This window comes from Cryptomeria japonica, chromosome 11, assembly GCF_030272615.1.
Source record: "Cryptomeria japonica chromosome 11, Sugi_1.0, whole genome shotgun sequence".
Lineage (NCBI taxonomy): Eukaryota > Viridiplantae > Streptophyta > Pinopsida > Cupressales > Cupressaceae > Cryptomeria > Cryptomeria japonica.
In genome coordinates, this window is record NC_081415.1 from 501,230,465 (window position 1) to 501,374,643 (window position 144,179).

Consider the following 144,179-nt stretch of genomic DNA (forward strand, 5'->3'; position numbering starts at 1 on the left):
GCATACCAATGTACATACAACAGTTGTTGATAACTCCGATGAAGCTGTACAGGATCCTCCAGTGATAGAAATTATTTTAGAGAAGACAGTTAAGGAGACATATGATGTAGAGAAGGGTGAAAAGGATGTGAGTGCAGAGGTAGTAGGAAAGGAGAAAGGAGAGGACAAGGATTATCAGGCTCTAGTGATAGTGGCAAGAGACACTGTTGTTGACAAAAGAAAACAAGTTGTTACCGATTCAAATGATTTTGCTCAAGGGCCTATTGATCTGATTTCTTTATCTCTGATTCAAGCATTGAAGTTAGCAACACTGCACAAGCTAAATCCAGTGAAGACTTACTCAAGTCCCATACCACAAATAAAGAGTTAATAACATTGTCAGAAGTATTTGATAAAATTTTGTCATCATTTAAATTGGACACAGTTGATAACCCCTCTGGTAATCTTAGAAGTATGTTGAATGTTGTAGAATCTCATTTTGAGTCTTTATAGAAGGCAACATATACTAGAGTTTTGAATCAGTTTAATGCCATGAGACTAAAAATATTTTTGAAGATGATTGAGGATGATAGGGTAAGCTTAGTAACTGCTATGAAGAGTATACAAGATGCATTAGATGAAGGCGGCCAAATATACAAGTCATGTCTAATTTTACATAGGTTTACTATGGGCATTGACAAGAAAATAAGAGAATGTGAAGGCCAACTAGCTAGCATATCTTAGTCATATGCACCTCAGTCAGTCTCGACTGGAAATTTTGAACCATATGTTTCGAGTATATTGGATAAGATTAACATTTTAAATTAGGAGAAGGACAAAATTTTGGGTAGAGTAGGAGAAGTGAGGAGTCTTATCACTCCCCGAATAGATTCTCTAATGAGTAGTATGCAAGATGCAAAGGATGCTTTGAATAAGAGTGTTCCGACAAACAAACAGGGAGTGGAGATGCACACATATCTTTTCAGCGAGATGATCAGTATTTTAGAGAGTCTGAAGAAGGCATGGGATAACCACTTGTTGTCCCTAAGGATAATTTTTGCAGATATTTTCAAGTTTTTGTAAGCAATTGAACATATACATGTATATAAGTTTTAGTAGATTCCTATCTGTTGCATTGTTGTCAAAGGGGGAAAGAGCGGAGTGAAAAATGGTGAAAATCCTCAGGGGGAGATTTTAGAGTCTTGGAGAATTTTGGGAGAGTTTGAAATTTTGAAGTTTTGCAGCTTTGAGTGTACAGTTCATTTTTCACAATGTTGCCATCAATGCCAAAGGGGGAGATTGTTGGCAAGAGACACTGTTCTGGTGAAGATTGATGCATAATTGATGCTTAGTAGTTGTCATTGATGGAAAACCAATTAAGAAATCATTTCCGGTGTACATAGATTTAATTTACCGAAAGTCATATTGTTCATAAGGCATAAGTCTGGAAGGTGGAACAATGTAAGCGGTAGAGTATGAGTATAGTTTGCATATCTTGATTTTGGTCGTGTATACTTTGGTTGTGGTGATAAAGGAAGATGATTCGAGGTTCGAGGTAGGATATTTTGTAATCCTAAAATCCGGTGTTGATTCATGAGATTGAAGGTTCGGTATCTGGTAATTCAGTTAGAACAAAGCTATTTTGGTGTAATGTGTGTTGCAGAATCTTTGGGTTGATTTCGTTGATTGGGTCGACGTGTGAAATTTTTTATTATTTTTTTTAGGTCCGCATATGGATTTGTGGAAGGATTGAGCCGACTTAAGGCTACACGTTTCATGTTGCGTGTTATGCAGTTTTTGGAAGCCAACATGAGAAATGATTCATTTTGTTGATGCAAATATATAAGACCGATTCATTTGAGCATTTTGATGTATGAGAAGAGTGTGAGAAGTCTGTAAGAGCGAATGTGCAAAGTCTGGTGATTGTTATTGAATATTTTAGTGTTTCGGTGTATGACAGAGCATGAAAACAAAGCAAATAAGTAGAACAGTTGCATAAGTCAATTTGAGCCTAACCGAAACTACTTTTTGGCATATGTAGATGCTATAATTCAGTTAATTCTTTATTATAATCAATTGTAATTGCCTGTAAGGCAATGAGCCTTCCTCTGGGTTGTAGCCCTATTTTGTATTTGAGTAGTGAGCTCTAGGCAGTGTACCTGAATGCAAGTGCATTCCCTTCATGTAATATTATCATACTCCTGGCCGTAGTATAATAATATTGTGGGTTCAAATCCCATCGTGGTTTTACCTTTCCAGGTTTCCACGTAAAAATATTGGTGTTATGGTTGATTTCTTTATGTTTTTGCACTTTACTTTCATTCTTATGCATCTAGTGGTTTAAGAATCAACTTAATAAGTTTGTAAATTGCAAAACATTGATTCATCCCTCCCTCTGGGTGTTGATTGATTCCAGTAGTTTATGTATATGTATATGTATATGTATATGTATATGTATATGTATATGTATATGTATATGTATATGTGTGTGTATGTGTATGTGTATATATATGTGTGTATATATATATGTATACATGTGTCTATATATATATATATATATATATATATATATATATATATATATATATATATATATATATATATATATATATATATATATATATATATATATATATATATATATATATATATATACATGTATATGTATATACATGTATGTATGTATGTATGCATGCATGCATGTATGTATGTATTGATTCTATTAAATATATTGTTTGAGTTTAATTATTGCATGATATGATTATAGTTTTATTTTTCTTCTTATTAAATCATTAAGATGATTATAGGAAAATTACCAAAACCTGACCAACTAATTGACATGGTCACGACTTGACTACTCGGACATACAAAACAACAAACTCTAACCCAAGGACAACTTATCTCTAGGTTAAAGGCTCGATGACAATTTCATCCTCTTCCAAGGTCCAGATTCCTCTCCTTGATGGTACTCTCCCTTCCTTCTAAAGGTGTTAGCTATCTTGCATCCACTTAGACACAAAAAAGGTAGTTAGGTCGAATCTTAGTGTTCCATGATTCCACAAATTAAATAAAACTTATTAGCCAAAATTAATATAAATATTTATGCCAATTTTTTTTTCTCTTTGGTGTTCATTTAAAATGCAATGTTAACAATATAAATCTCTAAAACAAAGTAAATTCATTTATGTAAAGAGGGATGTAACAAGAAGCTACCTTGATGCAAATATTAAATGCCTAGGTAGCTAAACGTAAATGAGATGAACATTACCATAGATTATAACTAACTTCTTGAAATGACACCTAAGACCTAAGTTAATTTAACATGTGAATATTTCCTCTTAATAAGAAATTACAAGGTATAAGACCTTTACTAGGTGAAATATTGTAAGGTAGGAAAATTTAGGGTTTCACAAGTTAAACTTTGTAAACTATGAAATGACCTAACTTTGACACACATCACATGAAAAGGAAATTGAATAAATAGATCCAACCTCAATTTTATTAGTAAAAAGGATTGAGTTCTAATTGAATTCTATTCCTTTTGTTTGAGTTGAAAATGCGATTGAAAGGATGTAAATTGAATGCCAAATCTAGGGTAAAAAGGTACGTACATGAACAAGCAACTTGGTCTGATTATTCTACCTGATACTAAAACATAAACTTGAAAGCATGTATGGGGATGAAAAGGAAATCTAAAAGTACACCTTTTCCTAATAATTGTGCTAAAATTGATGTAATGATGATGTTTGGGGCATATCCCTATCCAAGTAGTTGAATTTTTGAACACAGGTTTGAAATTGGGTCTCTAAGACACTATAAATGCTCCTATTCAAATCTAGACCTATTCTAGAAGGACCTCGGTGTCAAGAACTTCCTGGTTTAGGACCAAGGCACCCAAAACGTCATAGTCCAAGACCAAGGCACCCCAAGCACCCTGGTCCAGGCACTTTCTAATGAAATTTGGTCCAGTGTTTCATTTTTGGGTCTTGGTCGCTTTCTAAGCTCCGTTGAGTATCTATGGCTACACACAAGAGGAGAGAAAAGGTGTTGTGGATAGGGGTTTTCCTAGGTCATACCCCGAGTTTGGAATTATCCCCAATTGAAATAGAAACAGAATTGGAAGGCTAGATCTAAAATTGAAATGCTTGAATGTAGATAATTATACCTTCACTAGGTGAAGCAATGCTCTTAGGATAAGTCCTCCATGTGTTGATGTAATGACATGATAAATCACATAAAATCCATCATGAAATCATAATTTAAACATAATATGAAGATGCCTTGATGTATATTTCTACTCCTTGAATCAGAATTTCTCTTGAGGAAGAAGAGTTGCTCTTGAATTGGATGATAATGCTAGCATGAAATGAGATGACGAAAATAAATTGAGGATGCATTATATAGGGATTTCAAAATAAAAATCACCTTTAGACCGACTTAGATTTGGTATATTTTCGGATGGAGCTAGATTTTGATAGAGTAGCACCGCCTTATTATCCTCCCGAAATTTGGGGCAAAAAATGCAGGACCAAGAGGTGTGGGCCGACCTAGTCCCGACAAATTTATCTCAATTTTTTAGAGATGCAAACTAATGGGGTTTTAATGCTAATTCCAACTTGGTGGCTCAAAACATGATGTATAGATATACAAAATATGTTTTGGAAGTTGAAATTAGGGTAGGATTAAGGATAATTCAGGATAATAAAAGATAAAGGGCACACCTAGATTTAAGGGTCCAAATAAGAGTATGATGATGTAATAAAATGGAACAATACTCATAATATTGAATTAAATATTAATTAATTACAATAAAGGTCCCATAATGCATAGAGGAATGAAAAATACTAAAATGAGTGCCAAAAGAGTGTGAAATTGGACACACTAATAAAGGTGAATAATTATGACGCTACAAAGACATTATCCACTCTAACATATCTAATGCACATAATTAAATTGAGCCATGCAAAATTGATCTAATAAAAAGTGTAATACAAGATCTTCTCATCTTCAGCTCTTAGATATGTCAATTTGTAACTTGTCATCTAGAGACATCATTGAGGATCTTGTTAATTCAATAGGTGAACAAGTTCTCCTAGGTCAAATCCCTTGGTGAATTGAATGAACAATGTTGAGAAACACCAAAGAGAACATTTATAAACATGTAGATGGTCTATATGATGATGCAAATTTAATTCCTTCATTTCCCTTGAGAATTGAAGCATGCTCTCTTTAGTCTCCTCCATGATCCTCCAAGTTTTCAAGTTCATAATGGATGTCTTCAATTACGATGACATAGCAATTGTTGGCATTGAAGTTGTCCTTGATGTCAACATGTGTTTGTGTAGAGCTGATGAAGTTGCAACTCCTATTGCTGTGACCAGGTTGATGACAATGATCAAGTTGATTGATGTCATATGTTGGAGTGACTTGAAGAGGTCACACAAATCAAGTTGATGTTGCAGATTCCCACAATGCCATATGATGTGTTTATGATGTTCATGTTGGATGTCCTGGTGCTAGGGTTGTAAAAAAGAAGAAGTCATGTATATAGACAATACCTCTTTATGTTATACCAATTTCAGTATGGTTTGATAAATATGTATCACAAGCAATATCGGGATAACTCTATCGATCAAATGTTGTGCAGGTGAAATAGTTATATTGGGATAACTTTGCCGATTAAGTGGTGTACAGGTGAAGTGATCTTATTGGGATAACTATACCGATACCAAATCGCATGGAGGAAATTGCTATCGACACAAGTCATGTCGATGTCAAGTCATGTTGTGTTCCTTTGTGTTTGGTCATATCGGAATAGCAATACTGATCTCCATGTAAGAGCCACTTATCGGGTTAGCTGACAAGGGCGACATACTGATGTTGTGTTATACCGATAGAACAAACTATTATGATATCACTATATCGGTATAGCTCGACCGAAACAATAACTTGGAGTACCTATCAAAATAATCGATAAAGGTAGTATAGCAATTTTGTGTAACACCGATAGAGTAAACTAATTCGATATCATTGTATCAAAATAGTTATGCCGACAAGAATATGAAGGGTGCCTATCAGATTAACTATTCAAGACGGAATGGCTAATCAACACTATGCCGATAGACCAAACTATTTTGACTTTTTGCTTGTTAGAATACCCTATGCCGATGCAGACACCATCGGATCACATACGGGATCGAGACAGCTATTCCGACAGAGGAGAACGAAGAGAAGACTTCCTAGTAGGTCATCAGTATAACATATGTCGATATGTGGAAGGACTGTGGATATGCGACTTCAGAATAACTATGTCGATGAAGTTAGTCACCGTGGAGTTTGCTTATTGGAATACTTATGACGATGGAGAGTGTTGATATGGAGTTTGTGATTTTGGAACAGTGATGCCGATGAAGGTTGTCATTGCGGAGCTATGAGTTTAGAATAGTCATGCCGATAAAGGGAAGCTGATTGTGTCATTGATATAACTTGTTATGTCGATTTAGCATGTTTTGTCTATGTCGATAGTTATGACCACTCCGATGAATGGTTGTTTGGATTGAAGTCTTCAGTTCGGGATACTTTATGTTGGTAAGGTGTGTCAACATTGAAAATGTGCTTTAGTATAGCTTATGGTGATAAAGGAAGTGAAAGGGGAGGTTCTCATTGGAGTTACCTATACCGACAAAGAAAGGTTGACAATATGTTTCAGAATAGCTTGTACTGTCAATTCAACATGATTTTTCTATGCTGATAGTTAAGGTTAACCCGATGAGTGGTCATTTGGCCTAAAGTCTTTCAACTCGGGATAACCTATGCTGATATGGTCAAACAACATGGAGAATATGGCTCGATATAACCTATGGTGATAGTAGAAATCAAAGGTGAGTTTTCCATTGGTTTAACTCATGCCGATAGAATAAACGAAAGACATCACAAGGTGATCGAGATAGGTTGTGAAGGCGGAATAGAGACAAAGTGTTAACCCGATAGTTAAAACTATATCGATGGAGCCTTGAGAAATCGACATCGGGATTGCTAAGGCGATGAACATGAGGAAAGAGGATTTCAAATGACAAAGTATATCAACATAGGTGTTTATAGTCAACTCGATGGGCTTGCAAAGCATGCCTCCTGGTAACCCGATAGTCCACATCAGCCTTGACCAAATCTGACTAGACGACATGGCCTGTACGAAGTGAATCAGAGGACGCCTGTCTAAAAGATGAAAGGATATTTTTGCCGACAGGTTTGAAGCTTATAATTGACTTTGCGGCCATGATTGCAAGCCGATTGACTAAGAGGTCCACATGGATGCTGATTAGGACTGATATAGTGACTTAGACGATGTTAATGAGGACATGTGGCTTCCAGAGGATGAAGGACAAATCAAATATGCTGAGGTGGATGAAAATGGATATTGCTATCAATTTCTTCAGGGTAGGTCAACATAGGATTGAGGTGCATTAATGGCAGACCTATTACAAGAGATTTTTGAGGTAGATTTAGATTGCAAAAATCAGCAACCCAATACAGAGGCAAAAAGAAAAATTAGAGCATGAATATTTATTGCAAATGGTCAATTCAGGAGAAAAAATCCAATTTGCTATTGACCAGATCTCAAAGGGACAGAATGAATCAATTTTTGAATTGCATATTTGGAGAGAAATCTTGCAGATACAGGCTGACCGAATGGAGAGGCATTTGATGAGATTTGACAATGGTAGTTGAGGCAGTCGAGCTTGTAGAGTCACGAGGACAAGTTGGCAGGGCAATATGAACATGGGGTAGAGGTGTATGATGATGTGGCGAGTGGAACCGCCACAATGATGGTCGAGATCAATGGCACTCAAGAAAAAGTTAGTGAAGTATACAGACTGAGTGAGCGTGCAGGTGTGAATGAAGAATGCAACTATGAAGAGTAGACCAGTGCAGCGAATGTGGTTGATAGGGAGTAGTTGACTCACTAAAAGGAGTTGCTATGAAGTAAGAGAAGAGTGTACTGCGAGTTGTGGCTGAATGAAAGACTTAAAGTGTAGTAGAAGGCAAGAACAGAGTGTGAGGCTGGTGTGGTTGCAGGGTGACAACATAGAGAGGTAGGGTAGAGAAGACAAAGAACAGAAACAAAGCAGCATAGATTAGAGATAAAGAGCAACAATCAGAGTGTAGAGAGCCAAGACAACTAGAAGCAACAAGAGATTTAGCAAAGGTAGAAAGAGCAGTAGGAGAGCAGAGCAGACAAAGAGTAGAGAGCAGAGAACAAGGGCTGAGATGGATAGAAGGCAGAGAGCTGAGATTGAAGCATAAAGACTCGAGGGCATAAGAGAGTCAATCAATCTCAAAGGCAGATTAGCTAGGTGTTGCAAAACTTCATTTGCAACAAGGCATCTAACTTGTATTTGCTATCTGTACTCATTGTGATCTTTGAGTGGGTGCTCAAAGTTAGGGGTTTGTGCTCTTTTGGGTTGTAGCCCATAAAAATGTAGGGGTTGGTGCTCCTTGGGTTGGTGCCCTAAATGTTGTAATCAATTTTACTTGTGAGGCTAGATTGGAGCAGTTGACTCCAACAACATTTCTCACCCAGGTTTTTCCCCGTCGTGGGTTTTCCTTGTACATTCTGGAGTTATGCACATGTCTCTCTTATGTGTGTGTGTGCTCATGTATTTGATACCTCTGCTGATTGCTTTGTGATTAAAGTTATTAATACTTAGATCTTTTAGAAGCTTAAAGTTTTGATTGATTACCATTGATTCACCCCCCCTCTTAGTGGTACATTGTGTTCCAACAACAACATCTTGTATGAAACATGTATTAGACTAGCTAAAAACAATCAGAAAGGGGCATGGAGGTTTAAATTTGACTTTTAAATCTTAGTTATCAAGGATTATTCTTGCACTCCTTGGAAGCATCCTAGATCAATTATGGATCACACATAAATGATTTGTAAGGATAAGGTGGTGGCAAAGTTAGGAATGAATATATGAACATGAATGCTAATAGATATGAAACACGAATTGATAGACAACAAGTATACATGAATTAGTATGAATGAAAATAAAATAAAAATGAATATAGATCAAATCATTAACTAAACCTCACACAAAAATATGTCAATAATTGATATTGTAGACACCTAAAATTGTCCAGTCTAATTAAATAAATATTTTATTTATTTAATTATCTAAGCCTAATTCTTCTATTAATTAAATAAATCTTTATTTATTTAATTAATTCATTTATCCTCTTCTAGCCTTATTTTTCATTTAAATAAATACATTTATTTATTTAAATTATCCTTTTCCTAAATTAAATAAATATTTTATTTATTTAATTGATCCCACTTCTTCTATTAATTAAATAAATCTTTATTTATTTAATTAATTCATTAGCTTTTTCTACACATGACACATGTCATTCATCTCTTAATTCTTACACTACCTACCTCTTTCACTATTTTACTATTTCTTATACCTACCCTCTAATCCTAGCCGACCTCTCTTTTTACACCTCTCAATCTTAACCCTCCATTTCATATTGTGTCTTCTATTTAAGGAGATACTTTCTTCATTATCAAACCCTAATCACTCATGCTAATGATCACTTGGCTACACTACGATCCTACTTGCAACCACATTCCGTTCTTTGTTGAGCTCTTGTGCATATAAAATCTGAGAGCAAATATATCAAGCAAGATCAATGGAGATAGGAAGAATGGAGATCAAAACCCTATTGGACATGTGATGGTATAATCTTTGTGATTTTGAATTATTTGCATTGTCTTAGGTAATCTTCATATGTTATGGTGGATCTTTGTTGATTGTTAGGCTAGGGTTTAGTGGTTGGATTCATTTAGCCTTGTCAATATTGTTATTACTGTATCCATTTTCACCATACACATTTTGGCACGCCCGGTGGGACTCTTGTCCCTTTGCATTTAACATTTTTGTTGCAGATTTTGCATTTTGAAGTCGCAGATCGGACATTTTCCGACGACATTTTAGGTATTTCCGCGTCTGCGAGCATTCGGATCGCGTCTTTGAGTTTCAGAAGCGTCTGCGAGATCAGGAATCGCGTCTGTGTTTTTGTCAAAATTTATTTTGCAGGTTTCCGGAAGCTGCGTCTATGTTTTATAACCGCGTCTAAGAAGTCTCTACCTGCGTCTATGTTTGGAAAAAGCGTTTGTGTTCTCTGAGCGCATTTGTGCATCACAGAACCGCGTCTGTGTCTGGTATAGCAGCGTCTGTGTTTACTGTTTTGAAAATTTTTAATTTTTCTTTGATCCGGGTTTTCGGATTTCGCGTTTAGGGTTTCAAATCTGGTTTATTTTTGCACTAATCCTTGCAGATCTAGCTAATCAAATTGGTGCAGCTTGCTTTGGGGAGCAAAAACATTTTTGTTGAAGGCCCCTTTTCACAAAGTCTTTTGGGTTTTAAAATTTACCTAACTTGTGTGCTTGCAGGAAGGAGTGATCATTTGAAACAACCCAAACTACTAACAAATTTTGTTGCAGGTCCTTGACTAGGGTTTTCTGTAATTTTGTTGTGTGCCTTGTTTTCATAGACTAGCAAACACTTCAATTGGTGCACTAAAATTGAATCATTGTCTTTTGTGTCTTGAGCAATAGGCTCTTTTTGTTTAATCTTTAGAGGGCCTGTCTTCCCGTGTGGTCATTAGGACTACTAGTGAGAAGAGAACGACCCAAGTGGTAGCAAAAGAAAAGCCATCTTCTTCCAAGCCACTATAATCAAATGTATTCATGGTGAAAACTATGAATAACGTGTGCTGATTAGTTCATACCGACACTATGTCTCCCCATAAACCCGTTTGATCAAATTTATTTGATCATTTGTAGGGCGTAACCCCTACCGGCTGGGAGCCTTCTATATTTACAGAGCTGAAAGTGCCGCATGTATGGCCACACGAGCGGATGCCCTTACTAGCACCATTTTGTTTTAGAGGCCCAAATCCTTCTAGTTGTTGGGGCAGGAGGTCGGACCTCTGGTAGCGGCCCACACACATACGGTTCTTAGTAGATATACAAAGTTCGCCATGGGGAGTTTTCATGGGGACTGATGCTTGGCTGACCCGAGAAGTGAGTGCCGAGGGTGGAGCCAGTGAGGTCAAGCATCTAGGTATCCGCTCTGAATAGCGTAGCCTCGGGGGTAAAACCCTATGTGGGATCAACAACTATTGTCTTGGCCAACCTTAAGATTTGTGCTTGTCTTATGCTAAACACTCAAACATTCAAGACCAAACAACAAAACATTGTGTCTTTTGTGTCTTCAAGTGTATGCAAAACATTTTACATCACACAACACACTTTTTGGGGTCTAAACAGTTTGCAAACATTGAGTCATCAACATTGTGTCCTCTTGTCACGAAAAACAATTAAACAGTCGGATTTGGTCACAACAAAAACAACTTCACAGATTGGAAAAATTGCACGAAGTTTACAGAAACGCGTCTGTGTCTGTTTTAACCATGTCTGGGTAATCTAAGCGCATCTGTGAAGGGCAGAATAGCGTCTGTGTTTTTAGAAGCGTCTGTGTCGAACAGAGACACATCTGTGTCTGGAAATCGCGTCTGTGAAGTATACAGTCGCGTCTGTGTCCAAAATTGCAAAAAACTTGACAGTCCAGCAAACATAAACAAGAAAATCTCAGAATCGCGTTTGTGTTTAACAGAGTAGCGTCTGTGTCAGGAAACCGCGTCTGTGAAGGATACAGTCGCGTCTGTGTTCAAAATTGCAAGAAAAAAAAAAATTCAAAGTCCCACAAACAAAAGAAATTAGTTTCGGAATACTTGAGCTTCCTAGGTTGTTTCTTCAGGTTTCATCTAGCATTCAACCTGTCTCTGGGTCTCATACAGTCCATCATTGCTTTACATCTCATTTTACATTCATACTTGTCTAAACTTGGGTCAAAAAGGTCACTTGCTTGTCCTCACTATACTTTTTTCAACACACTACATACAACTACACTTTGCTAAGTGGTCCCTCATCAAGGTTTCTTACCTTTGGGTCTCATTTGGTCTTACTTAGAGTCAAGGTCAGCTTACCTCATCAAGAGAAACAATCATCTCTTTGGAAGTCACACCTACTCTACTACATACATACTTGGTCTTACACTTTGGACATTGCAAGTACACCTCAAGATTCATTTACACTCCATACAACTCTTGGTCTTCCATACTCTTTTCATTTTCCATCTAGTCTCTCACATCTTGGTCAAACACCTAGTTCATGGTTGAAACCCATCTTCAAAAATCTAGGAGAATAGCTAAAGAAGCTCAAGAATCCGCAAACATGAGTTCTTATGAGTATGACAATGATTTATTTTTCAATCCTGAGCACACTACATTACCTGACATGGAGGTTTATAGAAACAATCCAAATGTTGAGAACACAGACACTACAAATAACAATGCTACACACAATGACAATGTGGACAACTTTTCAATACAATCAGCAGATATAGAAGAATCCATAATGAATCCTCATTTCAATAGATTGGTTGAAGAGATAATGAAGAGGGATAGACAATACTACTTACACATGATGGCACAAAGTGGAGCTAAAATACCTCATGACTTTGACATGTCTCAACTTATGGAAAGTCAACCCTCACAACAAACTCAATCCAACATGGATCAAAGGAGACCAAATAGTGGAGGAAATAGAGCACCGAATATGATGCCAGAGTCACCATCAGTTTTACTTCAAAAACCAGAAATCCCACATACACAAGCTCAAACATATGATACTTACCTTCGAAGACCATCATGGAAGCCTTATGTGGATAGATATGCTCAATCACATGCTCAAGGTATGGATCAATCAAAACACATAGATACTCAAAGACATCCTCAAAATTTTGACACAAGGAGACCTCATGTCAAAATTGGGGGCAACACAATGGAAAATGAAATGCCTATTGAATATGGTATATATGCACAAAATAGATATGGGGTTCCTCAACATGAAGCTATACCAAGTGCTCCATATATGCCGCAGCAATATAGACCTCCATATGGACATGTCTACGATCAGTATCATCCATACATGCAACAAGCTCCTCCTCAAATGGGTGTTTTAAATACAGGGTATGCTACAAGAAATCAATATCCTCCCAAAAATAATTTGGAACAACAAATAAGAGATCTACAAAATAAAATGGAGGACATGAGCACATCAAAACCAACATACACTATGAGAGATATATGTCCTTATCCCTTTGATAAGAGCATTCCAATGCCTCCGTTTCCTACACATTTTGTGACGCCAAAATTTGACAAGTATAGAGGGAAAGGAGACCCCAAGGCACACATAAGACAATTTTTCACAGCCTGCATAGAGGTAGCAGCAGAAGAAACATACTTGATGAGGTTGTTCCTGCAGAGCTTAGGCGATCAAGCTATGGAATGGTTTTCTCAATTACCTCCTGGTATTAAGTCATGGGGCGACTTAGCAGAGGCATTCATTCAGCATTTCTCCTACAATATAGAAACAAATATCTCAGTCACTACTTTGTGCAACACCAAGCAAAAAGAGGGAGAATCTTTTGCGTCATTTTTACAAAGATGGAGAAATCTAGCCAGCAGATGCTCTTGTGAAATTCCCCAAAAACAAATGGTAGAAATGTTCACTCAAAACGTTAACAAGGATATTGGCTATGATCTAAGGAAAGCTTGTTTGTCCACATTCAAGGATGTTATTGAAAAGGGCCTAGCAACAGAAAAGGTCTTAATTGAACAAGGAGTCATTAAGATATTCAAGGAAAACAAAGATGACTTTAAAGGAAAAGACAAGCCAAGATTTTGGAATAAAAACAAGAACACAGTCAACGATGGCGTTGTTGATGCAAATACAGTGAGACCCAAGTTCATCTTTTTAGGATCAAGTTCTACAAACAATCAAGTGAATACTCAAACAACTTCTAGACCACGAAGGAAGTACACTTCATTGGGAGAACCACTTGAGTCAGTTTTCAAAAAGCTGGTGGCAAACAAAGTGATCACCATTCCAGATTTTCCTCCATATGAACCAAAGGTCAAACCAAATTGGTGGAATGATGATGAGTATTGTGAGTTTCATAAGAGCAAGGGTCATAAGACAGGTAATTGCCATCGACTGAAGAACATTGTGCAAGATCTCATTGATAGAGGTGATATTGAGATTGAGGGACATTCGTCTAATCAAGAACATGAGATGTTTAAGGAACCATTCCCAAAGCATGACAAAGGAAAAACCCAAGTCACAGATGATCAGGCCAACTATACTAGAGAACCTTACAACTATGACTCAACTATCAATCACATCTCAATGGACAATCATATCTCTACTATTACCATCAAGAACAAAAATCCGGAGAATCCTCCTCAGAGACCCAAGATTGTTCTAAGAGGTGTGGGATCTTCGTCCGAGTCTACCTTTGAATGTCATGTAACAACTCGTCGAGGTAAAATTACTTTGCCAGGTGCCTCTACTAAAAACACCTCTTCTTCATCTACTAAGCCTGAGTATGACCTTGTAGAATAGTTAGGGAAGACACCCGCGCTCATTTCAATCCTTGAGCTCTTACGCATATCCCCTGCTCATAAGGCTATTCTTGACAAAATCATAAGAGACACCGCCGTTCCTACTGATCTGAACGTGGACCAGTTTCAAGCCATGGTGGGATACCTTTCCATTCCACATTCCCTTACATTCACAGAAGCTGATGATGCCTCCGTAAGTCAGCCACATAATGCACCTTTACATGTTGAAGCCTTCATACACAAACATCGAATAAAGCGAGTCCTGATAGATGGAGGAGCTGGTCTAAACATTTGTACATTGAGCACCATTAAACAATTGGGATATTCTGATAAAGCTGTGAATTCAAAGAACCAAATTACCATCAAGGCATATGATGATGAAGAACGCTCATCCAAGGGCACAATCACCTTACCTCTAAGAATTGGGCCAGTTACAAAGGATGTGGTTTGTCAAGTCCTGGATTTAGATCTCACTTATAATATATTGCTAGGACGTCCTTGGATTCATGAAATGAGGGCAGTCCCATCGACATATCACCAATGCATTAAGTTTCCTCATAATGGAGTCGAGGTAACAGTCAACGGTGATCCAAATCTGTTCATATATTGCAATAACTTGAGATCACATACTGAGACTATTATTCCCAGTAATCGTGAAGTTGTTCCTTCTTCGGCATACATTGACCCTGAGTCATTAAAACCTTCAACATCAAAACAAGGTGAACTAAAAGGCAAATTTCAAGACAAAGGCATGGGAGAATACACTCTAAATCAGACAATGTATTTACGACAAGTCGTGAGCTCTCCAAAAGAATATGGAAGGCCACATCCTAACAAACAAATCTCCATCATGGCATTCAAATGGGATCCTACTACCTTTCAAAGATGGGGCGAACTGGAAGAGGAAAATTTATACAAAATGCTCTACAAAGACATTGAAGATGACACACATGATCAGATCAATATACCTTGTGAGAACTATGGCAAAGGCTTCAAGATTCTACAAAGATTCGGGTATGATGGAAAAAGCACTCTTGGGTTACGCAAAGAAGGTGTCATGGAACCCTTACAACCTAAATTGACTGTAAGAAGGGAATGCTCAAAGGGACTTGGTTTTCTGACTTCCAAGATCCACACTAAAAGGACAGAAGAGGCATCACGAATCAAAATTGCCAAAATTCAACAAGAAGATTGCTATTCCACAGATTCCAACGAATGGGAATGGGGTTCAGACAAATCCTCCAGTGACTACGAACTCACCGAGACATTCAGAGAGCCAGATGAACCCACAGAAGAAGAGGAATTTTACAAAAAATTCAGAGTTGGTCAAGAAACAACCCATAAAGATTTCCCATAGTCTTCGTCTCAAGGTTCTAGGTCGAAATCACATAGGATGAGGACACCTGTCTCGGAAGGCGCTACTAGTAACGACAATTTGGATTCGCTCACGATCGAAACTGATGAGGAGAGTGCCATCGATGACCTTGACGATTGCCTCGATATACCCGAATATAACCACATCTTCACTCTACGCCCTGCAAATTCCGAAAACATTAAAGACCTTCCCCTTGTTCATCCCCAACTCATTGACTGGGATCATGAAGGACCAGCACAATTTGATACATTTCAAAATGACGAAGCTATTATCGACTACCTTGGCATACGAAACGATCTTCCCCCTGGGGACCACAAAGTAGGATACACCATAGAACTCAACAACATGGCATATTTTGGTGAGGGTGTCGGACCTTCCAATCGCAAAAAAGTGAAAATAAGAACAAAACAAGGATCTTATGGCGAAAACCACACTGTGGCGCTATCTGATCCCAAAAAAGTAAAAAGAAAGGACGTATCTGAGGGCGAAAACCTCTCTGAGGCACCCGAAGATGGAAGGCTCGACATTCTCCCAGCATCGTATGAGGAAAAATCATCCATGTTGGTAGAGGAGACTATAAAGACAAACATTGGTACAGAAGATGTTCCACACAACATATTCCTGGCTCAATCATTGACAGAGTCCGAAAGATCAAAATTCATAAGCTTCTTCAAAGAACGACAAGTCAACTTCGCATGGTCATACGCTGATATGCCTGGATTAGATCCGGATTTGGTAATGCATCATTTGACAGTCAAACCGGGGGCAAAACCAGTGAAACAGAAATTAAGGAAAATGCATCCACAAGTGGCATTACTAGTCAAAGCAGAGCTGGAGAAATTATTGGATGTTGGATTTATACGCCCAATTGATTATCCCGAATGGATCTCCAATTTAGTACCTGTCAGTAAACCAGATCGCAGCATCCGAATATGTACAGATTTCAGAGACATCAACAAAGCTTGTCCAAAAGATGACTTCCCATTACCAAACATTGACTTGATTGTTGATCTCACAGCAGGTCATGAAATGCTATCATTAATGGATGGATTCTCTGGCTATAATCAGATAAGAATTGCACCTGAGGATCAACATAAAACATCATTCACTTGTCCGTGGGGAACTTTCTGTTGGAATGTCATGCCCTTTGGGCTGAAAAATGCAGGTGCTACATATCAAAGAGCAATGACCACTATCTTTCATGATCTCATGCACATAACCGTGGAAGATTATGTTGACGATCTCTTGGTCAAATCAATAGACAGAAATACACATTTGGACATACTTTCAGTTGCCTTTGATCGGTTGGAAAAGTACAAAGTAAGATTAAACTCTAAGAAATGTGTCTTTGGAGTAACCTCCGGGAAGCTCCTAGGATTCATTGTGTCCAAAAGAGGAATCGAAGCCGATCCAGCAAAAGTCAAGGCTATCTTGGACATGCCACCACCAAGAAATATCAGTCAATTTCGATCCTTACAAGGGAGACTCCAGTCTATACGAAGATTCATAGCACAACTTGCGGATAAGTGTAATCCTTTCCAGCACCTGCTACATAAAAACATCAAATTCAAATGGGATGACAACTGTCAACAGGCTTTCCAGACGCTCAAAGATTATCTTCTAAATCCGCCAGTTCTAATGCCACCAGTTCCAGATCAACCACTGTTATTATACATTTCAGCTACTCCAACAGCACTGGGGGCACTCCTAGCACAACAAATAGCTGACGGCAAGGAAAAAGCAGTATACTATATCAGTCGCACATTGGTGGGATACGAGCTAAACTACACACCAATCGAGCGTGCATGTCTCGCTGTGGTCTTTGCTTCACAAAAATTATGACATTATATGCTCACTCACAAAACTAAGTTGATTGCAAGAATTGATCCATTAAAATACCTTCTCAACAAAGCTACACTTACTGGGCGGCTGGCCAAGTGGGTAATGATCCTGAGTGAATTTGACATCGAGTATGTGGACAGAAAAGCAATAAAAGGACAAGCAATTGCAGATCAATTAGCAGATGCTCCCATAATAGATGATGTTCCTCTACAGTCAGAATTTCCAGATGAGTCCATTCTAACGATATCACATGCAAAGCCATGGCAATTATACTTTGATGGCTCGTACACACAGCATGGGGCAGGAGCAGGTATTCTCTTTATAACTCCCCAAGGCAATTCTATACCAAAGTCATACCGCTTATCATTTCCTTGCACTAACAATATAGCGGAATATGAGGCATTAACAACAGGATTATGAATTGCAGTTCAATGGAAGATCCAGGAACTTCGTGTTTTTGGAGACTCCCAACTTGTTATCCGTCAAGCAACTGATGATTACCAAACAAAAGATGAAAAATTATTGCCTTATAAACAAATGGTGGATGATCTGAAACAACACTTTACAAAGATAGATTTTGAGCAGATACCAAGAGAGCAGAATCGTGCTGCAGATGCCATGGCTACAATTGCTTCACTAATTGACCTGCCTCAAAATGAAACCTGCTATGAGTTCCTGGTAGACAACCTATTGGTTCCGTCATATGAGATCACTCCTACTGAAATGATATGTGTTGTTGGTCCCGAATCCCAGTTATATGGTTCCATATTCACATATCTTCGCGACAATACCTTACCTCCTGATCTATCAAACAACCAACGCCGCACTTTCATTCGCCAATCCTCTCGATATGTCATTTTAGCTGATATCCTATATCGGCGAGGTCTAGATGACACTCTTCTTAGATGTTTAGAAAGCGACGAAGCTCAGATTGCGTTACGTGAAGTGCATGAAGGGATATGTGGTCCACATGCTAGTGGTCCTACCTTGGCCAAGAAACTCATCAGGACTGGATATTACTGGCCCAATATGGAAAAAGACTCATATCAGTTTGTCAAGAAATGTAAGCAATGTCAAATTCATGGAGACCTCATACATGCGCCAGCACAAGAACTACAACCACTTGCGTCTCCTTGGCCCTTTTGTCAGTGGGGACTCGATCTCATAGGCAAGATTCACCCTCCTTCTTCCAATGGTCATAAATTCATTATCACAGCCATAGAGTATTTCACAAAATAGATTGAAGCCGTGCCTCTCACACAAGTCACTGGAAAACAAATTGCTACTTTCATCCTTAACTATATCATTTGCCGATATGGTATTCCTAAGTCCATTATTACTGATAACGGGCGTCCCTTCAAAAATCAGGATGTTCGTGAACTCTGTGAGCGCTTCCATATCTCCCATCGTTTCTCCACACCATATTACCCCCAAGGTAATGGCCAAGTTGAGGCGTCTAATAAAACAATTCTTAAAATCCTCAAAAAGACAGTCGATGACGCTGGCCGTAACTGGCATATCCAACTCAATCCTGCACTTTGGGCCTATCGTACAAGTGTCCATACACCTACAGGAGCTACACCCTACTCACTTGTCTACGGCACTGAAGCCATCTTGCCTATTGAGGTCGAGTTACCTTCTTTACGGGTCTCTTTGCGAAACATCATCACTGATGAAGACTACAGGGTCTCTTGCTTACAAGAACTAGAACTGTTGGATGAACGGAGACAAACTGCTTTTAATCATCGTAAGGCTTACCAACAACGAATGAGTCGCAGCTACAATCACAAGGTCAAGCCTCGCACATTTGAGGTAGGTGACTTAGTCCTTAGAGAGAACTCCAAGAATCAGCAAGATAGAGATAAGAAGGGCAAGTTTGAACCAAACTGGCTTGGTCCTTACATCATCACAGCGGTCTATGGATCTGGGGCATATCAGCTCTCAACTACAGAAGGTGAACCTTTGGAGGATCCTATTAACAGCATGCACCTTCGCAGGTTCTACACATAGCTCGTCGGAATATCCTAATTCAAAAATACAAAAAAATTATAAAACATAAAAAATCGTTACTTGGTGAAAACCTGACAAACAGGCGCCTTGTGACACAAAAAAATAAAAAAGATTTGAAAAATAAAAAAAAGTAAAGAGAAATAATTTCGTCCAACGGTGAAAACCACTTCGGTGGCGCCCTGGGCAAGTACCATGGTGAAAACTGGGTCACCAGCGCCATGCGTAGAGACTTTGCTCCTCTCTCCTTCAGGATTCTCTTTCATCATTTCACTTTGCACACACTCACAACCTATTCATCCATAATAAAATTACCCAGTCCCATCATGACTTGTTATTGATCTACCCAAGATTGGTTAGCCATTCATAATAAACATTCCTTTTCATCCCTTTCCATCCATAATAAATCAGATCCTATCTGTGGCTAAGGCAAATCCTACGTCTAGTGATGGGTGTGGAACTAAGAACATCACATGTTTTGAGGAGTGCAGTTTCTTCCAGCTTTCTTCAGTCTATTCGCGCACAATCCGCAATAAAGCAACATTTGCATCGAAGATCCGCAATAAAATTTCATCTTCTCCGCAATAAAGTATTAGTTTCATGGATTCAGTCAGTTTCAGATGAGACACGGTGGCAACAATGGGCCTCAACAAAATCAAATCTTTCAACAGACTCAGACAACATATGGTTCAGTGTTAATCTATCCTTTTTGTGAAAGTGAACATTGTGACCACAATCAAACATGACTTATACAAGTGACAAGAGACACTAAACTTGAGGACAACAGTGGATGTTGGTGTCGAGTCTTGGTTTTCTTTTGATTTTATCTTTTTGGTGACATGTCTTTTAGCTTTTCTAGGATGTCTCTGACTAGAGATTCTATCTCCAGGATGTCTTTGACTAGAAAGGCGATGATGGGGTATCATCACCTATTTTGTTTGCTGTCTGTGGATTGTCTTTTAGTAATGCTATGACTTGTCCAAGGATATGAGGACACTGTGAGTCTAGTATGAACTGGGGCATTCCTTGTTTGTGACTGTCTTATCTCCATGCAAACAGGTACAATGACTTTCTGGGTCGAATATATGCCTCGATTGTCATAACCTTTTTTGCCATAATAAAGCTCAATGATGATAACGCACAAGAAGCTCTTTCACGTTCATATCTTCTGTCTTCCATCCCCCTTTCTTGATTGACTTCCATTGTCCTTCTCAAGTCCGCGTAGCCCGCTATCACATGACTGAGTATAATGACACACCAAAAACACTTGCATTTCATATAGTTACACCTGCATCACCACATATAAGCATTTCATACATACATATACATATCACAACTGCATCACATCCTGCATACAACACATGTTAGCACATCTTACATTTCCATCATGTAAATAATCATTTGCATTATCATATTCAGTTGCATTATATATATTCACATTTGCATCATGCATCACATATAAAAACATAAAAGAACAAAAATATTGCATTGCATCATATAAGCATCCATATCATAAAACAAACATCACATAAGAACATACATCACATAAGGTACACATGCATATAGCTGCCGCAAAAATGGTGAATCATCTCTCATATATAATCAAATGTGTCATGATACAATGATGTCATAAGAATCATATGGCTACAAAATCACCCACAGGTGTCTACAATACAAAAAATGGTACATATACTGATACAAAGGGGAGCCCTCTATGGCTATGATGAACTCCCTCCCTCGGAGCCGCCTGGCCTCGACGGACGCTGAGCTGTAGAAAGACCCGCTCCAGGATCACCCTGCCTGTCTGGTGGTGGTGGAGGACCCATGACCCCACCACTAGATGCCTGCCTCCTCCGACTCCCTCCCGTAGCCGTTGCTGTCCGCGATGGTCTATGGAAGCTCCTCGCCCGCTGATCTGCTGGCACTGCACCGTAGTACAGGTCCCTCCAGTAGCCTATCTCCTCTCCGGCTCGCAAGACATATGCGTAGCCTGCCCCTGCGTCCTCTGCCGCCTGTCTCCCCGCCCTCAGAGCTGTCTCAACCTCAGTATATCGCTGGATAGCCTGGTTCCTCTCCCGCTCAGTGTCCCTGAGCCTAATCTTGAGGCGATCCCTCTCCCTCTCCAACTCCTAGATCTTGTCTGCCTAGCCCTGACAGATCTCCCTTAGCTCTAGCAGCTCATCCTCCTCGGGATCCCCACCCTCAGCCTCTGCCTGTGGCTCTCCCTCTGCGGGTGCCTGTACCTGTGCCTCCCCCTGTACCTGTCTCGGTGCTTGAATCGGTACCTGTCTCTGTACATGCCTGGGAACCTGCACTTGTCTCTGTCCCTGTGCCTGTACTGGCACCTGTCCCTGTCTCGGTCCCTGTGCTCTAGGACCCTGTGCTGCTGGTACCTGCAGGGGCACTCCACCGCGACCCCTCACCACCACCTGGGCTGGTCCCTCCTGTCCTCCCTCCCTCCGAGGTGCTACCCTCCTCTCCCCCACTACTCCTCTCCGCCTCCGTTGGCCCCTACCTCCATCACCTCCACCATCATCATCATCATCCCCTCCAACCTCTCCCTCCAGCAGCTCTCCCGGATCTGTCAACCGTAGAAACGGATGCTCTGCCCAATACGCGGAGTACTCTGCATCCATGCCTGCATCCTCAACCTCCGGCCACATATCCCAGGGTAGGGGTATCATCTCTGTCAGCTGTGTGACGACCTGATCATACGATAACAATGGCCCGAACTGTGCCTGATCCCTGACCGTACGGGCATACATACCCGAGCCTCGTGGCATCCTCTGGATCCTGCCAAACTGCCTGCCAACCCTATCCACAAGCTGTCTCTCCAGTATGTAAGGCGTCCGCCCAATCAGATATCTGCTCCTGAATGTATACGACAGCTCCACTGCGTCATCCTCCCACTCCTCACACCCCAGGTACGGCCTCCAGATGACCATATCAATGTCATCTATCACACGCCTCTAGTGCTCTAACCTGCCAATCCGAGGCTGTGAGGTGATCATATCATATAGGTGTACAAAGCTCCGTCCATGCCCTCTGCCCCTGAAGTGTATAGGTCGTGTGATCGGCAGATGCTCATATGCCCACACCTGTAGCAGTGTCACTCCGCAACCCAAGCCAACTGATCCATGATAAACGAACTGGTGCAGCTCATAATACAGATGTGCCAGGACGCATGGACCCCATGCATATCTGGTGTGCTCAGTCACCAATATCTCCAGTGTTCCTCCCCAGCCCACTGCCAACCCCCGTGTAGCCCTGTCTGGACACAAGAACCCACTGATGGCTCCTCCGATCATAGCTGGCAAAGCTAGTCCTGTCGCGGTCATGGTATCCCATGCCACGTGCCCTGCTCTCATCTCTAGCCCGGGATCCTAGAATACCCGTCTCAGCGCCTCTCTGTCTCCATCTCGATCGTATGGGATCAACTCTCCATCGATCGGTATGTGCAAAATCCTGTATACATCCTCGAGGGTCACTGTCATCTCCCCCATCGACAAGTGAAAAGTGCAAGTCTCGGAGTGCCATCTCTCCGCTAGTGCAGTCAGCAAACCCATGTTTGCCCGAAACTCAGGCACATACAGTACATGTCTGAGGCCCATCTCCTCAATCGCAGCTCTATCCTGAAACGACAACTCTGGTCGCAACCTCTGTGTGGACGGGAATCTCTCCCATGACTCTAGCATAGGCAGATACTCTTGCAGTCAAACAATCAATCATGTCAGTCATCGTGGCATTCACTGTTCATCACAAAATGCTACTCGCTATCTAAATGCATATGGTTATCTATCCTAGTGACACTCACTGTTCGTCACAAAGTGTTGCTATCTATCCTAGTAGTGCTCCCTGTTCATCACAAAGTACTACGTGTGTGACATTCCCTGTTCATCACAAAGTGTTACTCACATTTAGCACTCCCTGTTCATCACAAAGTGCTGCTCATCCTTTTGGTACTCCCTGTTCATCACAAAGTACTCTATCTTGGTACTCCCTGTTCATCACAAAGTGCCTTGATCTATCCTAGTCTTCCTAGAGGACCTGTTTGAGTGTATCCTCTCAACAGCTTATCCAATCGACAGCGTATGTTCCTCACAGAACTGCCGATTTGACCTAGAAGACTGAAACCATACATTTTAAGACATAAATGCGCTTTAAACTCATAAACGCGCCTCTTGACTGCACAAATGCGCTTCTGCAACACAGACGCGCTTTCTGGACATAAACGTGCTTACATCATGCACAAACGCGACTTCGGAACCTAAACGCCCCTACAGGACACAAACGCGTCTGAAATGCACAGACGCGCCCGCATCAAGCACAAACGCGGTCCCAGACATAAACGCGCCTGGAACCGACACAGACGCGCTTGTTGGACACAGACGCGCCTGGCACCGACATAGACGCGGTTCTACATTTTTGCATTTTTTAAAGTCCTATTCCTAGCGCATTTATTGCTACCTACTGAGCATTAATGACAAAAATTGAAATGCGTGAAAGTACAAGGAGGTTTGGTGGTACTTACCGGCTCTCCTGCCTCTGCTGGCCTCTGGAATCGGCGAACGCGGTCAAATCTGTGTACGAAGGCCATCGCTGCTGACTGCTGCTGCTCTTTTTCTCGCTCTGCACTGTGATCTCATGAAGGTGTGGATGACAATGAGGATGTCTTTTGCCCGTGGTCTATCTTATAGCCTACCCTAACCCTCGCCTTCATTTCCCGAGTTAGTATTCTTCATCCCGTGACTTTGTCACTTTATTCGGTCAATCCATTCTAGCCTTTCTTTCTTATCGAGAGATTGTCTGCAATCTTTTCAGACATTTTCATCCAATCTCTCGAGGGGGCATATTATTCCCATCCTGAGGCAACTCTGTATTAGTTCATCTTATCTTCTTTGAAACAACGCGACAAGCCGCATTGTCTCAAAGAGGGGCAAAATGTAGACACCTAAAATTGTCCAGTCTAATTAAATAAATATTTTATTTATTTAATTATCTAAGCCTAATTCTTCTATTAATTAAATAAATCTTTATTTATTTAATTAATTCATTTATCCTCTTCTAGCCTTATTTTTCATTTAAATAAATACATTTATTTATTTAAATTATCTTTTTCCTAAATTAAATAAATATTTTATTTATTTAATTGATCCCACTTCTTCTATTAATTAAATAAATCTTTATTTATTTAATTAATTCATTAGCTTTTTCTACACATGACACATGTCATTCATCTCTTAATTCTTACACTACCTACCTCTTTCATTATTTTACTATTTCTTATACCTACCCTCTAATCCTAGCCGACCTCTCTTTTTACACCTCTCAATCTTAACCCTCCATTTCATATTGTGTCTTCTATTTAAGGAGATACTTTCTTCATTATCAAACCCTAATCACTCATGCTAATGATCACTTGGCTACACTACGATCCTACTTGCAACCACATTCCGTTCTTTGTTGAGCTCTTGTGCATATAAAATCTGAGAGCAAATATATCAAGCAAGATCAATGGAGATATGAAGAATGGAGATCAAAACCCTATTGGACATGTGATGGTATAATCTTTGTGATTTTGAATTATTTGCATTGTCTTAGGTAATCTTCATATGTTATGGTGGATCTTTGTTGATTGTTAGGCTAGGGTTTAGTGGTTGGATTCATTTAGCCTTGTCAATATTGTTATTACTGTATCCATTTTCACCATACACAGATATATTATTCCATTAAAAATACAAAATTAAATAAAAATAACATGAATAATACCAATTCCACCCTCCTTGTGGTCTTGTTATTTCTCCTAAATAGCATTCGACTTTGGACTAATACATTTAATTGTAGTGCTAGGTCACATCCCATCAATCATTGATTTATTGCCAAGAAACTAAAGCTTCTAACTGCTAATGCATATGCTCCTCTACCAAATGGGTCCCCTCTACAAAATCTCCTATATGCCTAATTGATCTGATTTGTCAACGTTTCAACCAGAGTTATACTCAAAAAAAAAAAGACTTTTTAAAACTGTGGCATTGTACGCTATATATAAATCGGAGTTGCAGATTTAGCTGGGCGAAAGGATCCGGCTGAGAAATGGGAGATGGAAGCAGAAATAGCAGTAATAGTAGTAATAACAATAACAGCAATATTGTTAGGCCCGCATGGCTTCAGCAATATGATCTGATGGGCAAAATTGGGGAGGGCACATATGGCCTTGTTTTTCTTGCGCGGAGTAAATTGCAGAGCAACAAGGGCATCTGTATTGCCATAAAAAAGTTCAAGCAGTCCAAGGATGGTGATGGCGTTTCTCCGACTGCTATCAGAGAGATAATGGTTTGTGCAATTTCTCTAGTCCACGTTCTTTATTTTTTTAATTGTCCACGCAAGGGATTCGAAACCGCGACCTCGTCCCATGTGCTCTAGGTATTGTTTTGTATATTTATTGACGTTTTTCAAATTTTTTAGGGTTTTGAAATTTTGAAGGCTGGAAGGTTATTGAGAGCCACTCGATTCTGGCCTTTCAAGCTTAAATAAAAAAAAAAATGACGGAATGAATTAGCTTAAAAACTAGGAATTTGGGAGTCATTTTTTCTTTTTTTGGATTCAGATAAAGAGAAATTCAGGTTTAGGGAAAGATAACGCATTGTGATAAAAGATGTTTAAACCCAGAAATGTTATAATGAAAAATCAGAACCATAATTAGTGGTTTGATGTCCCAGGCCTGTGATTGTGCCTGTAAAACTTTATGTAGAACTATAGAATTGACCACACATTTTTGAGTTTTTTGACTGAATACGCCATTGCAATTCATGAAAGGTTAAAGGAATTTAGAACTCGGAATGTTTTGCTAAGAAATTGTTGCTGGCTTACTGTGCTTCCGTCTACGCTTTCAAATTTCTGTAGGCTTCATTCCTGGCATGGCAAACACGAATAGGCTGATTGATAGTTGCATTGGTGGTGGTTAATTGAATTCCACTGCATCACCTTATTTCAGGTTAGCCTCCAATTCGTCTCTCTTCTCCATAAGACTCTTTAACTTCCTATTAGAGGCCTTTGTCGAAACACCATTGTTATCCTTTGGGAATCCTCCACTGTGTCCATCTGCCTTTCATTCACTGGTATCACAAAATCTTTAGAACTCAGGGTAGGTATATAATAACTTGATGCAATTGCCTTTCAAATACGAGGATGAGGAATGGTGGCTTGTACTGCAGCTGAGCTTCAATTCTGATCAGAGACAAAGTAAAAATGTACAGGTTGAATGCATATCTAACATTTATTCCAACTGTCAGGCTGAATGCATATTTAACATTTATTCATCTGTCAGGTTGAGTTCATTCTTACTTATATTCTATCTGTCACTTTTTTTCATTACTGCTTTCCCACTTCGTAGCACAGTTGCTGAAATGGATGTCTTTAAACATGGTGTTGGCATGTCCCCGTCATAGACCCTAGTTGCAGCCTTTATAAACCTTAGTCACAGCTATGTATAATGAAGCATAGGTGATTAAAGGATTGCAAGGGGCCGACCCAAGTAAAGATAGTTAACATGTCATAATCCAGCCTGAGAATATAATCGTAACTTAAAATAATAGTTCATAAGTGATTGAATTAATGGAAGGAGGGGCCGACCCAAGTTGAAACAATTAAAATCGGTTGTGACTATTTTAAAGAGGGCTGACTAAAACTATTATTAACCATGATTGTAGGGCCGACCAAGGCAAAGGGAGTGTAAACAATAAAGTGAGGGGAGCGATTCCCAAAGGGCATTAATGCAAGTAATCTAAAGGCAGCGTTTAGTTAGAAAGGGGTGCAACCCTTGCAAAAGACAGCCACGTTGAAAGGGTGTGACCCCCTTAGGAGGATATAAAAGGAAGATCTATTCATTGGGAGGAGGCATCGAATGGAATAGAGTAAGCATTTGATTTGAAATCAGGTATCGAGCTAATAAAGAGCAGATTCTGATTTTTATATATGCAGCCTTAAATTAGCAAGTCTATGGTGGAGAACCAGAGGAGATCAGATTTGATGTAAGTGATCTGCATTCAGAAAAAAATAGCAGTCTTGTGATCTAGCAAGTGTGTGGCATGCAATGTGATGATATTGTTTAATATACAATCTCTTTTGTATTTTTGATATAGTTAATAATGAAAATTGCTAATCTATCTAGATTCTTTAAATTTTATTTGATCTACTTATTCTCTTACAAACAATCATGTAGGGGTTAGTAAGAAAACACGATTGGGATGGCAGAGACAGGTTGCCCATCTAAGTAGCCCATCCCATGTTGGATGGACAAGAGTTCTTGCCACTTGTGGGCCAAGGGGTGTTATATCACACCCTTGGGCTTAGTTGTGACGAATGGTCCAGGCAACCTATTGGGCTTTCCTCTCCAATCCCTCTTGTGGTTGATTGTTGGAAGTGAAACTAATGATTAGAAGCTATCATATATGGGTTAGTAAGGAGACGCGATTGGGAGGGCAGAGATGGGTTTTCCATCTAAGGAGCCCACCCCATGTTGGATGGACAAGAGTTCTTGCCACTTGTGGGCCAAGGGGTGTTATATCACACCCTTGGGCTTAGTTGTGGTGAATGTTCCAGGCATCCTATTGTGCTCTCCTCTTCAATCCCTAATATGGTTGATTATTAGAAATAAAGCTATAAATTAGATCCAAGTATTTGATGTTATTTAACTAAGTTGCTAATTTAGTTAAAAAGTTTAATAGCTGTTATATGATTTAATTATAGAATATCATTTGGAAACAAATTATGTTGTGGAATTGTTACTTTGGGCAAAAATCAGGTATACCCCAATCAGGGGACATTGCAAGTGTAAAGGTTCTTTTTGCATAGTAGAAGTGTTGGGGTTAGATTGGAGACATGCACAAATTTCAAGTCACAAATCTGTTGGAGTTGTGAAGCATATGCTCAATATGGCTTCATTCATTAATCAGATCACAGTTTTCCATGGACGATTGACACTTCCTTTCCTTGTCTAAGTATTCCTCATTGGTTTTGGCATTTGAAGTCATACATCTTTTGCAGCCCCTTGCTGACCTACCAGCTTCTATCTTTGAGTGTGAAAGACCTCCATTGAAGTTTGTGTAAGAGTACTGATAACTGAAAATTTGAAAATTTCTAGCAAAGAGAGGTACATTCAAGACAAGATTTATTGAGATGGAATAACCAAAGATAGTATGGAAGAAAGGGTTGTTGGGGAGGCTAGAAACTGCCCATACACTTCTTAAATATCTGTCTAGCACCACACATTTGCAGCCAAGGGGAGTTGGGTGAAGGAATAACAAGTACAACTCAAATCATCCACATAAGTTGACTTGTACAGGCAATAGCCTTAAGGTGAACAAATTGGGATTGAATCATGAAGGATTGATACTTCCTTTCCTTGTCCAAGTCTTCCTCATTGGTTTTGGCATTGGAAGTCTTAGGTCAGCCCCTCGTTGACCTGCCCACTTCCATCTATGGGTGTGAATAATTCTCCATTCGAGCTTGTGTAGGAGTAATGATAAACTGAAATCTCGAGGATTCTTAACAAAGAAAGGTACATTCAAGAAGACATTTACTAAGATGGAATAACCAAAGAGAGCATGGAAGAAAGGGTCATTGGGAAGGCTAGAAACTGCCCATGCACTTTGGAAACCTTTGTCTAGCACCACACATTTGCAATTATGGGGAGTTGGGTGATGGGATAGTTAAGTACAACTTGGATCATCCACATAAGCTGATTTGTACAGACAATAATATCAAGGGGATTAAATTGAGATTGAGAGGGGGAGGGTATACTTTGCATCATGAAGCATTAAGGGACAACATCTTACAATATTGAGATCTAAATAATGAAAGGAAGGAATCATATTAATGAATCACCAAATAGGTTAGTGAGACTCAAAACTAAAAGAAGTTCCAATAGCTAACTAGGAGTGCTAACAATTACTTAAACAACCAAAATTTAATAATAATAACTAAGCCTATATGTAAATCCAAGATATAGTCGGCCGAGCATGTCGACTATGTTAATAAATAAATTTTAGTCAGTTGAGAGTAGAAATTTTGTTAAAAATTAATTGGCTACTTGGCAAGTAAACAATGCTTTGTAATTGTGTTATTAGTCCCTGATGAGTGTTTTATCAGTTGACAGTTTTTGATGGTTGGTAATCTTAACCAACCGAGGACTGCTATATGTGCTCATTTTGTTTGTGTCGGGGGTCGATTGTCATTCTGTCATGTATACATTGCATATTAGTTGAATGGAATAAATGCATCTTTTTGAAAATTGTATTTGTACTTGATGTTCTATGTCCTCTACTTGATGTCCTATGATTTTGTAAATTACATTCTTGTTTACTTGGTACGTTAAGTAACATAACCATACTCGAGTAAACATTTGGTGCCATTGTCGATATGAATCTGGGAGTTATAATTCACAAATAGGCAATATGGTGATGTAATGGGTTGACCCATGGAAAAATTGGAAGTAACTAAAACCAAAGAAGAGGAATACACAACAAAAGATGAATTGGTAGAAGACTTGGTGTACTTGTGGGAGGCATTGGTTAACTGGTATGTTTAAAGGCAGGCTCTCCAGTGAGAGGTTCCCAAGGGTGTTATCTAGGATAACCTAATAGTGAACGGCAAAGTTGACCATTTTTTTCTAAGACTTCCAAGGATATTGGCACGTAACTTTATTGCCCTTCAAGACCTTTGGGAGGTGAGGGATCAAGAGCAACATAGGCAACATTTACTGTAGCAGTACAAAGTGTTGGAAGCATGTGTTGCTGTGGTTGTCATTGATGTTAAACTTGTTGTTTCAGATTGGCATTGGTTCAGAATGTCTGTGGTGCAAAGATATCTTGTTGTGTTGGTATTGCAGGTGTTCATTGGTTGTTCTGGAAGTGTTCAAGTCCGGAAAGTGTTGTTGACGTTTATTATGGTTATCTTTGTTGGATATTGTTTTGATATCATGGATATGATTATTCTGTGGTCTAGAAATATCTTTGTGTTTCCAAGTGTTGTGGCATTGTGCTTTACTAGTTGTGATATTCTATGTTAGACCTATCCTTAGGTTTGGATATGATTTGTGGGAGATTGTTTGATGTGTTATGGGTTCTCATTGTAGCGTGTGGAGATCTGGATTTGAGTTATTTGCATTGGAATGTATGTTTTGACCGTTAATTGCTTATATGGATGTGGAGCGTGTGGATATGCTACTGGTTATGTTCTGATGATTGCGAATCAGTGAATTGATCTTTGAGTGATGTGTTTTGGTCTCCTTTTTCTCTTGGAGTGGATCAACATGTGTTTTTTGGTCCAGAAAGTATATTTTGGTTCAAGCCGACTTGGTTCAAGCTTTGATCATCTATCTTGTATATAAAGAATGTGTATGATTGAGTTGTGTGGAAGAGAGGAGTATGGAAGTGTGATGAGGTGTGGAGTGTAGATGTATGGTGCGAAGATAATCAATGAGATTTGGTGAAGAGCAGAGAAGAAGAGTTGTGTTCGAATGATATGCAAGCTGTGCTGAGATTGTGACAGAGATATGAGACAAATTGTTGGCAGTTGGGGTCTAAGTTGTGTGCGTGCTGATGTTGGTCGCTTGATGTAGAGTTCAAGGACAACTTTATGATTAGGAGATCCTTCTTTTCATATCATTTTTGTGTCTTGCCTTGTTGCAGTTAGCTTCAGATTTTGCAAGTCCTCTTTTGTATCTTGAGCTATGAGCAGTTAGTTTTGGTTTGCAAGTCTGGAGCAATGAGATCTTTTCTTTGTAATTTGATATACATAGTAGATATAGTTTTGTGGGCAGGTGCTCATAGTGGTCTTTCTTTGTTTGGGTTTTCCACGTAGAAAATCTTGGTGTTCATGTGTTGAATGTGTGATGATGTTTAATTGTTTATGTTCAACATTAATTTTTGTTTTGGACTGATTCACCCCCCTCGTAGTCCTACCTTGGGTTCAACACAGAATGAAACTAGAGGGAGGAGTAAGAACATGGCACTACTAGAAGATGTATCCCTAGAAATTAGTGCCAATGTAGTCGAATAAAGATAGAAGACATATGCCAAGCAGTCAGGGAGTTGTCGAAGGATTGGTAAGAAGATTTCGTCAGTTGAGAGAACAAAGTGGGTGATGAAGACGACTGAGAAGAATTGCAAAAGTGGAAAACAAAGGATTATTGAGGGAAAGTACAAGTTTGTCGAGAAGCAAAAGTCATAGCGATAGTCAAAGTCGTAGTCGGGAGGAAAGGAAGAATTTCATCGAGGTGAGCAAATGACAAGTGAGTGGGTAGAACTCGCAGGACACCTACTACTCCTAGAGGAAGCATACAAAGACCTTGTCTACCGAACATGCAACTCGTTTATTCATTCAATATTAGACAAAGAGGATGAAGAAGAAAGTCCTAAGACTAAGTTCCTGAAGATTAACCCATCCATACAATCTGTACGAGATGAAGAGGAGGAAGGAGGAAACCTTGAGAATGAGGTTAATGATATTCTTGAGAGTAATTTACAATGCATAGAGCAACTATCCATATCAAAAGATTGAGAATAGGGGGCATTGGGCTGAAGACCCAGGGAGGAGAGAGTCTATGAACGAAGAGGAAGTTAACCAAGGTGCAAGGGACACTGAGGGTGGATGTGTAGAGGACTTAGACGTGGCCGCAAATGCAAGTGAAGCAACAAAACGTCGAGAGAAAAATAGTTTAACCGGGTCCAAGGCACAGGGTACATACTGACCGAGAAGGATGGTGACTCCTCTAGCAAGCCCAAATGTTGATAGGTAGAAACTTCTTAAGTTTATGAGAAATGGATCAGATGATCCGATAAGGCACCATAAGACTTGCAAAACTATTTGGATAGCAGGCATTTAGTCAGATAATGATTATTAGTCGAGTGCATTTCCTGCAACACTACGGGGAATAGCCATTAATTGGTACTTGGAGCTAGAGGATGAATCCACAAAATCTTGGGAAGCGTTGAAGAAAGCATTTGAGGTGAAGTTTAAACTCTTGAGAGATGATAATGAAATTGTTGCTGAAATCTATAACACCAAATAAGGAAAGCATGAGAATGTACAAGCTTAAAATTGTAGGCCCAAGGAGTTGCTAGTGAAGTTGGAGAGTCAGCTAGTTGACGGGTTGAAGAAGAGGTGGTTTATTGAGGGTTTGATTCCCTTGCTACATAAGAAAATGAAAGTGGTGCCTTCCTCATTGTACACCAATGCTTATAATTGAGTGATGGACATTGGGAGTGAATACAAAACATCCTCTTAGGGAAAACAAAAGATAGATGATGATGAGAGTATGGAGGATAGTAGTGATGAAGAATCAAAAATTGTCCAAGCCCAATGGTGAGACATTATGCATATGATGAAGGAATTGAAGGTCGAGAAATAGAGTTCTAAGGAAAGCAAGGAACTGTGATGCATCGACTGTAAAGTAGATGGGCACATATAAACCAATTGTCCAAGGAAGTTGTCCTACGACATCTGTTAGGTATTGGGATATTCAATCAAAGGATGCCCATACAATTCAAAGACAAGAAGCACACAAGTGCTCTTTACTCAGGGGGAACAATCAATCCCACCGACCACATTTCTTCTAGATCAGTCTCTAGTCCTGCCTTGTAGACTATGTGGCTATGTAACTTGCCCTAATTTCTCCCTATTGGATGTGTTGACAAGGAAGGGACAACCATTCACAAAAGGCCTTCAGTGAACTCAAGTCAAGATTAGTTAGTGCACCTATCCTAGAGTACACAAATTGGAATAGTAGTTCCACATACATGTAGATGCCTCAAATTATGCCATCAAGGCTACACTTGCTCAAGTGGGATCACAAGGGCTGGATCATATGCTGTTCTTCGCTAGTCGGCTACACTCAAAGGTAGAGGAGAACTATAGTACGAGCAAAATGGAGGCATTGGGAATGTACTCTATGCAGAATTTCTGTCATAACCTATTGGCAATGCCATTCGCATTCTATGTGGACCATCAAGCCCTCATTGACTTGGTGAACAAGCTGATCATTTAGGGACGGGTACGTAGATGGTTGCTCCTGTTGTAGGAGTTAATGCTTACAATTAATGTAGATAGGGGAAAAGCCATGTCATTGCTGATCAATTGTCAAGAATCTAGTTAGGAGACAAGGACTTTTTGGATGCTCATCTATTCTAGATTGCAACCCTGCCACCATGGTGCAAGAGCATTGGAAAGTATTTGTCCACCTCTACTTTTTTGAGGGAGATGCCACCACGTGAGTGGAATTTGGCTCTAAAGAGTAAAATTTTTAAGCTTATAAATGGTTTGCTATATAAAATGGGACCAAACCATGTGTTGAGAAGACGTGTCATGTAGGAAGAGATACCCAAAGTGTTGAAGGAAGCACATGAAGGCCTGGTTGGGGGTCACATGGGATCAGATGCTACAACATGTAAAGTTCTATTGGTTGGTTTCTGGTGGTCGATGGTACACACAAATGCCCTAGAGTGGGTGGTTGGATGTGACACTTGTTAAAGAACCAACAAACCTTTTAAGAGGGACTACATGTTGTGCCCCTTGCAGCCACAAGAACACTTTTAGAGGTGGGGCCTAGACTTCATTGGTCCCTTGAAGGTCAACCAAGTACACAAATGTAGATACATTGTGGTAGCCATCGAGTATCTTACGAAGTAGGCGGAGGTAAGAGCACTATCAAACAACCATGAGTACGTTGAGGTTTATCTATGAGCATATAGTCACATGGTGTGACATTCCTTTACAAAAATGAGTGACTGGGGAGTACACTTTGCCAATCATGTCATTTGGCTGATGATGACAAAATTCAAAAATTTTCACAATCTGTCTAGTTTGTACTACCTGAGAACAAATGGCTAGGCAGAGTCAATGAACAAGGTGCTGGTTTTGGTCATTGACAAGTCATGCAATATCGAAGAAGAAGATTGGGAGGAAAGACTACCAACTGTACTATGGGCCTACCATATGACATGCAAGTTGACAAGGGGGCACACATTGTCTAGTTGATGTATGTGCAAGAAGTAGTAGTCCTCACCGAGTACGTGGTTCGTAGCTTGAGTATTGCCGTTGAGAATTGTCTTGGTGACACCTAGAGCTTGAAGGAATGACTATTCACCTTGAACATGTTGGATGAATGTAGGGTAATTGCACAATGGGCAGCCAAAACCATGCAACAATGACGAAAGTACTAGCATGACAAACGTCTTTGGAGAATGAACTTTCGGCTAGGGCAGTTAGTTTTGAAGCATAACAGTCGTAACAGGATTAAATCTGGGAAGTTCAAAGTTCGGTGGTTGGGACCCTTTAAAGTCAGAGAAGTTGGCAAGAATGGCACAATTAAGTTGGCAACTCTGGATTACATGTTGATATGAGACTTTATCAATGGATCAAAATTAAAAGTATACCGGGAGAGAAGAGGACATATTGTGGACATCAACATATTGGGCACTGCGACCAAGGGAGACTGGACAGTAGGAAGGGACTAAACACTGGAGGAAGACCCAATGATAATGGAGAAAAGTTTTGTGCCAGAAGAGGATTGGGCAGAGGGAGGATGCATGAAAGTGGTCGAAGAGAGACTTGTAAGGAAGCACGTTGAAGGCATTGTTGTGCCAAGAATACATAAACATTTGATGAATGCTATCTTTGGAATGCCGACAATGTGGAGACATGTCTCAAGCTAGAGACTAATTGCACCATATGAAGGCGAGCGCCATAGATTCTTGACGTATGATATAGATGAAGAAGTTGAGAGGAAGAGGGAGGACCAAGCTACACAGGAGGTGAAACTTGAAAATGACCTAGAGGAGGATATTGATCTTGATGAGTACTGGGAAGAGAATGGCTCGTGTTTAAAAGCCATCATAAAGGTGAATGATTGGTTCGTTTGTGAGCATGATGGACATAATGAAGACATCATCAAGTATTGCCTCAAGATTAACATGGAACCTTCGCCACTACCAACATCAAATTCACTTTGACGAGTAATACCAAACTCGACGAGCCCACCAAAGGTCAATGATGAAGAGGCTATGTGATGTCAACTGTATGGTGCACGATATATTGATGGGAGTTACAAAGGAATGGGACCTGCTCCTCTGCTCGACAAAATTTTTGATCTAGAATATTGAGGCACTTGTAAAGATGATTGCTATAAGAGGCCTCTACACACTTGTTGGCAGAGCTATGCCTTGGAAGTGAAAGTTAGACTGGCAGACGAGGAAAGAGGAGAAATAGAAAAATGAATTATGAAGGAAGTGAAAAAAATAAAAAGCAAAAATTAAAGGAGATGGGAAAAAGAAGTATTGAAAAATTAAAAGGGGGAAATATTAAAAAAGTGGAAAATATTAGGAGGGAAAAATATTTTATAAAGTGAGCATACTAAGATACTTGATTAAAATGCTCATAGAAAGTAAAAAGGGCACCTATAGATCAAAAAGAAGGATTCATTTTTTCTTCTTGAGAAAAAAGTGCCAAGAATAAACTTGGTGAGAGTAAGATCAAAGTTGGCAGGAAGGAACCCATTGTATGATGCCAAAGAGACCCTATCATATGACAACAAGGACAACAATTTGCATGACGAAGGGAGGAGAGTGTACAACACACACAAAGGAAGGATACCGTAAGGTCATGTGCAAGAGGAAGGGTACACAATCATCATATCGTACAAAGGGGGGAGTAAGTACTATGTGTATGACACCACCATGTATATTTGCACAAAGGAGTATCGTACAATGAGATAAGAGTTGCAAACCTTGAGGGTACTACGTACAAGAAGGTTGGGAAGACTATATTGTACGTCACAGAGGATGCGCAACATGGAATAGAAAATTCAGAGCACTGCGCAAGGAAAACTAAACTGTATGACCTAGGGAGTGTACCATATAGTGTGTGGAGTAGAAAGATTTTGTAGTTCAGAAGAGAGAGACTTGAGTCATACACCAACTCATTAGGAAAAGAATTGAAGTCGTCAAATCTTTAGGTGAAGTATAATAACGGTTTCAAGATCCCCATTTGACACATTAAAATACATAAGGCAAACACACAGAGTAAGTTGCACAGGAAAATGGTGATATCGAGTAGCAGTAAGGGAAAGATACCTTTTTAGCCTTAGGTTGTAGCAGGATAGCCAAAAGGTGATGACATCTTTACAATAAATTCATTAGTATGGGAGAACTTGATGGGAGGAGAGTGTTGAAGTTGGTGGCTAAGTGTGCAGGATGATCATGTGTTGAAGGTTGTACTTTGCCATGCCTAGGTAGATAAAGCAGTGCAACTTACGTTTTTCAACTTGAGTGACTTCAAACAGTATTTGCATGTAATGGTGGTACAATACAATAGAGTTACTCGCCAATCTGCCATTAACTACAGAGGGCAGCAAATCACTCTCTTACAGGTCCATGGATTTCACAGTAGTATTTGACATAACCTCGATGGGGAGCTCCATAGGGAAACTTGCCAAGGTTTCTCACCAACTTAGGGAAAACTCCATCAAGCACATGTGCAAGAAGGACTTGACATAGGAGCAAAGGGATAGCATCAGGAGTTCTGGGAGCCGAGGACTCAAGAAGACTTTCCTTGCCACAGTTGAATGACGATGCATACTAGACCTCATGAAATGCAGGTTGATGGGGGTTATTTACTCATTAGACTTCATGTTTTGGATGATAGATTATATGTAGGGTTTGAGCATTAGCAAGGTGTACAATTGGGCACGAGAATTATTTAAGTAGATACGCGAGTTTATGCAACTAAGGCACAAAGCCTTCTACTTGACCTAACATGCCATTGGGTTACTACTTGATGCCATACACACGCAAGTGCGTCCAGATGCTTGGGGAAGATTCTAGTTAGTTGGACAGTTAGATCCTACATGGATGACAGTATTTTGTTGGACAAAGCTGGGAGTCTAGATGGGTGATGAAGAGGCGGCTTAGACAAGAGCAAAACTGCTGAAAAAAAGGAGGCAACATGAACAACTGGCATGGAGTGGCGACTACGAGGCTGTTGAGTTATCATGTACAAAGATGACCACCCCCGACATGGCTACTCTTGGGGAGGTCTTGGTGGCAATAGATGTATCATCACATGTGGAGGTAGAGGAAGCCATTCTAGTAGCCAAGACCATGTTCTCATTCATCCCATCTCCACCGACCACATTCTCGGTTGTGCCATTCCCAACAGGCATACCAACATTGGTGACTATTTCATCTTTAGTAGAGGTGATTGTCCCAGTCATACTCATGCTAGGAGCTGACATACCACCAATGGCCATTCCAACAGAATAGGCGACAACACTAGACACTCAAGGGAGAGTGAAGGCCACAAGGATTGAGGGTTGGTTGGGCCTACTTGAGGTGTCAGTTGATGCTCCGTTGTTATTGAAGGCCACAAGGATTGAGGGTTGATATTGTAGCTTATTCAATACTGCATTTTCTGTGACATTTTATGGTTTTCTAACCTTCTCATCAAGTAATGTTTTACTGGTAACAGGATTACCATTCAATTTGTAGGCATGGTATCATGTAAGCATGAAATACCATATAGACTAGCTTGCATGGCTCTAAATAAATATTCTGTAGCACATGAATGAGCTTGACTGTTCACTGGACTTGAGCATATCTGGTAATTAAATTTATTAGATTTCCATAGTAGATGCTGTTGATTAATTGATTTCTGGATTCAACTGTGTAAGAATTTTTGCATCAATGTTTCGGGTCACACTCCATGAACCATTGTCAGATGAAAGAGAACAGTTAATGAGAAAAACGATAGCTTGCAGAGTAAGGCTGGTTAAAAAGAGAAGGGAGGGGTACTGGTGTGAAGTATGCAGTTGCACACAGTTCAAGGTTGAAGTAATAATAAAAGGAAATAATATTCATAAAAATCAATAATATAATAGGAAACCTAAGAAGATAAATAATCTATAAAACAAAAGGAGGAAACAAAATGAGAACTAAAAGAAATTAAAAAGGCTATGTTAGTAAGAAATAATAAAAAAATAATAAAAAATAAAATAAGAGACGATAGAACAACAAATGCTAAGAAAATAGAGAAATAAATAAATAAGAAAGCAAAATAAGAATAAAGAGAAAAGGTGGGAAAAATGAAAAAACCACTCAATAAGACAATCAAACAAAAGTAAGAAAAAGATACAAATAATAAAAATTAAAAACCGCCAACAAAGATACAATAGCCCTAATAAATTAACAAAGTGAGAACATGGAAGATAAATTAACCTAAGGAGGTAAAAGCAAAAGGAGGAAACATATTGAGATTAATAAGACAATAAAAAGAATAGCTACCTAAATAAGAAAGATAAGAAACCAAAGATAAAAATACAAGAAGAAATAAAAATAAAAATAAAAGCAAGAGAACAAAGATTTAAAATCAAAGAAATTAATCAAAATTAAGACCACAAAAAATAGATAAGATATCATATACATATTCATGCATATAATTAGAAAAGAAAAGTAAGAAAAGATAACATTATTAGGAAAGAAATCATAATGAGGTATTAGAAATTATAATGACGTGTGTGTTTAAACTGAAATAAAAAACAAAAATTCCTAAATATCAAAGAAAAAATCAAAAAGTGTTTTAACAAAATAAGACAACGTTAATTGGATAAGAAATCATTAATAAGATAAGAAATCATTAATAATATCTTATTAATGATTTCTTATCTAATTAATGTTGTCTTATTAAATATAACGTATCTAATAATAATACCTTATTAATTATTAATAATGACAAACTCACAAAGCTCAAAGGGAAAGAATGGGATACCTAAGAAGATAAGTGAGAAGATTAAATTAGACCTAAAATAAAGAGAGAAGAATTAAAAATTAGAAATTAATGCGAGGAGAAAGGGAGACTTGGTGGTGGCTACAAGGAAGGAGGAGAAAGAGGAAAGAAAGGCGGGGACTGGCAAGGAGGGAAGAGAAGGCTAGGAGTGGAGGTGGTCGTGGGTACTGAGGTTATTTAATAGAGGTAGCCAATAGAAACTTAGGTTCCACCCTTCAATTTTCTCTTAAAGAGGTTATCTTATTTAGACAAGATTTTTGATGTCCCCATCTTAATCTTAAGCTAACTTTATTAAGTATATGTTCAGGGGTGGCAGTTCTGAACCCTTAAGTGGTTATAGTTTAGAAATAAATATTAGAAACCGTGAAGTCTTATAAATAAGACGGTTTCCTTATCACTAGCCTCCTTATCCATTGGAACAAAATAAAGGCAAGAAGAATGTCAACCTTAAAATACTACCAAGGAGAAGAGCTTCACTGATGGTTCTTTGTATACCTGCAATGAAATAGTTAGCGTCACATCATAAATAATAAAGACTTGCAAGCATCCATGAAGTAAGCGATTGATGGAATAAGCAGATCATCCACAGACGAAGTGCATCATCATAATGATAAACACACGACCATAATCAGATCCATCCACAGTCCGACTATACATGATGAAGTTGATACAATACATGAATCTGTGAAATATGATTACTGATTAGCAATCAGACTGAGATGAGATATGCACAATATTAATATATGACAACAGCTTGGTGTTGGAAGAAAGATAAAAAGAAAATAGTAGAATCGATATCCTCGTATGAGAATATCCAATCCCTATAACAGATACATAATCTACCGAAGATATTTATCCACCATTCCAGTTATGTGATAATAAGTAAGAAAGCCGATAATAGAGATCGACCATGGATATATCCTTGCAAACCGATAATCATTGCCCAAGGGGAATTCGATAATATTATTGCCATCGAGTTCCAGTGGTCACCGATTACCTTGACAGTGATCTCCATACTCTATCGATCTAATAAAGATATTGAGCATGATTAAGGAAGTATTAAGGATCAAACTGTTTAATAGAGGATCACATTAATTAACATAATTGGTTAATATCTTGAGGTGGTGCGATTATGACTTAACAAATGAACATGTCTCTATCCACCAATAGACACAACCAATCGGTTGTGTAAATATATATTTGCAATCATTTCATGGAAGGAAGGATGTCGATTATATTTTATGTTGTTTCTTATTCCAGTTTGGAAGAGCTCAAGGAGAGCCAGGCCAAAGGCCCAATAATCAGGTGCACACATCAACCAGACATATATCGGAAACAGCCCCATACTTTGCATACTTCTAAAGCCAAATCTGGAACAGCAAATTGCACATCGCCATAAGCGATCAAGGATATATATATATATATGTATATTACATTGTCTAATCAGAAACGGCTATAAATCTTCAAGAATTCACTTGCAGCATAATGTTCATTGCCCTTTCAGAAATAGCCAAAGTGCAGACTTCAATATCAGCACATCTTTCTTGTATAGTACACAACGATTAAATATATCAATTAATATTCACGATTTCTATAATATAAGTGGTATCAATTGGACAATTATTATTAAGTGGTACCAATTAGTATCAATCTAAGTGTATTTTTTGCAACTTAATTGGAAAGAAGTCTCTTGCAATTGATTCTTATAAGTTGAATGTTCCTACTTCATAAATAATAACATAAGGGGACATTACAAGATTTGTGTGTCTTCTACGCAAATATGGTGCTTGGTGGTTGAGGAGTGGTTGGCAAGGGCTGTTTTGAGGGCATGTTCATGTCTGATGTCAGCGCTGTGCTCTTTCATTCTGGTTTTGAAAGAGTGACCAGTTTCGCCTATATAGGGGATGCTACAAGAACAAACAACTTTGTATACGCCAGACTCAAGATAGATGTTCCTAGGGTCTTTAAGAGGAGGGATGTGTTTTTTTAAAGTTGAGAAAGGCTTGAAAGCACAAGGAAGGCCTTTCTTACGTAGGATTTTGGAATTTTTTTGGGAAACACCTTCAATGTAAGGGATGGAGGCAGTAGGTAAGCCAGAGGGTTGGATTGAATTAGGTTTGGAGGAGAAATTAGACTTGGTTTGATCGAAGGTTCTAGAGATGATTTTATTGCTATTTCCATTCAAAATGAAAACTTTTTGGAGATAGGACAACTCTTGGGGTAAGAGTTTATATATGGTAATTATAAACTGTTAATTTTATACATCACGACTTGTGATCTTCAAGTGAACGAGAATTTATCAGTTTTATTGAGCGCAGAAGAGGTCACCAGCCTATAGCATCATGCCAAATATATTTATAACATGGTTTAACATATTGGTTTCTTTAGTGAAGAGGTTTTCTTGAGCACATAGAGCCTTGCACATATTCGGGTGCAATTTTTTCTTCAGATTGATCTGATATTTCTTTTGTATAGACAAAGTATATTTGCTCATGGTAAATTTTTGCTGTCTTTACATATATAAAGTTTTAGCCTTTTAAGCTGTATATATTGAAATATAGTTTTTGTTGTAAGAATGATTTTGTTGAAAAGCATTAACCAAATATAAAAGGTTTCGAGTATTTATGTTTTTTTAAAGATTAAGGGAATGTACAAATTCGATAACCTACCATTTACATTGTAATTGTGTTTGCCAATTGGAAGAATCTGACACTTGTCACTAATAGGTTGTCTTTTGATTGTTGTTGCAGCTACTCAGGGAGTTATCTCATGAAAATGTTGTCAAACTTGTGAACGTGCACATAAATCATATGGACATGTCTCTTTACTTGGCATTTGACTATGCAGAACATGACCTTTATGTAAGTGACATTTAAATTTTTTTTTTAAATTTTGAGTTTTTCGGCTCTGTATTAGTGCACAGCAATATGTGGTTATCTGTATCTTTGTAGGTATGGTTTTCAATTAGACAAAGTATAGAAGTGGCTTCAATGGGAAAATCTTCTTCTCCTTTCTTTAAGTTTAAGATTTTCCATCCTTTTCTCCCACAAATTACTTGGCTCAGGGAAGTCCTTTTTTTTAATCGCTTGCAACGCTGTGGTTGTTGTGAGAAGGGATGGCCATCTCTTTTTTACTCCCTTATCCTTGCCTACACCTTTTCCCCTCTTAACATTTTTTCCCTGTTTCACATTTGGTTTTGGATCACTTGTAAATAACGATGCTCATTATTTTGTTTTTAGTCCCTTTTAACTTGCTATGTTTTCAGCTAATCTTGTAAATTTCTTGGTGCTGGGTTTGCTGGGTTCACCTTGCTGAAGACCTCTCATCGATGCTTCTAAAAATAGATTGACAACTTTCTATCAAAAAATTGACCATTGACAACACCAATTTCATCTGCATTCATTGTCTCATTCCATGGTGTTTTTGAGTTCTAGTTTATTACAGATGGATTACCACCTGCTAATGCTAACTTGTGAACTATTTTTATTTAAAGCAATCAACTCATGAAATGTTATCTGTTGAAGTTCTCTACTTTTGTGGCCAGTAGTGGAGATTTGCTGTTACGATCTCAGGTTTTAAGAAAACATGATTTTATGCAATTGCCCTCTATGATTGATCATACATTGTTCTGCCATCTTTATATTATGCTTTCTAATAACAATACCACGATGTAAATAATTTATTTAGTTTCTTTCCTTCACCGCATACAAGAAAGACACCTTGTCGAGATTTAGCTATTTTGCAGGTAGAAAGTATAGCTTTCAATTAAAAAATATTTATGCTATATAAAGATAGGATATAGCTGTTATCAAATTATGTTAAATGTTAAAACTCAAACGTGCAAGACAGAAACATGTTGAAATATGATTCAATCCTTGTTTTTTATTTACATACCCATGTGTGCTTTGGGGATGGTTAGGTGGGGTAGGGCTTAAATTCTAGCATTGTTACCAGTGAAAGCTCTTGTGATAGGAATATCCAATTATCAACTATGTGAGGTGATCCTCTCCTTCACACACCTTTAGTTAATGCTGTATAAACAACTCAAATCTCAGGGTTAATGAAACTTACATAGCTCACTCCACTTCATGATCACAAGTACTCAACTGGGTATTTTTAGAGGCTACTTTTTGCTAACTGGCTAATTTTTCCCAATAAAATTAACATATTTTGTTATATTTGCAAAAATATGCACATATTAGTTGTTGATTTCATGTATTTTGCAAGATATCACCTACAAATCTATGTTTCTAGTATTTTGAACTTTGATCTATTTATTATTCAATATTTGTAAAACAATTCAATGCTTTAACACTTCCCCACATACTCAAAAGTGAATAGCTCACTTTATGGCCCCACACTTATATAATGAAATAGAGACATTACTTTATGACTACAAGATTGTCTCTTGAGGCATGCAATTCAAGGTTTATGCAGTCCACTTTGCTGCAATGTTCGTGTCGTTGATGATCTTATGATTCTCAAAACCATCAAGATGCAAGATTAAATGCCCCTCAGAAAAATATGGGAAAGTAGGGACAAGTTATTAGAATAATTAATTCTTTTAGTCAGTTACCTTCTTTTGTGGTTCTATTAATGGTCATTTAGTTAGTTATTAGTCAACTATTGCTTCTTTTATAAGAATGCATAGTTTGCTTTTTAGTTTTAAGCTTTTTTAAGCTTTAGATTAATGGTTTGTTCTTTTTAGAACACTGTCTTGTAATTCCTTTATATACTCTTGTATATTCGTAATTAATTAATCCGATTATTTTGAGCAATCAATTTTTCATGGTATCAGAGCTGGTCGATGGGCTTCTTTAGAGTTTGGCAATTTAAAAAAAAAATTGTAGAACCCCTTTTGGAACTTTTTTTGAGGATTTTTTTTTTGAAAAAATCATTGGTGTTTCATGGTTGGGTTCGATTTTTTTTTGCAGGGATTCTAGGGCACGATCTGGAGTTTGTTTTTTGGGCGGATTTATTTCTTCAGATTTCTTTTGCAGTGTCGTTTTTCTTTCCTACGATTTCCAGTCGAGGGCCGTGATTTTCGGGGGGGGTTTTTTCTGCAAACTCCGCAGATTTTTGGTGCCACATTTTTTTCCAGACGCGATTTTCATTTAGATTGGGGGAGATGTTCAAGCCAGGCCTATATGTGATACATAGTGGGCAAGATTTCATACTACTATATGTATGCAACCAAATCGTTGTAGGGTCTTTCAGACCAACTATATGCAATTGGGCCAAGACATTGGTTGAGAAGGACTGCATGATGAGCATCGGCCAAAATGTACTCTATAAAGTACCTAATTATATAAGCAAGTAGGCATGCCATAGTCATCAATGGATTATTATTCCCCATTATATCACCATACATCCATATCATTGCTTAAGATATAGGTTTTAAGGCTTTTGAATGCTTTCATGTAGCCATCCTTTTTTCTGATAATTACAGATTTTCTCCAATATATTTCCTAAGAATACATATTTAAGGAGTTACATGTTCTTTTTGGGCTTCCATATGTCTGAATTTCAAATGAAATCTGAGCACATGAACCCTTGTTTTTTATTTATATTTGAACAATAAAATTACATGGGATGATACTGATCAGTTATGGATCATTCAGAGATTAATTTTTCAGAAGACAACACTTTTATATATAACTTAAATTTGAAGACCTGCTTAAGCAATAGATCAAGCTGTTATTACGATTGGTAATTGCGCATATTCGGGATAGCAATTGGACTAGTTACGACTCACACAAAATTGACATGCAAGTTTGGAAAAGTTTCAGTGTATCATTCACAATATTTGGGATAATGTTGTGCAGGAAATTATTCGGCATCATCGGGAGAAGCTTAACCGTGGTATTTATCAATATACTGTTAAGTCCTTGCTTTGGCAGTTGTTGAATGGTTTGAACTATCTTCACAGGTAAGACTTCAGCTGCACTAAAGTACTGAGGAACTATAGAAATTGAGTTTTTTTTTGTTATTATGTATTTAATTCTCATGATTCCTTGACTATTTCTTTTTAAACGGCACAAAATGAAATTGTTTACTAGATTGGACCAATAATTTTATTCGTTGTTTCATGATGACATACATTTATTGTCCTTTATGAAAGTTGTTGGTTACTTTAAACCCCATTGAAAATTCTTTCATCAGTAGTTATTGGATGCAGTAATTGGATTGTACATCGTGACCTTAAGCCATCTAATATCTTGGTAAGTTTTAATTTCATTTTATATGGGCTTTTTGACTTGGTTTGGAATATGGATTTAAGTCGTAGTATTAACTTGTTTCTTTATCTTCTTTTCTAATATTGAAGGGTCTTATATTTTCTTTATTTTGTTCCCTCTTGTAGTGTTAAGTCAAACAACAGTTTTGCCAATTTTTGTTGTTGTCTCGTTCCAGGTTATGGGTGATGGTGACGAGCACGGTGTAGTCAAAATTGCTGATTTTGGGCTTGCTAGGATATACCAGGCTCCCTTAAAACCATTGTCTGACAACGGGGTGCGTATCTTGCTTGCTCATGGATTGTCTTTGAAGGAACCACAAAGTTTACTGAATAATTGTTTTTTGTATGTGTTCTGCATCTGGTTCCATCTTTGCCTGATGATTGTTATGAATGCATGTCATTTCTCTCTTCACAAAATGGTGGATTGCAGTATATCTCATCATGTGAGGGGCTGTTTCAACGAAGTTCTTTTTGAAATATGTTATGTGCAACAACCTCTGCTCTCTACTTAAATTAGAATTGTGAATATAAGAAAGGGGGAATAGAAATGCGTCTATCTTCTGTTTATGGACTGGGTACCTAAGACGGACTAAGTTTACAGCCAAATATGACTATCTGGATGATCAATTTTGAATAGTTTTTTTTATCGGTATTTTGTTTTGGAAAAGCATAACTGCATAATCTTTGTAGTAACAGAAATGAAGCAGCCATGCATCTGAAAATGCCACAAATTTATACAAGGTATTTTATGGACCAAATGCCTCAGGTATAACTCCAAGTTGTTTGAACTGTCATCTATTCTCTAGTACTAACATCACTTAGGGGTGCTATGCTTTATGGATGCCCCTTGTGACTATTTTTTGGTAGATAAATAAGGGTAGTTTATTAGGTACCCTTGCCTGAAAAAAAAGTGAGCTGATGGGGATAAATGCTTGGGGGTATGGTCATAGCCCCTATAGAATAATTTTTTTTATAAGCTATTACAAGTTGCTTACATTTAGCATATGCAAGGAATAGTTTGAAAATAAAAAACCTTGATCGATCTGAAGGCATGTTGGGAGTAGGTGGGTACCAGGAGCTAAACTAAAGGTCCTCCACTATGTCCCAACCAAATCCCTGTTGTATTTTACACCCAACTCCCTTTCCTTGTCTTCAGCCAATTGGGCAGTACCCTCAACCATTGCCACCACATCTTCAGCTTGCACTAACTTTGTTCTAGCAACAATTCCTTTAGGGCTCCTCCTAATCCTTGGCTCCTGCTAGTGCCATGACTGTGTCTGCATCCATATCCATGGTGAGAAGGAAACCTAATCACCACAATTGCGATCTTCTTACTTCCCAGCTCTGCTTACAGAGCTACCCTTTGTTTGTTCCATTTGATGAGATCCCATGGGCTTCCAGGGCATGATAAACCTTCCCAACTAACTTATCAGGATGCATCAAAGCCTTCACTTGAAGAAATTTAACTGAACCATGAAGTAGCTCCACAATATTGCTATGGCCCTGCCCCTTGCCTTGGATGATGGGCACAGAAGGCAGGGTATGGGCAAGGTGTGTGGTCTTTGGCCCCCTGGTGTGGAGGTAAGGGCCTTGGCTGCTTCTTGCACTTGATGAGATGCAAGGGGAGGGATTGAGGATATCAAAATATGCACTCTGTTGACTTCTGCCCTTTATCAAACTGCAAAACTAAGGTGTAATGTGCCTGAAAGGAATCAAATTTATGTTCAAGGAGTACCTAGTTGGTCTTCTAGGTTGGAGCCCTTCATGAGTGGTTTCCGACTATAAGAGCCTATCCAAATGTGATAACCCCTACGGTATCGCAAGATGTAAAATCACTTGCGTGGATAAAGATATTGTAAATGAATAAATTAAAATAATAATCTATGAAAAATAAAGGAAATATATTTAATTTGTTTTAATAAAAGAAATGTTATTTAAATAATTAATATATACTTAAATGAAAAGATATTTAAATATATTTTGATATGTAATATTGAATATATTTAAATGAAATGTAATATTTATTATATTTAAAAGGAAATAATATATAGTACTTTAATATTTAAAATGAAATGTAATTAATATTTAATATATTAAGAAGGAAACAAGATATAATATTTAATATATTTAATATATAAAACATAGTAAAGATAATCCCGAAATGGGCTGGGTTACCTCCTCACGAAGTGGTGCGTAGGTAACTGCAGCCTAGGCTATGATTACCCCTGCACCCCTTCATGCGGAAGGGGCCCGTGGAGGGGCACAACCCCTCACGGGTTATAAAGGAGGCAGCGGTAAGGACTTAAGGGCAGGGAAGGGAGGAGGGGAGCGGACTGCGGAGAAAAGGTAAGGGAGAGCAGACTGCGGAAGAAAGGTAAGAAACAGAGTTCCTCCTTATATTAAACAATATAAGTATAGTATATGAAATGTCATTATTACTAATATTAATAGGTGATGTTAATTGTAAGGTTCATTTATATTTGTTAATATTAGTTAATGAGTAATGGGTAAGGTTCGTTAATAGGTGATGTTAATTGTAGTCTAGTGAATATTTATATATTAATGTATAATATTCACTAGTCATTAAAAATAGGTAAAAGATATAATCTTGTCAATTGTTGTATACATAAGTTTGCATATTAAGAAGGATTATGAATACAAAGGTGTTTTAAGAAATGTAATGCATATGTAAAAGATGGAAAATCATATTGATATATATATTAATTAAAGAATACATTAAGAATTCATGTTAACACAAGCGATAGTTTATGAACTGAAACTATTATGCAAATGTATGGCTTGGTTGACTAAAACTCAACCAAGAAGAGAAGGATCTGGTCAATTCCCCTTGAGGACTTGGATGATGGAGGCATCACCCAAGACAAGGAAAAGGCAAGGGTCTTCCTTGGTTGGCTTGGGTATAAGAGGTTATACCCAAGATAGGACTCAAAGGTCGGGCCGATCCCCTCTGAGGTCTTGGATGATGAAGGCATCACCCAAGGCAAGGAATAGACAAGGGTCCTCCTTGGATGGCTTGGGTGTAAGAGGTTACACCCAAGACAGGATTCAAACTCATCTTCGATTTCCTGGAGGGCTTGGGACAAGGGATTCCAAGAAGGCGAGCCTCACGGCCGCCTAAGGACATACTTACGTATGGCATTGTATCCTTTTTTATTAGATGAAAATTATGATTATGTTAATTAAGCATTGAAGTTAGATTGCAATTTAGATTACTTATATATATATGTGTGTGTGTGTGTGTGTGTGTGTGTGTTTGTTATGTTCTAACAATCTGTTTTGCAGGTTAATGATCTCTAAATAGTAGGGACATTACACCAAACCTTCTTCCACAATCTGGATGGATTTGGGATATGCAGTCAAAGACGAAGGGTGAGATGGATGCACTGTTGGAGATTACATGTGGCAGTGGGTCTCCCTTAGTAGTGACAATACTGCATCATCTAGTATGAACTCGCTTCTGACAAGGAGCTTTGCAATCCACCCTAAAACTCGCCTATACAAATTTTTTTGCACCAAGTACAAAAGAAAGAAATCTCTTATGAAGGAGCTCATTTGCTTCAGTATTGGCGTGTCTGAAAGTACCTCATCACCTAGAATGACCCTTAAACTCCGTGTCTACCATATCCACAATATGGAATAGCTTGTGAATCCTCATGTTAGACACTAACCTGTCAATGAGATTTTTGTACATAGGGAAGGCATCATAAATAGTTTGTGCTTGGAGTCTCTGTGGAATGGGTTATAAGTGAGGAAGGCATATGGTGGCTGCCACAAACCCCTTTCTTGTTGAGGTCAATTGAGCTAGAGCCACCACCTGTGGAACACCCCATCTTGCTGTTCAAGGGCCATTGGCTCCATAAATGCACTATTGAATTGCCTTATTGATATTTTTTTCCCTTTTGGATTTGGGATTTTGTAGCCCCACAGACAAATCCTTAGAAATAAGGTTAGCCAAACTTGCCTACTTGGTTGGCCCTATGTCAAAGATGAGGGAAAAGAGACCTGGGGTAGTTCTTGCATTGGCTAGAAGGTGCAAAGGGTGATTAGTTGCCTAAAGCAATGGGCAGAGCTTCTCTATAGGGTTCTCGAGGCGAAATCTGTAGTATCTTTTATAATTGCATTCAGCTTTGGCCAGGTGTATGGTCTTCTTCATTGCAGAGATGATGGTCACTGAAATGCCTTCTATCTCCGGCAAAGGGAACCTCAATCAGGTGCCAGCTTAAGGCTTTCTAGCATCCTCCATTTTTCCATTTCATTATTGTAATAAACACCCCTAGTATTTTTTGAAATTTACTTTAACTGAAAATAAGATACAATGCAATAACCTTTCCATTTGTTAGTGAACAGATTTGTCCTTTGAAGATAACTATACAAATAAACTCAAAATGCCCAGAATGAAGGACAACAAGTACTAACAGTTGGATAGATTATCATTGAAGTGATAATCTTCCTCTGAATTGAGAGGTACAACTCCCTCTTAGAAGATTTACAAGGAATTAAATTGCTGATATGCTTTTTAACCTGAAAGCAATAAAGGAAAATAACATTCATCCATAGCCATGAAAATGAATGCCAAAGACTTACAAAACAGATATAAATGAAGACCATTAAATCAAAGTTTAATTTTCTGCACTTATGGATAGCATTTGGACTAAAAACTAACAGAGAAAGTCGCTGCTCCAATATGGCTTACTTTCAAGCACACAGACTTGTAAAAAATCCACATACACAATTGATTATAATAGAAAAGACATTAATAAACAACTGCAAAGGCTCAAAGTCCAGCTACAGTCATGAGAAGAATATCAGCAACACAAAGATTGAAGATATCATCTGCATTCATTTCATGTTTGAAAATCAACTCAAAGATTGATATTTTTTTGTACAAAGCATTGCTTAGAAAAGCTTCAACTCCTCCCTTACAAATAAAAATCTACTCTCCCTCCCCCACAGGCTGCTGGAAGAAAAGAAAAAGAAGAACCCCGCCTCCCTCAATTCTTTCGCAATAAATAACTACATGAGATCATTATTCAGTTTTATAACTGAATCTTGAAATACTTTTTAACTTATGCTTTTCACTTTCCCCCATTAATCTTATTTATAACATCAAATGTTTATAAACATTAGAAATATAATTCTCTAAAGCTTATAAGAATATTTGGACAGGTGGCACTTGAATATTTTAACTCAAAATAAAAATATTCATTATGCTGGGCGGACTGAAAATATTTGTGACAGTCAAAATCTGTCTCGGTGTGGGGCCCATAACTTTTGTTTGCACCGTTAGATCATTCTCAATTTTGGATATGTTGGTCGAAACCTTGTTTTCTCCATTCTGACCGGAGCGATTTCAAAAATAATGCCTGAGTAAAAAGATATGTGCTACTGTGTGCAGGTCTATATGATTGTCATAAAATCAGACCTACAGAGCTTGAACCTTGAATTTCATCGAACAGTTTGAACATCACTGAACTGTTTGAACTAGGTTCAAACGGTTCACAGTCTGGAGAAAGAGTATATGAAACATCTTCCGCGACCGTGAAATAGAGCTGCTGCAAAAAACTTGATATGAATGTTAGCCTGAAAATGTCTTAGACACAACATAGAACCTGCAGTACCTAAATGAACACTATGAACTCTGTTCAAGATGGTTCGAGGGGTTCATGAGATTCAAACAGACAATTGAAATGTAATGCCAAGGATTTAGAAATGATTTACAAGCGTTTTAGGGATTGAACCAACGAATTTTTAACAAGACAAGGAGTCAACTAAAAATTTTGCAAGGCGACTCACTCTTGTTATGAGGGACAAATGACAAGGTAACATTGGCTCTGACTGGGGACCAGGACTGTAAAGGACTAGGAGAATCCAGAATGTCTTTGGAAAAGATCAGTGCCTAGCCATTGGGCAACAGAGTCAAGAAAAACAAAGCACAGGGAGCTTCTTGCAGAGGGCGGAGGCAACAAGGAAAAACTAACAAGCCAAAACCCACACTAAACCAAGGCTGAAAATTAAGACAAGCTACATCTAGATCACACCAAAAATATTATTTACAAAAATATACAGGTAGGAAGATCCCACCATGAGAACTGGAGCCAAGAACTTCTTACACAAAACCATCCATCGGTTGGGAGAAGAAGGAGCCTTTTCGGAAAAATGGCTTGTGTTCAAATGAAGCAACCCAAAATCATGCTCTTCTGGTAATTTCTTCGATGTTGAACACCAAACTAACAATATGCAAAAACTTTGTGAATACACATTCATGCCCAAAAAGCCATGTTTCATCATGAACTTCTGAATTTTCTAGAAATATCTGCACAGTACTTCTCAAATAATGTTCTATTTCTGGCTGAAAAAAGTAATGCTCAGAAATTCCTAGGGAAAAGGCTACATCATTCTCACAATCGCCACTATTAAGACCATCATTCTTAAAATAATTTTCAGCATTTGAACTAATCTCGGAATCGAGAGACACTTCATCATGCATGGTGTCCAACTTAGTTGAAACAACTTCAACATCTTTTACTGAGATTAAATTTGCAAATTCTCTATCCAAACTTAATGCATGAAATAAATTAATACTTGAATCCTTCTCCTTGAAATCCCCTTCTTCAATGGATGACAAGAACTGCTCTATGATCTCTTCTTCACAAAGAGAAGTACTATCCAAACCGGTCAACAGTTCTTGGGACTGCAACTCTTCATTAGTTTGACCATTATTTTGTTTCACTTCTGAATTTTTTTTTCAATCAGATTTTCAGAATGGGAAACATCTTTATCAAGACATGATCCCACCTTAGTGTGAACACAATCTTCATTAGGAAGGCATAATATTGCTTTACTGTCAAAATGAAATGATTCTACGAAGGACTCATCACAAGCTTTTAAACATAAAGAATCATTTTCATCAACTTCATGTATAAGTTTGAAAGCTTCATACTCTAGTTGCTTGTAAATCTGAAAATTTTCATCCTTTATACTTTTTGGAACAAGATAACTTTCCATACTATCAAAACTGAAAGTTTCCATTTCCAAGTAAGAGAAAGACCTCAAAAAACCTTTTTCATTCTAGCTCGCAGGTTCTCCAATGTTGTCTTGATTATTCTCACTTACCATTGTCTGACTTGCATGAGATTGAACTGTTTCTTGTTGAACTTCTTGCTCATTCAAGACAAGGTAATTGTAGGAGTGAGATGAAATTGAGATGACTGGAGCTTCATCATCATCAAATTTTAATTCTTCTTTCAGCTGCAATATTTTCTTTGCATAAACTTGCAAAACTCTTGTCTTTTCTTTCAATTCTTTCAATTTGTGAAATATGATGCAAAGGCTTCTCCATAGAAGAGTGGATGCATGATCATCTTCCACACTTATATTATTTCTAACAGCACGAGAAATACTTTCTTTGTAATGCTCCAAGAAGTCATGCAGTACTTTATCATCTATTGCAATAATTTCCAAGATCGAAGGATCTGGCCCTTTCCCTTTTCTCATTGCTCTTGCCTTGAGCATGATGTTTATATACAGAGTCGCCAATCTCCTGCACAGAGATAAATCTAAAAATCTGAGGAAACAAAATGCACTAGTCTTTGATTTCGAATCCCCAACAGAGTCGCCAAAAATTTGTTAGTGAACAGATTTGTCCTTCGAAGATAACTATACAAATAAACTCAAAATGCCCAGAATGAAGGACAACAAGTACTAACAGTTGGATAGATTATCATTGAAGTGATAATCTTCCTCTGAATTGAGAGGTACAACTCCCTCTTAGAAGATTTACAAGGAATTAAATTGCTGATATGCTTTTAACCAGAAAGCAATAAAGGAAAATAACATTCATCCATAGCCATTAAAATGAATGCCAAAGACTTACAAAACAGATATAAATGAAGACCATTAAATCAAAGGTTAATTTTCTGCACTTATGGATAGCATTTGGACTAAAAACTAACAAAGAAAGTTGTTGCTCCAATATGGCTTACTTTCAAGCACACAGACTTGTAATAAGTCCACATACACAATTGATTATAACAGAAAAGACATTAATAAACAACTGCAAAGGCTCAAAGTCCAACTACAGTCATGAGAAGAATATCAGCAACACAAAGATTGAAGATATCATCTGCATTCTATTCATGTTTGAAAATCAACTCAAAAATTGATATTTTTTTGTACAAAGCATTTCTTAGAAAAGCTTCAACTCCTCCCTTACAAATAAAAATCTACTCTCCCTCCCCCACAGGCTGCTGGAAGAAAAGAAAAAGAAGAACCCCGCCTCCCTCAATTCTTTCGCAATAAATAGCTACATGAGATCATTATTCAGTTTTATAACTGAATCTTGAAATATTTTTTAACTTATGCTTTTCACTTTCCCCCATTAATCTTATTTATAACATCAAATGTTTATAAACATTAGAAATATAATTCTCTAAAGTTTATAAGAATATTTGGACCGGTGGCACTTGAATATTTTAACTCAAAATAAAAATATTCATTATGCTGGGCGGACTGAAAATATTTGTGACAGTCAAAATCTGTCTCGGTGAGGGGCCCATAACTTTTGTTTGCACCATTAGATCATTCTCAATTTTGGATATGTTGGTCGAAACCTAGTTTTCTCCATTTTGACCGGAGCGATTTCAAAAATAATGCCTGAGTAAAAAGATATGTGCTACTGTGTGCGGGTCTATATGATTGTCATAAAATCAGACCTACAGAGCTTGAACCTTGAATTTCATCGAACAGTTTGAATATCACTGACTTGTTTGAACTAGGTTCAAACGGTTCACAGTTTGGAGAAAGAGTATATGAAACATCATCCGTGACCGTGAAATAGAGCTGCTGCAAAAAACTTGATATGAATGTTAGCCTGAAAATGTCTTAGACACAACTTAGAACCTGCAGTACCTAAATGAACACTGTGAACTCTGTTCAAGATGGTTCGAGGGGTTCATGATGTTCAAACAGACCATTGAAACGTAATGCCAAGGATTTAGAAATGATTTAGAAGCGGATTGGGGATTGAACCAACGAATTTTTAACAAGACAAGGACTCAACTAAAATTTTTGCAAGGCGATTCACTCTTGTTATGAGGGACGAATGACGAGGTAACACCATTTTCTGATCACCCAATTCTCGAAATGGGCAAGGGGAGAAAATATGGTGTTTTGGATTATACAATTAAATTGAAATGCTACAACTAAAAGGAAATGCATTGGGTGACAAGCCAGCCAATATCACTTATTTAGTGGAATGCTTATGCAATACTGAAAATGAAAACAAGCTTCTTCCACTTATTCAGTGGTAAGTGAATACAAAACCTCCACTTATTCAATGGTGAGCGAATACAAAATCTCCAGTTATTCAGTGGGAAACAAAATGACTCTTCCACTTATTCAGTGGTGAGTGATAATTACAATATCACCACTTGTTCAGTGGAATAAGTACATCAGCAATAAGCAAAGATCAAACCCACTACTATCCAGTGTTTACAAAATAAAATGCATAGAAATATTAGCGCTTTAGCACTATGACAATCCAAAACTTTACAAGGTTAGTTCATATGCATTATAAACACCATTGAAGAAGATCCGATTAACTGTTGATATGAAGTACTGATATAGACAAACTGCTGTAATACTCAAAAATAATAATAAATCATGAACCAATCAACTCATCTATGAAACAACAACTAGATGCCTTGTATGAATGAAGTACAGTGCTGGTGAATGTCTGATGACACCCTTTTTACCTGCTAACAATGATCTGATCAGGTCTGATATGAATGGAGCACTTGGCAAACACTCTAAAACGCTGATTCAACACTTCAAAAATGAGAAGAACATTCCCAACACCAAAACAACAGCCAAAGTGCACTTCAAACTACTCCGAATCAAATACCCACATGCACCATATGAATGATTGCAGATCTAATATAGTTGTTAGGATTTTAAGCTGCTGTTATAACTGCAACAGCAAATACAGCACTTAGAAAATTCGTGAAGGCTCCATTGAAATGAGCAAAGTTCACCTCCAAGCAACATAAAACAACAATAATAACCCAAGGCGCCTCCAACTAGGGGGTTTTGAGCTCTTGAACTTAAGTACTTCACTCTAGGAATCACATGGCCCCATTTCTGGCAGGTACGGCCCACATAATGTTTTATGACTCATAAATCTAGAATTCTGCCCTTGTTCACTGGTACAGCTTGCAAGGAATGGTTTGACGACTCAAACAATAGCAGTAAATTAAAAAGGAAATCACCTCAATCAATCAGCATGATGGTACAGCCGGGCAAGGCTTACAGCCTGACAAAGGTGTACGGCCAGCTAGAAGACTTTCTAAATCGCCCCAACAACACTTCAAAATCTTTGAAAACATTTAGCAAACAAAGTCAAATCTTCTCGACTGAAAAGAGAGCATAAATCTTCATACTTGCAACCCAAAATTAGAAATCTTCTTTGCAGCCTGCTGGTGATTTCTAGATGAATTCACACCAACTAGCTAGGGGGATTTTTGTCCTCAAAACTAGAGATCTCAAGAGGGTTTTCATCCTCAAGAAACTATGGAAGAACTTAGTTTCTCTCTATCAGCAAAGCAATTAACACTTCAAGTTAACCTCGCAAATGAGCCCACAACCTTCTTTTATAACTTCTCTAGAGGGAAATAACCAATTTTAAAATATAATAATTTCCTTTTCCCTCACAAAGACCATTTTGAAAACTAGTAATATTCTATCACGTGTAAAAGGCCCCTTTCCCTAGGTGTCCAACTTTTGAAGCTCACTTAAAACACCTTTATAATGAATTATTAGACTAAGCTGTTTTTCTTTAATAATTCGACATTAGACAACTTAAGTGAAAAATTAAATTAATATACCCAAGTTGCAGAAAGCATTGAAATGAAATTAAATCAAATTCTGATCATACCAACATGATACTTACTAATAATAGCCCGCTCCTCTAAGAAGTTTGGAGAGCTCCCAAAAGGTTGGAAATTGATTCTGAAAGCATCAAGAGGCTCCATATAACCATCTGAACTCATTGTCATGAACAACAACCTTGCAAAAATGAACTTGTTCCCCCCAAGAACTTTGAAGTTCTCCCTTACCAATTAGCTTACGAAAACACTTGAAAAATAGGCTAATTGTCCATAATCAGATTGTGCTTGAGAAAGGGACATTACAATTATTTGTACCTTTTGCAACAAATGATGAGGTTATTGATAGCAAGATCCATCCCGAGCTCTGATTAAGCACTGTGTTTCCTTTGGAGGCCCCATGAAGTTCATCTTCTATCCACTCCTGGCTGGTGGTAGCCATTTGACCATAGCATGGTCCAACTTGGATACTCCCTTCCCATTTATATAGACTGGGTTGCCTTAGGAGGCCGTTTCTTTATTGATGTGATGTTGATGCACATACAAATTAAGTTGCTTGGTTTGAGTTTGAATATGGCATATACAAAGTTCAATAAATCCTGCCAATGAGAAAATATGTTATGATATTTGTAAAACGGTTCAAATAATAAATAGATATTTTAAAATAATCTCACATTTTATATAAAGATATGTCAAAATAAATGGATACTAAGACATGGTTAGTATATTACCTAGTCCATAGTTGGTAGACTTAGACTTGGCAAAAACTCGACAACTTAAAAAATTGCTTAAATTTCTTTAGAAACACAATTCATTTGCAAAATTCAATGACAAGATGTATCCAATGAGTGCTTAAATGAGTACAAAAGTGATTTTAAATTTGATTAATTTGAATTCAAATTGAGTACAAAATCACATCATCATGCGAAAATTTGATGGTTGACACAATAGATAGCTGACAACTTTTATGATATTATGATGATTGCCTTCGGAAATCATCTTAATAATTCATAAATTACATATTACAAAATGAAAATACAACATTTTACATCTTCCTCCTCCCTAATCTAGTGAAAACCTGGGGAGAGGTTAAGGTTCTAATCCTTGGAGTTTTCTATGGCTCCTCGCTTGGCATAGAAGGCTGTGGATCGACCTCTATCTTGCTAGTAGATGGCAATGATTCCCCAATCTTATCAATGTCATCCAATCCTATATCTCCTGTTGCACCCACTTCCTCCAATGGCTTCCTCATCACGCCCCTATCCAATTGCTATAAGGATCAATTTCATCCAAATCAATGAGCTCCTTTGATTTGTTCTCTATCCTTCTTTTGTGAAGCCGAAGGTTGTATTGTACAAAGACAATGTCATGGAGGTGTTTTTGAACTAATTTGTTCCTCTTTTTCGTGTGGAAGGCTTCAAACAAGCTCCACTTGTGCTCATAACTGGATGCACTACAAGGTTGGCACAAAATGCGGAGGGAAAATCTTTGGAGATTTGGGGTATTTGCATCCCAGTCTACTCACCAAGAATCTACAAAATAAAATATTGAAGAGTTAGAAAGCAATGTCAATGCATATATTATTTAATAATCAATAGTTGTAAATCTGAAATTTGTAACTTGTAAGATGCATGTGACATAAAGACTCCAAATTTTATTGCTTGGTGTTTGAGTGGTTCTTTCTCGAGTAGCTAGCTTTGAAAAAAAGAGCCTAGCCCTTCTAGCCTTGTAACTGTGCAATTCTTGAGTAATGAGGTCTCTCACCTCAACTTGAGGTGTTGTCCTCTAAATGCATGTCGTGAGGCATAACCTCTCCATCAAGATCTGAGAAGCTATTTGAATAGAAAAAATGGGGTTTGAGGAAGTACCTTGCTACGTATGGATGGGTTGGTGGAGTTGATTGTTCGACCTTCGGTTAGTGATCTCCCAAATGGGATCAAATTTGAGGCTATCTCTCTAGTAATAATTTCAGATGGACTCTTTCATTCTATCCTAGGCCTCGTAAATATATTTCATTGGGTTTGGATCCCCATCTACCAAACAAAGAACTCTAACCAAGGGCTCATACACCTACAATGTACAAATTCAAAAAGATTGAAGTTACAAATTTATAATGAAAATCTTAAATTAAAAAATAAAATATTCAATTTGAATTTAAAATGAAAGTTTTGGGGTTACCTTCACAATCTTTGTAGCTTTTTGTGCAAAAAGGTTGTCAAAGACTATGCTTGTGACCCCCTCTCCTTCAAGCTTCTTTGAGTATGATGAGTCTATCCATGCTTGACTCACAAACATCTGTTTCAAAAAAGTCAACAAACCAAATAATTCTTTGCAATGTTAGAAAAATTATTGCAAACCTCGTGACATTTGATCTCACCAACTCTTTCCCTTGGGTGTGATCTTTCATCAACTGAAGAATGTAGGGGTGATTGTAGATAAATTTTGTTATGCTTCTTGCATCATCGACAACCAATCTCATCCAATCAAGTTTGCCTATGTCCAATTAAAGAAGGTCAAGGCAATGTATTGTGCAAGGTGTCCAAAAGAGTGTTTGATGCTTGTCGTGGAGCAATCTTTCAGCCTCCACATATGCTATCGCATTATTAGTTATGCTTTGTACCACAATCTTTATGCCCATCTCCATGACAACTTTCTCCAATATTAGACATAGTGTTTTTGCATTTTTGACTTTGTTAGAGGCATCAAGTGACTTAAAAAATATCACCTCGCCATTTAAAAAGCTACAAAAAAATTGATAATGGTGTGGTTTTTGCCATAGTTGAACTACTCGCCAAAAGCAAGAGCTCGCCATGGCCCCCCAAAAAAACTCGGCAACTTAAAAAATTGCTTAAATTTAATAGAAATGCATTTTTTTGCAAAATTCAATGAGGAGATGCATCCATAGTAGCAAAAATCGTTTGGGGAAAACATCAGCAAACCAATAGTATAAGATTTTTTGAAAAAATCGTGAAAAAATTGGGATTTAAAAAAAACATAAAAAATTGTAGAAAAAGAGACAAAAACTATTTTTCTAAATAACTTAAGGGCATTTTCATAGCATAGAGATATAAAGAGCAAATAAAATAGAGTTTAACCCATGAATTGTAGAAAATAATTTTTTGTTGTTTATATTCATATTACTGATTACATAGGCAAATATTCAGTTAACTTTTTAAGAGGGCAGTCACCAAATACACCAAATAGCTGTCTAAGTCTGAGATCAAATATTAACTAAGTCTATGAAGTAAATGAGATCAAAAGTTAATAGACAAATATTAAAAGTGGAAACCATTTTGAAGTGATCCAAGAATTTCATTGTGATTGAGGCAAGGAGTTTTGTAGGGTTAATTCAATATTTTAGAAAGCTTATCAAATCATATTCCAGAATTGCAATGCTTTATATCATAGTAACAAAAAACGTTTGGGGAGAACATCGGCAAAGCAAAAGTATAGTATTTTTTGAAAAAATGGATAAAAATTTGGATTTTAAAAAATCGTAAAAAATTGTAGAAAAATAGACACAAACTACTTTTTTTAAAACTTAAGGGCATTTCCATAGCATAGAGATATAGGGAGTAAATAAAATTGAATTTAATCCATGAACTGTAAAAAATAGATTTTTGTTGTTTATATTCATATTGCTGATTACATAGGCAAATATTCATTTAACTTTTTAAAAGGGCAGTCACCAAATACACCAATTAGTTGTCTAAGTCTATGAAGTAGTTGAGATCAAAATTTATCAGACAAAGATCCATATATTGTTAGGAATCTAGTAAAAGTGGAAGCCATTTTGAAGTGATCCAAGACATTCATTTTGATTGAGGCAGGGAGTTTTCTAGGGTTAATTCAATATTTGAGAAAGCTTATCAAATCATATTCCACAGTTGCAATGCTTTATATTCCTTGATGGCAATTGGTAAGTCTTTTATATGGGGTAAAATTAAACAAAAGGCATTTATAAAATTAAACAAAAGGCTTTTATTTAGGTGAAGTAAAAGATTAGCAAGCCACTGGTTTTGGCAATACCTAGCTTGCAACTACTATTTTAGGTAGAGACAAATTTTATTGATTGTATGTTGGAGGCTCTTTTATTACAACTATGTAAGCTTGTTTGTTGTCATTCATATTTATGTCATGGAGCACTTTAGATATATTGCTCACATAATGAATTGTATGTCTTTCTTTGAGCAAATATTAACTATATCAATTATAAGTTAAGAATCATATATCTATATCTATATATATTAAATATGTCTTTGGATGTTTAGTGTTGTGGTAGAAACACTCCATTGGTGAGGCACCCACCTAGGTTCAAGCGCCTGTTGGGCCATTGAGCTTGCGAGCTTTTTGCCTTTGTTGGGTCGTTGAGCTTGTCGGTTTGAACAAGTAAACTGTGGGGAATGATGAACCCCCCAAACATGGACAAAATAACAAACTTTTTCAATGTTGATTCCACATTGACTTTGATTTCGTCTCGGATCAACCCTATTTCTAAGCAATTCAGTAATTTCATGCATTTTCCTTGGGTTTTTAACATGTTTATAATGTGATTTAAATGCAAAAAATCATTGAAAGTTGGGTCAATGTGTAATGTCCCCTTCTCCCTAATATTCAGACATCCGCGGAGTTTGGCCTATTATTTGACCCTCGTAGGCCAAGGAGTTGATGAGAGGGTTGTCTTGGCAGTTATTTGTGGCTTCACATATTATTTTACATGGTTTTATGGTGAGATAATGTGTTCTCACATATGATGTCATGTGTGCACTTTATATTATAATAATATCTTAATATTTCCTAAAGTGCAATTATTAATTATTTAAAGGGGAGCAAATAAATATTATTTTATTATAAAGGAATCTTCTAGAAGGGAGGCCGATTCATGTATGAAAAAGAATAAATAGGGGAGGAGTCTCATTTTATCATCCATTATTTTACATCTCTTCTTTGTGACTAACTTGTGGAGCCAAAGGTTTCTGTGGTTGATCTATTTGTCTTTGGGAATGGAAACCCCCATTGATAGCATAACTGAGGTGGTGAAAGACCCACTGAAGGGTTGCAGGTTGGGAAGGACAAATCAGTCCTTTCATTTGGGCTTCATTGGTAGCCAAAGGCCAAATTTGTGCTTGGGTTCGATTGGACAACATTGGAAGCATTCGGCATTGGTGTTTACAGTGATTTTTGCTATCTCAAATGCTGATTGTGATTACTTTTTCTGAGTTTGTATCTCAGTAGTTTTCAGACTTTCCACCAGCCAGGGAGACACTACGATTTTGGTTATTACAGCTAATTTTTGCTAAGTTCGAATTAGGGGAGCTGGGAGACATTTTGGGTGATCAGAAGTTTTCATCTATTTGCCGATCTGCATCTACCAAATTCTGAAGCTAAAACGCAGTCATCAAATCAGCCACAGGAATACCACGATTTTATTCACAGGGGCCTATTGGAGCATCGATTTCGTCTTTTAACTAGAGCGCTCCCATTGTGAGGGAATATTGAGGGTTTTTGATGCTTGAAGGGGTTCATGGAGGCTGCCAATAATTTGTTCCTGCCTGAAGTATATCAAAACAGGGGCGGCTAGTTATAAGCTTCGATTTGATCTTAAGAAGGATTCTCTTCAGTGGATATTGCTTACTTCTTCAGCCACGATATTGGGGCTCTTTGTAATCAGGTTCCTATTGTCAATGATAGTTGTTTACATTGCCATTTATTTCTTAATATGCTGCAGTAAGAGGGCGTCTATAGTCTGATATTTATATATATATTGTATGCTTTAAACCACGAAGCTTGGTAATGTGGAAATTGGAAATGCATTCAATAAAGGGGTTCAGATTTGGTGCCATATAATTGATGTAATATGTCTTTGTTTCCAGCTTATAAGATGTGTGTCAGTTGTTTGTGAAAATGTCGTCAGCTGTCGATGTTGTTTTGTTCTTGCATTAGCTTGGCATTTCTTCATGTGGTTAGCCTCTACATTTATATGTTCAAATTCATGAAAACAAATCACATTGAAAACCTCTTTGGTATCAAGCAAACCAGAGGAAAACTGCATAACGTGCAGAATTATAGTAGCTGTCCAAAACTGCATAACACGCAAGTTATTCAGTCTGAAAACTAGAACAGCAGATTGCAGGTTATCAGACAACTGTTTGACAATATTCCCTACACATTACAGTCTTATAACAGCAGGGGATATTACACAACGATTTTTTCATGAATTGGGATTTTTTTGGGGTATAAATCGGCTAGCTCCAAGATTCAAGATTAATTGGGTATAATCGCGATTTTTTGCAGACTATTGCTTCTATGGATGCTTCCAATGAATCAATAAATAAGTACACTAAAGAAACAAGCTGAGTCTAGATATATTTGATTGATTTAAATGCAAATTGGGTACAAAATGGCATCCTCTTGTGGAATGCTGATGGCTGATAGGCTGAAACAAAATGAAATAGCAAATTGTTCCCAAAAGTAAATACTACATCAAAACATTTTACATCTCCGTCTTCCCAGCTCTAGTGAAAACTAGGGGAGAGATAGAACTAGAGGGTCTAGTCCTAGGAGTCCGAGGTGGCTTCTCCACCTCACCAAAATTAGGTTGAGGGTAGCACCCCTCGCATGGGTCTACGGGTGAGAGAGGGGTAGAGAGATAGGTCTAGATCTTGGGGGAGAGAGGAGAGAGTGAGATAGAGAGTGGTAGAGAGAGGGGATAGAGGAAGAGTGATAGGGAGATAGATAGGTTTGAAATTCAGGACAGATAAAGTGAGTGAGATAGAGAGAGCGAGAGAATGCTGATAGGAGCCTACTGATTACTGAAATTTGACAAAGTCTGATAATTTAAAAGATCTTCTAAAACTTAGAATTTGCATTATAACTCCTAGAGATCTGAACCACTCTTAAACATCCTGCCAATATATACATGAAATATAACTTAAAGTATATGTCTTTTTTCTTTCTTATACTTAAATGTTATATTTCATGTATATATTCTGATGAAGAAAATGAGATTGACTTGAAAAAAAATTTAGATAATTTTTGACGTGTTTGGGCCTCTTTTTTTTATGCAGTTGAGTTTTTGCCGAAAACTCGCCAAAATCTTGGCGAGTTAATGACATAAATACTCGCTGAGCAAAAAAACTCGTGAGTTTTTCAAAACCGCCGAGTACTCGGTGAGTATACCAATTGTGGTTTTTGCCATCTGTCCACTCATATGAAAGAATAGTGCAACCAAATTTTCTCCATGGCTTCTTTTGTTCTTCCACTATTAGCTTTTCCGCTTTGGTTGCATTTCTGAGCAATCTACAAGTACAAAGTGAAAGTACAAAATTTTAATTTTTAAACACAAAAAATAGCCTAAATTCAACATAAGTTACTATAAATTAATCAACTTAAATCTAGCCTAAAATTCAACATAAATTACTATAAAATAGCATAAATTAACCAAACTCCCACATGAGTCTTTATGGGAAGGTGCCTTGTAGCATTTTCTCGCAGCTGTTATTGTAGTTACTGAATTCTCTCATTAAGGGTTGCTTGCCACGTTAGAAGGAATGTTGTTTAAGTCCCAAAAATCAGCGCATGCCTTATTTGCATGTTCATGGATGTCCCTATTCCACCCCGTAGCTTCTACTGATGGGTATGCTTAAGGTGTGTTTTTGGGCACAAATAAGCTTTGTGGTATGCGTGTAGGTGTAGGTGTTGGCACTGTACTTGAAGTAGATGAAGTGAAGGACGGTTGCTTTGGATGTGTGGACCACGAAGTGAGATCACTATGCCTTGACATGGTATATCTTCATCTAATTCTGCTTGCACTCAAGGACCATGACCACTAGGTTTGGATCTTGCTATGGCTGCCCTTGTCTTCTCCCTTTGTAAGTTTTTCCCTTCTATCAATACAAGGTCGACATTCATTTCTCTTTTTATCTCTCTAGTGATGTTGATATAGGGCTTGGTATTTGAGGTGATTTATGCTTCCATGATATAAGTTTGTGCATCTCATGCAAACAACTATCTTGGGTATCAGTCCTTGTACAACATATTTCCACATAGGGTTTGTAGCTTTAGTAGGATGAGCCCCTGTAACTGACAGTGGCATTGGTTGGAGAGAGCACAAGCTTGAGCCTGAACCTAATTTAAAAGCTTCTTTATTTGCCATTGTTTGATGTATTTAACCTACACATACAAAGTGAAAGCACAACAAATTTAATTTTAATAATAAAAATATTAATCAAATTTTAACATAAATCACTTATATTCAGCATAAAATTGGTTTAAATTGATATAAATTAGTTTAAAACAGTAAAAATTTAATATAATCTAAACATGTTATTCCAAAAAAATGGTTAAAATAAAAAAAACACTTGTGTATGCAAAAATAGTCAATTTATTTAAAAAATGATAAAAAATGGTGATGAATCCAATTTTTCGGAATTAAAATGCTAAAAATACTACTTAGTTTTGGCAAATGATGATTTTTTAGCCTTGATGCTAGATTTTGCAGCCAAAATGAAGTAAAATGCTTGAAAAGAAAAGAAAAAACAATTTACTAACTTGTGCTTCAAATTTGCCTTCCAAATTCACCAAAAAACCTTTCTAGTTCTTCTCACTACGATGCAAGAGCATTGCCAATGTTGTGCAAAGTGGGAGGGGCATTGGGGGTTTTAAAGAGCAGAAATCACGTTTTTACAACCTTTTTTTAATCACCTTTTGACGTGACCTGGGTTTTAGCAATGTCCGGTGAGTTTTTCGCTCAAATTCGTTCGCGAGTTTTCCTAGTGATCATTCGTTGTGGATTAAACTCGACAAGTTCTTGCCATGTTGCCCTTTGTGTTATCTAGATTAGGCTATAGTCCAAGGGGTTGAGCGTAATTGGTTGAAGCATTGAGTTCTCCTTGTTGAGTCCCAAGTTCAAATCCCTATAGGAATATCAAATGTGGAATTCTAAGTGGTGACTCTTGGTCTTCCATAGTTGGCTTCGAATGTGGATGTGGATTCTAAATAAAGTGTGTAGGAGCAAAGATTGAGCTCTGATGCCATGTAGAGGTTGTTGATATAACCACACGAGCCAAGAATCATCTGCAAGCAAAGCACCTATCACACAAAATAGATCAAGCAAAGATTATATGCTCCATAACAACTTGAGAATTCTATATTATTACACACAAGAATATTGATTACAATGCATAAAGGCTTGCTTTATAGAAAGCAAGAGATGCCTTAATCCGAAAATTAGGAGAACTAAAGAAAAACAAAGAGGACCTATATAAAGCTGAACTACACTAAACTAAAGTATCACTAAGTGAACTTAAGCTAGAAAAACATAACTCTAGATAAAAAAGCACCTAAGTTTAGCTTAAGTGAAAAATTAACTAAAGGACCTAATTAATAAATGATAAGGTAAATTGTCTTAATTACTTCAACACCCCCTGTTAGGATTAACTTAAGGATAAGCTAAAGAGCTAATATGAATGCATGCATGAATGAGTCTTGACAATGAAGGCCCAATCAAGTACTCATGGACAAACCAATGTAAAGCAGTGCAACTCTCACAATCGGAGAAAAGGAGAAAAACTCCTCGAGAGAAAATACAATAAATGCACTAGTAAAAGAAGGAAAGGACAATGTGAGCCCCCAAGGATTGCTTTTGTCACAATAGTACAATGAATGTTCGCCCACCCCACACCCCCTCCTCCCCCCCATAAGAGAGAGAAAATGAGGATAGGAATCCCAACAATGAAGAAGTAGCTCCTGTGCTAATGATGAAAGTTTGAAGACAGAACATGATCCACTGCCTACAAACAACATTTCTCCCCTTAGGAAGAAATAAATCCACTGGAGATATAAAAATCCACTCCCATAAAAAGGAATATGTAGGAATCCAAATCTGAATTGTGTGTGCCTTTGGAAAATGCTCACATGTCGTTATGTTCATGATAGATGATGATGCCACAAACCAATTAGGTACATACCCAATCAATGTATTGGGTGACACTTTAGGACTCTGCAGAAATTGATGAACAAGCTTCATGGGTGATGAAGATGGGTTGACAACACCGATGAGGTTGACAACAAGGAGGAGATTAATGTTCTCAAATAATCCTCCAAATTTGTAGTATGAGAGACTATAAACAAGGATGATATGTTTGGTAGATACGAATCCCAAGCAGCCGTGTTTGGAAGAACAATGTCTTGCTGCACAGAATCAAGAAGGGCCATGCATGTGCCAATACCAAAGTCATCAGGAACAAAAAAATATGAAGATGATTGAGATGGGATCTCAATGTGAGGAGTAGGAACATAAAGATAGGCTTCCGATCCATCAAAACATGCAAGACCTATGATATACACAAGCTCCTCTAAAGTATCATTATCCAAGGGCATACAATCTCCATGTGCAAGGGGAAGGAGACAATCTATTGCAAGATCATCTAGGAATGGAGAGATATGAGGGTCTCCATGCATCTCCCAGAGTCTAGTCCAAAGTGCGCTGGACACTCAAGGTCCGATATAGCACACATAGTGTCATGATCAACACTAGAACAAATCACACTATAACATGGTCTATGATATTATCCCAAGCTGATCTACCTCTTGGAGTGACTGGTTCAAGTACGAGTCCATACAAATAAGCCAAAATATCTAGCCACTTGAGATGTGTTTGGATGCCATGTCGCCAAGACTCTTAATTGCCCTTTGCCAGGATAATAACAAAAGGATGAATAGATAATCCCATGATACCTCAGATGAAATAATCAGATACCATAAACTTTAATACACGTAAAGCACATCAAATGCAACCCTCTCCAACAAACAGATCCATTCCAGGTGCTAGAACATCCACATAATTGACCAGATAGTGAAAACACAAAAATCTGCATAAAATGTGCCTGGGGCAAAATCTGAAAAATATGGTTGTAGATTTGAATAGAGCACTGAACGAGCTTTTCAATGATGTTTGGTGTTCAAAAAATGAAGTCTGGATGTGCAAGAGATGGCCCCTAAAAGCTAAATTGAAGAGATGACTTTGGATGCTTGGTGTGAAAAATAGGAGCATAATTTGACAACATAACCAGCACCACTGAATTGGTGCCAGAACCAGCTTTTGGACGATATCTCTTTTGTACAATTTCAACTCCATATGAGCAAGTTATGGCCAAAGAACCAATTGCATGTCAATTAGGGCTTAATTTTTGAAAATGGAGACTTTCCAAAAATGGAAAATTTTAAAAAACGAAAGCTTTCAAAAATGGAAATTTTCGAAAAATGAAAAACTTTAAAAAATGGAAACTTTTTGAAAATGGAAAATTTCAGCAAATGGATGGTAACCTCCGTTTGAGTGTGATGTGCACAGAAAAATTACTCAAGGTTGGATCCCTCAAGAATATGGATAGGAACATAGTAGATCTGCTTTGATATTATGTGGGAGCAAATATTGAGCTTTGCTACCATGTAGAAGTTGATGATACAACCACAAGAGCCAAGAATCATCTACAAGAAAAACACCCGTTACACAAAAGAGATCAAGCAAAGATAATATGTTCCATAACAGCTTGAGAATTCTGTATTATTGTACACAAGAATATTGACTACAATGCATAAAGGCTTGCTTTATTGAAAGCAAGAGATGCCCTAATCCTAAAATTAGGAGAACTAAAGAAAAACAAAGAGGAGCTAAATAAAGCTCTACTATAGCTAAAGTATCACTAACTAAACTTAAGAGAGAAAAACATAATTCTAGATAAAAAAGCATCTAAGTTTAGCTTAAGTGAAAAGGTAATTAAAGGACGTAAGTAAAGATAAAGTGTCCTAATTACTCTAACAAATTAGTCTTCCTTGGGTGATTTCTAGTGTGTGAGCTCACAAATAGCATGTATTAGTCTCTAATAAGTGCTCCCAAGAGCTTCTATTAGTTTCACACAAATGCACATATGAGCAGTATATTTGTAAATGATCTTCCGAAGAGAAAAACAAACAACTAGCCTACATCTGAATTTAATATTCTAAATCATTAAGATCAAGTTTTACCAATCCAAAAGCATGACTTTGGGTGCAAGTCTTGAAGGTGATGTCTTAGCATTCTCCTGCCCAATAGCAACTTGCTTTGATGTACCTGTGTACTTTATTTGTTTTCTTGCTATGTTATTGTTGCTAGCATACATGAGTGCAAGTTCATAGAAAAAATGACTATTTATGGAAAGTATTCATCAAAGGATGAGTATGACTTTAGTTTACACCATAGGGTGAAATCTCCTAGAAAATAAGGTATCTCAATATTAGTACATTTTAGGAGTAAATTAAAATAAAGAAACAGACATGTTCACATTATTTCTAATTTCTAGTAGATGTATAAAAGTAAGTACATTTTTTATTATTGGTAATCTGAGGGAATTTATTGGGGTCCTCATTTATGACAAAAAATAAAGAGAGGAAACAACTTCATTACAACTTAATGTTCCCTCTCGTAACAGGGTTAGTTGAGTGAAAATGGATTACAAGCATCCTTTGAGAAGATTCAACAGTTGCAAAAATCAAGGATGCCTATTGATAATCCCAAACACCTTTCAAAGAGGAAAACAATCTACGATCATGTCAAAGGCAGCCTACTTCCATTTCTAGAGAGGAGAGCCTCCTTTGTCCATCGTGAGCCCAAGCCAGTTGACCCCTTGGTTTGTAAACATAGATGCCTAGCTTTATTTTTTCTATCCTTTTGCTTCTTGGTTGGAATGGAAAGAGAATCTAAAGATGGAAGAGGGAGCCAACATGTTTCATAGACATAGTACAGTCCTCCTTTGGAGAAAATTAAGGTAAACTTTCTCCATCTTGCAACCCTTCATCCTCAATCACAAACGTGGAGTCCAAATCATGGGGAAATGTTAATAGAAACCTGATGTCCAATCTTAACATCCTCCCTTTTCTTTTCATTTTTTAGACTTCCACCCACAGTTTACTTTTGGTCTGCAGTTCATTTTTGTCTATGACACTTGGATTGTGAAATAGTAAGATTATCTTTGGTGGATGAGGGTAATCCTCAAAATAGTCAAGATCCAAAGAATCTAGATCCTTTGCTTCCTCTTTGCTTGATAGGAAACTCGCACAAAGTGGCCTGCAGTTTGGAAATACCACATTCATGTGCGCTTTGTTGTCATCCTTTGAAGAAGAAATTTGGGCATCCTTAGTTTGATCTGTCATGAATTGACCATGGTTTCTCCAAATGAAATCTAAGTCCTGTTTACCAATGTTTGGAATCCACTTTTGAAGTTGTAATAGTCTAAAGGGGAGGAAGCCTTGGGAAAGTTTCAGTCACTCTCGAAGAGTCCCATCTGATTACAGTGAAAGTAGTGAAAAATAAGCCCTTCATAATTTATAGATTGAATCAAGGGGATGTATGCTTATCGAATATAAATGGAGTGTAAAAGGGGCTTGGAAAGATTAACTCACACACAGACTCTGATAAAACAATTCTACAAATCTTCTGAATTTGGATCAATATTGATGAATTCTTCAATCTGTTGCACAAGAAGCTTCAACAGACCCACATTTCACATAACCAGGGAGAAGTTATAAAATCTGATCCAAAACCAAACTCGTGAAAAATCCACATCTGCTGGATTAAAGAAGTGGTGCCACAGACACATGAAGATCCTTTTGCGAAAAAACAGGGACCATTTATCCATACAAACTCATGATCCACCTGGGATTTAAATTTTAACCCCAAAAAACCTCTGGAGAGCAAGGATATAGATGGATCAGTGATAGGGGGCCAAGATTCTTCCATCCATCAATAAATATCCATTAAGGTCAGTCTCCTTCCCATGAAGTGGCAAATAATAGGGCTGCTTACCATTTGTTCAATAACAGTATCAGTATCTGATCCAAACAATAGTTCCAGAGAGGAATAGGAGAACAAACAGGGATATCCTCTAAAAGAAAAGAATCAGCAGTATGTTGTGATTCGAAAACCGGAGCAAAATTCTTAACTTGCTTGACTTCCTCAGGAGGGCGAACCAGAGGAAATGTATTGGCTCTTTAACCTGCCCTGCCCAAGTTGTACAGGAAGGAACTGCCTTAACAAATGGGAGATAGACAAGAGGAGGAGCAAAGGAGGCTTTCACTTATAACAACAGATTTTTTGCAATTGTCACCATAGGTATCAGAAAGGGTTAGCCACATCGTTACACCTTGGAAAGATCCCCTTGACCACCAGCGCAGCCTCCTTTGCAACAACAGGGGCACAAACTTTCCTATGCAAATGAAACCCTAGTTGCACATTCCATCTCTTGCTGCTCAGCCCACTTCCTGTCTTGTCCTTCCGAACAGCAGGCAACACAAAACCCTTGTGTAGAGCTTGCTTTCCTTTAGCAACTGTATTATTTTTCGGAATTGCCATTTATTTCTGCACATCTATTTGTTATATTCTAAGTTACCGGAATGTCAGATTTTTCCCCCAAATCCGGGTACAATACCTATCTGTTTCGGATTCGACCTGGAATCCCTGTGGATTCAAACAGGGTTCTGATTTTTTCCTCCTCAAACGAATCCGCCTTTTGAGCCACGATTCCCGACGTATTGGGTCGTTTAAACCCTAAAACAAAAGTTAAAAATGCATGTCTTCTGCGGAGCACAGAGGAAACCATGCATGACACAGAGTGAAAACGGCAGGCAGAGAGGAAACCACGAGCACAGACGCACAGTGAAAACCATTCCTTCGACCAGCGAGGACACAGAGGAGGCACGATGGCAAAAAAGCGGTGTGATGGCAGGCAGAGAGCGACGACCATTCCTTCGACCAGCGATGACAGAGAGCGGGCAAGGTATGAAATAAAAAAAATTAATTCTTTTCTATAGTTTTGACTTTTGTTTGTTTATATTTAAAAATTAAAATTATATTTGTCTATTAAAATCATATTTTTATTTGTTTGTTTTTATTTAAAATCATATTGTAAAACTATTTTCATATTTAAATATATATAAAACTATTTTGCTAGTTAAAATATTTATATTTAAAATAATAATAATACAAATCAAAATTATTATTATATATACATATATGCAGCCTAAAAAGTAGAAAAAGATATAAAAATCATAAATATATATACATATATGCAGCCTAAAAAGTAGAAACAAAAATTAAATTTAGAATCCTAAATAATTAAACAATAGATTATAAATGATAAATATTTAAATTTAATTTAAAATGAAAGTGAAATTATTATAATTATGAAAGTAACCTATAACAACATTTAAATATTTACAAACTTCTAAATTACACAATAATTAAAATATTCATATTTAAAATAATAATAATACAAATCATATTAATTTTGATTTGTATTATTATTATTTTAAATATGAATATTTTAATTATTGTGTAATTTAGAAGTTTGTAAATATTTAAATGTTGTTATAGGTTACTTTCATAATTATAATAATTTCACTTTCATTTTAAATTAAATTTAAATATTTATCATTTATAATCTATTGTTTAATTATTTAGGATTCTAAATTTAATTTTTGTTTCTACTTTTTGGGCTGCATATATGTATATATATATTTATGATTTTTATATCTTTTTGTACGGGCGTACCCAAACTCCCCCCAAAAAATTGCCGTACCGGCATACCATACCCACGTACCCATACCCGTGCCGGAAACTTAGGTTATATTACAATTTTAAAAAATAAATGCATTTTTTGAAGAAGTTTGCATTTTTATTAAATAACTGTTTTAAAGTGAGTGTGTTAAAATGTAATTATTATTCACAAGAATTATTGAAATATATCTGATTTGACTAAAGCTATGCTGTCAGGTTCCTTTGAAAAACCCTTTTACCTGTATGGGTACGGTTCAGGTCCAGATTTTGGGCTGGTTCGCCATTGGGTTTGCCCAAGGCTCCCTCCCAGGCACCTCGAGAGGGACCACCCTAGGCAAACCTGTGCTGAACCAAGACGAACATAGGGGGAACCAAGGGCTGCCACTGCCAAAACAAAAACAGAAAAAAGTTATTTTTTAAAGCATTTTTATAAACAAAAGAGTTCTTGCATACATAATTTAGCCCTTTGACCCCGCCTTGTATTGCAGTAGGGAATATGTGAGGGGTGTTATCCCCCTACCACGTGAGTGGCACTGCCCCTTGACTCCACTGGGGGTGTTGCCCCCAAACTCCCATGAGGGATGCTGCCCCTCAATCCCATTGGAGTCTCCACTCGTAGAATCCCACTAGTTAGTGGATCTCTTGTCATGTAAGAAATTTGATTACATTGAAGGGTTGATGAGGAATTTGGATCTAACTCGAGTGTGTTGACTTAGATGTTATTGTTGCACAACTTGCCAAAAAATATCTTTAGATGAGGTAGCTTGTATTGTATATGGCTAGTGGAAGTGGCTTTGTACTCATTGTGGTTCAAGTGAAATTGAACCAAATGTTGACTTTGATGCTTTTGATGAAGAGCAATATGAAGATTATTAAATATTGATTGTAATTTTCATTGTGCATTGACATCTGAGAAATCACTAAATTATAAATTTACGAGTTCTCTTTTTTGAAAATAACGAGGAATATAATTTTTCCTTTTATTAGCAATTATGAGTACCACTGATATATATATATGTGTGTGTATCTACACACATATGTACATATATACATACATATCTATGTACATATATATCTATATATACATATATGCTAAGTCATAGAAATCGGGGATTTTCAAGGATGAAGCTTGATTTTTATTGAATTCCAAACTTCTATGAAAAATTCGTTCAAATTCGGCCATAAATTCATACGGCCATGACGTCAATTTGCGTTTTTCTAGGTTTCTGAAAAGCATTTAGGGTTTTTTTTAAAGATTTTCGGTGGATTTTCTCTATAAAGCGCTGCTATTCTTTGTATCTGCAAGACTGCAACTGCTGGGTCGCGGGTATTCTCTGTATCTGCAACTGCTTGGTCGCGATTTGCGGGTATTCTCTGCAACTGCTGGGTCGCACTCTGCAACTGCTTCATCAGCTAGTCGAATTTATTAGAAGTATACATATATTTAAAAAATAAACAAAATTATATAAGGCGAATTTTATCCGATTTTTTTTTTTCGAATTTTTCTCGTCGAATTTTATCCGAATTTCATGGCCGTTGAATTCGAATTCAAACCTTGTGACTTAGCATATATGTATATGTGTGTGTGTGTGTGTGCATAATTTTTTCTGCTGTGTTGATAGCGAAGTTTGCACTTCTGTTAACACAGAATAAAATTCACAGAGTACACCCTATTCTCTCTTAATTAAGGAAATCTTGTATGCCTTTCGACTGTCCAAACAAGATAACCTCAAGGTTTCTAGTGTCAGGTCTTGACTAAACTTTGGATACCCAGTAGTAATGTGATTTGCTGTTAATCATGAGGGGACCTATGTGTCTGCTTTTTGGATAAATTTTTTTACAATCACAACTACAGACGACTTCTCTGGGTTTAGGACCTTTTAAACATCAGATTTTCAGGATACATGATGCTTTATAAACAACTTCTGAAATTGATTTTAAAAGAAGTATCAAAAGACAAGGGTGTAGAAAGCTAATAACCTAATGAAACAGTTCCTAAATCAATAGGCAAAAACCCTCGAAAGCAAACTTCACTTTGCCAGAAAAGCACAACTAATTAAACGCTGATGCAATCTTCAATGGAGCAAATAGATTTTCAGATCACCAATATATATATATTGAACCCAAAATACAATGCAATCCAGTACATATATTCAGCAATTGAACTAAAGCTTAAAAACGTTCAGACTAACCATGCACAAAAATTAACAGTTAGCTAATCCCCAATGGTATGAACAGGGTTTCATCAAATATTGATTCAGAAATCAATTCATATTAACCTGTTTTGAAATAAAATAAATAAGTTGAAGAAATATGAACCATGCACTCACAGAGAACAACACAGGGATCACCACATCAATGACTTATTCATTAATTTCGCTAGAGTTTCTGCAACGATTCCTAAAAAACTTCTTGCCAAAATGAAAGAGGGCATGCCCTTTTATATCTTTTAGGTTTTGGATGAATGGCCTGGATTAAATCTGTTTCAATGGCCTAGATTCATCTCCTAGAGACTACAACAACCTCATTTAAGAATTTACTTCAAATCCTAATTACCTTCCAACTACCCATGAAAAGACAAAAGTTCACCACTCCCAAGACACAAAAAGACAAAATTTCTAGCTGGAGAAATAATTAACTTTTGGCTTTGTATTTTTTTAATTTCATTTTAGCCAAAAATTGACATTTCTCTTACAATAAAAAATCCTCTCCATCAATCAAATATTCTTTCCATATATCTTTGCCAGCTGTACGTTCTGCCTATACATATTCCTCAAACTTTAGGACTGCTCTCAGTTCTGGCTTGAGGCACAAAAGTGGTGTCAAACCTATACCGATTAGCCTCTATTCTGCTGACCTTCATTTGCTTATTCCAATCTATATTGTTGGTATCATACGCATGCATCACAACCAGTGTTACCCAGAAATGCGTTTCTGGCCTAAAGGCACACGTTCCAAAAACAAAAACTATTTCGGGGACTTGGGGGTGACCGGAAATGTTTCCAATCTGTCCTCGATCCCCAAAAATTTTCGGAAACTGTCGCGGAAACTTGGAAATGGTCAACCTTTTTTTTGGGGACCATTGACCGTCCCCAGGACGGTAGGGGACGCCCAAGCCGTCCCCTAGCCGTGGCGGGGACGGATGGCAGTTTTCGGCTGTACGGACAATTAAAAAACAATTTTTTTTTATAATTTTTTTTAAAAAATTTCTAGATGCTTCCATTAGAAATTATTATTAAAGAAAGCAATTAAAATTTTTAAAAGAAAATCCCTGATTGCTGATAGAAAGCCAGTAATTTTTTTATTTTTAATAATTAATAATTATTAATAAATATTAAATAATATAATAATTTACAAACTCAGTAAGTGATTAAATTTTTTAAATTTTTTTAATTTCACATTTTCTGGTTTCCATTTCGCTGTTGAATTCCATAGAATATTATATCGATATACTATATGATATCAATATCACAAGTCATTCCCAAAACAAAAAAATAAAAACATTAGCTTGGATGGGAGGAGCTTTCACGGTAGCGCTCAGGGAAGAAAAATACTGGTTAAAGCTGAAAGGGTTTTTAACTTTTTTGATCTTGGTCTGAGCAAGGAAAAAAGGATTATGAAGTGTGACCTATGATTTTTATCGCTCAACTTCACCTAGGGTTTGAAGAAAAGATTTTTTTTTTAAGAAGCAACAACTTGCAAGAGTATTTGGAATTAGAACCAAGACTCTAATTTATAAATGTTATTATGTTTCTATGATGAATGTTTATTGTGTTACAATGTTATATAAATTTCAGATTTCATATATATATATAGCCGTCCCCTGCCGTCCCTTGTTCCGAGGAAAAAAAAACGTCCCAGAAACCTGTTTCCCCGTCCCCTCGTCCCAGAAACTCGGAGTAACATAGATCACAACACATAGTCTAGTGGTAGTTTCCATGTCACCTTAAGAGAATGGGACCCTTTTGTGCGGAAGCTGGTTGTTCTAGACAATTTTCAACGTGTCAATGTTCATTTCTGGATTCTTATCACCTATCATACTCTCGAAGAGTATGGAATAGCTTTCTTTAACACATACTCAATGGCATCCTCACATTCTTTCCATTCGTTGTCGATAGTAACAACAATGTCCCTTTTAAATGTTAACGCCTGATACCATTCCTTGACAGTGCTGAGTTTATACGGCTCTGTAATTTGCCTGCTAGTAGGAATCCTAGTGAAGGTCTTATCCAAGGCAATCAAAAGGGGAAGTGCACTATTGATTGGTTTGTTGATGTTGGCAAAATGATCTTTGAAATTCTCTATTGATTGAAGATGTTGGTCCATTCCTTGTTGCGAAACCATCAATTATTTGAGCATTTTATTCCCTTTAGTCGTTAATTTCTCAAACCATGCCTTTGTTACCTTGGCACAGGATCTCATCTCTTCAAATTCAGACGTTGTCTGTTGTGCAAGTATGGAAGTATGGTAGGAGGGACGTAGGATTCTTCTGCCTGCTGTAATGGTCCAAGCAGGTGATGTATGTACCTTTCAGCTTGTTTAGCTCTAACCTTATACATCTCCTTCTCTTCTGTTTCTTTCTTCAATCTTTTGAGTATTGCATCCGAAGAATCACAAAATTCTTCAACCTCCTGCTCCTTGGTTGCCTTCCCCATGATTGTGGCAACCCCATGACCTTGCTGAGGAGATTGACCATGCCCCCAAATTCTTCATTAAAGTCACTCCTATAGATCTTTTTTGGCATTTTGGTATGATGAGGCTTTCTGTCCTTATACCAATTGTCATTCATTTTACTTTTGCATTTGGCCGGATCCTGATTAAAAAGCCCTTGTGCCTCCTCCATATGCATAGCTCTCATATCTTCATAAATTGGAATGCCAAAGGCCTCCGCAATAGCCTGAAGCGGGAAATCAGCAATGGTCATCTCATTAACGAAGACCATCCTTGAGGGTATGTAGTGTTTGTTGCATTCCATGATCAACTTATAGTTCTAAATTGCTTGGGGAAAATCAGCAGCCTGTGTGATACCACTCCGAACCATCATCTGGGCCCTCCACGTTGGGTTGGGGCCGTACATTATTTCTTTGAACTGCTGAATATCCACATGTCTAAAATCAGTATCTCCCACGTTTTCTTCGATTCTTGCAGCACTCTCTCATATTTCATCTTGCTTACTTTGTGATTATCCTCTGCTTTGGGTGCCTTAGATGTACTTGCTGCTTTAGGTGCCTTGGATGTGCTTGCTGCCTTAGGAGGCATCTACCTTGCACATATGGATGCGAATTGCGATCGATTTCCTGGGAGGTAAGAGGCATGAGGTTAGTCGCTAATGAGAAAAACATATATATTGCAGGGGCCATGTATTGCATCTTAACACGGAAAGGATTTACTTCTGGATAAATTTTCACCTTGATTTGCTTCTTTCATTTGGTTCTAGGTGCTGAAATAGATGCAAGGAGACACCCTTAAACATCTGATCATCAATCTCAAATAAACAACCTTTGGCATCAAATTTGGAGCTAGGAACACATCTTGGATTAAGGCAAATCTATGTTTTATGGCATGGTGGGAACTTTGGGAAAAAATTCGGGGGTGGGAAACTTTTTAGGATTAAGCCCTATTTCTGGTTTTTATGCAGATACAGAATTTTAGAGATGACAATGCAATTCCCTCTTGGATTGATTTTGATTTTTCAGACCAATTTTGACCTGGGCAATGCAGTTGAACAGGGTTTTGGAGGGAATGTGTTGCCATGTTTTTTATTTTGAGGCTTTTGCAAAACAATTTTCAGCAACACCATATACACAAACCCTAATGGCTGATTCTGAAATGACAAGAAGGAAGCAACTGAACCTGGCACAATTACTTCATTAAAATCCGGAAAGAAAACCCTGCCGTGATCCTTAAAGTCTTCCTCTTTTGCAATTTTCCCTTTGCCTTGGCTTCATGCGATATGTTTGTTCTTTGTGTGTTTCCTTCAGCGATGGCTCTTTTGGTGTGATGTGTTTCCCTCAGTGACTTTTTTCTGCTTCCTTGTGCATGATGCCTTTCTTTTTGTTCAGTAGCTTTCTCCTTGCCTTGCATGATGTTTTCTCTTTGCTTTGTGCGATGTCTTCTCCTATGTGATATGCTTCAAATCGCCCTTTATACCCATTAGGCCCCCTTTTTGCCAATGTTTAGTCGCGATAAATTGCGTTTTTTCAGAAGTTGAATCATTTTAATTTGGAATTCGACATTTGAAATGATTTTTAGATTCACAATTAATTTATTTTGCTTACGAATACCGAACTTGGGGATAAATTCGGTGTTAGGAGGTGATTTAGGATTATTGCTAATCCCATTCGGCTTGCAATTATCAAATTTCAGGTTGTTACACTTAAAAGTGCATTCAAAACTCGCCTTTACCCATCTTGGGCCAAAATTCGGTGTTAGGAACCTCTATTGGATTAATATTAATCCCCTTTTGCATGCACATACCGAGTTTGGGTGTTTATTGTTGCAAATCCTTTTAAAATTCGATTTTAGAGCTCTATAGACTATAAGTAAATTGGGGTCAAATTCGATACTAGGAAAGTTTTTTGAATTAAGTCAAATTCTGATTTTGCACACAAATACTGAATTTGGGGAGGGGAAGGTCAAAGGTGTTGGTGTTGGAAATAAGCCACACCCGGACCGACGATGGACTGGTCTAAGAGGGGCCAGTAGCTCAGTGGTAGAGCACTCCAGCAGCGTATGGAAGGTCCTAGGTTCGAGTCCTAGCTGGTCCATGTCTCAACATGGTATCAGAGCTAGGTCCAGGCTAGGAGCCCCAAGCACACGAGAGGTGTGGCTTAAGGGGGGGTGTTGGTGTTGGAAATAAGCCACACCCGGACCGACGATGGACTGGTCTAAGAGGGGCCAGTAGCTCAGTAGTAGAGCACTCCAGCAGCGTGTGGAAGGTCCTAGGTTCGAGTCCCTAGCCGGTCCATCTCTCAACAAAAAGTTCAGTGTTAGGAATGTTTTTAGGAATAATCACTTATTCCTGTTTTGGTTGCAAACACCAAATTTGAGGATGTAAGTCACACTTAGTCAATTTTGATTGCGAAGAGCAGTTCCTTGCCGAAGTTTTAAATGAGCCCTTAATTCATGTTCACCAAACTTTACTTGAAACTTCCCTATGATGTAATTCGCTATCCTAGTTTCCCTTTGAAAGCTCTTGATTCACATTCCATGTTATTCCTCTTCTATCCATCAAACCCCACTCAATCCGGATCTACTTACCTGAGCCGGTGACCTTGATCTAGGCAGACGCAACTCAAGCTCACTTCCTCTTTCATCTAAACAAAACCATGATGCAAGAATCTGACACAAAAATTGCCAACAGCAAAAAGGGGAGGTCCCTGTTGCGTACGGGGTGTGTGTGCACAGAACAACATGCTGTACCACCTTACCGGAACTGGTAACTTAGGACTAAAGCATAATAAATGTCAAAAATATTGTGGTGCAGTTTGAGTTTTGACTAGATTGAAAAATTGAGTCGGGAGGCATTGAGCAAGGCATAAACAAACTTAAATTTTGTTCCTCTAAAAAGAGCATGGGTCCCTTTAATAGTGCTATTCTGTTAGTATGATATTAGTTAAAACTTTTCTGTTTCTGCAGAGGGTACACAACTGCCTTTTTACAACATATATTCCACATTATATCAATGCCTGCCTTGCACTTGTATCTACTCCACAGCATTCTGGTGGCCTTGATACTATGTTAATCATATAGGACTTTCATTGATGCTAAATATTTGGGATTTATGTGGTCCTTTCGAATAGTTATGGGTGCCTTTAAGTTTCAGAGCATTGTTTCCCAAATCTGCAAGGAGGTGCTGTTTAAAATTTTCATTAATGCAGTAGTGCTGATATGGAGCTAATGTGCTCTGTTGTTCAGTAGTGTGAAAGAGTTAATATATGTCATTTTAAAAGAGGATCAATTATATAATTCAGTGATTTAACTCACTAAACCTGGCAATCTTTGTTTATGCAAGGTAAAAAATTGCCAAACCTTGGTCTTTATTGCACAAGTTTGGCAAATCAGGAAATGTATTATGTAATCTATTCTTATAGAGGAATTTCCTTCCATTTTCAGCCTTCTATTTGACTATTCCTAAAGAAAAACAGTTGTGAATGTAGGACAGGTATTGGCAAGACAAATTTTGTCCGAAAGACTTCTTTAATAGCAAAGGGTAACGAATAAATGACCATAATTATCAAGCTTTCATTGTATCAGATGTTAGGATCGAATGTGACATATTTACAGACATGGTAGTGTAGGCAGATAAATAAGATACAGGACCTTTTGTTAGTATGACAATTTTAAATAATTAATTATGAACAAGGCACATGGCTTTGTTGTTAATAAATGACCATAATTATCAAGCTTTCATAGTATCAGATGTTAGGATCAAATGTGACATATTTACAGACACGGTGGTGTAGGCAGATAAATAAGATACAAGTCATTTTTGTTAGTATGACAATTTTAAATAATTAATTATGAACAAAGCACGTGGCTTTGCTGTTTGAAATTTCTGATTAAGTAGTTGCATGCTGGATGTTTGCTATGTTTAAATTTCATCATCTGACATCTACTGAGAGAGCTCTCTTGTATTTTATCTTGTTTGACATTATCTATGTATTGTAGAGAATTTGCATGTTAGTTCTGAATGGTAACATGTGTGGGTAGATGATTGCCCTGTCATGAATGGCATCTATTATGTGTTGTTTATATTTCTGCTATTCAGAATGGTTTGCTGTCAATGCTACTAAACTACTGATAGAAGGAAATGATTTACTAATGAAAAAATTAAAGGGTTTCTATTAGGAATGGTTCATAAAGCACAACACTTGTTGAAGGTTTTGTAAATGAGGTAGCAAGCTAAGTGGGCATGACCTTGGAGGAAATTCCATGGCTTAAGCGTGCTTGAGTTGGAGTAATACTGGGATGGGTGACCTTCCAGAAAGTCCAATGTTTCACCCCTGTGAGCATCACTTAGATGCAATGGGTGATAAGTGGACCATTCATGCTCTTGAGAGATGGGTTTGTGTGAACCATTACTCATGAAATATGGGTCATTGAGTTTGGCTAAAAAACGATGCAGTTGGATGTTGATAGAATGAGTGCTAAGTGGACAATTCATGTTCATTAGCGATGGGTTTATGTGAACCACTACTCATGAAATATGGGTTAATGAGCATGACTCAAAAACTATGCAGTTGATGTTGATAGAACACCTTAATGGAACAAACTGTTGACATTATCTTCTCTTGAAAGTAGACCCTTCAGATTCTTGTATTAGAATGTTGTACTTAAGGTTGTTTCAAGAAAAATATTAAAGATCAGTGGATTGGTAACTATTGGGAAGGTTAATTAAGTGTTTGTACCATTTTTTTTAATGATGATATACTATTTCAACTTTCTAAGAGCAAAGATTGACTTGTTTATTGGCACCTGCTAAATGAAAAGTTTGTAATAATTTTGAGGGCATGATGCCATAATGCATGTGTTCTACAGTTTGTATCACATACAGAAGTTTCTTTTACTCTATTATTACGAATTTCTTCTAATTTAGATTTGTTGCATGTAGTTTTCATGCTTTCTTTCTTGTTCCACAATTTAATTATCATTTTTTATGCCATTAACCAATCTATGAGGGACAGATGCAGAATGTATTCAAAGTTGAACTTGTTAGCAGGTCATTGCCTTTTATTGTAGGCTATTTCATATCATATTTTAGTATGATTTTAGCTATGATGCAAACAAAAGGATATGAAGGTGTATGTTGTTGGTCATTGAGGATTATTTTAACTTGTAGTTGTTGGGACTTGGGACAATTCTATCCTGTTGACAGAGATCATTGCTGGTTTTGAGCTTAGTTTGTGATGTCTACAGGTTGTTGTAACCATATGGTATCGTGCACCAGAGCTACTTCTCGGGGCAAGGCATTACACTAGTGCTGTTGGTATCCTTATTCATGAGCAGTTTTGTCATTGTGGTGTACCTTCAAAATTATCTTGGAAATTCCTATGCAGGTTAAAGTTCCTTAAATCTGTTGAAAGACATGTGGGCTGTAGGTTGTATTTTTGCAGAATTGCTGACACTAAAACCACTTTTTCAAGGCGTGGAGGTCAAAGTTGCACCAAATCCATTTCAGGTGTCTAATTATATCTACTATACACATTCTGCAGGCAATAGGAAAAACCTCTTCTATTTTGAGACTGTTGCAACTATTAAGTTAGAATTTTGCCTTGATTTTTTTCTTTTTTTACGTTTAATATACCAGAGGTAGACACAGTTGTGTTGTCTGATGTTGCTATTATTTCCTGCAGCTTGATCAACTTGACAAGATATTTAAGGTCTTGGGTATGAGATGACGAAAAGCTTCTTAAATCCTGCCATTTTTTTGTACATTGTTTACAATGTATATACATTTTTTCAAAGCATTTGGACTGATTTGCTTGGTAATTCAGGTCACCCAACACCAGAAAAGTGGCCAACACTGGTCAATCTACCACATTGGAGTTCAGATAAGCAACATATTCAACAGCACAAATAGTGAGTTTCATTAAATTCTACTTGATAAGTATCGGCAGTTACTGGAAAAGGAAAAATGATGTATGGAATGGAATTTTATCTAGATCTGTAAATTTAAAATCTTCCTCAACTCCTGTAACCCTTTTTTCTTTTTTGAATGACAATTCATGTTTTCTTTAGCAGTGACAATACAGGTTTACATAATGTCGTTCATCTTCCTCTGAAGAGCCCGGCTTATGATCTCCTTTCAAAGATGCTTGAGTGAGTGACTCTTGAATGCTCAAATTCAATATTTTTTTTGATTGTTAGCTGATTTCATGATCTTTTCATTTTTTATTTCTTATGCTAATAGCTGTGACCTGTTTGCAGGTATGATCCTCGCAGGCGCATCTCAGCAGCACAAGCTTTGGAGCACGAGTATGATTGTATTTGTCCTCTTTGTACTTCTAATAAGGCTAAATGCATATCAGATCACCAATTAAAGGCCTATTTGGCTACACAAGAAATAAACTCACTCTTCTTTGCCTATTAAAAGTGGTATCAAGCTATACAAAGAACTTAGTAGGGTCCTGAGATTTTTGACTGTATCTTACAAGCAGCCAAGTGAGGTTCAAACTGCTTACAAACCATCTACTCATGCAACATTGTTGAGCTTGTAAAATGGGAGTATACACTACGGTATTGTAATATAAAAGATAAAACTCAGCAATAACCAGCTAATCAGGTGATTCTTATGAATGAATCTGGATTGATTGAATTTTAGCTTATGTCACGCCATCTTGAAATCCTTCAATTTGTTGGTGCTTGTTGCTAACATTATTTCACGTTCTTGATTAGGCTATGAACTGGTAAGAAACCAAACATTTGCCTAATGTTTTTCTGAATCCTATAATTTTCCTTAATGTCCTGAAGCTCCTTGGGATTAATCTTGGACTTTTCCCTCAGTTTGGCTGACACCATGCAAATATTATTTATTTTCTTGTGAATTCCTTGGATCTTTTTATCTATCAATATTTTCCTCCAAACTTTTCCATCTTAGCACCATCCCATTGGCTCATAGCATTTTTCTACATATTATTTTCTAGAGTCTTATTTGTCCTAGTTTTATTAAGACAATGGAGCAAAATATTAGTATTACTCTTATTTGTCCCAATTTTATTCAAGATTTTATTCTTTAGCACTTACTGCATTTTACATTACTTCTGGGCTGCCTATTTGAAATTGGCTTAATAATTTCCATAATCTGCAGGTACTTTCGGATGGATCCTTTACCAGGACGCAAGTAAGTCTTGTTAACCTATTTCTTATAGTTTTGTGATGCCTTTTTCATGCTGCTGAAAAAGACTTTTCCCTTGTTCCACTTTAGAACTACAAAAAATAAAATGAAATCGAAGCATTCTTTTGTATTATATGGTCTTTGATTCGACCATGATAAAGTGTGACATCAATGCTCAGTGCACTTGTACCTAGCCAACCTGGTGAAAAGGCTGTCACTTATCCAGCTCGTCCAGTGGACCAGGGTGCAGATTTTGATGGGACAAATACTGCCCAGACTTCTCAGGTAACAGTTTGTTAAAATAATCAAGTTTGTTGGGTTTGGTTTGGATTGTAATTGGCAATGAATGATAAGCACACAAAGTATATTTTGCCCGATGGCTTTTCCCATTTTTTGGTTCCTGAAGTCACAAGCGCATGCTACAGTGCTACATGATATTGTGGTCATGACTATTTTTTTGTGAATATTGTTAAACCACTCAAAATTCAGGTATCATCTGGGATAGCAGTATCTGGTTCTGTAGCAGCTGCTGCAGTGGCTCCTGTTAGGCCAATGCCTCCAATGCAGGCGGTGGTGGGTATGCAGAGAATGCCAAATTCAAATATGGCTGCTTTCAATTTGGGTGCTCAAGCAAGCATGGCAGGAATCAATCCTAACATTCCTTTCCAACGTGGTCCTCAGCAAGCACATCAACAGGTTTTCCATTCAGTGAAGATTTTACTTTCCTCGCTATTTATTACAATAATTTTTAAGGATGGAAATGATATTTTATCTTTTAACATCTCATTATGTTGATTATTCAGTTTTGTATGCTGATACTCTGCTAAGCTCTTTGAATCATTGAAGCAGGTTCGAAGAAAAGATCCAAGTACTGGGTTTCCGAATGCATATTCAGGGTCACAACAAAAAAGACGCCTTTAAAATCATCTATTTGAAGTTTCTAGATGTATATTGAGCGCATTAAGGCTGCTATCCATGTCTCTACATACAGCTGATTGGACTGTAAGCAGTAACAGCATCTAATCACTGGCCTTGAACAATCAGATGCATATCATGAGAGCCACAATCAAATCTTGAATGTTAGCCATGTTGGAATGTACCCCTGATGGCTAAATATCTCACTCAAATTCAGTAACAGGCTTTACTCTTAAACACAGTTTTTCTGCCCGTGTCTGCAAGATAACGATAACATTATAATCTGAATATTACCAAATCATTGGGATTTTATTCGCAAGCAAGAGGGCGCAATTTGGAATAATGTTATTTCAGCAATGGAGCAGTGAGATCAGTCAAGCAATTATTCTTTTTGTTTTTTCTGTATGTGAAAGCAGTGATGCTCTGGATGTAAGAATGCCTACACATTGCAGCCAGGCAGAATATCTTAGGTAGCCTAAATATTGTCCAGAGAATCCCTTTCCCTCAAGAAGTTCCAATTATATAACAAGTCCGAAAATATGTTTACCAATCTTCTTTCAGAGTCAATGTAATTTAGTTACGTAGGCACCATTCTTGAATTAACCACAAACATTGTAAACATTTTTTTTGAATGCATGAGAAATTCACCTGAATGATTCAAGGTATGAGTGTACATGTCCACATACAAAATGCACACCAGGAGCCTTGCATTATGTGCAAAATGATTTATGCTCTCTTCCTTGTTTTGCTCATTTTTACATTAATGGAGCTCATCCTCAACTTTTATGGCTCCTTTTTTCATGAACAAATGAACAAAACACAGGAGCATATTTTGTTTTGAATTCAAGAATGCAGGTAAATATGGACTTTATACGGTTCTCTAATGCATGAAATTTGCCATTGGTTTTGTGCAGATCAGCGTGTTGTTCCTTTTTCTGTGATTTTATTTGAAGTTTTATTAGAATACTCCAACTTGAAATTGGGGAAATAATGCTCCAACTTTGAAAATGGGAAGATATCTAGTACTAAAAAATGGGAGTATAATTATTGTTGATTTAAAGTATTCATATATACACAACGAGAAACCCCTTATATAAGGGTGATACATATGACAACACAAGATTTTGACGTCTCCTAATCTTATAATTTGAAAATAAAATGTTTTAATAATTTAAATAATTAGGTGTGGATAAACCTAAAAGTAAAATCAGTTGGGTAATGCCTTGTTCACACCAAGCCCCTCTTAAGTGCAATTTAGGAAGAACGGGAAAATATGCAAATATTCAATGATGGTTCCCAGCTACATGGAGTGAGGAGGTTCGTGTACAAAATAATCTCATATATAGAGAAAAAAAAGAAAAAATTGTAAATATAAAACTCTTTCCAAAAGAGAGAACACAAGATGCTCTCTAATATATGAAAAAGAGAAAATTTTAATGTGAAAAAATCCTCCCCACCCATAAGAGAAAAAGAGACTATATAGACCCCCTTTAATGTGTAATCTTTTGCATTGATTGTAGATGCTTGAAAATTAATATTAAAAAATAATCCAAAATTGTCAAGCTTGCTTGATTTATGTTAAAAAATAATCCAAAATTGTTAAGCACTATTTCTCTCTTTAGGAAAAAACAAAGCCAAATATGTATGGATGATTTCTTCTCATTCCTAAACAAAATATGAGGGAAGAAAGCTTAAGATATATGAAGCCTTTGCAAATTGCTCGAGTTTAGCTACATTAGTGTTGAAAGATGCTATAATCAACTAAGGCATCCCTAGCTTAATTGAAGGTGGTGACAATCTATGATATAGAACAAGGTCTAAAGATGGAGATGAGTCCTTTTGAATGTTGTTCAAGGTTCTTCAAGCCAATGAGATTGTAACATATAAATGGGTGGAGAAAAAAGAGGGTTTGGATGTGACTCTGACATTTGAAGAAGATGATACAATTCTCCATAGAAGCTAACATCAAAGATGGGATCAATGATTTCAATAGTGGCCTCCAAATATGTAAGATGACATTGACAAACCAAACTTGACTTGTTAAGCATTCGTCCGAAGTAGTATCTTGAAGATGATCTCGTTGCACTAAATCGTTGGAAGCTCCATCCAAGATAACATTGAACTTTGAAGTAGGAGATGAAATATAAAATTGTCTTAAGAATTTCAATTGATGGAAGGATACAATGGTTTAAATGACCATACCTAAAAAAATTGTCCACACTAGATGCCTAAGTGTAAACATTAGTCAAAGGAACATCATGAGAAAAATGTGAGGTACATAATCATGATCAATCATTTGTCCTCCAATTGTGACAATATCTTTGCTATGCAAATTTCAAATGAAGATAGAATTTGATGTGAGCTCGATACCCTTACTTGTTCTAGTGTGTGATTTGATATATAGAAAGGAGCTTGGTTGATGATAAAGGAATGCAAAGTGCACCATTGGGAAATCCTTCACCCATGTAAATAAATCATCTCCCACAAACACGCATATATATGTCACTCAAAGATTTGTGGCATAGGACAAAGTCTCAAACAAAGAAAACACACTCTGTAATGAAACCATATAATTCAAAGTTTTAGAATCAAGGAACCATCTCCTTGATTTGGAATCTGTAATTGTGACAAGTGCTTACTTCTTTTGTTTTTTATTTTTTATTTTGAAGAAAATGAATTTATTGACACAGTTGAAAGAAAATAGATATTCTAAACAAGATTGTTCAACCCATCGTTTGTTTTGCATAACATAGGTGTTCTTTATGCCTTGTTCTTGCACTATGCACATTTGGGCTTCTCTTTAGATGGTTCTCCTTTCTTGGAAGAGGATTGAGTGCTTATGAAGCAACATATGGTTGTGATCTATCTTTTTGTGGCTTGTGCTTTGATTGCCTCTATTTTTTATTATGATTACTAGACCCCTTCTTATTCCTTGGTTGACTTGCCACAAAATAATGTGACTTGCATGGCTTGAGAATGCCCATTGTGATCAATTTTTGTTACTCAAACATTAACATTTTAGAAAATGACTCAAATGATGTCAAAATGTAGGCCTATCCAGTGGTCAACCGAGGGGTCTAGAAAGTAAAAACACATGAAACATATTTAGAAGGATGTTTGCATCAAAGATTAATTATACATCCTTTTTCTCAATACTGCAATGTTTGTTTTGTGTGCTATTGGATTATTGACTTTGGTGACCCAATCTTAGATATTGTTAGAACATTTTAGATCTAGGTTAGTGAGATTGTTATCTATTCGATATCTTATAACCTTATCAATTTGATTGTACAATTTTGTAAGTTTCATCCATGTCTCATTTCACTTATCAATATGAAAAAGAATAAGAGAAGCAAGTGTACACAAATGTCTAAGTGCCTTAGTATTGTCAATGAACCATCCCAGATTCTATTTATAATATGTTGGTTTTGGAGCATCTTCTAAGATACAAGATATGCTCCCCACATATCAAAACACTCCATATAATTTTCAAGTTGTGTAATCAATAGATGGAAGTTAAGATGTTCTATGGCTAGGTTGTAACATGGATGAAAACTCAGAAGTAGAGGAAATGAATATGATCATGCATCATTCCTCTACTCCACCCCCAAAACTACTCAATCAAATACCCCAACCTTTCTAGTGGTGGGTGCATTGGGAGATGGAGCTCACTTTCACTTGGTAACTTGTCCAATATGGAAGAAGGGGATGCAACCTCCCTTTTTTATATATAGGTAAGACCCTTTCTATAGCACTAGTTACTTATCCATTAGGGGAAAGCAATTGTGAGTAGAACGAGACAATCAAACATGAGCCCCATCTTTCCTTTGTGCCCCTACCCCCCCAAAAAATGAGTTGTCACTTTATACTTAGTAGCGTAGTTATAAAAAATGGTTACAAAACAATAACATCATTGCAAACCACACAAAAAATCAAGCACTTGTAAGAAATTGCATATAAAAATAGTTTGTATAAGCCCAAATGAAGCCTTCAAAATTCTCAAAACAAGAACTAATTTGCAACACCTTTCAAATTGCAAGTTCTAGAAAATATGTGCATCGAATTTGAAACCATCTATACTACCATTGAGAGCATGAAAATGGTCCAATTAAAAAAAATAAGAAGAAAGAGTCAATATGAGTGAGAACGAGATTGACAAAGTTTGAGTACAAAAATGAAAATTCCAAGGGTTTGTTGATATCAACACACTATCACTGCTAAATATGACAAAATTGTCACAAGCTTGGAGGAACTTTCCAAATGTGGAGGTCTTTAAATATATATAAAGCTCCACTAGACTTGGGTTGTTTTAGACACTTGTTAGTAATTCTCTAGATTGAGATGAGCCACTAGTTTTGGAAAACCAATTGAAAGGTTGCTACATATAGCAGTTCACCAAAATTTTGTTAGGTTTGGAACATTTGTGCACATTGAGCAATTCAAGGTTCTATGAATTTTCAATGGCCATGCAGGCCAATCGACAACAAGGGTTTGGGGAGCCATGAAGGTGACCCCAAGGGTTCCATGAACTTATAGAAGTATCGAGATTGAAGAGAAGAACACGAAATAAAATAATAACACAAAGACAAAGCAAACAAACTAAATCTTTACTGTGAATCACCATGCTCCTTCGATTAAGCCAAATTGAAACACATCATTTCCACTTGATTTACATCAAAATGTGAATGATGAATGAGTTGAATGGATATGGATTGTTCTTCATATCAACATAATAAAATATAAATGATGCATTTTATATGGCAAAATACTTGCAAGTGGATTGTTAAAAATTGATGGTGAAGGCTTCAATTCATAAATTTTTGATGATGAAAATGGAGGGTTGAGATGCATGATTAGATGAAGGGTTCAAATTGAATGAGAGGATTGAGGATTTAACCTTGTCACAAGGGGAGGCTTGGGAAGGTGAAATGGCATCAGGAAGATGGCTAGGCATGCTCACACATGTGAGCACACATAGGGAGGCTCATAAAGTTGATAAGTAGAGAAGTTATTGAAAGTGCAAGAGGAGAGAAAATATGGGAGACTGACATTTGGGAGAAAGTAGAAAGTGTAGGGTGGCTAAACCCGTGGGAGAATCTCACATGTGTGATAAACTGATGAAGTCAAAGGACGAGTTTAAGGGTGATGAAAACTCATGCATGCTCACACATCTAAACATTGAAGATGGTGGACACTTGTCACATGTGTTAAACAAAAGAGGTGGACAACAATAATAGAAGCTTCAAATCAAATTGTAAATAAGATCTAACAATGTATATTTAATGGAAATAAAATAAACTATAACAACAACAAGATAACACCATATAAAACTGAACACGTGACATCTTGATTACGTGGAGGAACCCTTTCAGGCAAAAAACCACCAAGAAAAGGGAAAATCTGTATTAATCTTCAAAGAGATTACAATACAAAAAATACTTCCTCAATCTTGCTTTAATTTAGCAACATCTATGTACTTATAAAACAACTTATATTGTCTCCAACTCAACCCTTCAATTTATAGACCCTTGGGGGCTGAAAATACCACCATAAAACATTAGCATGGGTCAAAAAAAGGTTATGAAAAACCATGGTAAAAATTCATGCGACCCCTACATGCCAAAAATAGCCTCTTATATGACATCACAACTTCTTACAAGTTGTCATAAAAATCCCCCAAATATAGGAAATACTCTTACATGTGTCATAGACTATTAATAACAAATGTAAGGTTATTCTTACACATGCCATAATAACTGATTCTAATGTCCAAAATGATTCACTCCACTTTTAGTCCTTATAGTTGTCATAGAATCTGTCATAACATCCCTAAAAATAGGCCATTCATGTTATACCACTTGATGGGCATCTTTTGATAAGTAAAAAAATGATTTTTAAGGGACCAACATATGGCTAAAGTGCCAACTAATAAAACCCATGCCCCTTATGTTGGATCACAAATATTTAATTACATAAATGCCAAATAACCATGGGAAAACATAAAATAATAATAAATAATTAAACAAGAATTGCCAAGGTTGAGACATTTTAATTCCCAACATTCTCCCACTTGTTGAATACCTTGCAAGAGTTAGGGGGATCACACCATAATATAATCAACTATAAATAGGAAACAAGATTTGTGGCCTTTCTGCACCAAGTAAACATTTTAGTGCTCACAGGTTTGGCAAGATAATCTGCAACGTTCTCTTGAGTGCCAATTTTCTTCAATTCGATTTGTCCATTTGCAATCAACTCACAAACAAAATTCTATTGTACATCCAAATGCTTAGTTCGTGCATGATACAAAGTATTCTTAGCTAAATGAATTGCACTTTGACTATCACATCCAATTTGAACTGTCTTACAATCAAAACGAATACCTGCACACAACCTATGTAACCCTGATTCCTCCTTAGATACATGGGCAACAACCATGAACTTTGCTTCAGTAGCGGATAAAGAAACTATAGGCTACATCTTACTTATCCAACTTATAGCTCCTCCAAACAATGTAAACACATACCCACTAGTAGACCTTCGACTATCCAAGTCACTTGCTCAATCTGCATCCACATATCCCTATATGTCTAATGTCTTATCCACACTATTAATCCCAAAATATTCTAAACAATAATCAAAAGTTCCTTGTAAATATCTAATCACCCTTTTAACACGATTCTAATGTTTTCTACCAAGGTTAGACATAAACTTGCTTAAAACTTCAACTGCTTGTGCAATATCTGGTCTAGTGCAAACCATTGCATACATTAAACCTCCTACAACACTAACATAAGACACATTAGACATATCCTCTAAATCATCATCATTCTTAGGACAATATCTAATGAAATCTTAGTGCCATTCTTAGGACAATATCTAATGGATTCTTATTAGTTTACAATCCTACATACTAAATTTGTTCAAAATAGTGCCAACATACTTACTCTGTGATAGCCAATCCTTTCTATTTATTCGATCTCTTTTGATTTCCATACCAAGTATATACCTTGTAGCCCCCAAATATTTCATATCAAATTCTCTTGAAAGTTGAGCTTTTAGCTCACTAACCATTGCCTTAAAATTTCTGATAAGTAGCATATCATCCATATACAAGACAATGATTAGAATATGATCATCAATACATTTAATGTATACACTGTAATCTTCTTCACTTCTAACAAAACCCAATTTCATGATAAATGAATTAAATTTTTGATACCACATTTGGGGAGACTATTTTAAACCATAAAGAGACAGTTTTAACCTACAAACCAAGCGTTCATTTCCTTTTACCTCAAATCCTTTAGGCTATTGCATATAAATTTCCTCTTCCGACTCTCCATGCAAAAAAGTAGTTTTGACATCCATTTACTCAATCTCAAAATTCATTAGCTGCAACAATAGATAAAAGAAATCTAATAGAGGACAAATTAGCAACAAGAGAGAAAATCTCACCAAAACCAACTCCCTCTCTCTAGGAGTAGCCCTTAGCTACCAATCTAGCTTTGTACTTTTCCAATGAATCTTCTTCTCCAATTTTCTTTTGGTAGACCCATTTATAACCAATGGCTTTTCTTCCTTTAGGAAAATGATCAAGATCCCATGTATTGCATGATTCTAATGCCATAGTCTCCTCTAGCATGACTTGTTGCAAATAATCATTGGGAAAACAAAACAAAAATACCAAATTACAAAGCAAAAGGGCCAGTTTGCAAAGTAACTTGAGTATCAAAACATGTCATGATGTGTGCATAAAGTGTAACATTGAGCAGAGTGAATGCCCCCACGTTAAAGCGATTGCATACACCTTATCAGGAGTAATGTCTTTAAGGTAGCATGCATCCAAAAGAGAAGCAAATTACCACAATGAGATGCTCCTAGGAAAAGACAAATCAAAGGATAATGGTCAAAGAACATAAAAGAACATAAGGGATTCATGAAATCTGGGGCTTGTATGCTCTTATAATAAATAATTTATATCATGAATATTTGTATTGAATTGACCTCATCTCCCAAAGGTAGTGGAACCACAAGCACAATGTAAGAAGGGAACATGTGTATTTTGAGTCAACATGGAAGATACCAAAAGATATCTCAATGCTTTGCATCGTCCCCAAGTGGACAACACAAGGGACGACAAATAGAAGACTGCAAAAATAGATTCAACCTCTTTATTACCTTGCACTAATGGAGTAACAAGGGTCATTTTAAGAGAACCTAACATAATAGAAAAACACATCACGAGGGAAACACATTACAATCAAGCAAGAGTGGAGAGAGATTCTATGACACGAATGAAGCTAATCAAGCAAATCATCTGCCTCCCAATCTTGCTAAACATTGTTTTGGGAAGGCGGACAAGATGTAAGAGGAGCAACTTCGAGCACAATAGATGGAGCTATTGCAAGTTCCAAACAAGGACCATGCTCTAGTGATGAGTCACTTTGTTTATCACTAGGAGCTAGGGTTAATGCTTTTGAAAAATGTTTGGATAAATAATTATTAACATCAACAAGCTAATACATATCATCAGAATCATTAAAATAAACATTGTTAGCATGAGCAACATCATCATCCATTTCATCATCTAGACTAATAAAAATAGGTTCTCTCACACGAAAAGAGCATGAACAATCATTTTTCTTAAGTATTTTTAATCTTGGTGATCTAGGTTGAACTTCCTCCCTAGGGTTAGCGAAGGTTGGACAAACGGGACCAAGTTAACATTTGGTGTCTTCGAGGAGGAAATGGTTTGAGAAGCAAGTTCATGAGACTTAACATGACGTCTTTGTCAACATTCTCTCGCATAACAATTCCTTTTAGTTTTAGTCGAGGTTTGTGAAGGTTGAGGATCAATGGACATATGCCGTTTTTCTTCCTTGAAATGAGGAGGAATGAAAGAAGGTCTACTAGGTTGAGAAATGGGAGATCCTGAGCGATTTCATTTGTAAGATGTAGGAGATAGGACTGTGGCATATATAAGAGGAATAGAAGGTGTGGGAAGGATTCCAGGTCCATCATGAGGAGGAGGAATAGGTCTAGGGTGTTGGGATTAAGGTGTCTCGACCTTAGAGTCCAAATATGCTAATTTGATTATTTGATTATTTGTTTTATTGATCACCCACTTTGGAACACCTGAAGTTTTGGGAACTAGTGTCATATGTTGCTATGTTGAGATTATGACAAATTTCTATTATGACTATGATGGTTTCTAGTTCGATAGAAGAGTCATAGAGAGTTATATTTTGGCATTCTACATTTATGGTTTGAGTTCACTTTTGATAAGTGGTGTGAGTTAAGGAAGGCACCTATTTGGTCATGGTAACTTCTATGCTATACTTACATTACATTTGGCAAGATGATTGTTATGGAATATATAGGTGTTGTTACTTCAAAAGCTGCTATGTGCAACGTTTCATTGGATTAGCAATGTGTTGCTTGTGACACAACTTACCTCTTGAGATTTGAAGTTTTGGAAACCATGGGCACATACCTCTTTGTAATGAGCTCTATTAATATGTTGATGCCTTAGTTGTTTTTGAGGAGAAACAAGTTGATTATTTCTAAGGCGTTGTTATGTTGTCGAAATTGTTCTTGAAATCTCTGTTGTAGCTACTCCTAGAGAGCATTGGCTATGTGCATTGTATTTAAACTGTTGTTGATGCTAATAATACAATTGAGTCTAGCTTTTGGAGTGTGGGTTTTTTCATGAAAGGGTTTTCCCACATGTATTTGGTGTTGCGGTTTTATTTATTAAATCCGATTTTACATGTGTTTATCTAATTTTGTCATGCCCAAACTTATGGGCACGAACGGGATAATTTTTTTTTTTTTAAATCATTAACTTAATAACATTAAATTTGCTAATATGTAATGCACTCGCAAGTGTGAGTTTACTCTAACCACTAATTCCAGTATGAGATAATACTTTAAGTCAAGTGCGGAACACCTAAGCATTTTTTTAAATTTTCTCATCGATTTTAATCCATAAATTCTTTTAATCAATTAATTTATGTAGGTAAAATTAATCCCCAATCGCTTAGTTTATGGTGTCAGAAATTTATTTTAACCTATAATTAAAATGTGGTTAAACTAAATTCACTAAAGAGTCAATTAAATTCATAAAGAATATTTACCTATTAAGTTTAATCTCAGACCTATCTCAGATTAAAACTCAAAAAATAATAATATAATTTGAACGTCATTTTACCCTATACACACACACACAGACACACACACACACACACACACACACACACACACACACACACACACACACACACACACACACACACACACACACACACACACACACATATGTTTACCCTTTATTATAAGTTATCCATGCAAACCCTAAATTTTATTATTTTAAGACTAAACCCTTTTAATATTTTTAAACACATCTTCATTTTATTCTACCCTAGCCCTACCCAGGCTAGGGTTTTATTTTCCCCCCTTTTTTTTTTTTAGTGTCGGGTGGACATGGAAGAGTAGTGGCGTTTTTTGAAGAGGCGGTGGGGGTGCCGCCCACTGTGTGTCCACACAGTGGTGGCGTGGGCACCGACCACTGTGTGTCCACATAGTGGCGGTGCTTTGGCGTCGCCCACTGTGTGTCCACACAGTGGCGGGCCGCCCACTGTGTTTACACATAGTGAGTTCGACCCCCTCCCCCGAAACCCTTTTTTTTTTGTTTATTTATTTTATTATATATATGTGTGTGTGTGTGTGTGTGTGTGTGTGTGTGTGTGTGTGTGTATAGGTATCTTTATATATATATTTTGCTAACTCTGCCATGCCAAAATATAGATAATATATATTTTTTTTGTTTTCTAAATTTGTCTTACATATATATATATATATATATATATATATATATATATATATATATATATATATATATATATATATATATATATATATATATATATATATATATATATATATATATATATATATATATATATTGTTTTCTAAATTTGTCTTACATATATGTATATATATATTAAAAGCATTTGAACTCAGGCTAACTCTACTGTGCAAAATACAGATGTTATATATATTTTTTTTAGTACCTTAAATCAGAGATAGAAAATTAATTCAGATTTATTTTTTGCAATAAATGATTGACAGAATCCAATAGAATTAAACAACAACTATAAAAATATGATATTTTTTTAAATTCGAATAGTCTATTTAACTCTAGATTTAATTTTCTGCAATTAAGTAAATAACATAGTTTAGTAATTTTACAACAATTATATAAATATGTAATTATTTAAATTAGATAGATCATTTAATTTCTAGATTTAAATTTCTGTAAATAAATATGTGATTTTAATTTCTGCAACTTTATTTATATAGAATCATTTGAATCAATCCTTAGAGATATGCAAATAGGAAATAAACTGAATATTTATTTTCAGAATTAACATGCAAAATAAATTTTTATTTTCTAACTAACATGCATACTACAATATAACTATAGGGCACTTAATCCAAGATAAACTCATTTCTTTTGCAACAAAATAATACTTAACAAAAATAAAGCATTTCTTTAGAGTACATTAAAAATACATTATAGCCATCAATATAAAAGGGATCTCTCATTTCTACTAAATGAGGACCTTTAATTAAAATGAATACATTTTCTTTTCAAAGTAACTACGACATATATTTTTCCATTCACACTGCTGCAACTTAAAATATAATCTATTTTATTTCCGATTCTTTTTCTACAACACAAAAGTCCAACAACTTCTCCTTGTCCTTTTTCTTTTCTTTCAACAACCTGCAAATAAATCATAGGCTATGACCATGGAGTGCTCACCTCCCAGCCTAGGCTAACTAGTAGCCACCCCCAAGCTTGAAGAACCAAGCCCTAGACATGTTACACACATGCAAACATAGCAAACAAGGGAAAACAATTCACAAACATATTCCCAACCAAGGCTACACCACACCACACAATGTGATGCCCTTTCAAGGGTGGTAGTGGACCAAGTACCCCGAGGAGACTGCAGGTAAGGCAAAACACAAAGCCACCTCATGGAAACCAAAATATATCATAAGTATAATATCCCCACATCCTTATGCCCCCCAAGGCTTTCAAGCCATATTTCCCTCCTTATGACCCCCAAATGCATAAACAAGCCATGCAGCAAGGGTCACATAAATATCCCTTGAGATCACTCTCACAACGAGAGCCTCTCACTCGAGGGCTGTCAAACTTCTACCACCCACAAGACCATCCTCTCTCCCAAGAGTATGAGGCCTTGGTTACTCCCAAAACACATATTTCATACAAGAAATAAAATACATAACGCATAATAACTTTCCAAAACAAAATGCAAGAGAACAACTTTTTCCACACAAATGATTCTTTCAACATAAACATGCAACATGAAATAACACAGGGAGAAGATAAAGCAACCTTCAAGCTTCCCAAAGGTATGCTAGTCTAGTTGAGGATGAGCAGCCCCAAATCCACAAAACCCGTTTCTCTACACTTAGCCAAATTCCTATACAAAAAAATCTATTCTCTTTTTCAAAATTGCCTTGTCTCCAAAAATGGAGAGTGGGTGATTACCTGCAAAATCTCTTATTCTTGCCTAAGAAGACCTCAATGAGAGTTCTCACAGGTTTCTAAAATTGAAAAAGGAAAAGTTAGAAAAAAGATCAAAAGAGATCTCTCATCAAAAGGGAAAGTTAACAACTTAGATGATGCCTTCTAATTTTCAATTTTCGTTCAACTTAGGAAACCCACTTTTTAGGGTGTCTAAATGGTCACATGGGAGTTGGTACATGCCTAAAATTACTCCTAACCTTTAGGTATACCTTATGGGCTTTAGGAAACACTTTTAAACTACCCCTAGGAGTCCATTTAACCCTTTTTAAACCCATCTGAAGTTAATTTTTGGGTCAAACCTAAGTTGACCACCCCAAAGATTCTTTACCCTAGAAAAATATAGAACCACATTAATTTATTTGATAAAGCTATGGTTAAACAACTCCCTCCAAGAGACAATTCAAAAATCAAACATAAATCAACACATGTGTCAAGTGACACAATAAAAATACTTTTACAAAATTATACATGAAATCTTGTCTCTTGTTGGATTTACACAAATAAATAAATTCAATCTAACACACATGCAACATCCACTTTCACAAATAAAAATACTATACAAACGGGGCACATTGTCTCTCCAAATAGACAAACCCTGGTTTTACGAACGTACATAGGTCTAGGTTTGGTTCTCCATAATGTTTCCATGGTCACGTGGATAATTTTCCTGCACATCTCAATTACACATTAGTACTTCCAAATATCCTCATAAAATATTAAACACATGAATACAAATACACATCAAACACTCTGCATACAATTGACATTAACAAATCAATATCTCATATATCCCAATTTATCCACATAAGCCATTATCATAATCCTCATAATTTCATTCATTCATAAGATACGCATCATATTTCCAACACCATAATAAAGTTCTGCAAATCCAGATATAGCTGACATACGTTAGATCAAGATTATCCAATCAGTGGATCTTTTAGGATTTCAAATTCATAACACATCAAAATGTATACCACAAGGTGAAATGATTCTATAACTTGGTTCAATTACTTTTCCCACCAATCTTTCTATTTAACATAGCCCATCCTATTGAATTATAGCATTTATTAATAGGTCAAACATGGTCAACTAAGTTAATCAAAGCTTGGTTTGGGGAAGGCCTTACAAATTTGCAATTTTTTAAAAGTTAGTAAGAAATTTCTGCATCACCTCTTCTATTAGATTTAGCATTTAGAAGCATTATTCCACACTTTGGCTTCCTTTCAATTGGTATCAGAGCCTGACCAAATTTGTTAGTTTTGTTGGGTTTTTTGGGTTGATCTACTTTGAATGGGAGTTTTGCAGTGGAAGATTTCATAACTTTGTTGCAAGTTTGATATGACAAGCACATCTAGTAGAATAGAGATGGATAAATTTAATGGTAGTAATTTTGAGTTGTGGAAACTCAAAATGGAGGATATGCTTGTGGATAGAGATCTATGGGTTGCGATTTCTTTGACAAAGCCCCAAAATACACCGCAGGATGATTGGGATAAAATGGACCAGAAAGCCAAGGGTTTGATAAGACTCTATTTGATTGATCCAGTGCTCCTGAATATCCATGAGGAGAATGCAATTACACTTTGGAAGAAGCTTGGTGATATTTACCAAGGGAAATCTAAATAAGTTATTCCTGAGAAAGAAGCTGTATTCTCTGAGGATGGGGGAAGGAGGGTTCGTTGCAGATCACATGAATGCGTTCAACATGCTTGTTGTTCAATTGAATTTTGTCGGTGACAAGATTGATGATCAAGGAAAATGTATGCTTTTGTTATGTTTTTTGCTAGACTCATGGGATCACCATGTGATGGTCATTGGAAGCACAACAACCACTTTCAAGATGGAGGATGTGGTTGGTTCGCTATTATTTGAAGAGATGTGAAGGAAATCTTTTGAGATGGCTAAGGAGGCCCTGGTTGCTCATGGTAGAACAATGGAGAAAGGCAAGAAAAATTACAAGAAGGGTAAATCAAAGTCTCTAGGGAGATCTAAGTATCTTGGTAAAAAATCCAAGGCTAAATGCCAGAATTGGGACAAATTTGGTCATTTCTGGAAAGATTGTAAAGAGGAGAAGAAAAAGAAAAACAAGAATTCCCCTGATTTTGATTTTGAAAATCCTCTTAAGATAATGCAGATGCTTTTGTCACTACCATGAAAACCCATGCATCAGAAGATGTATGGTTACTTGAATCAAGTTCTTATTTCCACATGACCTCTCATAGGAGTTGGTTCTCAAAGTATAAAGAATATGATGGTGGGAAGGTGTACTTGGGTGATGATTCTCACCTGAAGGTTGTTGGCCATGGAAGAGTCAAGATATGATTTCCTAATGGCAGAGTGAAGGGGATTGATGGTATACTGCACATTCCTGGTTTGACACAAAATCTTCTTTCAGTTAGCAAGCTGAGTGATGTGGGAATGCATGTTGTTTTCTTACAAAGTGGATGAAAGATGACCAAAGGTTCTATGGTGCTTGCTAAGGGTGTTAGGATTGGCACCTTGTATAAACTGGATGCATGCACCAAAGACCTCTATGAAGTCCAAGAAAAGGGCTTTGGAATCTTCATCCTCACCATTAGATCAAGAAGAGAAGAAAACTATTGTATCAACATCTGATGGTCATTCTTTCTGGGTACCTAAGGGTGCTAATGCTTTGGAAATGAAGCTTCCAACTGAGAAAACAATGTTGTGGCACCAAAGACTTGGTCACATAGGTGAAAAGGGCTTTACAAGACTTGAAAAATAAGAGCCTTGTTGAATGCCTTGATCATTGTAGTCTCAAGTTTGAATTTTGTGAACATTGTGTTTATGGAAAACAACACTGTGTTTCTTTTTATTCTAGTTCTCATAAGTCTTTTGGGGTTTTGGACTATTTTCATTCTGATGGTTTTGGTCTAGTTAATGTGCCTTTGTTCAATAGATCAGTGTACTTTGTTTCTTTTATATACGACTAATATAGAAGGATATTTGTTTATTTCCTTAGAAGTAAATCTAAACCTTTTAGTCAGTTGAAGGAATTTAAGTGCTTCCTTGAAAATCAACCTAGTAGGGAAATTAAGTGTCTGAGGATGGATAATGGTAGCGAGTTTTGTTCTGCTGAGTTCAACAGGTTTTGTAAGGACCACGAGATTGAATGACATAAGACAAATCCATATACACCATAAAAAAATGGAGTTGAAGAGAGGATGAACAGAACGCTGATGGAGAGGGGTAGGAGTATGATGAGTGGTTCTGGCCTTGAACAAAAGTTCTTGGTTGAGGCGGTAACCATTGCATGTTATTTGATAAATAGATCTCCTACTTCAGTGCTTGTTGAAATGACCCTATGGAAGCATGATTTGGTAAAAATCCCTTGTTGAGACATCTTAGAGTCTTTGGCTGTGAGGCATATGCTCATGTGATTAGTGAAAAGAGATCTAAATTGGACAATAAGGTGGTGAAATGTATCTTCATCGACTGTGGTGTCGGTGTGAAGGGGTACAAGCTTTGGGATCCAACTGAAGAGAAGGTTCTCTATTGCAGAAGTGTTATCTTCTATGAGCTGAAACCTTCCATAGTAGATTTACAGCTAGAGAAGGAAGAGGAAGTAGTTCAAATTCCACCCACTCCTAAGGGAGTTGAACTACATACTCCTGCGGGACTCGATAATGAGGAGAGCTCCAGCAGCTCGAAGAGTTCAGAAGAGGAACAATATACTCAAACTTAATCTTTGAGGAGGTCTACATGTGATAGGCGACAACCTGATAGATACATATATTCACTAGAAAGGTTTGGTTATTCGTTATTAGATTTGAGTTGTACTTTTGCTTTGATTTCTAATGTTGATGAACCTAGGCCTGTTAGAGAGGCAATGGGTATGCATGATGCAGATTCTTGGATGGAACCCATGAATGAAGAGATGGTTGCATTGAAGAAGAATGCCACATTGGATCTGGTACCTTTTCCTGAAGGATAGAAACCCATTGGTTGTAAATGGGTGTTCAAGAAGAAACTTGGTCCAGATGACAATGTTGAGAAGCACAAGGCATAGTTGGTCACGAAGGGATATTCCCAGGTAGAGGGAATTGATTATGGGGATATATTCTCTCCTATAGCTAAGCTAACATCCATTTGTCTTTTGTTATCACTCGCATAAGCTTATAATTTGGAAGTCGAATAGATGGATGCAAAGACAACTTTCCTTCATGGTGATTTGGAGGAGGATATCTATGTGTCACAACTAGAGAACTTTGTGGAGAAAGGTAAAGAGAATCATGTATGCAAGATAAAGAAATCTCTTTATGGTCTTAAGCAATCTCCTAGAATGTGGTACCAGAAATTCGACACCTAGGTGTTGTCATTGGGATTTCTAAGATCCAAATATGACCATTGTGTTTATTACAAAGCTGAAAATGGTCATATTCTCATTATTGTCCTATATGTGGATGATATGTTGTTCTTTGGGAATGGAAAGAGAATGGTGTTAGATTTGAAGGCTCAGTTTTCAGCATAGTTTGAGATTAAATATCTAGGTGTAGCTAGGTACATTTTGGGAATGGAGATCAAAAGGGATAGAGCTAACATAAAGCTTTGGATCAGTCAGAGAAAGTATGTGAACTCTGTGTTGGAAATATTCAACATGACATCTTGCATATAGTTAGTTGTTCTTGTTCTACAAGAGACAAAAATTTCTATGGAAGATTGCCCAAAGTCTCCTATTGAGATCGAGGACATGACCAGAGTTCCTTATGCGAGTGCTATTGGTAGCCTAATGTATGCTATGGTCTTTATGTGGCCAAAAATTGCACAAGAAGTGGGAGTCCTTAGTCAGTTTATAGTTAATCTTGGATGGGTGCATTGTGATGTAGTGAAGAGAGTGTTTATATATTTGCAGGGTAATTTCGAGTATTCCCTATGTTTCCATGGTAATCCTACTAGACCTAAACATTCCTTGAGTATTCGTGGGTGTTTAGACTCTAATTGGGAATGTGACATTGACAGTAGAAGATCCACCAGGGGATACATGTTCATGATGTTTGGTGGTGTAGTGAGTTGGATGAGTAAGCGACAAGCTGTAGTCACTTTTTCTACAACTGAAGTAGAGTACATGGCAACTACTCATGCTTGTAAAGAATCCATTTGGCTTAAGATGTTTTAATGCAAGAAAAAATATTATCTTTTGTGACATCCAGAGTGCTATATGTTTAGAGAAGAATCCTACTTTCCATGCCAGAACAAAGCATATTGATGTATAGTTTCATTTTGTTCATGATATGGTGGAAGTTGGAAAGGTGAAGTTGGAGAGAAATGATACTTTGGTGAATGTTGCAGATGCACTGACAAAGATAGTGAGCACTGAGAAGTTTAGATGGTGTACCAGTTTTATGGGCCTTAGGGCCTTGAGCAGATGACAAAGTGTTTTGACTCTTGATTGGTCTTTGACAAGTGAGAGAATGTTGGGATTAAGGTGTCTCAACGTTAGAGTACAAACATGATAATTTGATTATTTAATTATTATTTTTATTTATCACCCACTTTCGAAGTCTCGAAGTTTTGGGAACTAGTGTCATATGTTGCTATGTTGAGATTATGACAAATTTCTTTTATGACTATGCTGGTTTCTAGTTCAGTAGAAGAGTCATGGAGAGTTGTATTTTGGAATTATACATTTATGGTTTGAGTTCACTTTTGATAAGTGGTGTGAGGTAAGGAAGGCACCTATTTGGTCATGGTAACTTCTATGTTATACTTACATTACATTTGGCAAGATGATCGTTATGGAATAGATATGTGTTGTTGCTTCAGAAGTTGCTATGTGCAACGTGTCATTGGATTAGCAAGGTGCTTCTTGTTACACAACTTACCTCTTGGTCTTTGAAAATGGTTTTGGAAACCATGGGCACATACCTCTTTGTAATTAGCTCTATCAGCATGTTGATGCCTTAGTTGTTTTTGAGGAGAAACAAGTTGATTATTTCTAAGGCGTCGTTATTTTGTCAAAATTGTTCTTGAAATCTCTGTTGTGGCTACTCCTGGAGAGCATTGGCTTTGTGCATTGTATTCTAACTGTTATTGTTGCTGATAATACAATTGAGTTTGGCTTTTGGAGTGTGGATTTTTTCTCAAAAGGGTTTTCCTATGTATATATGGTGTTGTGGTTTTATTTGTTAAATCTGATTTTAAATGTGTTTATCTAATTTGCAATTGTTTAAAAGTTAGTAAGAAATTTTGGCATCCCCTCTCCTATTAGATTTAGCATTTGGAAGCATTATTAAGCACTTTGGATTCCTTTCATAGGGTCTCTAGGCTTACTCAAAGATAAGATCATGTTATTTTCCACTTTTGATAAGATAGAAAGAGAGCATCACTTCAAGTCTTAAGAGGCTCAAATTGTTTAGGCCAAAAGTAATCAATAGTGAAATTTTCACACCTTGCCATGGGTTGGTACATGCTATGATAAATTGTTATGATAGTTCCATTATGAGGGACTTTTAGACATTTATAGATGGTATAAGGGATTGCTTTCATGTAAGAGAGCCAAGAATATCCCAACTTCACACGAAATTGATCCGATGTAGGAATGATAACAAAAGTCACATCTAAGCGCTTAGTACCAACCTCAACGGGAAGAGTAATAGATCCAATAGTAGGGAAAGAGAAAACATCATACACCTTGACTATAAAATAAAATTTATCATATGTTGATGTAATTGTAAAGTGTAAAGATATTCTTTAGTTATCACATTCACCATACACACTAGACCAATGAGCACCACTTGTGAGAGTTTGTCTTTGATCTTCGTCATGATATATAATGGGCCATTAGGTGCAACGATAGTCTCACTAGGATCAAAGGTAATGCATAGGTTCTTAGGAGGTGTAGGTTTATCAACAAGATTCACAACATTGTTGGACTTAATGCCAAGGTCATTGGGAGAAAAGGCAAGAGACTCTCACTCAACCACACTAGTATAATGAGAAGACCAAGGATTAGTGAAGATTTGGAGATTTTGATTAGGATGAGCTACATATTTGTTCCTTTTATCATTCAAACCAGCTACATATATGGTATTGTTATCAATGAAGTCTTGAATCTTACTCCTTAAGGTATAGCACTTCTTAGTATCATGACTAGGTTGACAGTGATATTGACAAAAGGTTTTGGGATCATAATAAGATGGTAAAGGTTTTGAGGTATCAATTGACTTTATGGGAGGAAGTTTCAACACATTATTATTTATCAATCTCGACATTATACTATGCACAAAGACTTAGAAAGAGGAGTAAATTCATTTCTAAAGTATTTGGATAAATGGGACGCACCTGATGTCGTGGCTACCACTTGAGTATTGATGTTATCTTTTATCTTGATGTATCCCTTGTTTGGTTTAAACTTACAAAATATTGTTGAACACTCTCATTCTTATCAACTAGAGCCATTGAAGGAGATGATTCAAATTGACTGGAAGCTAATAATTATGAAGCACTACACATAATTGTATAAATGAAGTAAACTTAGAGAATATAAGATTACGCCTAATGTCTTTTTGTAAATTAGTAATAAAAATTCTTTGAACATCATGATTAGGAATAGAGTAAGAAATTTGAGAATACAAATTTTTATATCTACCAATAAAATCAATCACTTTTTCTTTAACTCCTTGCTTACAATGAATCAAATTAGTCAAAGTAATTTTAGGACCAATATTACTGTGAAATTTTTGAATGAAAGCATTAGCTAATTTTTGAAATGTTGTAATATAATAAGAAGGCAAAGAACAATATCATTGCAATGATTTATCCCTAAAGGTTTGGGTAAACAATTAAGCCATAAGTCTTTTCTCATGAGCAAAATCACTACACAAAGTTTGAAATATTTTCACATGAGTCAAGGGGTCACCTTTTCCATTGTATAACTCCAATTGAGGGACTTCCATATGTTTAGGAGGGACAACATGAACAATGCCATCAGATAATGGGCTTTCTACATCAAATACAGGCACATTAAACTTGGATTAGGTAATGGAAGCCAATTGTTATTGTAGGGATGCAATAGTTTGGGCAAGGTTATTAATGGTTACTTTGGTGGATGGATTGAAATTGGACATAATGGATTATGATGGAGTAACATTATTGTATGTAGGTGGAGGTTGAGAATAAGGAGGTGGGACACTATGATATGTGGGTATGGGAGATAATTGAGATACAAATGGAAGACTCACAAAAGGAGGTATATAATAATACTAATTAACAAGATTGGCCCCATGACTAACATGTGTAGGATTAAAATTCTATGTGTAAGTAGTCATGATAGAAGATGTAATTGTAGACACACTAGGCAAGGCTGTAGGCGTAGGAATGGAATGACTGACTTGGTTAGTGGATTGAGTATAGCCAAGGACTTCGACACAAGTTTTGATAGGTATGATATTAGTGTCAACAATATGAATAAAGGCCACATAACAAATCAACACCAATTTAATCACTTTGTACCATTCTTTTTAACCCTTCAAGTAATGGGATTGCCTCACTTTTCAAGTATTGTTGACTCATCCATTGCGGAAGATTTTCAAATTCATTGTAAATCTTCACCAATTGGTCAATGGTAATCCTAGTTAGTGATTCATCCTCATCATGAAAATTGTGAAAATAATGGGGATAAATAACATCATTTGTTGGGTTAGATGAATCACCAACATTCTCATGAAATAAGCTATCAAAATTAGGCTCCATATCCTTAGTAATTAAACCTTGGGAAGCCTTAACTCTACAACTTATTCTTATGAGAATATTGTAGGTTGGATGGTGCAGGAGCACCGACTTAACTTACTTTTAGTTTAAGTGTGTCGTAGGAGTTTTAGGGTTTTGATTTTGGTTTGAATAAAGGTCCATGGTGACTGTTTTCTTGTAGGGTCTATTTTGGAATACAAAGATGCTGTCGGTTGTAATTGGAGCACCAATAGTCATGGTATGATTGTTGGTGTCCAGAATCTAAAGTTTTTTATAGGCCTCGAAAACTATGAGGCAGGGGTGGTTGTTGTTAATTGTTACATTTTTGTTGTTGAAAGATTGGAAGGAAGAAGGAATAAAGTCTTTTCATTTTCTGCTGCTCATTTCAGGTATTTTCTGAATTTTCTTTCTGCTCTTGTTTGCTTGACCTGTAGGGTCTCGTTCAGTAGGAGTATTTCATCTTTTGTTAAAGATGTTATGCATTGATCCGTTCTTGCATTTTTCTGAAGTTTAGGTGGTAAGGAAGATATGAGTCCCTGTCATTTCTACGACAGGAAGTGTTTGAACTCGAGTGGTTTATGAGGTTGAGAGTCTAAGATGTAAATGATTACCATTCCACCTTGCTGTTAGATAAGACCAGGTGGAATGGTTAATGTTAGGGTATTTTTAATGGTAGAACTAGGTTCTGCAAAAGAGGTTGGAGAGATGTTTGTCACTCTTCAAAACTGAACCTAGTATCTTCATGTGCTAGGTTAGGAAGTTTACTGCCATCTATTAGACAAAAGACCCTATGAGAAGGATAGGCGAATAGTGAGAGAGAGATAGTTTCCACCCTCTGTTGCATCAAGTGGTATCTAAGCATGACTATAGACCAAGAGGAAGAAGTGAATGAAACTAGGTTCTAGTAAGTTGAAGTCCAAGATGCCTTTGAAAGGTTATTCTGCAGCAAGGGAGATTCAAGAGTTGAAAGATTAGCTGCTCTCGAAGGAAATTTTTTTCAAAGAATATCAAGAAGCAACCTTGGCCTGGTTAACAACTTTGGAGAAGAATCAAAGAAGAGGAATGGTCAATGGTGACCAAAGTGATAAGGAGGAGAAAGGGGGTGATGGTAACAACCCTCTTGATGCAGTTCAACAATTGCTAGAGCCACCAATGGACCCTGAAGAGTTGATAATGGTGAAGATTCTCAAGGCTGTGAAAGGGGATAGTGTTTCCATGGCGAATGTTGAAGTGCGCATGTATGGAAGGAAAAGTGATAGTGAAGAGCTCCTAACATGGATAGATGCACTTGGCAATTTCTTTGAATTTTAGGAGGTAGAGGATATCAAGAAGGTAAGGTATGCCAAAACAAAGTTGAAAGCTCCAACACTCATTTGGTAGAATTTTGTTCAAGAAGAGAGGGTGAAAGGAGGTAAAACAAAGATAGTGTTATGGGACAAAATGGTCTCAAGAATCAAGGCTCAGTTCCTACCCATTGATTATGTTGTGCAGACATTTAGGAAACTTCAAAATATGAAGCAAAAGGATATAGATGTTATGTCCTATACTGAAGAATTCCAAAAACTGTCTTTAAGGTCCGAACACCATGCAGATGAGGTGGAAAAGGTTGCAAGGTATCTAAATGTGTTGAGATTCAACATAGAGGGTGAATTGAGCTTGGCCACCCCAAGGACTATGGAAGAATGTTATCAACTCACTTGTCAGGCCGAAGAAAAGATTAAGAGAAAGAAAGAACAACAAGGAAGAGGTAGGGGAAGAAATTTTAGAGGCAGAGGAAGTCATAGTGGAAGAGGACCACAAAAGGACCCAGGTGAGAAGAATACAAACCAAGAGTCTAATGGTGATACAAGAGGAATTTTTAGGGGTAGGAGATCAGGAGGCAGAGGAAGATTCAATGGACCAGGAAGGGGTTCTAATATTGTCTTAGGGAAGTGCTAAAACAACAATCAAATTGGACATCTAGCATGGAAGTGTCATGATAAAGTTGGTACACATTCTTATAATGGAGAGAAGAGGAATCAATTAGTGTGGGAGGAGGATAAAGGGAGCGTAAAATCTCCTTCCATTCATGTGACCCCAGAGATAGGAGAATCCATGATGATTAAAAGGAATCTAATAAAAGTACCAACCATCAAGGAGCCTCCCCAAAGGAAAGCTTTGTTCCGAACAACCTGCAAATCTCAAGGAAAGGTATGCAAAGTTATAGTTGATTCAGGTTCAACAGATAATATAGTATCTTTAGAAATGGTAGAAAAGATTAGGCTGAAGAGAATCTCTCATCAAAATCTTTATAAGATATTAGGATTAATAAGGGACAATAGGTACTTGTGAATGGGCAAGTATGGGTAGAGTTTAATATAGGTCCTTACAAGGATAAAGTTATTTGTGATATTGTTCGAATGGATATGTGCCACCTTCTTCTTGGAAGGCCTTGGCAATTCAATAGGAGATCCCAACACGATGGGCATAAAAACACATATGTTATTGAGAAGGATGAAGTGTCTTATACCCTTGAACCACTACAAGAAGATATGGGTGCAACTCATGAGGGACCTAGTGTCATGGTGGTGAAGGAGAAAGAGTTTTTGAAGGATCTTGAGGAAGAAGGATGTGGATATGCCATTGTAGCTAAGCCAATCTGTAATACTGCAACTAGTGACAATGAATAAGTCCCAAATGAAGTGCAGGGTGTATTTGAAAAGTATGAGAATATAATAGTGGAGGAGTTGCCAAATGCTTTGCCTTAAGTCCGGGATGTAAGTCATGACATAGACTTAATACTCGGTGCAAATCTGCCCAATAAGGTAGCATATAAGTTGACACACCAACAGAATGAGGAGATAAAAATCCAGGTGCAATATTTGTTGGATAAAGGTTTAGTAAGATAGAGCCTAAGCCCATGTGCTGTGCCAACTGTATTGGCACCCAAAAAAGATGGGAAGTGGAGACTTTGCATGCACTCTAGGGCTATAAACAAAATCACAATCAAGTACAAATTTCCTATACCTCAGATAGAAGACCTCATGAACAGCCTAGCAGGTGCAAGGTACTTTTCAAAGATAGATTTAAGGAGTGGTTATCATCAGATAAGGGTAGAGAAGGTGACAAATTGAAAAAAACATTCAAAACCAATGAAGGCCTCTATGAATGGTTAGTGATTCCCTTTGGATTATCTAATGCGCCTAGTACATTCACGAGACTCATGAATGAGGTCTTGAGAGATTTTATCAATAAGTTTGTAGTATTATACCTGGATGACATTTTAGTCTACAACAAGCCAAAAGAAGAACACTCGGAACACTTGGATATGGTGTTAAGGAGATTGAATGAGGAAAGGCTAATGATCAACCTCAAGAAGTGTGTGTTGATGAAGGAGGAACTTGTCTATTTAGGATTTGTGGTCTCCCAAGGAACTTTGAAAATGGATCCCACCAAAGTGGAAGCAATAATCAGTTGGCCTACACCTAAGACAATTGGAGAAGTTAGGGGTTTCTATAGTTTGGCAATTTTTTACCGCAAATTTATTAGAAATTTTAGTCGTATTGTTGCACCAATGATTGACACCATTAAGGGGGAGAAAAAGATCAGGTTTCGATGGACAAAGGAAGCATATTAGAGTTTTGAATTCTTGAAGAAAAAGGTATCACAATAGCCAATCCTTACTCTTCCTGATTTTGGTAAAGTATTTACTATTGAGTGTGATAGTGGGTTTACGGTAGGTGTAGTATTAAGTCAGGAAGGAAAACCAAATGCATTATTTAGTGAAAAACTAAATGAAGCCAAAAAGAGGTATTCATCATATGATCTGGAGCTTTATGCCATGGTCCAAGCACTTAAAAAATTGAGACATTACCTTCTACCTAAAGAGTTTGTAGTATTCACTGATAATCATGCTTTGAGTTTTCTTAACAGTCAAGAGAAATTAAGTCATCAACACATGAAATGGGTTGAATATATTTAGGCTTATACATTCACCATCAAACATAATAAAGGACAAGCCAACAAAGTAGCTGATGCATTGAGTAGGAGAGCAGGACTCGTACAAGAAGTGTAGCTCCAAAGCATGGGAATGGACAATTTTAGAGGTATGTATTCTATTGATGCAGATTTCAGTGATGCTTTTAAAGTATGCCATCAATTTCAAGGTTCATTCCATAAAGACTATGAGGATTTTGTAATAAAAGATTTGTTACTCTTCAAGGGTTCCCATTTGTGTGTGCCTAAATGCTCGATGAGGGAGAACTTGGTGAAGGAAAAAAACTGCAGTACTTTAGGAGGACATTTTGGCTATGATAAAACTTTGGAACAGGTCAAGATGTTTTACTATTAGCCAAATATGCATTTGGATGTGAAGAATTTTGTTGATAGTTGTATGATATGTCAAAGGGCTAAGGGCTCAAGTTCCAATCTCGGTTTGTATCAACCTTTACCCATACCAAGCAGACCATGGGAGTCCATAAGTATGAATTTTGTGTTGGGACTACCAAGGAATTCAAGGGGGTTTGATAGTGTTTATGTAGTAGTGGACAAATTTAGTAAGATGACACATTTCATTGCATGTAAGACAACCAATGATGCTTCTCATATTGCACATTTGTTCTTTAGAGAGATAGTAAGAATTCATGGTTTGCCATTGTCTATAGTATCAGGCAGAGATCCCAAGTTCATTGGTTATTTTTGGAGAACCTTGTGGAAGAAGCTAGTAACTAATTTAACCTTCAGCTTTGTGTACCATCCTCAAATAGATGGGCAAACTGAGGTTGTGAACAAATACTTAGGCAATTTATTGAGATGTCCAACAAAATAACATAAGGAAGCTTGGGATTTGATCTTGTCACAGGCTGAATATGCCTACAATGACTCAGTCAACCATAGTATTGGTAAAAGTCCATTTGAGGTTGTTTATGAAATGCATCGAAGGGGAGTCTATGCACTAAGAGACATAAGTGGATTGAACAAAAGAAGTGCACAAGTTGAATATTTTGCTGTAACCATGAAATATATCCATGAGCAGGTCAGAGAAACTTTAAAGAAGAGTGTGGGATAGTATAAGGAGAGTGCATATTTGAGAAAGAAGGATGCCCAATACAATGTTGGGGATATGGTGTTTGCTTATCTCAGAAAAGAAAGGATTCCCAAAGGAAAATACAACAAGTTGATGAAAAAAATTGGTCCTTGCAGGATTGTACACAAGTTCGGTCACGATGCATAGGAGATTGAACTCCCACAAGGAGTTGCCATCTCACCAATCTTTAATGTGGCTCATTTATACCCTTTTAGGGGATCCATTGTTGTAGGTCAGGAAGCAGGTGAACCTGAGGATGCTAATATGGATTGGATTGAAGACCTTCCACCTAATCAACCTATGCATCTTGGAGCTATTCTAGATTCCAAAGTGGTGAAGAGAACACAAAGGAAGGAGTATAAAGAGTACTTGGTCAAATGGATTGGTTTACCAAATGAGGATGCAACCTAGATGTTTGAAGAAAACATTAATCAACATGGAGTAAAAGTTGAAGACCTCATTTCATTAGGAGGATGAAATCTTTTCCTCTCTAGGTGTATGGTGCAGGAGCACTGACTTAACTTCATTTTGGTTTAAGTGTGTCGTAGGAGTTTTAGAGTTTTGATTTTGGTTTGAATAAAGGTCCATGGTGACCATTTTGTATTTCCTCAATAATGTTTTCTTGTAGGGTCTATTTTGGAATACAAAGATGCTCTGTCGGTTGTAATTGAAACACCAAAAGTCATGGTATGAGTGTTGGTGTCTAGAATCTGAAGTTTTTTATAGGCCTCAAAAACTATGAGGTAGGGGTTGTTGTTGTTAATTGTTACATTTTCATTGTTGAAAGATTGGAAGGAAGAAGGAATAAAGTCTTTTCATTTTCTGCTGCTCATTTTGGGTGTTCTCTGAATTTTCTTTCTGCTCTTGTTTGCTCGACTTGTAGGGTCTTGTTCAGTAGGAGTATTTCATCTTCTGTTAGTGATGTTTTTGATTACAGGAAAAACAGGTTTTGAAGGGATCCCGAAACCCTTTACAAAAGATACTTAAAAGATAAGAGCATTAAGAAACGAGAAAAGACATTCTGCAAGAAAACCAACACAGTTCTGGGCAAAAACCAACATAAAAGCCCAACAAAACCAGCAACATCCAGCCAAAACAGAAAAAAGACAAAAGAAAAATTACTTAATGTTTTTGTAATAACCCACTTGTTTAACCCAACAAAATTTGACCATTCTTTTTTTTTGATTAATTTAATCATTTGTGTTTGATTCAATCACATACTCTGGGCATCCATCCATTTGGATTAGGCATTCATCCATCCAAGATGAGCATCTAACCATACAGGTTAGGCATCTATCCATACGGGACATAAGATTTCATCTATCCAATACGGGATAGGCATCTACCCATACGAGGTAGGCATCTATCCAATCGGGATAAGAGGTGCTCTGGCCAAAGACTTAGACTCATTGGGACCATTCGGGTCCTGAGCCACTTACTAAGTACTACACTCTTCTAATAGGAGTGCATCGAGGTCGCCGTCCTTAGGAGTAATTAATTAACATAATACAAGCTTGAATTCCGCCTCGGAATTTGGCTTAAAGCCTCGGGAAGTCAAGCGAATCCATACGAGATTCCTTCCGAGTATGCATTGAATTACTTTTTCCTTTTTATTATACTTATCTTTGAAATTAGGATTCTACTCAATCCTTCTTTTTACCAAGCCTAGACCCCACCCACGAACGCCTGAGTACTAGGGACAACTCCGTCCCAAGACTTCTTACATACCCGTTTCGGCACAGGATCAAGGCGTAAAGTATGTAGTTCTATTTTCTACTCAATGGTTTGATGTAAACTGATTAGTGGGTACGCAACCCTTTCTAGGGTCAATGTCCCAGACAGTTTCTCTGCGGTTGCTACCCATGGTGGTAGCACTTAAGCAAAGGCTCAATGTGGCCTATTGCTTGTGGCCTAAAACAACTAGATTTTAATACCTATCATAAGCATCACCCTTGACCAATTGTCAATCGACAACAATTCTTTGAGATTAAAACAATTTCATAATAGCATTTCACTCAAACAACCTTAAGGGGGTTTACTATGGTTTAACTCAGTGGACGAAAAATCATTTAAAGATTATCTTATTAGATTATCGATCCAAGGGGGATTACCCACCCCTTGGATTTTAACTTCCAAGTGTCCCTTATTACTCCTCGATGATTTATAGGGATGACGCCAAAGATGTCGTTCATGCAACTTTATTAGGCATTAAGTGCAGTAGTTCAACATGACGACATTACCCGTAAGCGTGACCCAGAGGCACTGTATATACCGAATGCTGCTAGGTTTTGGTTTTCCAACTTTCTTTATTTAGTTTTCTTAACTAAGAAACTTATGAAAACATCATGCTTGAAAACGATTATGACTTGAACATGCAAAATTAGACATTGCAAACTTAATTAATTGAAATGACTACTTGATGAACTACGTGGAATAAAAACCATAACTAAAATTATTTATTATTCAAAACTTGAAATATAACTTGCATAATAATGACAATTATGAAACTTGCTTATTAATAATTAAACGTGCAACTCGCATGAAGACGAAGATAATGTAACTTGTCATTAATAAATGCAGATAAGGTGTGAGTAATTCGCATGAAGCAAGGATAGTGAAAGTTACATGCAAGGTTAAACAATGCGTTGATTTCTACTAAGAGGATATTCACTTATAAAGTCACTAGCTCCAAATATAGCAATTAGCTTAGACATTTGGTTCAAATCATATTCATATGAAGTAATTGTTTTTAATGAGTCCATAATGCCAACTAAGTGGCCCAATGAATTTTAAGTAGCTTTTATAGAATTCTAATTATAAATTTTTTAATATAATTTAGTTTACAATTAGAAAATTACTAAAAAAAATAAAAAATTAATTATTACAATTTACAAATAGAAAATTTGCTAAAACAAGTTAATTATTACAATTTTAATTTACAAATAGAAAATTGCTAAAAAATATATTAATTATTATAAATTTTACTAAGGATGGTAATTTTCTAAAATTACCTAAGTTAAATTTTTTACTAAACTAAAATTTGAAAAAAAAAATTAACATTGTCCAAATCGCCACGAATTGAATTATAGTGGCATTTTTTTTGAATAAAGAAAGGGGAGGCAAGTGGGAGTGGGACCCACGGGTCCCATCACCACTGCGGGTCTGCGGAAGCAGGCCCACAGTGATGAGGGGACCTCGTGGTCCCCTCCACTACCCTACGGCCACTGCCGTGACAGTGACCATAGGGGAAGTGGAGGGTACCACTTCCCCGACGGTTACCATAACCGCCTCCACTACCCTGCACGCCGCTCGATACCCATTCAGAATAAATTCCGAAGGACATGCTTTTTATATTGAGATCGCTTGCAATATTTAATATTCATTTTTGTATGAAATAAATTTTATATATATAGTTTACATTTCCAGATTTTAATGGTATATGAAAGTAAGAACAAGAATTTCACAGGAATGAAATGAAATAGAGAGATATGCTTCAAAAATAAAATAGATAATTAAGTTATCACAAAAAATGTTTTAAATCGATTTCACAGGAAATGAAAATAGAGAGATTTGCTTCAGCAAATAAAACAGATAATTAGAAATTGATTTCACAGGAAAAGAAAATAGAGAGATTTGCTTCAGCAAATAAAACAGGCAATTAGAAATTGATTTCACAGGAAAAGAAAATAGAGAGATTTGCTTCAGCAAATAAAACAAATAATTAGATTATCACAAAGATGGGTAAATACTTTGAATTGATTTTGCATAATTAGGAATTTAATATTCATATAGAGATTTATACCTTAATTTCAACTAATATTCACAGAGAGAGATATATAACCAGATATATATGAAATAAAAATATTAATGTAAACAAATGAGAATAAGGATTTGTTCACAGGAATGAATAACACAGAGGATTATTCACAAAGAGATTTATATCTTATTATTAGGCATTTTCTGTTCGTAGGGAAATAAGATTTTAATGTAAGAAAAGAATTACATTTTAAATTTCCAATCCAGTAATGAATTTGAGAGAAGAAAAGCAAGAACTGATATTTTCTAAAGAAAATTAAACAAATAATAAAGCTATCTTTCACATGCAAGCAATATCTGATATTTCTTCTCTAAGGAAAATAAATTAAACAAATAAATAAGCTATCTTTTCAATATTATCCCTAAAGAAGGATTTACCACAAAAGAAAATTTTATAAAGGAAGATCTAGAAGCTATATTTTGGATAATACCATTTTCTTGTATGGGAATGTGAAATAACAAGAAGAGAACCTGGCTTATCGAGGTTCGATGTTGAATCCTCTCCAACCTTCTAGTTATCCTCCTTAGATCCTTCCTTGCCACTTGAGAGAAATCTTTCAAACAATAACTTAAAAATCCTGCAACGAAAATGAGACTACCAAAGAATATCCTACTACTAAAAACTTGGGAAATTTTCTTCAAAACATAATCAACTCCCTTCTTTGAAACTTGCATACAATTTTATAAGAAAAATCCCTCAATTCCACTATCTAGAGAATTTAATTAAAAAAGAGATTCTTTTCCAATATTGGACTCATGGAGGATGATAGACCCCTGGGTTGGCTTTCTAAATTTTCCCTCAATTGGTTGGGTCCTTCTCAATTGGTGAAATATCTAGGTATCCCATTCTCTGTTTGTCCAAACCTAAAGGAGATGTGGGAATGGGTAAGGAATAAGATAGAGAAGAAACTCTCCAAATGGAATAGGAACTATTTATCTCTAGCTGGAAGATTTCAGGTATGTCAAAAGATCTTGGCATCATATAACATCTATTTCTCCGTTGCCTAGCTCTTCAAGAACTATCAGTTTAACCATATCCAAAAGCAGATAAGGGCATTCCTTTGGTCTGATGGGAAAGGCATCAAGAAGAAACATACAACGAAATGGGAGTGGTGCACAATGCACAAATTGTATGGTGGGATGGGACTAAAAGATCTAAGAACTCAAGGGATAGCCCTCACTTCCAAATGGATTCTCCAAGCCATAGATGGGGAGGAACCTTGGAAAGTCCTAATAAGCAATAATATATCATCCTCAACTCCAAAAAAAGATAAGAAATGGAAAGGCCTCCCTATAATTGACCTTCTTCTTGGACAGATGGATGTAGCCCCAGCTAGATCAGGGGACTTCAAATCCCTATGGAAAGCCTGGGAACAGGTAAAACATTTGGTGCAATACAATATGAAGGGATGTAAACAGGGACAGTTCACTAGTGAAAGATCTATTTGGTGGAATCTAAGTTATCATGGAAAACCATTGGCAACCCTTCAAGGTTGCTCTGCTCTTAAATGGAACAATATGGGAATTAGACAATTTGCTCAGATTGTGGAGAATGGAAAACTGAGATCATGGGAGGATCTGCAACTTGCCTTCGCCATTTCAGTGTCCCAACACAGAACCTATAACATGCTTAGGTCTGCCTTATCCAATGCTCTACCCCAATCCCCCCTTTCTCACTCACCCTTTTCCTCCTCTGCAATTAGCCGGGTTGAAGACACACCCCTTTCCTCTCTGAAAGCCAAAAAAATCTATGCATCTCTCACTGAGGCAGATACCATTTTTCTTCACCTTAATAAATGCTAGGAGCTAGACTAGGAACATGGGATATGGAAGGACAGATTAGGTAGATTTTGGATGAACCCAAATGAACCTAAGAAATAATTCTTTGGCTGGAGACTGCTGTTAAATAAACTCCCTTTAAAGGATAAGGAAGGCAACCTCCTAAACTGCAAAATTTGTAGAACTCCTGAGACTATGAAACATGTATTTTTTGACTGTCATTTTGCAAAAGAGATTTGGAATTTATTTGGTTTAAGACTGAACGTTAACTGTGTTGAAATCATTAATGTTGTTTTAGGCTACATTAAGGGCTATAGGAAAACTGCAAATATCTTCTGGTCTTGTTTATCTTTAGAAATTCTTTGGCTCATTTGGAAATACCGTAATGAGGATGTCTTTAATAACAACACCAGGCACCTCACTAAGTCTCTTAGGAGACTCATTTTTCATACTATCTCACTGTAGGTCACTGTGGTCATAAAGCTAGACTCAGAAAAGTTTGACAAATGGATAAAAGAAGGAGCTACCACTATCTACATCAGAGACCTATCCCATGGGTTCACATGGGAGAGAGCTGAACTAGGAAAGGCAGCATTTGAGCAAGCTCTCATGGCCTTCATGAGACAGGTTGACCGCAGACACCTACAGATGGAAATTTCTAGGGAGGAAGCTGACCGGATCCACCAGAGCACCTCACACCCTCACAGGTAGGATATTCTGGATGGCCGTATGGAAGTATGGAAAGATGAAGAGAAGGGCTGGGTGGCCTGGCTCCCAATAGTGGGAGTTATTTCTACTCCAGGCTCTGATATTTCATACATTTAGACTATGACTACTCCTTAGACTATATGTTTTGTTCATATAATATGCTGTAATTGTGATTATCATCTCCCCATATGTGGTGATACTCGTAGATTATTAATTTTTTTGTTGACTGCACCTTCCTTTGGTGCCTTGATACTCGCCATATCCAGATAGTTCTGGTTTTTTTTTTTTTTTTTTGTTGTATTGACTCTTTGATATATAATAAAAAAAAAAATATTGGACTCATGCAAAATGATTAAAAACTTAGTGGGGGAGTTACATGCAAGGTGGTGGAGATTCCTCTAGAAGCTTCTAATTCCTCCTACAACATGTGCCATAATTGGGAGTGGGAAAAAAAAAATAAAAAAAAATAAAAATAATGCCTTTGAATTATACTCTCCAAGAGTGTGTGTGTGTTTATTATTATTTTTATTCTTTTATAACATTTATTCAATCATTTTTGATAGCTTAACCAAAAAACATAATAGAATTGCATCAAATCAAAAAGTGATAAAGGAGGGTTGTGACAGTTTTTAAGGGCATTATCCAAATTTCCGCTAGGCCCTTGCAAATCTTTGATATTATCCTTGAGCATTGGGATTTCCTTGGAAGAGGCCAAAGCAACTTTTTTCATACTCGCCCTAGTCCTTTTTGTCGCACCACCAGGAACACGTTCCACATTCCCTGCCTCAATAGCATCCTCATCAACATCTAGGTCCACAACAAGTTTGGAAGTGCTGGAGCCATCAAGGAACTCTTCAATTTTCTCCATATTCCTGGTCACAAAGGTAAGGATATCCGGAATCATAACCAAAAAGTTCTTCATGGTTGTCTTTCCGTCCTCCAACTTACTAATCTGAGCTTCCAACTTCTCCACTTTTTCCTCCATAACCTTTTTCCACTGGTCTTGGTTACTTTCATCTTTCTTTCCCTGCTCTTCCTGCTGCTTATCAAATTTTTCCAGTTTCTTGATTCTTTCATATACCCACCTATCAAAACCCATACGAGCCTTAGACTGGTTTTTGAGTTTATCCAGAATAATCCCATCTCCAGCTTTATCCTATTCCCTACTTGTTTCCTCCTTATCCTTCTCCTACTCAATTTCCATTTCCCTTTCCTCCTTATTAATCTGGTTGTCCTGCTCATCCATAGGCCGACTGTTAACATTACCAATACTCACACTGTGGGTAGGGCTATTCTAACCAGAAACACCCTCTTCTCCTCCTTCATCTTCCCCTACTTCCTCTTCTTTCCAACTCTCCTCTCCTTCAAAATCATCGGTCTCCATCTCACTTCCATCTTTTCCCATGTCCTCAGAATCAACCTCCGTATCCTTTTGTTTACCCATTACCTCTTGAATTTTCTCCATAGTGGCTTTTTAAACCTTTTTTCTCTACGTCAGCTCATCCTTACTAGGCACACATTCCTCAATTTTCCTCTTTCCTTTCCCTGGCGACACCGATAACCTTTTGTTTTCCTGTATAGCCAAAATCTTGCAATGCTCATAAATGAGCAAAATAAGGCCGTAATGAAGCACAAGAGATAAAGGGTTCTTACTATGCTTGTTCAAAGACCATGACTGAGACCTGAAAAGGTAATAAAGCAAAGAAATCCTCTTCTCATGTCTAGAGTGATTTAGAAGCACAAAATGGTAGGTGTGGACCCTGGTGAAATGACCCTCCACAGTAATATATTCCATAATTGCATTAAGAACACAACCCCAATTTTTTTTGATATTAGAAACATCATAAACCCCCCCAAAGCTTTTCCTAATTTCACTCTCTCCTTCTCTTTACATGGAAAAAGGTTCACTGCATTATTAGACACTTTCAGGTCCCTAAAGAAATTAAGACCAGAATGGGGCATACCTGTGACCATAGAAATGAGGTCCGCGTCCAGCTTGAATCTAACTCCATGAATTTTGAAGGAGCCATTTTTCCAAATTTCTGTGACTTTGGTAACCGCTAGGTTAACTATTCTTTTATCATAGTTAACCAAATTTTCCATGAAATGCATCATGAATCCCTTCTCCAGCTTTGTCCATACCTTAGGCATCTCCCGCCATCTGGAAATATTATTAGGTTCCTCTCTTCTTAGATCCCCCCCCATTTTAGAATTCTTTTTACAATTTCTCTGTTTCTGCAACTTCTGAGCTTTCTTCCAAATGACACTCAAATTTTTGAAAATGCACACCCACAAAGCATGCAAAATTTTAATATTCTTGTTTAGGACTCTGCCCTTCTGACGTGTTATCATTACCTTTCTAAAAATTTGATGATTAATCATTAATACTTCCATAATTAATGTGCGATGCTTCTTTCCCCATAAATCTGTCCTTTCTAATGAGTTCTTTAATATTAAAATCAATATTAACTTCCCCATTCCATATGCTTTGAGCTTCGGAAATAATGCCAATGTTAGCAAGGCCATCCGCTACGACATTTTTTTCCCTGAAAGCATGTGCTATAATAATTGATTTAAAGCTTGAAATAATTTCTCTAGCTTTAAAAATGATATTTTCTATAGTCCAAGAAGGCTCAACTTCTCCCTTAAGGCATTTAATAATGTTAAGAGAGTCTCTCTCCAACCATAGATTATCATGATTGAGATTTTTAGCTATAATCAAAGTATTTAGAGCTGCCGAGGCTTCAACATAGTGACTAGTTTGGTTACCCAAAGGGCTAGCAACAACCACAAGGCAACTTCCAACAAAATTCCTGACAATGCCCCCATAACCAACTTTCCCAGGATTTCCCTTAGAAGCCCCATAAAAGTTGGCCTTGATCCCATCCCTACCCTTATCCTTACTGTTTCTATTATTGGGGAGCTTCCATCTTTCATTAAAGTCTTCTTTAGCAACTAAACCATTATCAATTCCATATAAACATTCATAGATCCCTCTATAGATTTTGTCCACCACCACTTCAGGGTTCACACTTTTTTCCCTAAAAATCCTATTGTTACGTTCCTTCCAGATGTTCCATATGACAATAGGGAGAGTAAGTTTCCAAAGCTCAACATTCTTAGAATTGGAACTAGGGCAATACCATTTCTGCCAAAACTCTTCCAGAGAGTTCGGGAAAACCCAACTCAACTTCCACCTACTAAAAATAATATTCCAAATTTTCTGACTAAAATTGCAGTGGTAGAGGATATGGCAAGCAGACTCCTCCTCCCTGCAGCAAAGAGAACACCTGTTAGGAAAAAAAATCCATGCTGATGGAGATTATCAAGAGTTAGCACCTTATTTTGGATAAAATTCCAAAAGAAGATATTAATTTTGGGTGTCAACTTCTTTATCCACACTTTAGCCCACAAAGGGATCTCTTCCGGAGCTTTGTAATGGATAGACAATGCTAAAGACACATAATATTTCCCATCAGAAGTTTCCCTCCAATCAAACAATCCTCATAATGCTCCATAAAGATTTTGGAAGAAAGCAAGATCTCCAAAAACTTTAATCCTGGACAAAGCTGGCTGAACTCAATCCACTTCCCATTTCTCCAGTAGTCTCTAACAAAGTCTCCATACCTTCTTTTGAACTAGTCTTTCCATTCCTTAAGAATGGGGGTTTCCTCTAGCGGTTTATCCATTAGCCATCTGTCCTCCTAGAATCTAATAATTCTCCCATTCCCCAATTTCCACTTTCTTCCAGCTGTAGCCCAAGCTTTAGCCATTTGAACAACATTCCAAATTGCAGACCCTTCCACAAGAAAATAATTTTCCAAAAATTCTTCCTTAGAAGGTTGCATGTGAAGGGATTTATTTTTCCAAATTGAATTCCATTCCCTTTCCTCCCCTTTCAGTCTCCAAATTTGTTTAGCTAACAAGGCATTATTCATAGTTATAATATTCCTTAATCCCAAACCCCCAAAAGCCTTAGGAGTACAAACTTTATTCCAGGCAATAAGGGGGATTCTATTTTTATCTTCCACTCTTGACCATAAGAAATTTTTTTGAATTCTTTCAATGGCCTCAACAAACTTCCTAGGGATTTTGAACAGACTAAGGGCATAGATAGGCAAAATTTGAAGGGTAGCTTTAAGCAACATCACCTTACCCACTTGGCTAAGGAGGGCTTCTTTCCATCCAACCAGTTTGGAATTGAATCTATCAACCAACTTCATCCAGAAATTCTCCGAAGGCTTTAAGCACAGAGGAAGACCCAAATAAGTAGAAGGGAACTCAACAATTTTACATCCAAGGATTCTTTCGATCCTTCTTTGTCTATCCATAGGGGTATTGATGAAGAACAAAGAACTCTTATCCCAATTTATTTTTTGACCTGAAGCAGCTTCATAGAAATCCATAACACTCTTCATGTTTCTCGCTTCTCTTATGGTAGCTTCTCCCATAGTGATAGAATCATCAACAAACTGTTCATGAGTACAAGTTAAGTTGGACAAGGAAGGTTTAAGGCCTTTGAGTTTCCCTTCTTCCACACTTCTCATAATAAATCTACCCAAACTTTCAGCCAAAATAGTAAACAAAATAGGAGAGATAGGCCCCCCTGTCTTAGGCCTCTAGAGCTTTTGAAGAAACTGGAAGGGGATCCATTAATAATAACTACAGAAGTAGAAGTGCTAGTCAACTGAGAACAAAGCTGAATCACCTTTTCCCCAAACCCAAAATCTTTCATAATTCTGAAAAGGAATTGCCAATTCACTCTATCATAGGCCTTGGACATGCCCAACTTTATAAAAAAGCTTTGGTTTTTAGTAGCAGTTAAAGAATGAATATTCTCATGAACAAAAATGATGGAATCGAGAATCTGCCTGCCAGGGACAAAACCATTCTGCTGAGCCGAAATAATGTGAGGGAGAATATCCAACATTCTAGAAGTAAGAACCTTAGATATAATTTTGTAAACTAAATTAGAAAGACTGATAGGTCTGAACTTATTGAGAGAGTCATCTCCATAGATCTTAGGAAGAAGAATGATAAAGGTGGCATTTAGTTCTTTTAGAAGGTGCCTAGAACCAAAGAATTCTTTAACTCCATTACAAATATCAATTTCCACAATTAGCCAAATTTTTTGGAAAAAGAACATAGGGAATCCATCCAGACCAGGAGACTTGTCTCCAAGAAAGGAAAACACAACCTTTTTGATTTCCTGATTTGAAGGGATCCGAGAAAGGTTTTTGTTGTCATCCTCATTTAAAATGGGAGGGATAGCTTGAGCTAGAAGGTCTTGATTTCTGATATCTAGAATGTCCATACCTCCCAAAATATTACTAAAGAAATCCATAGCTTCCTTTCTTATTTCATTTTCATCCAACAAAATCCCCCTATTGCAGGATAAACTGAAAATCCTGTTGGCTTCCCTATGCTTAAGAGCAGTCATATGAAAAAACTGGGTATTTTTATCACCTTCCTTCAAATACAACACTCTTGATCTTTGTCTCCAAAAATTTTCTTCATTAGAGATAATTTCATGGTATTTGGATAGAAACCCATTTTCAACATTCCTCAAATCCTCAGAAAGCCCTTCCACTTGAATTTTATCTTTAACTTCTTTAATATCTATCTTAATATGAGCTTTCATTTTAAATATATCTCCAAAAGTCTCTTTGTTCTAGATTTTAACTTTGGCTTTGATAATATTAAGCTTTTTGGCCACCCTAAATAAGGCAGTACCCTCAACCTCCAAATTCCACCATTTATCAACAAAGATATCCAATGAAGAGTGGGACAACCAAGCTTTTTCAAATCTAAAAGGAAAATTTCACTTTGCAGAAATTGAATTGGCAGTAAAAGAAATAGGATAATGATCAGAACCAATCTTATGATAGGCACCAAAGAACAATTATACTTAGAAAGCCAATTGGGAGAGATTAGGGATCTATCCAACCTAACTTGAATAAGATTAGAACCAGTTCTTCTATTGGTCCAAGTGTAATTAATCCCTTGGAGATCCACATCCATCAAAGCTTGGTCATTAATAAATTCCATAAGATCTTATCTTCCCTCCAACTGCAAAGGAAGGCCTCCCATCTTTTCATCCTCTTTTAAAGGGGTATTGAAATCTCCCATAATCATCCATCTTTTATCAGAAAAACTTAGTCTATCTTTAGCCAGGCTCCTCCAAATTTTAGTTCTTCCAGCTTTAGAATTAGGTGCATAGATATTAGTGATAACCCAGACAAAGTTATCCTTAATATGCTTAAGAAAAAATGAGGTCCTATTAACCCCTGAAGAAATTTCCTTACCTTTAATAGTATTAGTTATGTTATGAATTGATTTGTTCTCGCATTTGTTTGAAGTTTGGGTGGTAAGGAAGATAGGAGTCCTTGTCATTTCTGCGATAGGAAGTGTTTGAACCCGAGTGGTCTGTGAGGTTGAGAGTCTAAGATGTAAATGATTACCATTCCACCTCGTTGTTATATAAGACCGGGTGGAATGGGTAATGTTAGGGTAGTTTTGATGGTAGAATTAGGTTCTACAACAAAGTTTGGAGAGGGGTTTTTCACTCTTCAAACCTAAACCTAGCATCTTCATGTGCTAGGTTAGGAAGTTTACTGCTGTCTGTTAGACAAAAGACCCTATGAGAAGGATAGGTGAATGGTGAGAGAGATAGTTTCCACCCCCTGTTGCATTATTGGACTAATGGCAACAAAAATCATGCACAAAGGAAGGAAATTTGAATGCACAAATTGAAGATTGTGATCAAACAATGCAAATTTTGTAAAAGTGACCGATTAACCAATTAATTAAGCAATCTGATTTTTGAATTTGAAAGATAAATGCCTCTAAATCATAACATGCATAACATGTCATAAAGATCAGATTTGAAAATAGATTTGAAAAATTATGAAATCCACAAGTGAATTTTATAATTATAAATTAGGTGTCTTGTGAAATCAACCTCTAAATTTATGTAATTCAATTAAAAATGAGATCTATGAGTGTAAATTTGAATTTTAAAATGCATAAACAATCAAATCTAAGACAATGAATCCAAATTAGGCAACCACAAGTTCAATTTTGGACTCTTTTGGGTGATTAAGCCTCTTTTCATTTCATCTCATGCTTTAAATTCCTTAGTTTCTAAATTACCTGATCATCTGATCAACCTTACTCTAGGTGTTAAGTCTAAAATATGTCCAAAGGGACCCAACCTCACCTTGTCGGCTTATTGCTTTTAAATGGAAGTGTAACTCATTTGTTCTCATTTGCCAAGTCTCGTTCCATCCAATCTCAGATTCTCGATAGTGTTGTGTTAGTGGGTCCCTCACGAGTCTCATATCACCTGATTGCACTTGAGGAATTTTTTAGCACACACATTCTATTGTTCTATGTTTCTTAAAGAGCACGATGGACCTATGCTCTGATCACAACAACTATATGATCGACAACAGATGCAATGATGTTAGCATGGTACCATTTTGTAAAGTGTGGCAGATGAAACATTAATTTAATGTTTGTTTTCAAATATCAAAGCTGTAGGACAACCGCCAAAATAAATGAATTAATTGCTCCAGGTTCGCATATGTTTGTCACCTTAGCTCATGTCATTTTTATTTGAAACTTCTTGTGAATTTGAAATCACATTCAAGTGTAAGCACGAAAACCAGGTTTGAGAAGAAAAGTTTTTCCTTTCTCCAATTTGTTGAAATCTTCAGTTTTCTTGGATCCCACTGATAAACTAGAGGAAGTTTGTTAATATAGAATTCATGAACATCTGTTATTCCCATGATTTTCCTCTATTATATCCCAATTTGAGTTTTCATCCTTTGTTAGAAACACTATCTTTTCTCCCTTCGGTTTTAATGGCACCCAAAATCTCTCAGCCAATTGAGAGTAAGCTAGACCATATTAAGGATGCAAAAATAGGGGTGTTTGCAATGCATGACTATTGGCAATATAGCATTATAACAGACAATGAAAGATTGTTGGCATTTCAATAAGGATATTGAGAAGGTTGTTGTTGATTATGGATATAACTGATTAAGGATGTTTACTGTCTTGATATTATTATTTTGTCATTGATGTCAAGTAATTGATTTTCTAATTCAGTATGATGTTGCCATATCTTGAGAAGTATGATTTGAAGAGTATATAGATGTCGGTAAAAGACACAGGAAAGAATATGATGAATAAGGGGATGAATAAGGTATTCAATGGGAAACTATTACCGAGTCAGACAGTGATGAGATCATGATGTTTAAGATTGTTTTAACATCATACATATGTTGTAAAATATAAAGGTTAATACTATACTATGTTATCAAGCAAAGAACCTAGTCGGTAAACCCTAAGGAACCTAGTCGGTAAACCCTAAGGAACCTAGTCGGTAAACCCTAAGGTTATCGCTATCGGTTAATGAAGGCGGAATGTCTACCGAGTGAAGTTTAGTATTCACCGAGTTGTAACTAAGCTATAACAAAATGCATTAAATGTTTACATGCGATATTTAATGAAGGAAGCTGATGAGCTAGAATTGATTAAATGATTGGTGAGCCGTGGATGAAGTTTGTTAAGAATCTAAGGCAATGGAAAGTCAGTATGAATATCTACAGCTCAGATTGAACCGCAATACCTTGGCACAAGTTCCAAGACTAATATGCAAGTTCCAAGGTGGAGTAAAACATTTTTCAGATCGAGAGATGCATTGAACCTGGACAAGATTGAAGATCTGATGGCTATGATTGATCATGGGAAATGTGATCAAGGAGATTAAGCGGTTACCTAATTGTTTATAAATAGGAAACTATTGATAAACAATGTATGTAGGCATGTGTATGCATAGGGATGCTACATAGTGATTACCGAGCACTGAAGCTTGAAGACCTATTTGAATAACAAAGTATAGAAGCCCAACAGATAGACAAGATTAGTTCTATGTCTAGATTGTATTGAACAAATAGGAATCTACTTTAGCATTTTGGATGTGAAGTTGTAGATAGATTTTATTACTGTTATTTTGTGAAAGTGACAGAAAATCTCTTAACCGAGTGGACTTAATAGTCTTATTTGTAAAACCCTCTAGCAAGGTGACATTTTGATTGAGTGTTTGAAATCCTTTAACAAGGTCACTTCTAACAATGTGAAGATCCTAACAGATCTGAGGGAAATCCCTTAACCGGGTCACATCTAGCAATGTGTTTGTAATCTTTAACAGGATTTGCTTTTAACCGAGCATACTCTAGAAGAGTATATTTCTTAGTGGGTCCAAAATCCCACAATGGTTTTTCCCTATTTGGGTTTCCACGTTAAATCTGGTTTTATGAGGTTTATGATGTTTATATGCTTTTGAGTTTGCATGTTTGACAGTTTTGGTTATATTACTGAAATATATGTTACCGAGGTTGAATCTGATGTTTTTATGGATGATTAAGTTTGTATGATTCACCCCCCCTCTCATCTTGTTGGCTATTGGATCTATACTTATATTAAGTATCAAAACCATCAATTGGTATTAGAGCTTTGGACTCCGAAAGGAAAGTTTAAAGGCACTTGAGTTAAAGATCCAAGATGTATAAGAGGGATGCACCGAAGTTGAACAAGTCAAGTTTCTCTACATGGCAGAAAAGGATGAAGCTACATCTATCAGGAGTTGGAGAATATGCTATATACTATCTAGAGAATGATTTTGTCACACCAAGCACCTATCCATTGACTATGGAAGAGATAAAGGCAAAGAAAGAACATATTCAAGCAATGATTGAAATAACATCTGCATTGACCAACTCAGAGTTTAATTATCTAGAAGGTTGCAATGATCCAAAGGCTATGTGGGATAAGCTCATATCAGTATATGGAGGAGATGAACATGTTCAAAGAGCAAAAGTAGATAGTCTAAGAGGACAACTTGAATCTATGAGGATGAATAAAGGTGAGAACATAACTCAGTATAGTACAAGACTAAAGGAGATTGTCAATCAAATCAAAGGAGTAGGTGGAACTATTGAAGAAAAGGATATAACAAGTAAGTTGTTGAGAACCCTTCTACCGGCTTATGCAATCTGAGTCTCTGCAATCAATGAATTGAGGTTTGTACCTAATATGCCAGTTTCTTTAGATGCTACTATTGGTAAGCTACATGCATTTGAGTTAAGTAATTTTGATAACAGTGGATCTTCGGTAAATAAAGTTGAATCTGCATTTAGTTCTTTTCATCTTGATGAATCTAATGATTTAAATGAAAGAAAGTATAAGTACTCTGAAGGAGATCACAATGGAGCAAGTGAAATATTTTGTAAGAACATGGAGGCAGTACACAAACTGTATGAGGAAATCAGAAAGCAAGAAGAGTTTGAAGCACTACTAGACAAAAGGTTACCGAGAGGCAAAGGTAAGTATAAAGGAAAACTACCTTTGAAATGTTTCAATTGTGATAAGATAGGACATATGGCTTCTAACTGTCCTGACAAAGATTCTATTGAAAAGAGAGCTTACCGAGATGACAGACAGAAAGATAATCATCACAGAGGACACCGAGACTTCAGAAGAAGAGATAGAAAGACATGCCTAATAGCTAATGAGGAATCTAATGATGATAAATCGGATGAGACCGATATAGAGGAAGTAGTTTATGTGGCTATCAAAGATGGATCAGATGAAGAAAGGTATGAAGAAAAAGTCCTAATATTTCACATAAACACTAATGATTCTTGGATTATAGATAGTGGATGCTCACATCATATGACAGGAGATAAACACAAGTTTGTTATGTTAGAAGATTATGATGGAGGCTATGTTAGATTTGGTAATGATGCACCATGTCCGGTGAGAGGTAAAGGATCTATAACACTTCTTGATAATGCAAGATGCAATGATGTTTATTGGGTTGAAGGTTTGAAATATAATTTGTTGAGTGTAGCACAACTAAACAACACAGGTTACTGAATAGAATTTCAGAAAGGAATTGTCAAAGTTCATGACAAGAATGGAAAGTTAGCTGCTACCGGGACACAAACAAAAGGTAATACATTTCACCTTGACTCAACTTGGAATAAGTGTTTGCATGCAAAGATAGATGATACTTGGTTATGGCATAAAAGGTTTTGTCATGTAAATTTTGATAATCTAATCAAAATAAGTAAGAAGCACCGAGTAAGACGTCTACCGAGTCTTGAAAAACCTGAGAATGCTATGTGCCGAGGATGCCAGATGGGTAAGATGACAAGATAAAGCTTTACAAGTAAGTCTTACACTTCTAAGGGAATTTTAGATCTAGTGCACACTAATCTTTGTGGTTCTATGAAAGTTAAAAGTTATTATGGTGATAAATATTTCATATTATTTGTGGATGACTATTCAAGGATGATGTCAGTAATGTTTTTAAAAGAAAAATCAGAAGCTTTTCAATTGTTTAAATGGTACAAGGCAAGAGTCGAAAATGAAACAGGAAGACAAATAAAATATCTTAGATTAGATAGAGGAGGAGAGTTCACATCTGATGAGTTCAGCTTATTTTGCAATGATCATGGTATTAAAAGACAAGTCTCTGCACTGAGAACTCCACAGTAGAATGGAATAGCTGAGAGAAGAAACAGATCTATTGTGGATTGTGCTAGAATACTGATGATTGAATAGAAGGTGCCACAAACATTTTGGAGAGAAGCAATAAGCACTGCAGTTTACACCCTGAACCGAGTACAATTGAAGAAAGGTACTTTGAAGACACCATATGAAATCTGGTATGATAAGAAACCTAATGTTAGTTATTTTAAAATCTTTGGAAGTAGATGCTATGTTCATAAAGATGATAGAAATAGCAAGTTTGATCAGAAAAGTGAAGAAGGAACATTTCTAGGTTATTCTTCTAGAAGCAAAACATTTAAATGTCTGATCAAATCATCTAACAAAATAGTAGAAAGTGCAAATGTGAAAATTGATGAATTTGCAGAAAGAAATGATGAAGGAAATTCCAAGGAACCAGAAGACTATGATGAATTTGTCTATGTTCAATCAAGAAGTCTTACCGAGAAGACTGTTGAAGAAAATGAAGAGAATACCCAGTTACCGAGTGATGAAGAAGATCATACAGAGCCTACTGAGCTTGTATTAGCCAAGTATGTCAGAAGACATCATGCACCAAGTCAGATTATAGGAGATAAGGATGATCCAGTGATGACAAGGAACAAACTGAGACAGAACACATGTTTGATATCTGAATTTGAACCGAGAATAGTGAAAGAGGCATTTAATAGTGAAGATTGGATAAATACTATGACAGAAGAGATTGATCAAATCAAGAAGAATGACACATGGACACTAATCCCAAGATCGAAGGACAAAAATGTAATCGATACAAAGTGGATTTTTAGAAACAAGCTAAATGAAAAAGGAGAAGTCATTTGAAACAAGGCAAGACTAGTTTGCAAAGGTTATGATCAAGAAGAAGGAATTGATTATGGTGAAACTTTTGCACCTGTTGCTAGACTTGAAGGAGTAAGAACATTGTTGGCCTATGCTTCTTTCAAAAATTTCAAGGTATATCAAATGGATGTCAAATCTACATTTCTGAATGGAATATTAGAAGAAGAAGTTTTTATTGAACAACCTGAAGGATTTGTTGAAGACAATAATGAAGATCAGGCATGTAAATTGAACAAAGCTTTATATGGTTTGAAACAAGCACCTAGAGCATGGTATGAAAGATTGCACTCTTATTTGATTAAGATTGGTTTTATAAGGACAAGTGAGAACAACAACATGTACATGAAGAATGATGAAAATGGAATACTGATCTCAAGCATATTTGTTGATGATATTATATTTTGTGGAAATGACTCTTTATGCAAGAACTTTGGAAATGAAATAAGCAAAGAATTTGAGATGTCATTAATCGGTGAGATAAAGTATTTTATAGGTTTACAGATACTGCAAATGAAAAATGAGATTTTCATTACTCAATCCAAGTACATAAAGGAAATCTTGAAGAAATTTGGAATGGAGGATTCAAAACCAGTAAGTACTCCTATGACTACCAACTGTAAATTGTCAAAGAATGATGAATTTGCATCTATTGATGAGACACTTTACCGATGCATGATTGGAAAGCTACAATATGTTGTTCACAGCAGACCAGACATAGCACATGCAGTAGGTATAGTTGCAAGATTCTCTGCAGATCCTAAGGAAACACTAATGACCGCAATCAAAAGAATCTTTAGATACTTGAAAGGCACTGAGGATTATGGCTTAGTATATCAGAAAGGAAATGATTTTGATTTAAAAGTTTATATTGATGCTGATTGGGCAGGCAACATTGATGACAGAAAAAGCACAAGTGGAGGAGCTTTCTTTTTAGGAGAAAGACTAGTGAGTTGGCTTATCAAGAAACAAGGATGTGTTTCACAGTCAACAACAGAAGTTGAATACGTTGCTGCGGCACTGAATTGTACCAACATTGCATGGATCAAACAATTGTTGGAAGATATAAGTGAGAAAGTTACCGAGCCAGTAACTATATTCTGTGACAATACTAGTGCCATTAATATTTCAAAAAATCCTGTTATGCACTCTAAGACAAAGCACATATCTATCAAATATCATTATCTTAGAGAAGAAGCTCAAGAGAAGAAAGTGGTGTTGGAGTATGTTAGCACAAAGGAATAAATAACAGATATCTTCACCAAGCCACTACCAAGGGACACTTTTGAATATCTCAGAAGTAAGTTAGGGGTCCTACCCCTATCTTCTACTCACTGACCGAGTTTGGTGAAAGCATCAATCTGATGACTCTATCAAATATCTTTTGGGAGTTGATGCTGATTTATACACTTTAGGATGTTTTCTAAAAGTGTATAGGAATTATTACAGGAAATAATACAGGGAACAAGAATTGAAGACAAAATGCTCTGACCGAGATGGAATTGATACACAACTGCAGGAAATCACTTCATACAAACATAAATTATGTTTTAGTTCTTTTCTTTTTGGAATTGTTGTCAAAGGGGGAGAAGACTAATATCAGGGGAGAAGACCAAAAGAAGACCAAAAGAAAACTGAGGAGACTACATATTGGAAGGAAAACTGAAGAAAACAGGAGAAGTCTAATGTATGGGGGAGAGAATTTCAGCATTTCAGAATCACAGCAATCCAAATCTTTTAAGGTCAAATGAATTGGTTTTGCCATCAATGCCAAAGGGGGAGATTGTTGGCAATATAGCATTATAACAAACAATGAAAGATTGTTGGCATTTCAATAAGGATATTGAGAAGGTTATTGTTGATTATGGATATAATTGATTAAGGATGTTTACTGTCTTGATATTATTATTTTGTCATTGATGTCAAGTAATTGATTTTCTAATTCAGTATGATGTTGCCATATCTTGAGAAGTATGATTTGAAGAGTATATAGATGTCGGTAAAGACACATGAAAGAATATGATGAATAAGAGGATGAATAAGGTATTCAATGGGCAACTATTACCGAGTCAAACAATTATGAGATCATGATGCTTTAGACTATTTTAACATCATACATATGTTGGAAAATGTAAAGGTTAATACTATACTATGTTATCAAGCAAAGAACATAATCAGTAAACCCTAAGGAACCTAGTCAGTAAACCCTAAGGTTATCGCTATCGGTTAATGAAGGTGGAATGTCTACCGAGTGAAGTTTAGTATTCACCGAGTTGTTACCGAGTTGTAACCAAGCTATAACAGAATGCATTAAATGTTTACATGCGATATTTAATGAAGGAAGCTGATGAGCTGGAACTGATTAAATGATTGGTGAGCCATGGATGAAGTTTGTTAAGAATCTAAGGCAATGGAAAGTCGGCATGAAGATCTATAGCTCAAATTGAACTGCAATACCTTGGCACAAGTTCCAAGACTAATATGCAAGTTCCATGGTGGGGTAAAATGTTTTCAGATCGAGAGATGCATTGAACCTAGATAAGATTGAAGATCTGATGGCTAAGATTGATCATGGGAAATGTGATCAAGGAGATTAAGCGGTTACCGAATTGTTTATAAATAGGAAACTGTTGATAAACAATGTATACGGGCAAGTGTATGCACAGGGATGCTACATAGTGATTACCGAGCACTGAAGCTTGGAGACCTGTTTCAATAACAGAGTATAGAAGCCCATCAGATAGACAAGATTAGTTCTATGTCTAGATTTTATTGAACAAATAGGAATCTACTTTAGCATTTTGGATGTGAAGTTGCAGATAGATTTTATTACTGTTATTTTGTGAAAGTGACAGAAAATATCTTAACCTAGTGGACTTAACAATCTTATTTGTAAAACCCTCTAGCAAGGTGACATTCTGATTGAGTGTTTGAAATCCTTTAACAAGGTCACTTCTAACAAGGTGAAGATCCTAACAGATCTGAGGGAAATCCCTTAACTGGGTCACATCTAGCAATGTGTTTGTAATCTTTAACAGGATTTTCTTTTAACCGAGCATACTCTAGAAGAGTATATTTCTTAGTGGGTCCGAAATCCCACAGTGGTTTTTCCCTATTTGGGTTTCCACGTTAAATCTGGTGTTATGAGGTTTATGATGTTTATATGCTTTTGAGTTTGCATGTTTGACAGTTTTGGTTATATTACTGAAATATATGTTACTGAGGTTGAATCTGATGTTTTTATGGATGATTAAGTTTGTATGATTCACCCCCCCCCTCTCATCTTGTTGGCTATTGGATCTATACTTATATTAAGTATCAGAACTATCAGTGACATCCATATGAGATTGTTTAACCCATAAAAGTCTACCATTACACAAAAAATTGTGGAATCTGATTTGTCTTAAGCCTAGGGTTATCCTTCTTCCATTGCATGTCTAGAATTAGTCTTCATCTATGTGCAACATTATCATCTCAACTACCATGAAATTTAGAGTGTGAATCAAAATTTGATAGCTAAAATTGATACAAAAAGTGTTTCTCTCACACTACATATTCCCGAGAGAGAAGATGAAGTGAATTTGTCTTTCTAGGTGGGATGAGAATTCTTTTAGAACTAGATAGATTGGTGTCTTGATACCACCGCACAGTGTTGGTTAAAAACCCATCAATCGAACAAATCTAAATTACCCTCCCAGATAAAAATAAAATTATATAGAGATGACATTGCTGATATCATTGTTTTGTTGTGTCATGTAGTTGGTAGACTTAGGACAATATTATTTGAAGAGTGGATGTGTCAATTCATTATCACTATTTGTGATGATAGAAATCAAATTGATTGGGAAAAGTTGATAAGTGACTCACTCCACGAATGACTTCCAAAATTCAAATATAGGAAACAATTTCACTTGTGCTTTGTGCTTTCGTATGTGATAGCTATTGGAAGGATGTCTTGGCTAGGCTTGAGGAAAGTGGTTAACCTTGTAGATGGTGCTCCTGTTTATAATTATTTTTCTCAATTACAAAAAGGAGAAGGCATGAGAAATTTCTCTCGCGTCTATGATTCTTTATTTATGACACTCATAAGGGACATTGAAGAATATATTGAAAAGAGAATATTAGAAGAAGCTATGACGTTGATTCAAAATTATGGTAGCTTCTATGTTCAATTTAGAAGCTTCTCATATCTGAGAATTGAAGGTTACAAAAGTGTACCTTTGAAATTACCCAGGTATGGCTCCAATTATCTTGTCTTCTTTGAACTTTGCCACCAAATGAAATTTGTGAACATTAAATATGTTCAAATGAGAAAGAACTTGGATATTCTTTTCCTACGAGTTTAACTTATTTTTCATGTAAAAACAATGAGTCTATGAAATTATCTGATAAGTTGCTAGCTGAGCTTGGTTTCCACTCTCTACCCATGAGAGCTCATTTTGATAGTAAGGGTTATGTTCGACAAAATTTCTATGGGGCCACTCAATATGTTCATGTGCCAAAGTTAGAGGACTTCTGGGAGGACAGTGTTAATAAAAGGGAGGTTTTCAGGAGAAATTTCATGCGACTGACTTTAAGTCAGATGATAGCTTTCAATATCATTCTTTTAGTTCCCAAAAATGTTGTAATTGATGGTTCAAACATGATAGATGACTTATATCATAATGCTCTTTTACCCCCGTTCCAGTGGCTAGAAAATGAAGAAGAGGCAGTTATTAAGGCCAATACTTATCATGTTCTAAATAGATCGCATGCCTAGTTAAATAATAAGGTTAAAATTCATTCTGGTTCCTCATTGCACCTAAAGAAACTAATACAACTGTTCAAGCTTCTCAAAAAACAACATGGAAATTGATATAAGAAGCTGGTGCATCCCGAACAGATTCACAATCTGGTGGAGATAATGACCCCCCTGAGAAAAATAAAAAATTAAAATCTATTTGTGAAGTAGGTGATGTGACACCACCAAAGAAGAAGAGAAAGACCTTGCAATTAGCTCTAGTGAAGAGGATACTTAGTTTCTTGATCAATTAGGAGAACAAAATCCTCTAGTTTTCTTAATTGATGATGTGGATCCATAGAGAACCACATCTAATGTTTCCGTGCTATCGTATGATGCTATTACCAATACTTTGGCTATCAAAAGTTCAACATCTACCCCATGGCTCAAGAAGGTGATTGAGAAGAAGAAGTAATACTCACCAGCCATTGAGATTAGGGTTGATACAATAACATGCCTATTAGGGGAAATACCCAAAATTAAGAAGGAAAGGTGAATGACCAGGATGATCGTAGAACCATAAACAGAACACCACATGTTAGAGATTGTTGATCCCAGTGTGGACAAAAGTGAGCAAAAAATTACAGAAGGAGAATTCAACATAACAAGAATCGATATGGGTCCTTCAACAACCAAAGGTGATATTTACCATGCCAAACTCTTCATCATTGTTTTATCCAAAAAAACCAAAGATACAAAAAGGAATTATCAAGAGCTCACATAGTATGTAGACACCCTGACTTCGTTTATTTGGTCTGCTTTATCTACCAAAAGCTTTGCAACTAGTTCATCTTCGAGAGTGTCTATCACAAAATTGATCAACTCTGATAGGTTAGAATTTGTGAAATGATCATAGGCCATAACCAAAGAAGTTGATGGTTGGGCTAGTTTGGTAATTTTAAAGGGGTTGTCTTTTATTGAACATGGTTTGAGAAATTATGATACTCTTAATGAGATGATTACTGTGCATTGAGTTGAGATACAAAAGTCAAATAGAGAAACTGGTAAACTATTTTCTATCCTTCTGGAGATGCAAGAAATCATCAAGGTACCCCCTAATGTCTTGACTTCAAAGCATATCATTGAGGATATTGATACAAATAACATTGCTATTTGGACAAAAATGTTAGACTAGAAACATCATGTCACAAAGGAATTCCAATCCTATCTTATAACTTTTGTTGTTCAAAATATAAATCTCCAATGAGATTTGAAGAACCATTTCACCACAATTGGTATAAATATATTTGGAGATGATGGAAAGGACTTGTTAGGAGGGGAGATAGTGTGAAGAACATTTCACTAGAAAGTAGAAGATAGTCTCTTTGTAGCTAATGTTGGATCCAACTCTCTGGAACATCTAAAAGACATAATGGTGGTGTTAAGTTCTATCAGTGAAGAATTCAAGGATGTTCCTGGAAAAAATGGTGAAGCTAGCCAAAAGGTTGCCAAGTGGAAGATTAGGGTTGAGGCCACAACTAAGCCCACAATAGAGAAAATATCGCATATTCTCATCACCTTCAGGGCATATAAAAAGAGGATGAACCCATAGGTGTCACAACAGTTCCAAAGGAATGTAACAAATGCAATAATGGAAGAGAAGGAAGCACTGAATGAGACATAGGAGCTGGCAGATAAAGGGACAAATGAGGATGTAGCTGCTTGATTGGTTGTTTCTTAGTTAGTTTGGTTATTTTTCAAGTTCCTTGCTAAAAAACTATTGGTCCTAGTAGACCCCTTTATTTTCAAGTTATGTTTTAAACTGTCTTTAGTCAGCTGTCCTCAAGAAACAATTATTTTATTTAGTTTAATGTTGAACTATTTAAGGGTGGAGGGAACCGTTTGAAGGGGTTCCGATTTTTCTCTGAAACTATCTAAATTTCAATTACAGTAACATTGTAGTTTTAGAAAAGTTTAATGGAATTTTGTTTGAAGGAGACTTTGTGCTAATTCAATTAGAGTTTCAATTTATATTTGATGCTATCATCTATGTTTATATTTGAATGATTCATTGAATGTTGGGATATTTGCTCTTGATTTTAGACTTTGTGCCGTGATTGAGAATAGTTTCCCGTGTTATTTTGAATTTGGGGTAGATATTATGCACATTGTTGTTATTGGTCTCTTTTTTATGTGATGAATATTTATTAGTGGTGATATTTGTATGGATGCTGGTAGATGATTTGTGTTTAAGTTGAATGAAGATTGTTCTTCATACTTTGTTGTGAAGATCATGTGTAGTTAATCGCACCTTTATTTCCTTTTGTTTGGTTTGTAAAGTTTGCCTTTCCTTCTTTCTGGTTAAAAGCATACCCCAAAAAAACCTAAAATTATATCATAAGAGAGTTGTACCTCTCAAAATTCAGAAGAAAGTTGCATAAACAATTGCAACTTCTCCAACTGTTGTTAATAGTTTTTTCTCTTGTTCGGGCTAAGGGTCAATATTGTCACATTTTGGAGAGAACAAAATCTGTTAACCAACAAATTATAAATTAGGTTTTTTTTTAATGAATTTATCCTCTAAATTTATGTAATTCAATTGCAAATAAAAATTATGAGTGTAAATTTAAATTTTAAAATGCATAAACAATCAGATCTGAGATCACAAATTAGAAATTAAGGTGCAAGAAGTTGGGTTCACCAAAATGTATTGGTGGAAAAATTAGGGTTAGGGTTAAATTAAGATAATAAAACCACTAACAAGCCTAATTCAATATTAAATTAAGGAGGAGAGGAATCTAATAGGTCTAACCTTGATAGATCTAGATCTTGATCAGATTCCACATCTCCTAGATGGGGCTCTTTCCTCTTCAAATTGAATTGAATTTGAATTGTTAAAGATTAGGGCAAAATAATGAATTATTGAAGCAATTTGATAGAAACAGTAAGCTACAAATGTCGTACAAAGCCACCAACCTGGATTTGAGAAGAAGAAGATGATTCAAATATTTTTCCACAAGTTCGACCTGATTTTCTGGGATTAGGTAGTATCAATTCGCCATGGTCTTATGAATTTCTCGCAGTCAAAAGCTGAACCCGTTCATCTTTGCGAATCCTGTCGATCCTCCCAAATGTAGCTTTGTACCTATTTCCTACATACAAAAAGAAGGGGGAAATTGTTGGGAATAGGGGTTGGCCTTGGGTCAAACCCCGGTTTTGGAATTATCCATGAAATTGAATTGAAAATGTAAATGAAGTATTGAAGTAAAATAATTTCCTTTTGAGGAAAGGCTAAAAATAAATGAAAACCTAACGATATACCTTTAATGAAGTTTTGTTTGTGTCTTCATAAAACATAGAACATGAGTTCATATCCAATGCTTGAATATGGACTTTACTTCTACTCCAATGCTTGATAAAATATTGATTGCCTGCTCACTTGAATGAAGGATACCAATTTTTCTCTCTTGAGTTGATTATCAATTCAAATTAGGTTTTAAATGAGAGGAGTAGACCTCCTTTTATACTTTCTTGTCAAAAATTAAATTAAATTTTTGACCTAAGCTGACATGGGATCTAATTTCCCGCTCTCAAATTGTGACCGTTGAAAGGGGCCATTTTGGGGCCCAATTAAGGAGCCTAGGGCGTATAGGCCCTAGTCCTAATTAGGCCCAGGGCATGGGTGCCATGGTTCTATGCCCTGGTCCTAGAAGTTAGGTTTATGAAAAAGAGGGTCAAATTAGTGAAAAGGTAACATGAAGGAAAGGTGTGAGTAGAATCAATACTTCAGTGAAGCCTTAGAGGATGAAATACCAAATTAAGGCCTAAGTAAGGAGAAAATTGTTGGTGAGTACAATTTAGGATGCTATAGGTTCATGGCACATCCATTCCCCAGACTGACATGACCAAGAGAGTTAGCTCCTAGGATTAATGATGACATTGATTGGGAGGGACCACTAAGGATGAGGAGACATCGAAGGAGAGACCAAGGAGGATGAGGTCGAGGAGATGGGGGAGAGGGCAATGATGAGGATGATGTAGGACAAGGAGGATGACCACCTAGACCACACTAAGGGAAATGAGGATAGGAGAGGGACCCATAGGATAGAGGGGGACAAGCACCCACGTAGAGAGAGGTACCAATAAAGGTACATGCATAGGGTTAGATCCCAACATAGGTTCAAGGTTTTGATGCTCCTCAAATGGGAGGAGATGGCCAGGGTCAGGGATATGATGATTTGGCTGCACTGCGGGCTTAGATAGAGATCCTATAGGGATAGGTGCAGACACAAGCTGTGCAGGTAGAAACCTTGAGAGAGCAGTTCCATATTATCATAGGGGAAAGATACAATGCTATTTAGTGATACAATTGGGTAGAGGGGACTATAGAGTAGTCCAAAGCCACTTAATAAGGGGATGTTGGTGCAGGGATGGATTTTGTCTTAAGGGATTCTTAGGATATACCATACTAGAGACAACTATATGAGGTTGCAATGCCCGTATGACAGAGACCAGGGAGCTTTAGGATGAGCTCACATGGTATATAGTAGGTACAAATGATATATAGAAATAGGGTGATGGGACCACTTAGGGCACCATCAGAGGGAGTAGGAGGCACATGACCTTTTGGGGCTCAGAGTCCTTCGAGATAGTCCAGTTCTGATGGTGAAAGTTCATCATAGCTCTTATCTCTAGTATCAATTTTTGTATGATGATATGTAGACACCTAGGGTAATTTTGGGCTCTTAGTAGCCTTTATGATTTTGAAATCATTGTGTATGACACATTATATATATATATAAATAATATGAGATCTATTCCTGGTGGCAAGTATATGCATATGTTCCTATATGATGTTCTATATGATGCTTATGTGAATATGTGATGGATTATGCATGGTTTACCATGTGATGCAGTTATGACATGATCTTACATGGCAATTCTATATGATGATGTATGGTTTACTTTATTATGTATGTTCTATCATGATGGATGCATAATGATGTTATATGGATATGTGTGTATATTTACCTAGGATTGTTCTATTTGCGATATGTATGGATGGAGATACATTATGATGATTATGTACTAATCTATGTGGGTGCAAGATGTATCTTATATGGTATATTTATATATGCATGAATGATATTTGGTGATGTAGGATGGATGCTAATGCAATGCATGCTTCTAGTATTTTTGGTGTGTCATTATAGTCAGTTAGATACTATAAGACTACATGAGATGAAGGAATGATGGAAAGTAGAAGATTGTGCTCTTGTGCATTTATCATCATTGAGCTTATTATGAAAAATGATTGTTGACCATCTATATATATATTTTTTACCTAGATAGTTGGCATACCATTTGTATAGAGATAAGACACTTTCAAACAAGGAATATCCCTGCTCATGCTGGACTCATTATGTCTTAGATGATCATGGGCCACCATATCCTTAGATGAGCCATAATGTTACAAGAGAATAATCCACAAGAAACAATAAGGTGATGATGCCCTATCCTGACCACTCTAGTCCATAGACATCCTTGAGAGGCATAGGAAATGTCATCAAAAGATAAAATCAAAGAAAAAAAACACCTATAACCACAGACAATGAGATCCTCATGCTAAAAATATTTCTTGCCAGATAAGTTTAAAGTTTTGTTTTAGTCATCATGTTGATAGTATCCTGATAAAGGATAGACACTAATAAGGAAATATGGACCATCAGTCCCACTAGAATGTCGGTCTACTCATAAGAATGTTTTTGTTGAAGAAAAAATGTTACTCATGCCTCATTTGAAACTATCTCACTCCATGAAAAAAATTCTTATTGTAGAGAAAGCAAATTTTTTATTGCGGATCAATAATGCTCATGAAACTCTATTGAAGATTGTGAGTGAAAGAAGGAAGGTATTGTTGAGTAAAAATTTGTAAGCAAAGAAGGAACCTCCTTACCAAAATAACAAAGCAAAGCACAAGGTCCGCAAAATGTTATCCTATTACAATTCAACCATCTTTATCTCAAAATAACAAGGTGAAGCTCAAAGTCTTCAAATCGTTTTAGATTAAGGCAAAAACATGTTTTGAAGGGGCCTTGAAACCCTTTACATAGAAGATTCTAAAAGGCTTAGAATCAAAGCAATAGAAGATCCTAAACAAAATAGGCTGCACAAGAAAGGACAATACATAGAGCAGCCAAGAAACCAACAAACGCCCAAACGGGTAGACAAAAAACCAACAAAGAACCATAACACAAAACACAAAAACACAGAAAATACAACATAGTTACATGAGGCTCTTAAGGGTCTCAATGACCTCAGCCTCCAGTAGGCTCATATTGTCAGCAACCATCCTCATCTCTTTGTAATCCACGCTTTGAGTCAAAACTTTTTTCTTCATGTTGCCCCGGGTCCTCTTACAAGGGCCTTGATCAGTCTGAATCTTCTCATTATCATCATCAATATTGATCAGAACTTTCTCTTGTTGCACTTTGTCAAGATTATTCACCATGGCTTTCATGGCATCCACCATCTGTTTGACAATCTTGTGATTGTTGGTCATAATTGTAATGAGAGAAAGTCTTCAAATTTTTATCTCTTGCACTAATTACTAATTCTATTTAACAAGATCTGAAATGTAACACAAAGTTTACAAACCAATCTTTTATTCTACTCTTTAATATTTACTCAACACAATGCTTTAATTTGATCAAAACAAGATTTTATCACGAGAATGATGTAAGAAAAATCTCAACATAAATCACAATGATTTCAAAAAAGTCTGAATGCCAAAGCTATCTTCTTATGATCAAACTTGTAAAATGACAATATGAATTCAAAGTTTTACTTTTCTCTTCACTTCGGCAGAGTTTCGTTGCATAACATCAAAGATACAAATTATAATAAAAAACCTCATATATATAGGTGAGGTGCAATGAGCTAATCTATGAAAGCTATGACTAAATCAAAGAAGAGTCGTATTTGACTTAGAAGTCATCCATGTTCTAGATGCAAAAACTTGAATACGAAATGACACTTAAGGTGTCGAAGTCTTATTACAAAAATGCACCTACAACTCTAGAAAATATGAAAGATACTAAGTGTAATCAGACACTCCATTATGATCTTGCTTCATAATTTCCTCAAATTTTTTCAAAACTACCTTCCTTTGTTTTTCATAAGGTCCCTTGGTGTGGCTTGTGATAACCTTGACCCAAGTAATAGAATCTACAAGGCTCATGTAGCATTTCCTGTGCTTCTTCAGAAGAGAAGCCAAATCATCCATGTTGATTTGAATTTCTATCAACTTATCAATTGAAGATAATGAGAAAACTTGCTTGTCCACATCTTCCCCAATAAGCAAGCTGAACTGTTTGATAATAACATCTTCATGAAGAGGCTTTTGATTTTCATCAAGGAATGTACAAGGAAGTGCTGATATCTTTTCAATGATGTCCTTTCCTTTGGCATTATATTCCCTTTGAGATTTTCTCATATCTTTGATAAGCATTTCCAAGGTACTAATTTGATGTTTCAATACCTCCCTTTGTTCAATATACATATCCCTTGAAGGGAGTGCTCCATTTTTCACCAGATTATCTAATTGAAAATATTCTAACTTCAACCATGAGTCAAAGTTCTTCTCATATGTCTCTAATTCATTTGAGAGTTGATCCAACGTTTTATCTATGCCAAACTTTACATCTTCTAGATTATTGATTAGAGTAACTGTAGAACGTAAGAGATGTGTACCTTGACTCAATTTTCTATCTGTCCATTCACCAATTGATCTTCTCCATGAATTATTCTATTCAACTTGCTTGATGATTTGTTTGACAACTAATGAAGCAACTAGTTCAATTACCTCTGATGATTTTGTTATCTTGATCAAGATATCAGTAAGTTGCTCAACCTGTCTCTTCAATTTATCCTTCTTGATCTTCTCTTCATTATAACTTGTCACAAGATTGTGAAAAGATGCTTGAGCATATTCCACTATTACTTCATGTGTCTGCTTACCCATATCAATCCTGTTGATAACATAATTTGTAGGCTGAAATTTGTCCAAATCTATATCCAAGGGAGAAATTTCCATTTCTACATACTTGTTCTTTGATTTATCCACCATTACCTTAGATAAGGTTTTAGCCTTCTTTGTACCCTTAGGCTTGACATGAGTCAACTGACTGAAGTTGAAGTCATCTAAGGAGATGGCTCGATTCTTCCTCTTAAGGGTATTAAAAACTAACCAAAGTGGCAAAGGTGTATCATCTCCTACTTGAGATGCAAGTTCTTGATTCTGTACGGTTGTGGTTACAATAGTTTGAGTAGAAGTTACAATGATAGGTTGATTTTCAACATTTTAAACCTTAGGATGAAGTTCAATTTTTGACATAAACTTATCAAAGCCATCCAACATAGAAGAGGACATTTCAGACAAGTTGGGAAGAAACACATTCTCGATGTTGTCGTGCGGGTTGTCAAGAGTCGAATGATTAATTGTTGTTGAGGGAATGGTATGGATTACCATGCTAGGAACCTCATATATATGAAAATGTATAACCAAAAGGAGTTGGGTAAAGATTGACATTGGAGGAGGAATTGTACCTATGGTATCATGTAAGGAAAGATGAGTGATTTCTTGCATCCCTTTGGATTGTGAAGTACTGGGAATTTCTGGTAATCCCTCCTCATCATATTCTTCCTCTTGTTATTCTTCTAGCTCTTCTTCTCCTTCTCCTTCTCGTTCAATCTCTTCCTCTTGAAAATCTTCTTCAACTACATCATGTGTTTGAGTGTCCTGGGCTGAAGATTCTGTTTGCTTTTATCCTTACCCTTTCCAACTGTGAAATTGAACTTGGGAGCCTTTGGAGTTGATGTATCTTATCTATTCTTAGTTCTTTGCTCAAAGGTTTTCCCAGTTGGCCCTGTAGTGTCATCTTAAGATACAATTTGGAAATGTTTTAATTGAATCCCTTTCTAAGATAGCCAAACATTGCTATTGGCAAGAAAGATTTGAAATCTTGTCCTTATTTAAAATATTTTCCTTTTGGGACCATTGGATAAGAGGTAAAGGTGAACCGAGAACCTTTTCTTTTCACATGCAAGATCTAAAATGTCCCCATCATCTTTGAGATCCTTAGGGATATTAGCAAGATTTAGGTTCTCAATTTTCTCCAGCGTAAGGCGAGAGTGATCAATCCAAATATCCTCTACCCAGTGAACATGAGTGTATATTTTCTTTATTTTGTTCTTCATACCTCTATAATCAAAGTATTTCCTAGCCT

The 144,179-nt window shown here is 36.7% G+C and overlaps 1 protein-coding gene across 2 annotated transcripts; it reads left to right on the top strand.

Annotated features, from left to right (window-relative positions):
• The first annotated feature begins 25,659 nt into the window (after nt 1–25,659).
• LOC131068337 (cyclin-dependent kinase E-1) lies at nt 25,660–85,700 on the top strand. 2 transcript variants are annotated; one of them, XM_058003519.2, is made up of 15 exons: nt 25,660–26,068; nt 42,322–42,432; nt 45,397–45,500; nt 45,750–45,792; nt 45,983–46,081; nt 82,215–82,284; nt 82,382–82,476; nt 82,652–82,685; nt 82,793–82,877; nt 83,037–83,117; nt 83,226–83,273; nt 84,106–84,138; nt 84,312–84,417; nt 84,622–84,828; nt 84,982–85,700. In XM_058003519.2, exons 1-15 carry the CDS (start codon nt 25,829–25,831, stop codon nt 85,051–85,053), a joined length of 1,428 nt encoding a protein of 475 aa, XP_057859502.1. In that variant the 5' UTR covers nt 25,660–25,828; the 3' UTR covers nt 85,054–85,700. The 2 variants fall into 2 exon arrangements, with proteins under 2 accessions (XP_057859502.1, XP_057859503.1); XM_058003520.2 differs by having other exon boundaries at nt 25,661–26,068; nt 83,040–83,117.
• The last annotated feature ends 58,479 nt before the right edge of the window (nt 85,701–144,179 follow it).

What these genes read in the sequence shown, in the direction of transcription:
- LOC131068337 (XM_058003519.2), top strand. Translation starts at nt 25,829, where the DNA reads ATGGGAGATGGAAGCAGAAATAGCAGTAATAGTAGTAATAACAATAAC. An exon ending in TTAAGCCATCTAATATCTTG is followed by an intron (nt 45,793 to 45,982) that starts GTAAGTTTTAAT and finishes GTCTCGTTCCAG; the next exon opens with GTTATGGGTGATGGTGACGA. An exon ending in GCACAAGCTTTGGAGCACGA is followed by an intron (nt 83,274 to 84,105) that starts GTATGATTGTAT and finishes CATAATCTGCAG; the next exon opens with GTACTTTCGGATGGATCCTT.